Genomic DNA, 144,179 nt, shown 5'->3' on the forward strand with positions numbered 1-144,179 from the left:
CTTTTCTGTCTTTTAGGCGGGTGTAGATGTTCATCACCTCAGTGTGAACAGCTGACCCATGGATAATGTCACAGGTGATAGATGACTGGGAAATCGGAGAGTTAGCCCTTGGCAAAGATAACAAGAATAATTTCAGGCTTTTTAGTGGCAGAAACCACAGTTGAAGCAGCGTTTCTGATGTATCTATCAGACTAAAATGGAAGGAGGCAGTACGCTGGCGGTGCGTACGATAGGAGAGCAGCTACCATCCCTGACTCCTAGATCCCACCTAGTTAACTCCTTGCAGCAAAACATAGGGCTGCAAAGCACACGAGTTAAAAATCAGGCCAAGCCGGGAAGGACGGAGCCGCCGTGCTCCGCAGCCCCGCGCTGCTCCCCGGCCAGGGCCGGGGTCTCCCAGCTTGTCCCCCCGGCTCCAGCTGCGGTGACATTTCCTCCAGTTCAAAAGTTCACGGGGAGGCTCTGGCGAGGCGGTGGCGTTCGGGGCTGGAGCAGGGACCGCCGGCAGGTCCTGCCTCGCCGGCGAGGGTGGCCAGTGCCTTCTCCTCCATCCCGCCTTTTTCCTCGCTCCTTTCCAGGCGAGACCTTGGTCTCCGCAGGTACCGCTCTGCCTCCCGCCCCTCTCCATTTTTTCCCTGCGCCCCTGCAGCATCTGCCCGCCGCCCTGCCTGCGCGGAGGGGCGCGGAGGGGCGCGCGGCGCCCGGCGGCCCGGGAGCGGCGCGGCGCTGCCCCCCCGCGCCGGCGGGGGGCGCGGAAGGGGGCGCGGAGGGGCGGCTGGGGGGGCAACCCGCGGCGCGGCTGGCCCGGCGCCCCACAAAAGACATCGCCGGGCTCGGGCTGCTCCGCGCGCCCTGCGCACCGGAGCCCGCACGGACACACATACACACACTCACACTCACGCTTACACACACACACGCCGCGATGTGCGATGCGCGATGCGCGACGTGAGGCACCTCGCACGCCCCGGGGCCGGGGGGAGCCGGCGGGATCCGCGCTGCCAGCCCGCCCCCCCTTGCCGCTCCCTCTCCTCCAGACCCATCCATCAGCCTCTTTCCTCTCGGTTTGCTCCTTCCTTTCTTTTCCTTTTTTTTTTTTTTATTTTTTTTTTAATTTTTTTTTTCTTTTAATTGGCTCTAACTGTATCTACCCAAGCCCTGAAAAAATGCCTACCCGTGGAGCGAGGAGAGGGCACCGGGTCGGTAAATAAGAAGTGAGTACGAGCACAATGGCGTGCCTCCCCGCTCCCAGCCCTGCGGATGCTGCATGCGCTCCTGCTTCCCCCGCGACCGGGCACGGGGGGGACCCCGGGATGCTCCCCGCGCCGTGGCGGCCCGGGCCCCCTTTGTACCTTGCCTGGCTGCCTCCCTTCCCGGCCCCGCTCCGCGCCCCGGCCCCGCCGCCGCCCGCCTCGCCCCCGCGCCGCTCCCCGACGCGGAGCATCGCCGGCCGGCGGCGGCTCGGGGCTCGCCGCCGCACCGGGGCTGCGCCCCTCGGGGGCGGCCAGCATCTCCCGGCGCATTGCACCGGCGGCGGGGAGGGGGCGGCGGGGCCGGCGGCGGAGCGGCGGTGCCCGGTGCCCGCTCCTTTGTTCGCCGCCAGCGGCCGCGGCCGGTCGGCGTTGCCCCGGGCGAGCGAGCGGTGAGCTCGGAGGGGCCGGCCGGGAGCGCCGCGGCCCCCGGCACCGTCCTTGGGGGCCTCGGAGGGTTGCGGAGACTGCGACGGGAGAGGGGGGAAGGCGGTGGGGAGGGGGCTCCCCCCGGCAAGGTGTGGGGCGCGGGGGGAGCGCGGCCGTCCCCGGGTGCCCGCGGGGCGTGGGGCGGGGGCCAGGGTGGCGGGGGTGGGAGTGGGAGGCGTGACGGCGGAGTGCGGGGTGCCCGGGTCCCCGCTCGGCCCGGGCTATGGCCCCTTCTCCCGGCGCCGAGGGTTGCGCCTGAGCCCGGCGGGTGCCCAGGAGGTGACCGTGCCACCGCCACCCCTGCTGGGGACGTGTCCCACCTCCGCCGTCCGGAGGGAGACTTTCCTCTAGATTGAGATCTGGGCTTTTCCCACCGGCAGCTGGGAGCGGTGTCGTGGCCGTTGAAAATGTACTTGTAATTCAAAACAATTTAAATATAGCTCGTGCGGTCAACTGCTGTGGCCATCTTCCCACAGGAGACCTTTACCTGCGCTTGATGTGGCAGATTTTTTTAGTGTCCGTGTAGCTGTTGCTGGTAGTCACATGAGTTATCAAGATACTTGATAACACACTCAGCTGCTCTTTTGCTAACCCGGTGGGTTTTTGTAGCTGTAAATAAAAATACACGCCTTAACAAATGGGTGGCTTTTCCAGTAAGTACACATATGTTTTACTGGTATTTTCTGAAAGGTGTAATCGATACGTAATTAACGCTTTAAGACTGGTATGATGAGCAATGTATTGTTTTTATGGTTGTGTCTGGGGAGTTTGGAAGTGATCATGCAACTGCTCTCGGAGAGCATTTGTTGGAGCGCAGGACAAAATAGGTGAGAGAAAGAAGGATTTGTATTTTTCTGCTACCTCTGTAATGCTGAGGTAAAACAGCTGGAAAGCTACTTAGCAGTGCTTACGAGAGCAGCAGATGTAAAGAATCCTTGCAGCAAAATACCACCTTATACTAATTTAAACGCAAGAGCGTAGGGGAAATTTGCATTTATGAAATGAACGATTATGAGAAGGGGACAGACACGTATAGAAAATGTTGCATCGTGTGTAAGGTGGATAATGCTACTCAGAGCAGTAGCTTCGTTGTAACGTTCCATGGGGTTTATGTGAAAGATTCAGCAGTTTAAGAATTCCAGTTGGAAGCAACAGAATTTCTGTAATCTCTTGGCAAGAAGTTAACAAAATCTGAGTGGCACTGTAAAAATTAACTTTCTTTTCCTGTTTTGTCAGTGGCGGCACCTGACTTGCTGGATCCCAAATCGGCCACTCAGAACTCCAAACCAAGATTATCATTTTCCACCAAGCCTACCGTGCTCTCTTCACGGGAGGAAAGTGATTCGGCTATTAATGTTATGAAATGGAAGACAGTATCAACAATTTTTCTGGTGGTAGTCGTGTATTTAATAATTGGAGCAACAGTATTTAAAGCCCTGGAGCAGCCTCATGAGACCTCCCAGAGAGCCACCATTGTGATTCAGAAGCAGACGTTTGTATCTCAGCATTCCTGTGTGAATGCAACAGAGCTTGATGAACTGATTCAGGTAATCCATACCAAACCCTTGTCACCATGGCTTAGAGGAACAAATGATGTATGACAGCACTGCTGTGATAAAGGTGAAAAACTTTATTAGCAAAGCTCTGTATTGGCCGAGTGATGTAACAAGTGTTAAGGCTAGAAGTTGAGCAATAGCATTTTCATGCAAAGCCTCATGGTTGACAAGCTATTGCTATTTTTAGGTCCAGTACGGTTGGTAGACAGCCTTTTCACTGAAACCTCCCTTTATACTAATTAAATGATTATTCATCAGCAATATATATAATTAATAGTTCACAAAGGAATTGATATATTGATTGTGCCTTACTAGGTCTGTCGATATTTGAAATGCCTAATTCTGAGGAAGAAAACACACCATCCATTGCCTTAAAGGACTTCTCATTTACTGTGATTGTATCTAACTAGCTTTCCTTCCAGCTGTATGTTTCTTTATATTGATTTTGTTTTAAGTACAGGAAAGTGCCACGGACTTACTGCTTTGATCTTAAATCTCAATTTTCTCTGCTTCTTAAAGGCAAATCCGCAACTGACGTACATTAGTGTGTTCCTACTAACATGACTTTACCCTTGCAGGTCACCTGCCTCAGAACCATAGGAAGTATTTATTTGCAGTAGCACAGAACTAGATCCAGAGCCTTATTGAGGCCCTCTCCGACTTAAATCCCACATCCCTATCTTCTCATGAGTATCCAGTGGCACTGTGGGGAACAGCAAGGGGCTGCCAAATGATGTCGGTTCTGGGGATGAGACCATGAAACAGGAGGCTGCAGTAAACATCTAAGAGTTGGCAAGGATTGACCCCTTCATTAGCAGTAGCCATGGGTCTGCAGAGCCTGAGATGGGACACTGGAGAGCAGGAGAGGGTGGTGGGCATCCAGACCCTGGCTAACATGAGCTCTGGAGTGTGCCAGTTGCATGGACAGCAAAGCTTTCTGGAGGTGGTTTTTGACAGCAGATCTGGCTGGGAGTTCAGAAGTTGATTTTACCTCTCTAGACCAATCTGCCTTGAGCATCAGCATGGACACCTAGGGTTTTTTTCAGTTTTAAACACAGAGCTCAGTTATTTTTCTGGCACACTACTGAATTTTAAAGGCAAACGGGGAAAATGTCTTGTATTTTGTGATTTCTCCCCTGCCTTGTTGCTAAAATGTGTTCCAAAACTGGCACCATTTAAATGACTGTCAGGCAGTTCCTATCTCCATGTGTCCTGACTAGGCATGCCTGAGAAGGTGTTGTCGATAATAATTTCGATGCTGTGTAGTAACTATCACGGAATCACTATGTTTCAATGGTTTTCCCAGCAGATTGTGAGATAATCTTTCACAGAAATATACAAGCACATTCTGATTAAAACAGTCTCTTGTAGCTAGTATAAATATCTCCACATGAAATTTTTAGGTCAGATCCTGTACTTGTGAAGATAAAAATAGAAATTTTGAGGCAACATTACCTTACATCATCTATGAGATGGTCATTAATGCAGAAACTGTTGAAATTTGCTCTTGAGTACTTAGATATTTTAGCATTTATGATTCCCTACCCAGAAGCACAGATTGGCAGTAAAAAAACACTTCATCAGCATTCAATGCCCATTTGATGTTCTGTGTAAAATAAATGACAGTTTCAGTACAATTACCAGAGCACAGATACCCGTATCAGCATCAGCTCCCATCTTTGCTAGCGACCTTGGCATGACGAGAAAGACACAGGCTTGTGAAGTGCGGGGGTGTGACAGTGCCTCCCACAGCATGCGGATGAGATATGGCTGTGGGAAGGGTTTCCTTTGCTTGTTGTTGGGGTAAAAGGAAAACTTCATTTCTCCTTGTTCCCTTCTGCTCCTCTGCGAAGAAGAACACCACAACTTGGAGGTAGGAATGTGCTGTAACCCTCCTTTCACAGGAGGATGGCTGAGGCATAGGAAGCCTGGTCCTACAAGTGCAATAGAGTGCCTTTCTTTACACAGAATAAATGATAGCAAATTACATCAAGTTGTTTAATGGTCAAGAATTAAGTGACTTGCCCAAAGTGAAATAGGAAATCGGTGGTAAAGCAGAGTCTCAAATCCATTTTTCCAAGTCTAGGCTGCTACCCTAACCATGGGGTCATATTTCTTCCCTACTTACCACTTTGTCACAGAAGCTAAATTACTGGAATGCATGGGTCTCTCTGGGTTTAAGTCTGACTGTTATTACAATATAATGCAGTGTATCTTCAGTTTTTGATGGATGTCTGTATGAATAAAAATAAATAGTGCATGTTAGGAAAGAGTAAATTATATTTAAGAACTCACTGAAAGCTATAAAACCGAAAATTAATATGTACTAGTGTAGTAGGAAGCTAGAATGATTAGTGTGTGTGAAGAAAATTACAGAGCTTGCAAACTTCAATGTCTTCTTTAATCAAGTATTTACCTTGAGTCAAACTATAATGAAATTCATTATAAACTTTTCCTTTCGAACTTAGTGTTCTGTGATTCCAGAAACTGGTTTGGCTCTGGTTCGTGCTAGTCATTGCTTATGGTGCTTGTCATGCCAGGCTTTTTCAGTCTTCACAACTTCTGATCGGCTATTTAATCCTTACTCTGCAGCAGGATTGACTGCCCCAAGACTGCTAACCGACAGTACAACGTGCAGTGGCTTAGTCAGGTGGGCAAATTAGGGAGACTAGTTTGAGAGCACAAATTCAGCAAAAAAAAATCGTACAAGTGGAATGAAAGTCCAGTTCACTAGTATCCAGGGGCCATCTAGTTTCCACCACCTTTGCTAAAATCTTCCCTTTTCCACAGAGCTGATTACAGCACAGAGTTGTGGGCTTCTATAAATGCACAGAGGGTAGGGAATTTTCCCTTCCTGTGTTCTCCATCCTTTTATCTCACCAATCACCAAAAACCTTTCTGGCACGACAGTATATACTGTTGTCAACTTTTCAGCATGCGCAGCTTTATTCCCTGGGTTTTGAATTCCTGAAACTATGTATTTTCACATTAATTGTGTGGCTCCTCTAGGTGTACTCAGTGAGAGTTATACTTTTATAGACTTTATATATTTTATATACATGTGAAACATGGGGCAATGGAGAGCTGCTATGCAGCATAGAAAATGTGCAAAGTTAATGAAATAGAGTGCTCTGATGTTGACAGCCAAGTAGCCTCAGCTGCCTCAGAAAAATGACCTGGGTTTTCCTCATAACTTTTCATCCTAGTCCAGCGGCACTGTCCGTGCGTTGACAAATATGTGGTCTTCATGACCTTCTCTGTCTCTGACTTCCATGGGCCAGTGTTGCAAATCTCTTTCAGTCTAAACCACTTCAGTTACTTGTTGCCCCACTACAATAAAATACACCTGCCATGAACAACAGCAGTGTACGATCCTGAGACAGGCTTCCAGGTATATAATTTTTTTTGATATTTCATGGGCACTTCTATTTGGCATCATACTTCAAAAGTGCAAAAGTCACACAGAGCATATCTGTACACCCGAGAGGCCATTTTTTCCAGGCAATTTCAACTCCTTTTGCTGTAGCCTGAAACCAGTATTAACAACAGTATTCAGTGAATCACTGTGTGCTGGACACAACAGCGTTGAGGTGGGCAGTGCACAGCAGTCAGTGGTGGTGTATCTAAATCTACAACTAAAGAAATATCCCAGGAGGGAAGCTTGTGAACGTACAAGCACTACCTTGGTGAGTCTAATCAGGGTACAGCAGACCAGCAAGCTGTGCAGGGTCTGACGTTAAACTTCAGGGTTTAAAGTTTCAGTTGGAAGGTCTTGAAAGGATCTCAGTTATTAACAGATGAGATAGCATTGGTTTGGTGAAGGTTATATATAATATATAATGCATTATAAAGCTGTAGAAAGGGATGTGGCCAGACGCTTTGCTACTATTCCTTCTTTCAGGAGAAGAAGAACTCTTGATAAGTCATCACGGATGGCGTTTTGGTTTCTCTGTCCATGCCTGCTCTCAACTTGACCCTGCCATGCAATGCAAAGTAACTGCCAGGTGACAGAATAAAAGAGTAAATGTAGTTCAGACTGTGTGGATTTTATGTATATGTGACAAAATATATAAACCCGATCTTCATTCACACTAGGGATTTTTTACATCTCACATGGAACAGGTTTTTTTCCCCACCACTGAGCTTTTTGTGGCAGATGCTGATGGAAACCTGGGAGTAATCCAGCCATACACATACAAATAACAATAAGTATTAAAGAATGAAAAAAAATCTCTAATTAGAGAATTTGTATCTCTAATTATTTCAATCTAGTTCTGGTTCTCTTTTAGTGTGTTGGCTGTTCCCTATAGTAAGCTTGCTGCTAAACATTTGAAAATGTTGGAGACAGTTTCCAAACTCAGATGCACAAAGTATATTGCCAAGTATCTAGAAAAAGCTCCTGCTGTATTTATGCACTCGTGCATAGTAGAAAATGTAGAGAGACCTGACGTTACATTGCTGATTTTCAGGTTGCATGCATGTCCTGCAGTGCTGCGCAGCCATCATATGCATGCATATACCTTCATGACATCTCTTGGGGTAAAGAGCTGGTCTCTGGGGACAGATGAACCTGACTGGATATGATATCCAACAACTTTGCAAAATTGTCGTCATTGTGGTTTCATACATCTCATTCCCCTATAAGGGGAAAATGATTTTGCTCCCCCCACCCTGAACTCATGTTGTTCCGAGGACGTAAGGATGTGGCCTGTATTGCGTATTGTGGGATGTCTTGGCAACAAGAGACAAATATTTGTCCCCCTGCCAAAGAGAAAGCTGATTTAAAAAAAAAAAAAAGAGAAGAGCTTTTTATGTAAATATCACTTAATTATGTATTGTGCAGCAGTTATTTGTTTTAGTGTTGACCTTTATAAACCAAAATGGAAAAAAAATTCCTTTTAATTCCCAAGCATCAAGTTGTTTAATGTTTTATTTTCACATACAAAAATTTATATTTTTTGCATACAAAATTGGAAATAAGAGAAATCTCAGTTATATTATTTTAAATACCTAGAGCGTCCCATCGAGCTGGTGTGAATTATTTTGGTTATCTTAGTGAGTTAATTCTGAAACTTAATAAAGAGTTTTCAAGTAAAGGTACACTGAAACTAAAGTTAGTAACAGAACTTACCTCATTTCTGGTTCCTTTAGCAGAAACATCCTTGAAATGTATTTATTCTGAAAACCCTAACAAGTGGAAAAAATAATATCACGCTGAACAGCACAATCTTTTCTTGTGTTCTAAGTGGTAATTTTTGTTTTATAAAGCCTTCATTTTGAAATCTGAATATGTTTTCAGGGTGCTGCACCAAGCTGTCTCAGCAATAAAGGACTCTTGTAGTTTTAAGTCCAGTACCTTTCAGGGTATGAGGATACTTCTGAAAACTGAATGCCCACAAAAATGTGCTTGCATTTAAAACAAACAAACAAACAAACAAACAGAAAGTGTTAATGAACCACCAGAATTAGCTGAATTGACCTTGATCCCACAAGTTGATCTCCTTGGGTTCTGCGTGGGCTTGTGGTTAACATGAGGAGAACAGCTCTCCATGCTGGGGGCTACAGTCATGTCCCGTGCCTGTTTTCGTCTTATATTTGCGTAAGCTGCATTCACCCTTTTCTTTGCATTCATCTCTTAGACTGTGAATGAGAACAAAATGTGTTTTCTTTTTATCTCCCTTGAGGAAAAATATGTTTTTTTTTTCTTTACCTCTCTTGAGAAAAGCCTGACACAGTTATGAATGACACGGGAGCAGTGTTTCTTTCATCAAACTGGCATCACCAGAGTGTCATCATGGCTTCTTATGTGATTAATTTCTTGTAAAAATATTTTACTTTAATATATGTGTTTTCTGTGGCTTAATTCTTAAATTTCAAAGTAGCTAGTTACTTCAGTTACACCTCCACCAGTGGCTGATATTGTGTCTTTTTCATAGGCTTTTTTACAACTTGCATTGTAGCCCCAAAAAACTAATTTTGCTGCATCCTCGGGAATATGTTGTTTTATTTCAGCCAATAAGCTCCTTGAGCTGCAACCTCTCTGATTATATAGAAAACTGTTAAAATAAAGAGGTGTAAATCCTTCTTTCCCTACCAGAGATTAGAAGGCATTTGAGCTTGCTGTATCATTTTGGGAGATAATAAATCACAGAGATGCAAAGATCTTGTTTTCAGACAAATCTGAAATTTATTTAGACAAATTTAATATCTATTAGCTAAGCCTATTAATCTTGAGTCAAATTTTATTCATTCTTCGAATCACAATATTTATAGACATTCTCAGTCATGTGAGCTGTAGCTTATGGGTCCTCTAAACAGGAACTTTTTGAGGGAATTTGAATGTACCAGTTTAAACCCTAAATTTTCTTAGTCTCTCCCTTTTGCAGTGTCTTTCAGCCTCTCCAAAAGGAAGCAGGAGCCACCCCATGTCTGGATCCTAACCTGGAAGCAGCAAGTGTTTATGCTTCCTAAACCTTAAAGCCTTGAAAAGATTGCTAGACCAGCATAAAAGAAATTGATGCTGTAGCATATTTTATTTATTTATCTGGGGATCCAAAATACAATTGAATCATTTTTTTAATGTACTGCTGCATGTCAGGCATGAAGCTTCTGACAAATTGCAAATACAAGTAGCAGAGCTGCCTGTTGGTGTTTTCAAAACAACATGAAATGAATGACTTTTAAAGTTGTTAACACATGAAGCACAGGAACTGTAGTTTGTGTTGTTACCTTCTCCATATGTATGTCCTTAGTAAGGTGTCTGCCCATCAAAGCACTTAACTTTAAGTGTACAGGTGGTCCTAACCGGTACAGTAAGACGCTGTTTCTCTTTTCCTCTCACTGAGTCTATAAGTCTAGTTTTCGCTGTAGTATTTCCTTTCTGCTTCAGTCTTATCAGATGCTGTTGTCTTCTTCCACAGTAAAGCCCTCCAAATCCTACCTGTATCCCTAGATCAGAGGAATATTTATTGAATAAAAGGTCTTTGTGAGAGACTTCCGATCATAACCTTACCCAGACCACCTCCCCTTCCACCCCCACCCAGATACCCACCTGCTGTGGTCAAGTCCGGGTGGCTGCAGAAACCCCTGGGTTGTTGCACTCCTCGCTTAGGGTTGCTCCGGTTCCTGCTGTCCCCTTACAGCCAGAGCCCCTCTTCTGGCTCTGTGCTTAGCTCCTGGAGGGAGGGAATTTTTTGCCAAAATTTCTGTTGCCTGGGAGCGTTCAGTGATGGGACAACTCCTTTTTCTGCAGTTATTTTCTACGCGGTGGTTAAACCCAAAGGGAAGTTTTTTAAGCACACAGTCTTTATCTTTCATAAGCATAAGAGCAATAAAGATTTTGGGGCGAATAATAAATAAATTCTAACTTGTCACTTCTTTGTTCAAGCAGGTTGGCTTCTAACTTTTTTTGCTGCTTCTGGTGTTGGGGCTTTTAAAGGATGCATTTACTTCAGATGAACAGTTTTATAGGAGCTAGAACCTAGCTAGCTTGAATGCGTCTGAATGACAGCTTTTGTCTTAGAAAGGGTGGCAGATTTGATTCATTAGTAAGTCAGTTTTGCTGAGCATCTGTCTGCATAATCCTTCCAGTCTTTAATCGCAAGAAGCAAAGAAAAGCCCTCTTCCCTGAACGTGTATGTACACATACATATGTATATGTATGCACACATGTAAAAATCTATATACATAGTCTGTCTGTAATGTATACTTAGACATAGAAACGTATTTCAATATGTTTCTACATGTTTTCAGTTCAAGTAGATTGTGAACATCGGATGAAAAGAGTTCTTCAATTCTTCAACGTGTTGGGTACTAGTCTCCAGTGCAGATTACGGTCCTATGTTATACAAACTAAAAAGGAAAACGTGGAGTCAGAGAATTATAATACAAACATCATTGTGATCTCTTTCAACAGCAAGGCTTAAGAGCACATGCTTTCGGAAGCTGGAAAGTTGTTTGCTAAGTGTTAAAAGCATCCTAATGTGCCTCTCAGCAAAGAACTAGGATTTCCATTCTTTCTAAACCAAATCTGAAATAGAACCACAGGACTCATGCCATAGCTGGGCCATATGAGAATTATCGTTATACTGGAGAGTGAGAAAGTGCTCTTGTCAAATGGCAGCAGGACAGCGAAGGAAGAAATCCAGGCTGAGAAATGAGTTTCCAGAAACTTTGAGGCGTATCTGACTTTTTGACATCGCTTGTTAAATGATTGCCAGGAAGCACAAACTAGCTCCTGACAAGCTGGGTAACGAAAGACTGCACGCTCTGTATTTTATCAAAAGCATAATTTAAGGTGCTTCTATTTTAGTCTTGGATAGAAAAGGTGAGAGTAATGAAGTGTTATGTTACATCATTTCACAAAAGTGAAGTGACTGGAAGATGGTACAAAAGCGCATATTAAGAGCCTGGTGTGGAACAAGTAGATGACTATTAGGGCGACTGGCTTGATACATACTTATTCCCTGTATGAGACAGTGGTAGACTAGCAGAGGCCAGCCTTCTCAGTTTATAACCTCTGTGTTGCTTCTGTGGTTCTGCGGACCCCTGCGTACTGAATGTAGCTCTACTGCCAACAGGCTGGCTTTTGTCAGTCATCTTCGTTGACTCCTTGCAGGGTCAGAGGACCAGGGGATGAAATCCCTGACCTAGGAGAATTGTCTTCTGTTTTCACAAAATGACTGTGCTGCTTGAAAGGCTGTTTTAGCTCTTGATTTGACAGGAAAAAGTCACAAAATTCCGTGTCTTAGTCTGCAAGGGTAGCTCAGCATGGCCTCTACGGACAGATATCTGCGTGAACACAGGGACGTGATAATACAAAACTGCACAATGTATTTACCAGAAAGAGTTTTAAATTATATAGGAAATGAAAAGCTGACATTCAATTAAAATGATTTATATTGTCACTCTCCTTTTCTTAGTGTTCTGATTTCAAGCAAAAAAGTACAGCCTGAATGCAATACTTATGTATTTATGGAGCTCAGGTCCTGTTTTTGAAAGTAAGACATATCACACTTGGTCTATCCACTCTGGGCTCAAGCGTCTCTGCCGCTTTCCTCTGATGCTCTACTAAAGCTTATCCATGAATATGGGTGAAAAGCCAGGTAGTTTGTTTGTAGTACAAGTTAGGACTTGTACTCAGACACAACACTTGCCTATCCTAAGATACAGTACAGAGCCAGCCTAAGAATCCACATAACTTAAAAAATGGGAATTAAGTTCCTAAAATATTTGGAAATTTTAACTCAATGCTTTTTACTATCAAAAAAAGCCCATGTTTTCACTGTTATAAAGACAATTGAAGAGCAAATGGTGAAAAACCCATTACTTTTTTACTATAACCATATAATACTATTCTTAAAATCATTGCACGCAGAGGCCTTGTTTGGGTGCCATGTGCTGGGTGACACCTCCTCTGCTCAGTCCTCAGTTATCTCATGACAACTAGTAGACAAATGCTCTGGAAGAAGGTAAGGCAAGCGAAATAATCTGCATAGTTTAAGAACTGAAACTGTCCACTGCCCTACTCTAATGCTGGCTGGTTCTGTAGTGCTGAAGTGAAACTGTTTTTTAAGTCAGAATTTATTTTGTATATGGAATAAAAATAAGAAAAACTAGAAAAATCACCACTGAAGTGGTCAGTAAACTTTAATACTGTAATTTTTAAAAAGTCAAGAAATTCCTGTGTTAAGATCACACAAAGAGTTTACAGGCTGCAACATGTGATAAATGTCAAGATTATATAGTTTTCATGATTCTAATTGTTTTGAGATTGAAAATACACAGAGTTACTATCACTATTGTATAAATTAGGATAAACGGAGGGGCTTAGATGACAGAAAGACATTATGAAGAAAGGAAAGAAGCAAAGAATGACATGCTGAACTTGTGACAAATGAAGTAGTTGTGTTTGCTCTAGTGGTAAAGCATCAGTCAAGAAAAAAGGCTGAAGACCAAGAATAAAGTGGCAGAGAAAATTGAATCTAACAGGACTGACAATGAATAGCATGCTGTTTGAACACTGAGGGTGAGATTCTGGCCCTTAGTGAAGTTGGTGGAAAGCAGCTGCATGAGCTTGGGTTTTTATTCCGGACTATGGAAATGTTAGTATCCGATATTCCAGGTAAGTTTGTACAGTGAATGTAGTCAGAAAGAAGATGCTACCCTGAAATCACTGCCCTGAAATGTACGTATGTTAGGAGTTATGTTATGTATTCTTTTAAAATTATGCTTGAGAATAGTCTTAGATGAGGATCTGCTCATAGGCACTGACCAAACTAAGAAAAAAGATGTCCTCTGACCGAAAGAACTGAAAATGCAGTTACTTGTCCCCAAAAAATCTGCAGGCAATATTCAAAGACTTTATGAGATAGTAGTACTGATTTCAGTAAACCAGCAAACTTACATAACTGTCATCCTTGTTAGTAAGGAAGACTCTTACAGAAGACTCTGACGGAATATAATGCAACAGCTTTGTTAGTATTTGAGGCTGGCTTCTCCCAAACATGGGAACAGAGCAGGAGAAAACATAATAGTGTGTGTTTGGAAACTTAATAATCCGATGATGAAGAAAGCATCACCTGGCCATTTATGACTTAAACTACATTTAAAACAATCGATAGGGTAATGCAGTAAAGTTACAGAGAAAGTTAATGAGAAATACTGGCAATAAAAAATTACTTATATACAATATTCAACAGATTTATTTAAATAGGTAAATATATTATTTAATAAGAAAGAGTCTTTAATGCAGAAAAAAAGAGGCAGCTGGTGGGTCAATAAGATCATTAATTTCTTGAAGGAGACAAATAAGAAATTGCTATTCAAGTGTTTCTCATAACATAAGGACTTATAAAATTACTTTGAAGCACATAAAAATCTCAAAAGGGAAATGCATTTTAAATGATCCACAAGTGAATGGCAGAACTGCCATCAAATGACTTGGCTCCCAAAATACAAACTGTTACAAATCTAACTGCTCCAAAAGCAGTTAGATAAATTCATGGTAAAATGATCCACCCAAACCAATCTGAACACCATGATGCAGATGCAACCTCCCACTCAGGAAGTCCCTAAAACAGTTCTTAGTCAGAAGCTAGGAGGATGTATGAAGAGAAAGCATCACTTGCCTACTTGCCCTGATTCTTTTCCTAATTAGCTGTAGGCTAAAATCAGAGACGTAATAATAGCGGCTAATCGTCTTTTGTAGCCATCTGTTGTGTTTTGTTAGGTCTGACCCAATAGAGTAGTTTTGGGTAAAGTTGTATCTTTTTTCCTGGAAGTCTGTAGGTACAGTATAGTGCAGTTAGGAAATGCATAGCTGTAGTGGATCTTCAAGCACTTTAGATTAGCACACTTTTCATATAAAAGATGTTGAGTTAATATGGCTTCAAAAATGTGTAGTGACGAGATAAATCTCTGAAAACATTTTACATCTGGATCTGTATAAAACTTGGTCCTCTAGACTGCCTAAACAGTTGAGTCTCTGGGTAGTGCAGTCATCCTGTACAATGCACTGTAATTACTACACTGTAATAAAACATGAACGGTCCCATAAAGTTATATTGATCCAGTGCTTCACCATATGATGTCCTCACTGAAGAGCGTGTTCCCCTTTGCAGGTACAGGGACTTGTGATGAAAGTTCTTAGTCCACTGAAATGAAACTACTGAAAATGTATTCAGTAGGCTTTATAATGCAGCGCACTGGGGCTTGTAAGTCAAAGGAGTGTCTGTATTGTGTAGATTGTAAAATCAATACAAGGGATGGTTTTCACATGCTGCTTAGTCTGATGTGTCCCTTCCTACAGTAATGTAAACACCTGCCAGTGCCAGTGCTGCTGTACTTACTGTTGCCAAGTTGTACGTGATGCACAAACGTAGAAGAAGCTTTTGTTCTTCCAACCAAAAGGAAAAACTCTCTTCCCCTTCCCTTTCTCCATCCTTTCTCCTTCTTCAGTAGGACTGAAAATTCCACATCGTTGATGTGTGCATTGCTGGTGTTTAAAAAAAAAAAAAAAAAAAGTTAAAATGAAAACATTGAAGGTATAGAAGATAAAAGAGTGTAAAATCTATGTAAAGATACCGCCCCCCCCGCCCCTGCTGGCTTTCTGTTGACAACCCTGGGTGTTGAAAATGGCGTAGGTGTGGCATCAGGATCCCTGTGGCTGTGGAGATGCAGCTGTGGACTTCAAAATAGTTACTTTGTGCATCTGAGCTTTGGAAATGGCAAATGGGAAATGGTGGATTTAAGTTGAGATCCCATTATGCAAAATCAATGGCCTGGTTAATCCAGTGTTGGTATTCTGTCTTTGTCCAGATCAACTAACTTCCATGGACACTTTTTAGAAATAAAAATGTTTTCATTTGCAAATTACTAATGTATTTTGGGTTTGAAAAAATTATTGCTACTGTACAGCACTGTTCCTCGGCAACAGACTGCCCCCACATAAAACCGTTCTGCTCTGCCCTATTGCTGAATATCTTTTTGTGCATAATCATTGTTGGACAACTCGCCAAACAGAAACTATTAGTTAGTTAAATGTTAATTTTAGCTTTGCAGTATTACTCCCTCTGTTGTTCTTTCATTCAACACCAATTATTATTATTATAAGGATCATGACTATGAAAGAAGACCTGTTTTAAAGTTTCAGAATGAGATGATAACTTACAATCCTTAAAAATATTTATTGTCAGTTTAAAAATATTTTTTCTTGATATGTAGTATTTGACTCAAATACTGGTATGTATCTGCAACAGAGATAGAACTAAACAGGAATGCTGTTTGTGATAGGAATTTACAGCAGGTGACACTGCTGAAATAGGAAATATTTCATTTTTCTCGAGACTAGGAAAATGTCACTAGTGGCAAACTTGTTCATTTTAGCTGCTAGAACTGAATTTGTCTAGAACTACATTTATGAAGTATATAGGTGTATATATATATGTTTGATATTTGACTCTGAATTTTTAAGTAATATAGTTGAAGTTTTATAACTGTAAGTGTAACCGTTAATCTTTAATTGTTGAATTATCTGTTCTACAGAAGTGTTTTAATTAATTGGCATTCTTTTGATCCAAAACTATGCTTGGACATTTTTTCTTGGAGTTCTAGAATGGCTATGTTTTAAGGAGTACATCTACCTGCCTAACTCAATAGAGGAATATTTTGGAAAATTCTCATTGTAAATCTTCATCTAATGCTTAGTTTTCTTCACCAAATAGTTGGAACAGTAAAAATAGTTGTGTTTGCTATCTAGGTAAGGTGATGCTGTTACTGATGTTGCTGATTTTGCATTCTCCTTAATGGTCTAGAGTTTACAGCTCTGCTGCGTGCTGAAGTGCTTGGGTGTCTGCTGAAGATTAAATTGTAGCCTGACTGAATGATAAAACTCGAGCAGAGCAACGCTGATCCTTTTCTGGTTCATTTCTTGGATTAAATAAGTGATTTAATCAATTTACTGTGTAATGTATATTAATATCCTTGTTTCATGAATATTGACACAAATCTTTTTAAACTTGCAGCAAGTAGTGGCAGCAATAAATGCAGGAATCATACCTTTAGGAAACACATCTACCCAGATCAGTCACTGGGACTTGGGAAGTTCCTTCTTCTTTGCTGGCACTGTTATTACCACCATAGGTAGGACACAGTTTATTATCTTTTCATAGTAAATGAGCTGAAACTCTTTTGATTTCCAGTATGTACATGTATTTGTTAATGGCAAATCTTCCAAATCTTCCAGTTTAAAGTAGAGAGTTGCTTTTTAGCTGCAGGGGCAGAAATTATAGCTGTCTGTGAGGATCCCTATATGAGTAAATTATTCTTCTGTAGAAGAAAAATATTGCTGTGTTTTTCTGTGAGGTGACTAGAAGAGGTTGTGGAAACATTTTCTGGGGGGAATTTGATCAACTGTGTAATCACAAGTGTTAATTAGGGCATGATTTAAAACACGTGTGCATTAAACCTTGACTGAGATGTATGGAATTTCAAGGCTGTATAATCCCATTCTGTATTGTTTTCTCTAAATTCTGAAAAAGATGAGAACATGATAAAGATTCGGTTCATCTTAATTTAATCAGTTATGAGTGTTGTATTGATAGGGAGATTTACATTAAAAGACTTACTTTGAGGCTACTGTTGCATTCAGAGAAGTCCAAAGTTGTAGGGTGATTAATCTGTTCTCATAAACCCAGGGAGTTTTCTGGATCCTTTCTGCATTTGAGAGCCACTGTCCCTCTGAGCAGGTGTGAACAGGAGCAGTGTTTCATCTTTCAGTTTCTTCCCTTTGACTACAATATAGTGCACATGGTGTGCAGTTCAAGGATCATAGAAGGGGCATCCACAAAGGTGGCTGGAAATTTGAAGAAGAAATCAAATGAGAAAAATTTAAGACTTACATCATGACAGTAATGTGTAAAGTATTTTAGCACTGTTACAATAATAATATATATGTAATATTTATATGTGTTTTGTGATGGAAGGGGATGTTCTTTTCAAGTGTTGTATGTACCTTTGTTCTTTCATTATGTAGAAGTGCATGAGTACTATATTTTTTGTGTGTTTGAGTATATACATGTCTATATATATGTATAAATATGATGCCTATGTGTAATATTTTTTCACATCTAGAATAACTGAAACACAGGCTTAGTGAAAGTGAAGTGAAACTTTTAACTCCCTGAAGTTAGTAACAAACCTAATGATTTTATAGTAGTAGATCCACAAGGCAATAAAACCCCAAGTATTGAAAAATGTAATTTTAACAGATTATTACCAAGAAAAGCAAGAACCTGGAAAGGATAGCTTTATGATCAGTCTTATGTTATCCTCTTCTGACAGCACAAAACTTTATGTTGTAGGTAAGTATCCATGATCCTGTAGAAAGTGCTTAGTATTTGTTTCAGTTCCAAATAAGGATAAAAATTAACATCTGAAAAGTGTTCATGGAATTAAATGATTCAAAAATTATTTTAAAGCAGTGGAACATTTTGTTTTGTTATTTTGTTTCTAAGTGAGACTAAGACTTTTTTAAATACAAATGTTTCCTGATTTAATTTATTGACCTGATTCAACTGAAACATGCAAGAGTCCTGCTTAGAGGACAGAGAGGGATCTGTGAAGGCATCCAGGCCACAGATCCCCTGTTCCCAAGAGGCAAGATAACCCAATAGGAAATACATTTGAAAATTAATATTTCAGGTCATTTCTGCAAACCAGAATCGTTAGAATCAGGTCAGACTAGGCAACTGTAAATATTTATTTCAGGTTTTATGATAGAAAACTGAGAAAATCTAGGGAAAAAAATAATCAGTAAAATAGTTTGGTTTTGGAGTAACTGTGTTTTTCATCAGAGACACTTTCTGAGGGGAAGGTCCCAGTCAGTTGCAGTTTTGAGCTTTGTTTCTTAGGACCAGAGGAGAGCATGCTTACATGAAAGCTGTAATGTGGTTGGTGTTGTCTTACTGCTATGAACCTTCTTCCCGATGGTTCAGAGGGCTTGCAGTGTGACAACAGGCAGAGCTGTCATGAAAAGCCCTTGGAATTGTGACTTTCTTGAGAAAATGTTGACAAGTGTAAAAGTTGTTTGTGCTTCCCTATTTTTTATATTATTGCATGCCATCAAGTGATTTTGTGTTCGGAGCAGTATCTCTTCATATATGAGTCACCTTTTGAAAATGAAGGCATTCCTTCCAATTAGGGGGCATATGGTTATCATGTAACTTGATATTTTAATTTCTCAAGAGACTAAAAATGCAATTTATGAGCATCTCCAGAGAGTCTCCATAGGTTTCAGGCAAACACTACAGATATTGTCTATGGACAAAGACAGGACCATATAAATTCATAAAACAACCTTACAGAAATAATTTGTAAAAGTGATTTTATAAATATGAATAAAATTTACAAATATTCCATCCTTTAGACTGTATACCTTAAGAAGTACTTGCATAGAAGAAAAGAAGATTACTACCATTTAGAGAAAATGATAGCTTTCCAGTGTTGCAGCAGATTCTCTAGCTTTTCAAACCTCTTATTACTATGATTTTACCTTATCGTTTATCCCATACTTTTCCTGGCGATATCTCAGAATCAAAGAAATTCAAACGGAACCAAGATTTTACTTATGGACAGTATTTCCTGAACCTTTCTTTAATGACAGCAGCACTTGCATCCCGTAAGTATTTGGTTCCTGGGGACAGAGGATAATAAATAAGATCTATAGCATTTCCCTAAGAACTAAGTTATTGTTTTACAGTTACTGTTATTATTGTATCACAGTAGCAATGAACATTTAAGTGAAAAATATTGACCATGTATTTTGGTGGCTATTGGCAGCAGTCCAGAACAATCTGTAGTTTCTTACTCTTCTGGGTCTGCTGTAGGCTGCTGAAAGGCAGTGATGGGGACACGTAAATCTATTAAGCTTCAAAGCCAGCTAACAAAAGCAGAGGTAACACTAGAGAAAGCATGGCTTGGTGTTTATTTAACAGGGCTTTTTATGCTCTTATAATCCTTCATGTTATCAATAAATGTTACAGTGCATATTATAAAATTAATAAACTCAGTTTTAACAGAATGTATTCTGTCGTACTGCTACTAGGTCTTTCCTAAGAAATGGATTTAGGTGAGAGGTCAGGGTCAAACAATTTCACAAAGCTTTATTTAGAAAACATCCTTTGTAGTTTTTTTTTCCGTGTCTGAGTGGGTTGGGTTTGGCTTTGCATTTACAACAGCATTTGCAACAGCAAAAAATTTGTTTCGGGACTGGACCTCACTGCTTTTAGGCTTGGCTTGCTTAGTTAGGTGTTCTTGCTTGTGGAGATGTTTCTAGAAGAAATATGCTTCATCTCCACAAAGAAATGTGAAACTACATGATTACTCTGTGCCTTTGGAGCAGTTTCAGAGAGTCCGTAAGAGGGAATGCCAAGGCCTTGAGTTTAGCAGTTGTTTTCCCAAATGACTGCTGTCTCAGCACAATGAAAAATGTAATGTCAACCATAATATCAGAAACCATATCATGAAAACCTCTACTAGACTCATATGGGTGTTCACCTAAAATAGCTGTTATTATTTCTGCTCTTATTCCAGCCAGTCCATAATGACTTTTTCAAGCACTGTAAGTAAACATATAGTGGAAAGAGCACTTATTCAGACTCCTGGAAGATGGAGTATCTTGAATAGCAGTTGAGATCATGTCAGGAGTTCCAGCAACCTCACTGGTAGCTGTGCTTTGCCAGAGAGCATCACTTCAGAGAGAGCTGTGTCTGTACAGGAGTGAGCTCACTGAGCTCCATTGATACCTTAGCACTTGAGGATACTTTGCAGCCGTATTGATGTCCAAATCCAATAGTTGCTAATAACTGTGTCTGCAAATCAAAATAGGAAGAACACATAATTTCTTTTTGTCCTTTTCCATTTTTTTCACCCACCCAAATGCACGGGAAACTGAACTTCTTGAGAAGTTCACTCATGACTAAAGTCTTTAACTTGGCTTCATGCAGCTAGCTATAGTAATACAGTTATGTTTTTGGGTCCAAAAACCTAGCAATCATTATGAAAGAGTGCAAAGGAATGTGAATCTTTTTTTAAAAAAGAAAAGGAAATGAATTGTAAATATTTATGTTTTAGGGAACAGTTGTGAAGAGCAGGGAGCTAAGATTCTTAAAAAAGTTTAATATTTTTGACTAGAAATCTCAACTTGATTTGTCACTTTTAGAGTTGCAATTAGTTATGTAGCTTCAAATGCAATTTCACTGTAAGGAATACTTCTTTCTGCCATTTTCCACTGCCTGAACACAAGCTTTTCTTGTGAAGGCAGGGTATTTTAAAAAGTCTTAATAGATTGCTTATTGATTTGAAAGAATAATAAAATCCTGCTGCTAAGTCTGTCCCTTCTGGCGCCTTTTCACTGCATTTTTGAAACATAAAGTAACAGAATAATGTGTTGTAAACCAAAATATACAAAATATGTTTGATGTTATAAAAAGACAAATATTGTTGATAATCAAATGTGTTACCTATTATGCTGGATAGTCATAAGATAAAAAATTGCAAATGATGTTGAAAAATTTGTTCAGAAAATTGTGCCACCAAGGATGAGCATAAAAATTTAATTTGAAAAGATTACGCCAATTTACTTATCACAACATAAATGCTGGGATTTTGGTTTCTGTATTTGCTGGGATTTCTTTTTTTATATTTGAAAGGGAAGAGAGAAGACGCAAACAAAAGAATGTGAAGTGCAAGTGTTGACGTGATTGAGGAGGGGGTTGGTGAAAAGCTCCTAAAAGTAAAAAACATAAAATACATTTTCCTGAAAAATACTGTGATACATGATTTTTCTCCATCATATCAGTAATCAAATCTGCATTTGGGACTATGACTTAAATGAACCTGACTACATGGTGGACATTGCAGTATACGGCTTCTGAGGACCTGTTTCTTTCCAGGCTCCTCAACTCGAAACAATTTTCTTTGATTCCCTTTCCAAAGCAACAAGTAAAGTTTCACAAAGGCAGGGCCATGGATCTTATCCTCCACTAGTAGCCTGGATGCACACGTCCAGATTTCATATTGCTATATTGAGGATATGTGTGTGGCAAAGCTGAGTATAACCAGTTTGTAACACAAGCTGCAGAGCAATGCAGAAAAAAAGTTGTTAAGATTTATGGTCTGTGAAAATGGGATAGTGAGAGACACGCTGAAGGGGTCACTAGGGAATGAGGTAGAAATGCTCCTTCCATCTCTTACTCTGCAGAGGAATCCACCAAAAACTCGTGCTTGCTTACCGTGATTTTATATTGACTCAAAGTGTGTTAAATATGTATATCTCATCTGATAAAATGTCAACAGAAAGAACTATTTTGTTTAAAAAAAATCCACCGGAGATCTCTTCAGAATTCAACCTTTCCTGTAGGTTAGCGTTGTGCTTCCTTCCCATTCCCGTGCTGCTCTTCAATGTTAGAGCTAAAATAGCTTTTTAGTCTCTATTTGTTCCATTTTAATTTTTCTCCTTTGCTTCTTTTGTTGTTCCTGTGAAAAAGTGTCTGAATTTGACCTAGTTGTTGGCTGTTGACAAATCGTGGTTCAGTCGTGCTCTGGGGAGACCTGTTAGGATTTGGCAACAAAATTCTCCAAATATTTCCTCTGAACTGAGCATACTCTCTCCCAGGACAGTAGCGACTAAACAAGATTTCCTCTGTAACTATTCCTCCCAGGAACAGTGAGTAGAGAGTGTATTACCACTATGCCCTCAATTTTCTCCTGCATTTGTTCAGGCAGCGAGAAAGAGGGCTTATCTGACTTGAATGCTGAGGAAATAACACTTGGACTGTACAAGGTTCAGAAGTAATAATTAGGATAAGACTGCTGGGAGCTAGGGAACCTGGAACAGTGGTGGAGGAAGGACCACAGTGAAGAGCTGAGAGGAAATTATATTAGATGAAGAGATCAGTTAGAGACATTGAGGGCTTGTATATCAGAAAAATGGAATTAACTTGAATGAGCAAATCAGAGGAAAGAAATTGTGTTTCACTGACCAAAACAACTGAAACCAAGAGGAGAAGAGGACCACTTTTTTTCCTGCATATGCCAGAATACTCAACAATGCTAAAGATGGCTCTGAAATTGAAGAAGTGCAAGTTTATGCGATGACATGCAGCTTTAATTACACAGACAAGTGCTACTTTTTCTACCAGCCCTGTTTTGATAAACAGGTATCTGACATGCAGGTATATGGTAAATTGTAAGCACTTGCATGTACTGTGAGGCAAACTCATAACGGAAAGGATCTGATAGTTCTGGTAATATTGTTACTTTAAATTATTAGCTATATTAGAAAAGCTTAGGGTGATGTAGGCTCTTAGTAGTGCGAATGAACAAGGGAATTTTTGTTGACCCGGTAAGTTCTGAATTCTGGAAAAGAACTTTGGCAGTGGATAGTATAAAGGGATGCTGTCTCTTTAGGGAAGGTGGTGGCACCAATGACATTTCACGTCACTTTTCATATATTTTTTGCACTAATCTTTTTTACACATTTTTGGTCTTTTAATCTTGATTCAGAGCACTGCGAGCTACTTACTTTTCTTATAATACCGAGTTTCCAACTATGTTTATATTCTGGAATAGTTTTTCTGATCACCTGGAATGTTTTTCAGCATTGATGTGATTTCATCACAAATTGGTTTTGTCAAAATAGCCTTTTCCATTTCATTGATAAGCTTCCTTCTGGGCAGCACTGATGGTTTTATTTTGGTATGGTGTCTATTTGTTGGACCTTGCAAAGCAAAGAGGAAGACATACCATTTTTGCAGTTTGATGTGCTTGTACATTCTAACCTTTTAATCGTCCTTTTCCTCAAAACCAGCAAAAAGTTGTATTAAAACAAATTGCCAGGTATGCAGCTTTCCATCACTCTTTTGTACCTTCTGTAATTTCCTAAACAACAGACTACACTTCATGCAGTTCTGCAGAGGTCTTGCTGTGGAGTGAAAATGTCAATTCGTCAGTTGTAACACAGTCCCCAATTTACACTGCAAATGAGCACTGAAATTTTCACAGCTTACTCTGTTAATGCTAGTGTGCTAATGGAACTGGATTTTGTTTTCCTTATTCAGATTTCTTATCACCAGCTGATCAATATAGGGTTTCTCAGCCTCCCAATCATGTCCATTTTAATTTCCAGGTTACAAAAGCTTGTTGTTATCAATAAAGGAAAGGCAGCCAGGAAGAATTGCTGATATGGTTACACTCTTTGTGGAATGCTAGGATAAATGAAATTATTTCCTGCTTCCCTTTTTGTTTATTTTCATAATTGCATCAGGAGTGGTGCAACCAACCATGAGAACCTCAAATCCTATAAGCAAACAGAAGTACAGGATTTTGGAAAATACAGGAAAAAAATTTGTGCTTTGTTTCTACTAATCAAGAAGTAACAAAATTAGAGTCACTTGGTGTGTAGGGTTTAGAGACCAAAATAAAAACACCTGCGTGTATTGTGTATAACCCATCAGGACGATCTGTTGGTAAGTTCCCCTTTCACCATTTTAAGCTGTTTACCATTATGTGCTGCTTTATTCACAGCTGTTTGCACTTACTGTTTAGTTGAGCTGCTGAACAGGACCAGCTTTTAAAAAGGGAATGGCAGCCATAATCAATGCCAGATATTTTTTTTTTATGTTGTTTTTTGTTTTTTTTTTTTTTTTGAGACAAGTGATATAAGAGTAGCTTATAGAGAGAGAACTTAGAAGTGAAGCCAACCATTTCAGCTAGAGTTCATGCCTACTGACCACTTCAGAAAACAAGGCACTTTTTAGGTGTCTTTAGCACAAGTTCTGGGTTCTGAAGACTTGAAGATCTGCTGTTGAGCAGTTTGTTAAATCTGTCCAAATAACATATTGCTTTATACCAGGTGAGAACCTGCCTAATCTAAGTCCTGCTGTGTTTGCCTATCCCATTGACCTGAATGCAAGATGAGGTGGCTTTTCTTCCTGGAAACTAAGATCTGAAGATGACTGCTTGTGTTGTATTGAGGCTTTGCTCAATGGACACATCAACTTATACATCTGCTCATAAGTCCCGGGAATGCCTCTTGGCACTGGTTGGCTGGAGCAGGGCAGGGGTTACTGCTCGTGGAGAATAGCTGGGTCTTGATATTCCAGTGTTGTACTGAATTGGAGATCTAGGATATGCAGAAGAAAAGGCTCAATTGGCCAGGATAGACTCTCTGTCCCCTGTTTGCTCAAATACTTATATGTAAACTGGGCTGTACCATCTCTGACAGCTGGAATTAAAAACCTGATGGGTTTTATTTCAATGATATTTAAAAGATAAGTACTTTTTTTCCTTTTCCTTCCCCCTCCGCCAAAGAATATAGAAAGTTATACTGATAGCCTAGAAAGGCTTAAAATTTCTTGAAGTGAACTGCCAGCAGTATACAATCTGATGTGTTGTGCCTCCAGCAATATAGAGTAAAATAGCATTAAAGTATCACTATAGCACATGAGAATATCCATTAGCATTTTATAAAAGTGTTTCTTTTTTATACACTGAGAGCTCTCTATATTTTATAGATTTCTTGTTATTGCCAGCAGCTTGGTTTCATTAAAAAAAGCTGAAAAACGAGAAGGGAAGCTGGGCAGAAATGCAGGCAAAGGGGAAATTAACAAAATCTATTAACTTTTTTCAGCAAATTTTTTTCTGTATTGAATCCTCTGGTGCTTTGGAAAATCTCACCCTCTGGTGTCATCCATTTTGCAAGAGCTGAATCAATTGGTATGAGTACAAGTAAAGTTCTAGCTCACATCTCTGTGAGTTAGAAATCTGTATTTTTCAGGAATACAAGTTTATTTCTACAGTAACATGCATATAATCTACATATGCAGTGCTTAAGATGAAAAGGATAAAAAATGATCACTGAGTACAAAATTTATACTCTGATGACTGGTTTTTCGTTTGGGAGGAGCAGACATTTACAGAAGACACCTGTTACTTGCAAGGCAATAGTAAGATAGGTGGTAAAAAGGACTCGGGATGCAAATTTTAGGTGGCAATGAAGGAAAGCCCTGTATAAGCATTATCAACCCTTTCCTTGTCATGCTGGGTTTCACCAGTGAATAGTTCGATGTTTTTCCAGGTGTTGAAAAAAGAAAAAAAGAAAAATAAAAAGGGATGTAAGCTAAAGGAAGGGCAATTTTCTGCTACATACTAGCTGAAAGTAAATAAATATGTGTGGTAATATAACTATTAGCCTAGAAAAGATATGATGAGTTGCTCTCTTTCTCAAGGTGCTCTGATATTGAGTACTAACGGTTAAAATTTTAGTCTGGACTTGTGCAGCGGGATCAGGAAGAATAACACCTTTTTCCTTCTGGTTAATTTACTTTCTGAAAGTCATCCTATTCTAGCTAAGGCAATCTCAGATTGATATTTATTTATTTATTTTTAAGAGAAGCAGTTAGAAATATTAATTGATGTTAATAAGGGATTAGCTACCAAGTTTTTGGCTTTTTGGTTCTGTAGGGACAAATCTGCAGATAGTTTTACTGTTGTGGCTTCACTAGAGATTTGATTTTCTCTTTTTTCTGTACTTGTGTGGGATTCTAATCTGTTTTGCTGGACCAGTAACCAGGGCCTAGAGAGATCCAAGTATAATTAAAAAAAAAAACGTTACTTCATATGGGCATCTTTACTATGGATGTTTCATAGCAAAGATAACTGTAAATTCAAGCCTCACTTAAGGGTAGAAATTTGATGGCAATCATGATCCCAGTAAGTCTCCCTTACCTGCAGGGATCCTTACTCAAAACCAGTTATCCACCTGAAATCAGTAATTTAGTATGCTCAGATACTGTGGGTATGGAAGCATTAAATTAATATTTAGATGAATAGGTGGAAAGTATCAAGCAGTCTGAGTAGGAAAAAGAATTCCAGTCTTGAGAATTCAAATACTTCATGAAATCCATCAAGGCAAAGGTGTCTTTTTTTTTAATGCTTTGAATGTAAGTAATTTTTTTTCATTCCACAGAACTTGTTATTCTTTTATGTAAAACATATATTTAAGTTCTGGTATCAAGGTTTAAGGCTCTATTGGGTTAAGGATGATATTATTTGAAAATGTTGGTGGTGTTTCTTACTTGCCAGAATGTCATGAGGATGCTTGAAATTGTAACCAAATGAAAGAATTGGGTAAATCACTCTTGGTTCCTCTTTTGTTTTGGATAGTCAGACTCCAACTGTCACTTCTGAATTATTGCTTCTGTGCTGTCATCACCTCTTGCTGTATAGATTTTTCATCTCACTTCCTTTCTCCAGCACAGAATCTGAATTAAACACTTCTCAAGAATGGATTGATGACGCTTCCTACTTGTGGGGCTAACAAATAAACTCTTTTCTGTCACTGTGGTTAGTTGTACAACTTTAGTTCAGGAAAGTATTCTTGTTGGTAAAGATAAATACTTGAAGGATCAGATCACTTTTATTATATATTAGCATTTTGTTAACCTGTGAAAACTTCTGTCACCTGAAGAGACTGCAAAGGAAAGAAATTCCCTCCTCTTGTCTACAGTTGCTGTTTCTTCTTGTCCAAATTCAGAATATGTCTTTTCTAGCTCTTCAGGCCCCAGGATTAGCCATAGTGAGGATTATTTCTTTACCTGTAATTTTTACAGACTTTAATTTTGAAATTGTGTTGTTTTGTCTATCTTGTTTATTTAGATCACAAACTTTTGAAGCACATATTTTGGGTCATAATGGTAACAACATGATCAAGTTCAAGATCTCTGCAACTACATGAAAAGAGGTTGTAGGGAGGTGGGTGTCAGTCTCTTCTCCCAAGTAACAGGTGATAGGACAAGAGGAAACAACCTCAAGTTGCACCAGAGGAGGTTTAGGATGTTAAGAAAAAATTCTTCACTGAAAGGGTTGTCAAGCTTGGAACAGGCTGCCCAGGAAAACCAAGTGGTGGACTTGACAGTATTAGGTTAATGGTTGGATTTGATGATCTCAAAGGTCTTTTCCAACCTAAATGATTCTATGATTCTGTAAGTATCCCAAGTTTCTGTATTACTCAGTTTAACTGATAACGTAGGGAGCTATCATACACTGTACAGTTAAAATTGCTAATTTTTATTTCCTGGCTCTGCAATCAAAAAAAAATCTTGTGTCAAATTTCTCTCAGATTAACTGTACTACTTCTAGTTTACATAATCTAATTTTATGTGATATTTGAATACTATTTAAAAAAAAACACCACAGCAGAATAATTTAAAAAGACTGAAATATTTTTCAATGTAGTGGTGGATCTTTTACTCTATAATCTTTTCATTAAATAAGACAAAGTAATGTCAGAGGCTACTAGAGCCTCTAACTTTGGCTTTTAAGTAGGTAACCTCTATAGGAAATAACTGGTAATTTAAATGGCTTAAAAATGTCTTTGATTATATATTGTTGGCACCCACTCTAAAGTCATATTGGCAGTGTGAATATAGTCTTAGATTTGGACATAAATATGCTGAAACACATTTGATGTCACCAAATGCTTTTAGAAATCTGTGAGCAATGTTGCTGGATTGTGTTAAATCTTTTTTCCTCTTCAAACTGATCTGGAGGTACCAATTCATGCTTTTATTGCACTACAGTTTGATAAACTTCACTCTATTCAGAAAAGCAAAACCCCAGGATTTAGGGTTAATAAACAATGACAGTTGCTTCTTGGAGAAATGGGTGCAGGAAAATACATTTGCTAGAATTTGGGAAGTGTTAGGGCACTGACAACCATGGCGGTGCTCCTGGTGAAGGCAAAGAAGCCTTTGTGCTTTGGCTTGCTCTATTCTTTCCTTGATATAAGAAAAGATGGTGGAAGTGAAAGCAGATATATTAGGGGCTGTAAACCTTGTTCCATGTTTTGGACAGTGTAATTGGAAAGTGTAATTCAACACCATCAGAAAGGAGAACTTCTCTGGCCGTATGTCTGTCTACTGTCTGGTTAATAACTGGCCAGAGAAAATATACTTGCCAGAACAAGCATCCATTATGTGAGTCACTGCTACATTACAGATCATCAAGTTTTAGAAATTTTGAATTTTTCTGTGTCTCATTGTGGGATTTATTATGTTTCGGCTGAGTCCTGAAGTGTTTTTTTCTTAGGCTACATAAAAATGTAATTTAGGTTTGCATTTGTCTGAAATACCTTATTTTGCTGTGAGAACATTTGTAGATCACCTGTATGAAGAGACTTCTATAAATTTGTAATGACTTATGGCAGATTCTTATTAATATATATTTTTGTCCTAGTAAATAGCTTTTAAAATTGTAATTTCAAGCATTGTACGCTCTTGTGTGAACTTTTCATGGCTAATTAGTCATTGCCATTGAATTGTTCAGAATTTTCATGTCTACAGACAAATATGAAATACAGATTTGATTGTTCAACTAAACTGATAGTCCCTTTTGTCCACAATAGGCCAGTGAAGACTTGCAGAAGTCATTATTCTGTACTCCTCACTCTGTGCTTTTATCTTGCAATCTTCAAGCTATGCTTTTCTTGTGATTTGGTAAAAGGAGCGGTAACCAGTGTGGTTCTGCAGCAATAATTAGAGAAATGAGTCAGTGCCGTCAGAAATGTACACACATTATAACTGAGCAACTCCTACCAGTAGAATGTGAATCTGAAAACAGTGTTTGATAAGAGTGAAGATACTGAAATGTAAGAATTAAAGATTTCATTGCTAGATGCCTTGTAAATATATAGATTTATAGGTGCCTCTGAAGCTGCAATATTACCAATAGAGTGGTTTTGGTAGGTATTGCGTAAAAAGGATAAAAATTTGTATCCTTCTACTAAACCAGTTGACTTTGGGTTAGTGTATAGGGTAAGATACCAAAATTTTTCTTTCTTTTTATTTTCCCTGATTTATTGGCAGGAGAGACAAATGTTTGCATGGAGTACTTCACTGGTTGGGTGAGAAACCTGAATTGCATCTCCAAGTGTACAGTATCAGTTTGTATGGGACTTTGTGCAGTAGATTTTTTTTTTTTTGGTATGAAGGAACATACGTGTGTTGCAGAGACCAAGGATCATGCCCCATATTAAAGGGTTGAGTTGCAGGAGCTGCAGATGGCAGATATCTAGTCTTGGGCTTGATGTATTAGCTTATAACAGAAATGATCATTTGATATATTAAGTTCAGCCTATTTGTTTCATTGAAATAATGATGCATAGAGAAGGCAGGAGCTCCTTCAAGCACAATAGGAGAGGTGTGTTGTATTATGCCATGTTCTGTCACCCTTTGAAATAACCAGCCCTGTCAATTGCCCCCAGTGGTAGTGAGCTTGATGAACCTATGTGATAATGTAGTATGGCAATTATTTGATCCTATACACTAGAGAGATTTACAGAGTTAAACACCCTTGGTGAACCATAGTAACAACAGAGAAGGAGAGAAAGACAGGGAAGAAATTTAAATTTATTTTTAAAATTCCCAATTCAGTTTTAAAATATTTTTTAAATTAAAATAATGCTCAAATGAGTCTAGTGAAGCAATTCATAAACCTGAGAATGGTTGTATGAAGGAGTAGATTGTTGTAGGATATGATCACTATTTCTTGGTAGTCTATTAAGAGTTTGGAAGAATGCGTTTTGTAGGGATTTCTTCTTTTATGAACAAGTCCATAAAACCACAGCTTTTTATGATGGAGAAAACCAACTATAACATGACTAGAATTCAATAATGGGTGATTACTTCTGTGTAAGAATAGGTATGATTTGTAGGAAAAGGCAGTATCTTTTACTAGAGCCACTCAAAACAGCTGGAAGAACAGATAAGCTTTTCGGGCATAGCTGAAGAAGGCCTTATTTATCCAAAATACTGTTGTTTTTCTAGTTGTATCAGATTCTCAAAGATATTTTGCTTTTCTATCATTTTGTCCCACTTATGTTCTTCTACCATCCTGATTATAAAAGAACTATTATGAGGCCTCTCTATGAAATGTTTGAACCATCTTGCAGACACTGAGACTCATGTCTCCAGTCTCATAGTAAAACACTTAAATGTGTTTATTACTCTTACTTAATTTTTAAAATGAGATTTCCATAATGATATGTTGCTGGATCATCATACAAATATCAAGTACAGTGGAAGCATGAAGATCCATCTGTGCTACTCTTCCCCCCCACCATCTTCTCCTCCCACCCTCATATTTTGTTTGTTATTTAAAGCACCTCAACCTTACTTGTTGTCTAATATTTCTCTTAGTGGTAACTTATTGGGACTAATTAGAAATACTCATTCTTTCCATAATATGCAGAAAATAAGAGATCAGGTTTAGAATAAAGGAATTTAGAGATACGATTCATAAAGATAATGAAGCAGTCAAAATTATTTGTCAAACAAGAAAACAATGTGTATTATGTTGGCTTCCACATTAGAGACATCCCTTCTTAGGTTCTGGCTAGCTGAACAAGTCCTGACCTCTGACCTGCAGCCATGATAGTGCGATAGGGGTTGGAATCATAGAAACATTGAGGACTTTCCCCTAGAACTAGCAATAAAAAAGAGATTGGTGGTAGGATGGGACCGTTATTCAGCTCTCATTAGTATCAAAAATTTTTGCCTATGGCTTTGAGAGAATCCAACCCATCATGTGTGAGTGGGTAGCTTTACACCATGAACCCTACGTTTGACAGATACATGAATGCACATGCATATATATGAATATATTATGTTATCCATTATGAAAGTAGCCTGCCAGTCTTGAGCATGTGTGAGTTCTCTGCCAGCCAGGGTACATGCAACAGTGAGCAGTATGCCTTCACTGAGGATACATGCTGTGATGTGTTTCAGAAAGGCAATAAATACATCATGGCAGCTTGCCACTGGCTGACCATGCACTCCTGCACTTGTAAGATTGTTCCCGAGCTTGATGTAAAGATAGAACTATTTCATTCTCATCCTCATCCAGAAAGTTCAGGATTTTTCAAAAGATAAATTTTTGTGATCTACTTAAAGCGCCTATCTCTAATGATAGGATAGAGGAATGAAGTATTGAAAGCTGTTGCAAGACGTGAAAGATTACCAGATGCTTGTTAAAACAGTATGCTGCTTAAGCAGTCACACAGAGGCAGGATGGGAACTTCAACTGCAGCCCTCTGTGAAAATGTTCCCACAGAGATCTGCTTATTAACAAACACCAAAGAAATCATAGCAGAAGAAGCTGAAAAAGCAGCTGGGATCGTGAATGCTTTCTTGATGAGGAACTGTTGGACACAGAATAGTGCAAAGTGTGTTCTGGCTCTGGGGATGTTATGCCTCTCCAAAGGTATTTGGCCTTTGGAGAAACTAAAGAGAAGACACCTACCATAAGCATCAAAGCATCCTGTGAGTTGTCTGGAAGCCCAAATAGGCATCCTTCATCCTTTCCTGGCTGCTTTCTCCAGCACTCTCTGCTTCTCTCCCTATCTTTTTCTAACATCCTTTTCATCTCAGGTTTGTCTACATCCACCTTTCTTGTCTCCTTTTCCATCTGTCCTCCCTATGAACTCACCTGGAAAAATAACCGCAGAACTAACAACACCTCACCCGGAAGACTGCAGCCTGTATCTGAGTGAGGAAGGGGCTTTGAGATGGCAAGTGACACCACGTGCAGCTGCTTCTTTTTATCACAAAGCATTTTAAAAACTTAGGTTTTGGGCTAGTCCAATTGTGAGTCCCTAGTAATAAATCTGTCACATAATATATTGCATATGGTACTATCATTAACACTACAGCTAAATACTAAATCACAAAGAAATTTTTAGGGAAATTAAAATCTGAAGATTCCAGAGAGAAAAGCAGTTTTGACAGCGTTTGACAGTATTGATGGATACAGCTAGTAAATCTGCACGAGTCAAGTGGAATCATATCCAATCACAAAACCTTAAAAATAATGCATGTGTGACGTGGTGTAGTTAAAATGGTAGGTCCTGAGCCTTCAAACATCTGTGCTCGTGCCTGACTTGAGAAGCACGAGGAGGTTCTGGGTGGGTCAGGACCTTGGAGAACTCTTGTGGAAAAGGGATGGTTTTGAGGCCGGAAGACCAGACGTGCCTGATGGTACAACTGGGCTCAGTGTTTGTGAGTTCAGTGATGTCTAACCCCAGAATTTTCCACTCTTCTGTTTTCCATCAGTGATAGAGGCATATGCTTCTGAAGTCTTTCTGTAGTCATGACATTTTGTGCTTCCTGTGAGTCGCTCTTTGGTAATATTAATACAAATTATTTAAATACACTGGAAAAAATAGTTTTAAAAAAAATTGTCCTCCAATCTGGGGAATACCACCAGGGTCCAGTGTAAAGGTAGTTTTACTGAAACTACCTCTATGTTACTCAGCTATATATTCTTTAATATTTTTTAAAATTAATGCTAGTTAAAATCATTGTAGTTTTCTCTCTTACACATTAGATCCTGATAATTTTATTTTGATATTGCTGAAGTCCTCTCTGCCAATCCTTGTCCCTTCATATACATATCAAAATTCTGTTTTTCATAGAAACTGTATGTTTCTGTCGACTCACTGGCTTTCAGTTTCCTGAAGACACACTGTAAGTTTTGCAATCAGCTATTGTGTACCTCACCAATGGCTCAGTTGCCACCCACGCTTACTGTATTTTGACACTTTCCACTGAAGCCCCACTCAAAACTGGTGACTTGGTGTGCAGATGCTGAGTTCAGACCTTTGTGCTGCTTTGCGTGCTGCATTTATTGTCCCAGCTGACAATGCAGAAAGGTTGGAAGTCCAACCTAGCAAGGTAATTTTGCACTAGGAGGTTTCAGAGTTTTTTCTTTTACCTGTTCTAACAGTGGAACAATTTAGATGCTGGTAGCTGCGTTGTAGGGCAGCCACAGGTGTTCCCATAACTTACCTCAGCTTGCTCAGAGCTAATAGGGGTTAAAATACCTCAGCTTGCTCAGAGCTAATAGGGGTTAAAATACCTCAGCTTGCTCAGAGCTAATAGGGGTTAAAATAACTTAACTGGAACAGTGAAAGATCCCCACAAGGATATGTCTTGTTGTATATAAGAATATGAAGGTTTTCTGGTATTTGGCTACAATACCACAGCTCAGGAAGAATGGTACAACACAATCTGTGTCCAATAAACTTCTTTATTCTCCAACTGCATAAATAATGTATGTTTAAAGGTATGAACATATGCTTACAAATACATATTTGCATCAAGGTCTTTTAAATATCTATGTATATATTGGCATTCCTACAAGCAGTGTATGGCTTTACCTTTTAATAGACACTTATTGTTCCCACCTCTAAGAGGAGAGAGGCTGACCAGCTGTGAGAAATCAGATCTCTTTTCTATAAATTGCATACCTAAGATCTCCTTCTGGGTGGTGTTTTGGGTGTTACTTCGCATGTAGCTGATACGCCTTGGTAATTGCTCTATAATGTCCATTGAATATGTTTGTCTCTGGGATGCAAAGATATAAATGGTCCCCTTAACCGGTATGTAAGTAGACACTCATTTAAAACCTCTGGTGTCTGCAGTTCCAGTTTGAATTGGGGTAACAAATTGTTTCCCAGCCAAATGGCTGCACCAAGGCTGTGTGACCCAGTAGCTTGTAGTGTTGATGTGGTGACACCTTTGGTCTTCTCCTGTTGCCCTGATACTTCCCTGCCTGGTGGGAGGGGGTCTGCAGCACTTTGCGCTCTGCGGTTTTGTTCTTTGTGAAGCTCTTGACTGACAGGTAAGCTTGACTGTCTGGGGAGACTTTTGGTTTGAGTGACAGTAGGAATGATCTTGGATGCATATTATCAGTCCCTTTGAGAATAGTGCAGTTTTATGTAACGTCTCTAAGGGATTTCTCAGGAATTTTTGGAGCCCTGAGCAGTGCTCTGGCTTATGCAGGTCTAATCTCTGGAAGAAAAACTAAATATATCCAGCTTTTATAAGATACTGTCTTAGGAACTTCGCAGAGGATTGGTACTGCAGTCAGAGCCTCTGGTTGAGTTCTGGATCCTGAGATCATTTCTGGTCAGAGAAGTTTTAATGGAGCTAAATTCTGTGGGTGAAAAAGCCCTCTGCTTTTTTCCTTTCTGCTGCTCCTGTTGTCCCTTGTCTGGAGCCTCCTCAGCTGGGACATCTCATGTCACTTGGCGAGAAGATGCAGTTTCCTCCTTCATATTAGAAGACAAGAAGCAACACGGGGGTAGTGGTAGCTGAAGCTAGAAACAGTTATGTGGATAGTAAAATCAAGGGATGGCAAGTGATTAGGCCTATCCTTTGTCTGCTTAGAAATACAGTGGGGAAAAAAGTACGCACTCATGTGGCTTCCCTGAAGAAGGGGAATCTAGAGTTAGCAGTGTGTCTTTTTTTTTTTTTTTTTTTCATTTTGTGCATGAACAACATGAAGAAATTATAAGCAGTGGATTTTTTTCATCAGAGAGCTCATACAGGAAGAAGTTGCATTATCATGTATATTCCTAATTTTATTATGTGACTGTCCAAAGACCAGAGTATATATCCAGTTTTGAGCTCTGAATTTTTCATATGTATGAAAATAATTTTGCAAGGAGATCTGTGTTCTCAAATCAACTTGAGAGTAGTAGGAGTAAAAATGAGACAGTAAGAGGGGAACATCAGCCACTTTGGGAAATGTGCAATCCTAAAAATTGGATAAGATCTTTCTTCACTCTTATCACTTACCCAGTTTCTTCTACTCTTCCACCATTGCTACAGGCAGACCTGTGTCCTAAAGTACACATACCAAATAAGAAATTAATTTTTTTGTTGGCTAAATGCTGCCATGTGCAAAGATGATATACTCACTAGAGAAAACTTCTGGTTTTGAGGGTGTTTTTATGTGGAATCCTTATATTTCCTAGCCTAAGCTGTTCAATTGAGTGTTCAGTTTGTGTGGTAGTTTCTAGATGCTCAGTTCATCAAAATTATAACAGTACTGTAGGAAAGACTCATTGTGCTCTACATGTTTATTAGGACTCCATAGTGTTTACTGAGAGTTTGAGTACAGGGTTATATGACACAGCTGAGGCACATAATGTAGTTTTCAGCTGAAGAGAGGGCTGCTCTGAAAAGCTCTATGCCAGCTTCTATTAAATGCAGATTGTATTTCTCTGCTGCAGACATCAGATTTATAAGTCTTTTTTTTTTTTTTTTTAAACCACTTTTACTGGTATATGAAAATGAGCATCTGGGAGTTAATGTTCAGGATAGAAAAGAGAGAGCATCAAGTGGCTTAGTCATATGCGGTAGATTTTTTTAAGATGTCCAGGAAAAGAATTGTGGTATGTAGAGCCAGTTACTCTCTCTGCAGTATTGAATACATTTATTTCCAGTTCACAGTATGTTCTTTGCCTGTAGAAGACTTGAGAGGGACATTTCAGGAACTGTAGTATAGAAAATCCTTAGGTCCCAGAGTTTCATCCTTTTCATTGGGGATAATGTATCTTGGACCACAGAAACACAAGCAGTGAATTTTGTGGCTTTTTTTGGGGGGTTGGGAATATGTGATGCAGTTCTTTTGACTTCAATTTTAACACCTGGGAAGCAGTAAGGATTTCATTAATGTCTTTGTCACCAGTTGAGAGCCTAAAGATATTTTTTTTTGGTGTGGAAAAGTTTAAAATGCCAAACAATAAAATTGAACATTTGTACATAATCACTTAGGGAATCGAAAGACTTACAGTAATGAATCCCACTGAGTCTTTGGGCATTTGAAAAGACATGATAATTTAGCTTCCATCTATTTGTGGTCTGTTTGTGTGTAAACATAAAGAATTAATTCAATGGCTTTTTTTCTACTAAGAGTCAGAGCTAGGCTGAAAAAAACAAAATGGCAACAATTTGTTTCCCATTTTTGTGTCGACAGATGAAGCTGTGAGATGATACCAAATTGACACAGATTGCTCCTACAAATATTTCTGGTCCCAGAAAAGAATTCCTGGTTAAAGCAAGATAAAAATCTTTAGGCTTCAGTTTATGACATCTTAACAATTAATTTTGCAGCAAGTAATTATAATCAGAGGACTGCAGTGTTCTCTTGAATGAATAGTGTCCAGTAGAATCGGACAACTGTAGTGTAAACAAATTAATTTAGGCTTTATAAGTGGGATTTTTAAAAACATTCACTGTTTTCCCAGTTATCTTCCTAGCTAGGTTCCCAGTTAATTTCCCAGTTAAATTTCATTCTGGTTGCTTGAGGCAAATGAGATCCTGTAAGAAAAAGCAGCAGGAGTTACAAGATCTTTTGAGTAGTGATCTTTTGAGTAGTAATCTTTCTGTGATAACTCCATATAAATTCAATAGGAAACAATGTATTTTGTTTGCGTATTTGGACACAAGCTGGCTACTCTACTTTCTTTCCATTCAGCTTTTTTTTAATTTTTTTTTTTCTTTCTCTGTGATTGTTATGCAGGCTTCTGAAAAATAAGCTGTTATTATTTGGCACAAAATTTTTGACAATAATTCGCAGCATTTGGCTTCTTATAAACTCTTCAACATAGACAGTCTTGGCTATGTTCATATGATTTTTCAGGATCATATATTCCTAAAGAAAAACAGAAACCTTTGAAGGATGTAGACAAAAGTGTGATGAGTAATACTCTTGTTTTAACCCAGACTCGTAATGTGTCTGTGTTTTCACATTGTCCCATCAGGATAGTATGTGAAATAAGCACAAATACCTGTTCAGCATGAAAATGCTTACAAACAACAATTCGGAAAATATTTGTGTGAACAAAAGCTACATATGTAAATGTCATAAGTGTCTTAAAAAGCCCAAAGGAATAGCAACATGCTCAAACTTAACACCAGTTCAGATCTTCAAAGACAGTTTATGAACACTGCTGCAGAATATTTGTAAAAAAACCTCTTCTAAATATTTTCTGGCAAATACTATTTTCTGTGTGAAAGGGCAAAATGCATTTTAAGAAAAATAATGCAACTTTATTTCTTTATACAGGATTTTTTTCTGAAATGCAACCTAGGGAATTTTAAATTCCATGTGTATTTGCTATGTCAAACTGGAATGACTAATACAGAATTCACAGCAGCTAAAATATTGATGAAACTTTCCCTATAAATAGGGATGAGTCTGAGCTACTATTTGCTTCTTTCTGATAGTAAAGGAGTAGTAGTGACCTTTAGTGAGGCTAATTAACACATATGCTCTTCTGCAATGCATTTCAGAATTCAATAACAATAATAGAAAAAATAATATCAATATATGGTATCTGCTAAAATACTATTAAGAATATTACTTTTCTTACATCCATCTTACTCTTAGTTTTTAAGATTGAATACGGGCATGGGTTATACTTTAATTAATGTAACTGTCCTCTTCTCATACCAGGAATAGTCCTATTTAAAAGTCATTAAGATTTACTGTCCTTAGCTTGCATAACTGCTGTGCTGTCCATACCTCTATATGCTTTCATGTTTTATGGGATGAGAAACAATAGTATTTTATTCAGAAAAAGGTTTTCCTTGTCTTTCAGTTCAAAGAGATATCGTGCTTTTGATGAAAAAGGAGCTGTTGCTTTTACAAGATGTACTGACACTTAAAGGAGAGACAGAGAAAAAAGTAAATTGATGCTTCTGTGTTTTAAAACTGGCATGTGGGTGAAGATGTTTGTTCAAAGTAGGAACTAGATCAAACCTGAATCCATTAAACCTAAAACTTTTATTTTTGTTGAAAGATGCCAATATGTACTCCCCAAAGGTGATGCTCTTTCCTTTTCTGATTCTGTGTTACTCTTTGGCAGTCAGTGGTAATGCAGCCTGGGACTTCATTTGCTTCTGGTATCTTTCCTGAGTCACCATTTGCTTTCATGTGGGTGCTCAGACACCAAAGAATGGAGAAACCAGAGGGCTTGAACCTGCAGGGTGTGAAATGCCCTTAAGTAGTTTAGGTTTAAATAGGACAGCAGGCCAATAGTCTCCACGAGGATCCAAGGTTGGGGAATACCTGGAGGCCTTTTGGGAAGGCCAGGAAAGAAACAGGTCGTACCTTATACCTCACAGCTGTGATGGAGAGGAGCACTAAATGTTTGAACTGATGATCTAAGCTTTTGGATGTCAAATTCTCAAGTTATTTACCTTTTGATTTTCCCTTTGCTTAGTAAACAAATATTTTTATTACTCTTAGTTGGTGTGCTTCGTCTAACCGAGACTGTATTTCACACCTGATTTCAGGAGAATATACATATCCCATAGGCCAAGTAAGACTCAGAGCTGTGTTTGTAGAGTCAGATGGCTTAGTCTACACTAATTTAGCTATTTATATTCCAGTGCAGGGTTTTGGAGGGCAGAGGAAGTGGTGAAATAATGTTTGAGAAATATCTTGACACATGGTAAATTTATATATATATTTATTTTCGTGTTTCTTTTCCCTCTGTGAACTGAAATGCAAGATTATATAAATTTAAGACTTTTAGCTGAAAGGTTTATTCTCTGTCTCTTAGTATTATGTTCCATTTTGAATTATTTTCCTATGGGCAGGTGAAGTGATTAGCAATTTCTGAAAGATTCCTCTCACTTTGTAAAGAAAATTCATAGCATATGTATTTAAAAGTAAGGTGTGAAGGAAATGATTGCTTGTGATTTTGTTACTTGCTGAAATTTCTGTCCACTGTGAATCACATCATTGGCTTATTTCAAAAGAAAGCTGGGCATGTAAACCCATAATATTTCAGTGTAGTTAGAGTACAAACTTTGGAATTTATTTTGCACTTTAAAAAGACAATAATCTTTTTATATTCATTTGCTGCTCTGTTAGGAACTTTTGGTTAGAATCACAAACTCTTATGAGAAACTTGTCTTTACTCTTTTCTGTAGATCCACATCTTTAGACTGCTCTCTTTTGCCAAAGAATCAAGTGAGAATCTCCAGTGTGATAGCTCACCAAGTGTCTTGGGTGAAGACACGGAGTTGTACTGAGGGTTGGTAGGATGCTGGTGAGCCACAGAGTGCTCATCTTCAACTGCCTTCTGCTGAAGCGCTCTCACTGCAATGAAAAAACCCACACACCTGCAGTTTTAAGTCGCTAAAAATTGAAAACTCTGGAAGCAGAAATTGATTCTTGCTCCTTTGCCTTCAAATTTAAATATTTTTGCAGTCTTGTAATTGCACTTTCTTCAATTGCTTGGTTAATGACATTGTAACAAAAGATTTTTGATATATAGTGTGAAATTCTGGGAAATAAGAGTTGGTGACAGCATGATTTCCAGGACTGATTTCTGCCACATCACAACAGTGTGGAAAATCAATTGAAAGTCTGTAAAGAATTTCATTTGAAAAAATATATATGTTTGCAGGTATATATGCTTACAGAAGGAGTATGCTTTCAGGTATTTAAAAGTTACCTGAATAGAGATAAATTTAAATATTTTTAAAGTTAAGCATGTTACTTGCTTTGCTGAATCAGGAATAAAACACTTAAGTAACTAGAAGCCAAAATATGAAGTCACTAGAAGTTATTTATGCATGGTGGTTCATTTTTTCCTGCTTTTAAGTTTCCATGTTAGTCCTAATTATAAAGATTTCTCCAGGAAAAAAAAAGAAAAATGAGATATAGGAGAATGACCTCACACTTTCAAACACTTGGTAAGCCTCACTGGCAAAAAATGATCTGATTTCCTTTTTAAAAAAGATAATATTATGAATGAAAATCTTCAGAGCTTTTTCTTTTGGAAACTTGGCAGTGTTCTTTCTTTTTTTTAACCCTAACTCTTTTGAGGAAATTGTTTCTTAATATGCTGGTATATGTTAGGACTAACTGCATCAAGGCATTTTTTTAGTATTAAAATACTCAGCTATTTGATATTATGTGCAAAATAATGTGTGTGTATGTATGTATATCTTTATGTGTGTGTGTATATGAATATTCCCTTGAAGAGCTCTCCTTTCTACCTGCCTTACTAAGATTAAGCAATTGTGCAGTTAGATAAGTATGTACAAAGGACTGCTCTCTTTTCCCCAGAATTTCTCTGCTTATAGCTGATTCGTATAAATGATCTGGATATATGGGCTGTATACGTGTAGCTTATAAGCAAGAATAGATACGGGACACAGAGAAAAAACTGATGAGGGATGAGGCAAAGCATTTGCATTTTTGAACATTGGCCTGGTGAAACTTCTCTTAAAGTCAAAAAAGGTGCATGAAGAAAAGTTTAAAGCCACAGAGAAAATTTTATCTTTCCTAATATGTCAAGGTACCTGCATTAATTTTGGCCAGTTGTATGAGCTTAACAGGATCTGAGGTCCAAGTCTGCTGACTGTAGGATTGTAGGATTTTTAGTTCTTGTTTTAAATCTGTGACTTCACTGAAACCAGGGTGCATTTAGAGAATAGCTCTGCTGACACAGAACGTGTTTCCGAAGACAAACTGGATGTCCTCACCTCCAGGAATAGCAGTGCTCTTAGAGAGAAAGGGCAAGTGCTGGAGACTTGACATATTTTAGCTTTTCACATCTCATTTATTGCTGTAAATCTGCCATAGTCCTTGATTTGCTAACACTCTTGCTGTGTTTTATTATTTGTAGGGAAGACAGAAACATGTACAGGCAGGGTATGGTTTAACTCTGCTGGAAAGCATGTGGATTGCTTTGTACTTGGGATGGAGAGGCCAGAGAGAGCTTGCTTTACCCAGCACCAAAAATTGATTTATTTGTAAATAAAAAGCCAAGCCTGTTTCTGCAGTTACTTATAGGGAAGAAAATGGAAAGGTATCAAAAGAAAGCACCCAAACTCTAGAAAACAATTGTTTCAGATCTCCATTGAAGTTACAGCGTCAGAAAAATTGTTCATGGATTGTTTTTGTCAGTATCTCTAAAACTGACAATTCTTGTTTTTCTGTGGATCACCTGTATCAATATATTTTGTATGCATGTTGATATTATTCATTAATTTGGTGTAGAAAGAGTGTCACTTTGTCACATTTAATATGTGTTTACACTTGATAAGAATATGTGTGTAGTAAAAGCTTCATGATATTAGGAAATATTAACTTGTTACTTTAAAGTACATTATGTTTTTGCTAGCTGTGTTAGCCAGGCATCTTGATCCCATGGAGCAATCTCACTTAAAGGAAAAAAGGAAGTGGGAGTTCTTGGGTTTTGGAGCTGATTCAATTTTGCTAGAATAAGAGGTAAAATGAATGCAAGCAATAACAACAAAAAAAGAAATAATTGAAAAAGGGACAGAAGTCCTACTACTGATGAGAAGTAGATACTCTTCACTGGGCAAAGGGACATCTGAATTAAATGAAGAATCTGTACTGGGAAGCAGACCTATCTGAACTGATGTTTAAGCTTTTAAAAGTCTTCTAACAATAATTACCCAGTTCCTTGAGAAATTGCCTTAGCAACTGAATGTGAGTTATTGAATACTGCAGAGACTTTCCTTACAATGCTCCTTCACCCCTCCAGCACAGCATTTTGACTTGAAGCAAACTAATTTTCTATGAATATTTATAGCCTGTTCTTTTAAAGGAAGTTTTATTGATTTGATTACTGCTCCCACAGAACACAGATGAAAAGAAACCACTGAAAGGAGATCAGCCTCTGTCTTGTCAATTCTTGGATATTAGGCATTTTACTAATGTCAGTCTAGGTTTTCCTGTTACTATTCATAGTTGAAAGAGAGAGGTATTGGTATTGCAAGTTTTTTTAATAAAATATCTTTTTTCAAGCTTGAGCCAGAACACTATAACCTTCAAAATAATATATTGACATTTCTGTGACACAGAATTACGGATTAGTGCTAAAAATCAGAATTTTGTAGGTTGGAATCCAGATAATACCAAAGGGAGTGCTGTGATGAGCAATGATATTAAGGAAACAGCAGTACTTTGTGACAATATGGTTCCCAAATCACTGACTAAAACTTAAGACAATTGGCTTCTATAAGCTATAACGAGTGATAAAGAACTTACGCCTAACTTATGTAAAGCAGAGACTTTCAGTTTCATCGCAGACCACAGTTTTGAGACAGAGGTATCTTCACCTCTGTATTATTGCACAGGGTGCTTCCTTCAACAAGATTCATGCAGCAATTTCATCAATTGCATGTACAGAAAAGTATTTAACTTTTAAATTGAAGAATTAACTTGGAGGAGGAACATTAGCTGCATACCCATAACGGAATCCACAGGCAAAAACTTGTGAGGAGTGGCTGTAAGATATAGTTATACTATATCCGTGTGTGAAAGAATTCGTGTATATTTGTAACAGAGAAATATTGTGCTTTCACTGCAAGGGTATTCATATTCAATTCATCCAAGTGTTTTTGGATGAAATAGTCTTTATCCTTATCCAGCCTTCAAATTTTCTTGCAGTGTTCAGGAATATACATGCATGCACATACGCCTGTGTGTTGGCCTTGACAGAAAGGGAGCCCATAAATTTTGTAAGTATTCACAACAGATTTCTGTGTGGCCTCGAAAAGGCTTTGCTGAGGTTCTTTATGGACTCTGGATGCCAAACTTTCCTTAGTTAAGGTTCGTTCTAATGTGAATGTATAGTCCTCAGCCACAGATTTGGTTTGAGCTATGGACCTAAATGTTATGGATTTTCATTCGCTCTGTGAACAGCTAGAAAATTCCTATTACCTTTTTTACAAATAGGTAAGTTAAGCACAGTGTTGGGAGGGGAGCCACATGGAAAACTGAAAATGCCCTTTTACCATTACTAACTAAAGCATAAAACCCCACGAAATATTTATTTGTAAATATATGTATATGACATGGGCATACACAAGCATGTCAAACTTTGGAGTGCAGGACAGAGTTAAGAAGAGGAAAGGAAAAGGCATCAGTGTAAAAATGCAAGTGTTTCTACACAGTGGACACAAACATGCAAGTTTAGTATTTCTACAGTGTATGCAGAGATTGTCTATAGGTCCTGATGGGATGCACCCATGAATGCTGAGGGAGCTGGCAGAAGTCTTTGCTGGGCCACTCTCCATCTTTGAAAGGACCTGGAGAACAGGCAAGGTGCTTGAGGACTGGAGGAAAGCCAATGTCACTCCAGTCTTCAAAAAGGGCAAGAAGGGGGACCTGGGAAACTACAGGCCAGTCAGCCTCACCTCCATCCCTGGAAAGATGATGGAACGGCTTGTTCTGGGCATTATCTCAAAGCATATGGAGGAAAAAGCTATCAGAAGTAGTCAACATGGATTCACCAAGAGAAAATCATGTCTGACTAACATGATAGCCTTCTACGATGGTATGACTGGATGGATAGATGAGGGGAGGGCGGTGGATATTGTCTACCTTGACTTCAGCCAGGCTTTTGACACTGTCTCCCACAGCATCTTCATAGGTAAGCTTAGGAAGTATGGGTTAGATGAATGGACAGTGAAGTGGATTGAAAACTAGCTGAAAGAGCTCAGAGGGTTGTGATTAGTGACACAGAATATAGTTGGAGGTCCATAACAAGTGGTGTTCCCTAGCAGTCAGTGCTTGGTCCAGTCCTCTTCAATATATTCATCAATGACCTGGGTGGAGGGATGGAATGTACCCTCAGCAAGTTTGCTGATGACGTAAAACTGGGAGGGGTGACTGACACACCAGAATGCTGTGCCGCCATACAGTGAGACCTGGACAGGCTGGAGAGTTGGGCAGAAAGGAACCTGATGAAATTCAACAAGGGCAAGTGTAGGGTGCTGCACCTAGGGAGAAATAACCCCATGCACCAGTACAGGCTGGCGGCTGATCTGCTGGAGAGCAGCTCTGAGGAGAAAGACCTGGGAGTCCTGGTGGACAACAGGATGACCATGACCCAGCAATGTGCCCTTGTGGCCAAGAAGGCCAATGACATCCTGGGGTGCATCAAGAAAAGTGTGGCCAGCAGGTCGAGGGGGGTCATCCTCGCCCTCTACTCTGCCCTGGTGAAGCCCCATCTGGAGTACTATGTCCAGTTCTGGGCTCCCCAGTTCAAGAAGGACAGGGAACTGCTGGAGAGGGTACAGCAAAGGGCTACAGAGATGATGAGGGGACTAGAATATCTCTCTTATAAGGAAAGTCTGAGGGACTTGGGTCTTTTTAGTCTGGAGAAGAGAAGGCTGAGGGGGGATCTGATCAATGCTTATAAATACTTAAAGGGAGGGTGTCAAAACGATGGGGGCCAGTCTTTTTTCAGTGGTGTGCAGTGACAGGACAAGCAGTAATGGGCACAAACTTGGACATAGTAAGTTCCATCTAAACATGAGAAGGAACTTCTTTACTTTGAGGGTGGCAGAGCACTGGAACAGGCTGCCCAGAGAGGTGGTGGAGTCTCTGTCTCTGGATACATTCAAAACCCACCTGCACACGTTCCTGTGCAACCTGCTCTAGGTGGACCTGCTCTGGCAGGGGGTTTGGATTAGATGATCTCCAGAGGTCCCTTCCAACCCCATATCATTCTGTGAATCTGTGTTTTCTGCATAGCCAGTATGGCTATGTATACTGCCTTTTTGTTTAATGATTATTTCCAGGCCATTATTTGTGCTAAAAGGAGTATCTTGCTTATCTGTGAATAATTGCATATCTTTGCCTTGGCACTGATGGGCAGGCATGTATTTAAATGCTAATTTTTGGAGCCCAAGTGGTGATCCAAAGGGAAAAAGCATCTTAGCTATTAGAAAATCAGTGAGGTACCTTTCAGAACGATTTCATCAGATAGCTCCTGGGGGCCTAGAAAAAGCATCTTTTGATCTCTTAAAATCAATTTGACATTTAGTATCAAAACACAGGTATGCCCTTTGAAAAGGGTAATCACTGTAATTGAGCTGCGTAGTCAGGGTGGATGTGAACCTACGGCAACACTACCGCCAGTTGCATGCAGTGTCCAGTGGCTGAAGCCAAGGGCAGGGCAAGGCAGTTCACCTGGCTCTGGCCCCATTGGGTTCAGCAGCAAAGAGCTCAGCCTTTCCTCTGAGTCTATGCAATCTTCTCAGTATCAGGTTTCTGGAATCCATTTTTGTGTAATCAAGGGTGTGTGTGCTCACCGGGTAGTTTATCTTTCAGTATTCAGCTGTTTTATCAATTGCCCACATATCCAAACCTACAGCTGAGAGTAGTTTCTCATATCTCAAAATATATGACATTATTTTGGTATAATTTTCACTTTGTTTGCTACCTGATGAATGATGTCTTGTGTAATCTGAGGTATGTCAAAAACAGTGAAAAAACATTTACTGGTATTTGAATTTACATTTTCTTGTTTGGAAAGAAAATGTTTCAAACCTTCCCCAGACCTTTCAATCCCACTTCAGCTATTTGATATAAATGACTCATAAGTGGTGACACTCTTTTCCAGTCAATTTTGCAAGTAAAATCTAGTTCTAGAACTTTCAAAAGCACCTATAATCCCTCACATGAGAAATACTTAATTGCAGCCATCTAGTTTCAGTAGATGCCCTCCTTTGTCTAGGCATTTTCTGTGAAAATGGATTCATTTGGAGTCTCTATTCTTCTTTGAAAATGTGGATCTAAAAGAGCTTTTTGAAAGACTGAGATACCAGTTAACTAGAAAGCAAAGGGATCTTTTTCTCTACTTAAAACAGAAATTATATATATATATAACATTAGTTGCCAGCCTTCCTTTGTATGAAGGCTTGAATGTAATGACAGTTTTGTTTCTTGTTTGGAAAAAAAAAGTGTGTCTTGGCAATTGTATGAGAATTTCTAGCACATATTTGCAATATAACCTATCATTTGTCATGTAGGGGGGAAAACCAACTAGAAATTGAAACTTCAAACATTATTTTGCTCAAAAGCGATTATATATTTATAATTATCAAATTTACTAATTCCCACTTAATAGCAAATCTATTTCAGATGGAAAAGCTACAGACACTTTCATCCTCAAAGAAAATAGTCAAAAAGGGAACATGAAAATAAAAGATAATTCCTATAAAGTCTCATTTTGGTTTTTTTTTTTTTCCTTTTCATTTAGCATACCCTTGCCTGACTTTAGCTGACCAAAGGGACTGAGGTTCCCTTTGAATCTGATTTGAATCTAGGAGGCTGTAAGCGTTTTGGAGCTGAAACTGTGGAATATGTTATTTTGGTGAACAGAGCAATTAGTTACAATCTATTTACAATGGCCTTTTATTCTTAATTCATGCAGAGGTTACTGGAAGCTCCTTCTAAAATGCGTTTCTTGTCCACAGCTGCTTGTCAGGTACAACATATTCTAAATGCACAAAGTCCTTTGGGCATTAAAGGCATGCTAAGCATTCAGCAGGACATGAAAGGGATTTGGTGAAACTGGGAGGCAAATCGTGCTCCCAGTTGTGAAAGCGAAGTGAGGGGGGTGCGTTGGGAAGGACAGTCCAAAAATGGTACTGACATTGTCTTGGGTGAAATGGATCCCAATCTGCAAGTTGAATTTTGTAGTCTGTAGTGTTTGTTGCAGACAGTGTTGGTTAAAAGCTCTTTGAGGGACACTTTCCAGTAAATTTAGCGAGTTAAAATCAAGTGTTTAGGTTTTTTCCATGTTCAAAAGCAATTGTAATGGTTTTAATGGGGAACCAGCTGGTTCTAGGAACTACCCACTTAGCAGAGTCAGAGGAAGAGAAAAGCTGCACAGGACAGAAGGTGTGAAGAGTGACCGAGGTAGTGAGGCTGCCCCTGCCATTACGGTGTGTGCCATCCCCATGCCCGCTAGGTAAACAGCTGGGAGGGAAGAGAGGGCAGAGAGCATGGTGGGATGGGGACGATTCCCCCAGGTTTCTCAGTGAGTAAGACAGTTGTAAATAGACTTTATGCTGGCCTCTGGAGCAGAAGTGGGATGTCTGAAGTGACACCACTGTGCCAGGGAGCTGCTGCAGCGGTGCTGGGAGTTGCTGCCCTGCGTATGGAGAAGGGATGTGTGGTGATGTTCCTCTGGCTGTGTGTTCCTCTCCAAGCACAGTGCCCAAAATGAAGTTTTCCTTTGGCTTTACCTAGCAGCAGGATTCTTCTGATTTTTTTTTTTTTTTTTTTTTTACTTTAAAAAAAGGAATAATACTTTTCTGAGACAAAACCCTCAGGAATTGCATCAGCCATATGAAATATAAATAAGTTTTCTTTCCCATTGCATAAATGATGGATTAGCTTTTCACTGGAGAAACTGACAGTAGGGTGTAAGGACAATTTGTGTAAGTCGTGAAGTAGGCTGCGGTGTACAGCAGCAGACTGTTACGAAACATGACTGTAGGAAATATGATTAATGTGTGATGGACACCCCTTGGTAGATCAATTCACTAAAGTACATGTCCTATCATGAGAGTGCCCTGGTTTGTATTATGTGCAGTGAGTATCTGGACAGATATAAAGTACTACCTGTTGGAGTATTATTTTATCCAGTAATGTGTGAGATTTTTTTAAAGTTAATTAATAACACAAGACTTTCTGTGTCATCCTATAGAAGAAAAGCATGTGTCATTATTCAGGATGAAAAACAAGAATTTGCGAGTGTGGAAGTGAGGTACCATGCTTTTCATGAGGAAGACATAACTGATTTAGGGAGGAGAATATGTAGAGCTAAACGTGAACTTCTTGTCCTCATACCGATTAGCAGCAGATGAGAAATATGCTGCAGCAGCAATTGTCTCCGTAATAGCTGTGGGATGCATAGAAAATGCCAGTTTGCTGTATGAAGCTAACCAGGTAAAACTGCCTGCTTGGCATGTGCTTCACTGGGCTGGTACTTTGTCACCATTACGAGACACCATTTTTGTAAAGCAAGTGAATACAGTTCTTAAACTAAAAAAAAAAAGGAGAACAATTTCCAAATCCCTTAGTATGATTATTATATATCTGGTGTATCCAGACTTCTGATTCTGAATTGCATTAAGACCCCCCAGGAGTTACACCCTGGCAACTATTCAAGCTTCTGTTGAGCATAAATGCACACACTCACAAAAACACAGTAGCTTGGATCTGTTTGTCCCTTTTTTGGTTGGTGATGAGCTAATTTTATTTTAAAACTCGAGGGTCTTTTCTGCTTGGTGCATGAAGGGACAGAGTGAACTTAGTGGACCTGAAATTTCCTGAATTATAATCAGTAATTTTAGCCCTGGCTCTAGGTTAGGGAGGGATGCTCGGTTGGACTAAAGGCACTGTGACTTTATTCCACTTGCCTGAGACAGACTTTTTTTTTTTTTGTTATAGCAGTGCAGGAGGTTTCCGTGACCTGTAATTGATGCTGTTTCCTGTAATTTTTTCCTTTATATTCAGTTTGAGAGGGTTTATTAGTCATGATTTGGGGAAAATACAAACTTTTAACATTTTTTTTTTTTTAAATCTAAATTAACTCTATCAACACTGCATTAATTGTTTGCACACTTACTATTTGGTAAGGGATATTAGGGCAAAATATCTAGGAGTAAAATATATTCACAATGTGATTTGCTTTTTTTTTTTTTATGAAGTTGAGTGAGGGGCGGCTTTGTCTCCTGTGTACTGAAAGGAAAAAGTAGTTTTGACACAGCTTCCACGTAACTTACCTACATGAAAGCAGAACCAAAAATTAAGATAATAGATTTCACAAAGAAAAATCTATATTTATATTAAAACAAGATGCTCAAAATAGTTAAATAAAAATTCTGATAAATAGCTAAGCTATTCATTAAATGTTCTTTGCATTGTGGAAGTTTACAGTCATTGTGCATAAACACTAAGTTATGTTTAAAAGAAAACTGACATTACAAGCTCTCAATAGAGCTGATAAATTTTGTCTATCAGCTTTTTCACATGAAAATTGGATTTTCATTGAGTGATTTTTGTGTATATGAAAAGTATCTCTTAATATTTAAGACACTGAGAAACTAGTTTCTCAATTACTTGCTACAATATTGTTTTTTATTTACAAGTTACTTTTTCCCTACAAGAGAGCTAACTTTTTAAAAAAGGCTTTTGTTTAATTTCTGCATGGAAAATAAGCTTTTTCTGACAAAAGGCTTCCTCCCTCCCCCAGGAAAAAATAAGTCTTTCTCCTTCAAAGTTCACGTTGTGCTGAAAAATGAAACGATGTAAAAAAATGCTGGGGTGTTACTGCAACTGCCCCACTGCTCCCTCAGAACATGGGGTGATCCTTTGGAGGAGAAAAACTTTTGAATTAAAACCGAGGACTGATGCTCATGAAACTTGTCTGTAGGGTTCTGCTGAGGTGACCTTGGGCAAATCATTAAAATTCCAGTCCTGGGAGATGCATCTGAGGATGTTTCACAGATGCTGGGGCCCGTGCTCTTCATATTCCAGTTTCCCTTTTTTAAGTGGACGAACAGCATTCGAGCTATTATATCCCAGGCATATCAGAGTGTCCTTTTTCACAAGCCAATGAAGATAAAATGATTTCCACTTTCAAATGGACAGAGCTGTGAACTGTAAACTGTTTTCCCTAAGCTTTGTTTGCAACACTGAAAGAATCAAAGCCTTTACTAAAGAAGATTCTAAGCCATCCCATTTATTCTAGAAATCTCTGTTTTGCTCATTCAAGTGGCTTTTTTTTTCCAGGCTGCTTCTATTTGAAACACAGAACATCTAAAAGAAAATCGTATCTTGTTGACAAGTACTGCAGCCTGCCAATTACAAATCCAACAACAGAACAATTGCAGGTAGCAGAGGCTAAGGCATATCTTAACCAATTGGTATTAACTACATATAGTAGATGAGAAAAGCTGTCATTTATTTAAATAATAATAATAAAATCACTAATGGGGGAGATTTTCTTCTCCACAGTATATACACAATATAAAAAAAATATTGCTGAATTGTGCAGCAGATTAGTTTTAGCTCAAAGAGGATTGTATGACCTATAATTTCATTTGATTTTTCACAATGTTTTCTGTGTCATATGTTTAACCTAGTAGGACCTGTTTGCAAACTGTCCTTTTAAAAAGTGTAATGTAATATATGTAACTTCTTAAACATCTAAAGTTGTTTGTAATTTAGGCTTTGGAAATATCTCCCCACGCACACAAGGTGGAAAGATATTCTGTATCATCTATGCCTTATTGGGAATTCCTCTGTTTGGTTTTCTGTTGGCTGGTGTTGGAGATCAACTGGGGACAATCTTCGGAAAAGGAATTGCCAAAGTAGAAGATACCTTTGTCGTGAGTATATTGACTGCCTTGTTTTTCCTTTGTGCTGCTTGTTCTTCTGAAGTTAACAAGTGAAATGAGAAGTCTGAAAAACAGGGTATAGCTCATCATTGTAACCAGATGTGTAGCACAAGGTACGAAGAACTTTGCAAAGTCTAAGCATGTTACTGAACAATGTTAATTGAGAATTGGATGAAGCCCAACATTTTCTACAATAATTATGTTTGGGAAGAGGAACAAGATCCAAAATGTTTTATTTTTGGTTTACCCTTATACTCCTAAGCTTACTGTGATGTTTACCTTTAAAGGTTGTCACGTAGATTGTGTCATGAAATCACTGACTCGGACAGACAGAAGAGTAGAGCTGCAGGGGTAACGTGTGGAAATTATTGCTGCTGCTTTGAGTTGATTCATAGAAGACCTTTGGTGTCTGGGCCTAAAATCACAAGTCTTAAAATGTCTACTCAGATGCCATCATACCAGAGGAAATGCTTACAGCCTGTAGGCATCTACATTTCCAGATTTGTCTGTAGGTGACTAAAGCTTTGGGCATTCACAGAAGCCGGACAGCCTAAATGGTACAGAGCCTGTTGGTGCTTCCCTCACACTGGACTTCTCTTTGTGGTCTCCTCAGTAGGCTGTAGGATGTTCTACTGTCTAAGGTATTTTCAGCCTCTTCTGCTGAACTCCTTAGCACAGCCTAGAGGTTCATGCCCTCCTTTTTCTTTGGTTACAAATCTTTAATTATTCATGCAAAGTGGCACAGCTTCAGTAGAGGAAGAGGCCTCTCAGACTAGAAGCTTGTACAGATATTGATAAAGTTCAGCTATAGCCAGTCCTTAACAAGCAAATGCTTTGAATTCTAGCAGAGGAACTTAATTTACTTTGGTCTGTTTCACACAGAGAAAAGTTTATTAAGGTTGTATTTTACAATGCAGTTATGAAGAATATATTTAATGAGATTTTTGAAGCATAGAATGTGGCATAATGAAACTTAATAAAACTAATTCTTTAGATCTTTTACTAACCTTTAATAAAATGTTGTAGGTTTAACTATTATCTAACATTCAAAACACACATAAAATACTATTTGTCTTTTGATATGTAGAATGTCATATCCAGTAAATACTTAGTAAGCAGCCCCACTATGTAGTTGTTTGCATTAGCACTGCAAGGGTTAGAAGGATTGTTTTTCTGCAAAAATCCTGATTTTTTTTTTCTATGTAGGAAGGATCTGCTGTAGCTTTATTTTTAAAGCAAAGCAAACTGGGGCTGTATTGAGTAGTCTTATGCAATAGGTAAATACAAGCTGGAAAGCTTTTTGGGAAACGGCAGGTATTTTTGACTAGGAAATGTCAGTTCAAGTCCAGACAAGTTACTGGTGAATAACATCCATTTCTATTGAGATTTGCCTAAAAAAGGCAAGAATGTTCCATAAGAACATTTTATTTTTATCCTTTCTGTTTTTTTATCACTGGATTTTATTTTTACTTAAAAGTACAAAAGATTTGAGACAATTTGTGTGCTCTTAGCCTATTGTTCACAGGGATAATGGTTTTCCTTTTTTGTCATGGATGTAGCCCTACAACAAGAATGCCCCAACATTAAAAAGCAGCATCTTGTCCCCTTTTGCCAATCTCTGAATGAAAACGCTGATGTACATGTTGTAGTCTGGGACACTCCCTTATTCTGATTACTAGTTCTCCAAATGAAGAACTGGAAGACACTGATGGGTCAGAGAAGGGAATTTCATATTGCTGTATCTGAAACTACTACTGTGATACGGGTTACAAAAGCTGGACCTTGGTCATGATGACTGTAAAACATAGTTTCCTTTGCCACTAAACTTAAATACAAAAAAACCCATGTATCGTGAACAGCCTGATTTCATTTTTGATCTACTTTTGTGAAAGTTTTCAGTTTTATGCAATCCCTTGCTTACTTTAAGTTGAACCAACATGCTTTGAATGGATGGAAAACTGTACTGAAAGGAAAATTGTCAAACTGGCAGGGCATTTCAAATGGGACTTTACAGTGTTCTGTTCTAGCTTTGGTACTGTTAAATTTCATCAATAGTTTACACAACAGATAAAGGAATTTGTTCATTAAATCTACAGATTATATCAATTGGAAGACAGAATTAGAATTAAAAATGATCTTGAAAATTTTGAGAAGCAGTCTGAATATGTAGGATTTAATTCAAGAAGGACAAATTCCAAGCACTCTTTCAAGAAATAATAAAATATTCAATTACATATCAGGAAACAGCTGTCTAGGTGCAATTTTGTAAAAATGTTCTAGGACTCCAGGGTCTCATAAAGTAACATGGGTTAATGGTCATACTGCTGTGAAAAAGCATACATCATTGCTAGAAGTATAACTAGGAGTGCATATAAATGAATAAATGGATAAAACATAGGAAAGGATCCTTCCATTCTGTTATTTTTTTTAATATCTAGTTTGGAGGATAACACCTAATGAAACATGGTTTATTTAGTTGGAGCCATCAGAGCCAAGGGATGGCAACGAGAATGGATGGGTGAAGAAAGACTGAAAGAAATTAGTTTATTTGGGCTAAAGAATATATGACTGAAAGGAAACACCTCTAAAACTGTACTGGAAAGAGCAAAGTAACAATCTCTTTGTTTCCCTTGTATAAGACCATAAATAGTAGACAGACTGAAGGAGACGAGATGCAAATTAATCACTAGGAAGACTTTCTGATGACAAGAACAGTTAAGCATGATCACATATTGCCTGTCCAGTAATGTATCTACAGTGGCTTAGTTGGATTGCTTTTGTCTTGGGGCAGGTTTGGAAGACGTGATCTCTCCCTTACAGCTCTATTTTCTGTGGTTTTGTTTAGGCAATTAATTGATTAGCTAGAGAACTGTATGGTTAAAATTCACCTTTTAAATTCAGTTTTTTTGTAGATGCACAAAAGTAGAGATATTCCAGGTGCAAGCACTACTTGAAGCTCACTCAAATGTCTAGCCCTCACTCAAAACTTTAGTATGATCAGCTGTTAATATGAACGCTACCCATGTCACTCACCCAGATCGCAAACCTGGCCACAATAAAGAGTCCAGCCCTGCTCTGCATTTCCTGCTAGCAAAGGTTTCTAGGGTAGTCTGCTTTTGAAAACCCGTTCAAAATAAACCCCTGCTTTGTTTTTCCTGTTTCTTTGAGAATTATCATGCACCGTCCTCTTGAGCAACAGAGTGGTCTCTACAGATGGTGATATGTGCTTATATACAGTTGCGCAGTTTTATTAACAATGGGTTTCCTCTCTTTCCCCTTCTCTTTCCAGAAATGGAATGTGAGTCAGACAAAGATTCGCATAATTTCAACAATAATATTTATACTATTTGGCTGCGTGCTGTTTGTTGCTCTTCCTGCAGTTATATTCAAGCACATAGAAGGCTGGAGCACACTAGATGCAATTTACTTTGTGGTTATCACTTTAACTACCATTGGATTTGGTGACTATGTTGCAGGTAAGATTTTCTCATAACTCTTTATCTTACAGTATTTTGTGTAGTGATGTATGTTCTGCATTTTTTTATTATTATTTTGAGACAGACACATCTCTGTTGTGGTGCCTCGTGCCTAGTTTTACCCTTTATCATTTTTGTGTCAGTGCATGTGAGAGAACCTGCCCTCATCTTGGACCATGTGGCAGGCTAGAGACAGGAGGTGGGACGGTGCAATGCACGGTACCTGTCTCTGCATACTCCATTTTTTCTTCTCCTGTACTGTTAAAAGATGTTTTACTTAAGTTTTAGTTAGATTTTGTTCTTACAGATTGAGTGAAGTGCAAGAATTAGTACAGTATTTATTCTGCTGAATGTATTTTTTTCAGCTGGAGGCACTTAAAATGTCTCACCCTATGAAGTTATATGACAGTTTTTGTGCGCATCTTACTTTCAAAGTGCTCTTCCAGACCCCTGTTTCTGCCATTGAGATACCTCTATTGCTGTTGGATCCTGCTTCTGGGCTTGCTTTCTTTTGTTTGCTATGTAGGCATTTGTCCGTGTGTGTCTTGTCATGTTACAGGAAGCTATAGCAAAACCCATAGATAACATGTCCTACTTTTATGCTTCTATTAACCCTGATTGGATTGGTTGCAAATAACTTTAACAAACTGACCTAAAAAAAGCTTGGGCCAGTTCTCTGCATCAACTTCTGTCTTGAAAAGGTGTTAGACCGTACCTCAGAATAGGATTGAGTAAGAATACATTGTCTGTGAGGAAGCGTGTTGGTCCCAGTCAGTGATGTGTTGAGGTGAGGATTAGAAATTCAGAGCTTCATGTTCAGAGTTCCAGATGCGCTTTCTTCAGCCTGATCTCATGCTTCTTCTGAGGCTGTACCATCATCTTTCTCTTTCATGAGGTGTGTCTCTGCCACCCCTGAAGTCTGTGCGAGGCAGATAGCTTAGAAGGACAGCGGTGCTGGGCTGCTGTCAGTGAGGTACCCTGCTGGAGGGAAGCATTTCTAGCAGATATCCATGTGTTGTGGGCTCCTCCCATGTCCCTTCTGTGGCCAAGGCTGTTGCATGAGTCCAAGTGCACCAAGATATCAGGTTGGGTTAGCTCCTCCTAGTGACTTGTAGACCTGCCTGAAGTTTGCCTTGATGACAGGGACGTGACTGGTTTTGTCGCTGGCAAAAGCTTTTGAGGTTGGTGAAGTCCTGCAGTGACCTCTGAAATGTCTGAATTGTTTGGCATATTCATAAATGATCTGGGTAAAATGGGGGGATATTTAGTTAGTGTTGAAGATACCAAGTTACACAAGCTGTTTAAAAAATGAAGGCCATGTGAGAAGTGACTAGAGACTTTTATAAATTATGGAACTGGGCTGTAAAATGGCAAACAAAATTTATTTGGACTATTGCATAGCTTTTTGTGATGTTTCCATATTTCTTTTGAATGTGTCTCACTGATTTCTCCTTTTCCCTTTTCCTTTCCCATATTGTTTTTCTTATTTCCATTTTGTCTTCAGGAATTTGTGATTCTGGTCAGATTCTAACTAGCACCAAATAAAAAATATATGCTGTTTCCAAGCCAAGAGTCTGGGTATTTTAGACTTTTGTTCCTGAGGGGTATGTGTATGTCAGGGAATAAAAATAATAGTATATAAAGGCCTGGTTATATTTACTGTAAAGCACTCTGTGAAATGGCCCACTTGGTTTAAACTGGAACACTGAGTACATTCATCATTACTCTCATTATAAATTTCCATGGATTTATCTATTTGTAGACCACTTGATATCATAATTTGTTCCTACATCATGTCTGGCTTTTTAATTTTACCAGGAAATTCTTTCTCTTTCTACAGAATGTCCTTGAATTACATTGTTCTATAGCTTATGACTTTTTATGGTTCACTTCGTATATATATTTTAAAGTTCCACTGAAAATGCATGATGTCAAAAATGTCATGAACTTTTTTTATTTTCGAGTAACATTAACAAGACTTGTATTTGTACTGTAATATGTTATTAATTTATGGTTCCAGTGTGTGGGAATTGGATTTGTACTTGCAGAGATGATGCTCAAGAGAACAGGGTTAGATGACTATCTCCGTCATACCTGGGAAGTTAACATTGGCACTGGACTGTATTTTGTCAGAGATGAAGTTGACAATATTATAGTCTTTGTGTGGACTAACTCAGTTTATGGCAAATGACCTAAAGAATTTTTCAAAAAGGTCCATTTGTTTTCTTGTCGTTCCCATACATAGTTAAATAATACATAGTTAAATAAAAATTCTGAAAAATAGGTAAGATATTCATTGACTCTACTTTATACTATGGAAGTTTGCAGTTGTCGATGTGCATAAATACCAAGCTATGTGAAGAAAACTCACACTGCAACTTCTTAAGACAAATTTTATCAACTCTATTAAGTGCTAGGCTTCCATATTAATTTTGAGGAAGTATGCAGAATCTTTTGCACTCTAACAAGTTAGTAAGTTGTCTCTGATTTTTTTGGTTTGCTTGTTTTTCTTTTAGGTAGGTCATAACTACCATGCAGACAGTAAGGGCCATTGATATTTTTTGTGGTAGGCTTCATCTAGAACACTCTCTCCTTGAAGTTTAGGAAAGCTGAGCACCATAAACTGAGGCAAAACAAGCATGTAGAGTTAAGGCATGTAATGCTGTTTAAGACAGTAGGGGAGACTCTCAGAATATTGTATCTGAAATTGTGACTCTAGAGCATGGTGTTCTTGGTTCTGATCTGTCACGGTGAGACGTGCAGCAGGCGGAATGATGCTTCAGTCCACTTAGTGCCTAGATTGCAATGCATTCGAAAAAAACTTACACTGGCTTTAATTTATTCCTTTTTCTGATATTTTTTTTTCCTGGCCGGAAAGGCATGTTTTTAAATAATACTTAGAGTGAAAATTACCTTCTTCCACTCAGAATTATAGTCAAATCTAAAGCAGCGTGGTGGCAGTGATGTTCCAATTTGCAATGACAGTGGAGTGAACTCTTAACAGTAAAAATAAAATTGGCAATTCTTGTAGGATAATGAAGGTCCATGGTATATTTCATGACTACGTGTCAGTTTTGGCTCAAAGTTCCCTTAAAAACCTAAAATTCCTAAATATTTGAAAACTTCCAAATATTCTGGTAATTTTTTTCTGGGAACTGTCATCCCAGAGGAAAAAAGATAACCTTGCAAGCCCTTTATACAAATGTCATGGTTGTGACAATATGTGTACTGGGGTTAAAAGAAACATTTCTTACAATATCTGTCACTTCTCATTGATGTGGAACTCACTGCTTTCCGGCACCACTGCAGGTAAGAGTTGAAGAGAAGCCCTGAAGAACTTTTAGGAGGTATAAAGGGGAGAGTGTTTCTGAATAGCTGTACCAAAAGGGAGCCAAAAGAAGAACTTGGAATTCAGGAACGTAATGGTGTTAAAGGCTGTAGTGCAGGTTGTCATATTAGAAATTCTAAAAAAATCCAGACTTTTTCTACAAGTTTCTCAGTTGTACTGGAGATCAAATACTCTGTTCCCAGGACCTAGGATGCCAAAACATTCCCTTTTGTACTGAGAATCTTAGTTGCTCTTTGGAGCCTATTCAAATTTCAGCTGCAGTTTCCACCAGGAAAAGAACTCCTAAGACAAATGTAAGACTCATCATTCAAGGTGCAAGGAGGCAAAAGTGCCCTTGTATTGCATGTTCAAGAAAATATATGAACAGTACTCCAAAAACCAAACTTCACTTTTCTCTATCTTATGAAATGCTTTGATTTTTCTAACTTTTGGAGGGGTTGATTTTTTTTTGTGTGTGTGTAGGGAAATAGGTAATTTTTTGTAATTTAAGAAAGTTTATTGTTGTAACTTTTTACAAAAAAGGAAGTAAGAAACTGTACTACAGCCTGCACTGTCTTATGAAAATCAGGAGTCAAATATCCCTTCTCTTGTTTTTGAGAGAAATAATTAACTTTAATGCAACAGAAGAAAATCCAGCCAATATTATGTATATTTTGTGAAAGAGAAAAGAAAGATCTTTTCATGTCAAATGTGTCATTTTTTAGTATAATGAAAGATATTGGGTACTAAAGTTAGCACTGAGCTCTATGTATATATATATGAATAACATGAAAATATATTGTTCACATATGAAGATAAATCCTTTAACTGCAGTGCAGATGGGAAGGTATAGTCAAATATTTCTAAGGGAGCTAATCTAACACATTTCAAATCTAAATGAGAGGAAATATCCAAAACCTAAGTGAATTAAGTAGAGGTCAGAAATATAAATAGCACATTAGTAGTCTGTTTCACAGTGGGGCATAATGCTGATATAAGGTTACGTTGCAATCAGTCCAGTTTAACAGATTACGGAATTTTGCAAGTCTCATGTTAAAAATTTATTCTCTTTTTTGTTGTTCTTGTTTTTTCCCCTTGTTTTAGCTCTGATTTTTAACTTATTGCTTCTTTACTGTTTTGGTTTGTAATTGAATTTGGTGTGCCACTGTAATACAGATGTCTGGGTCTGCACTGTATTCCTTGGCCTGAGACCCGGTTTGTAGAGTACTGAGTTATTTCAGTCCTGTTTAATGTCACCAAAATGGAACGCTTCACCTGGTGATCATAGCAGCTCAGTTGATCTGCTCTTGTTACGTGATATTCCTTACCTGGCAGAAAGACCTCTACAGAAAGAAATTGCTGTCATGCTGAGCAAGAGGCGCGTGTTGAGCATCCCATAAGAGCTGTGCGCTCTCCCGCAGGCTTTGTGTCTTTTTTTGGCATTTGGAAGTGCTCTTTGCCACCTCCAGACTTCACATCCATAATAGGGGCTGTCTGGTGTGAACCTCACAGCCTGCTTTAAGCTTAAGTCAGCGTGCCGTGTCTTGCTCAATTGCTGTATAGGACAGTGTGTAAGGAGTGTTTTATAGCTGTGCTTTATATTCTGAAGTAGCTCTCCATTTTCCACTGAGTGCCGTCAAGTTACTTCTGTGGCCTACTTACGTTCTGTCTCGCAGACAGTGCAGGGTTATCTCACCCCAAGCATGCTGCTTTTCCACATCTCCACATAAGTTAGCCTTTCTCCATCCCTTTTTGCAGTCCTCGGAGGTAATTCCTTTCAAGCTGCAGGGCTGACCTTCCATATTTCTTTGGAGTGGGACAAATGATGTTTCTGGATTAAGCCACTCGGCCAGCTTTGTCACAACAAGGATGCTGGACAGCTACTCATTATTCTGCAATTATAACTGTTTGTATTTAATCACGTTTCTATACGCAGAATAATTTGTACTGCTGATAAAAAAATAATTAAGATGTTTCCTGGTTTGAAGGACCAACTTTCAAATAACCCAGAAATTGTGCTGGTATGGAATTAAGATACTCAGTGCCAATAGCACTTTTTTTCTCTGCTTTTACTTTTGAAGCAAAATTGTAAAGAAAACCAGAGAACTTTACAAAAATAATTGCATGTTGCTTTTTTTGAGTCAGCTGGAGAAAGAATGGAGAAAAGAGTGGCAACAATTAAGAAAATTATTTACTTAAAATGTACTTCTTTTTTGTGAATAAATAAATAAAAATTACTTATATTTGAAACCCAAGAACCAGAATCTGTCCTAATGTACCCCTGAAATCTTCTCTAGCGCCATCCTTCACGGAAACACAGAGCTTTTCACCTCAGGAAGAAATATGTGTTTGGGCCATAAAACAACCTATGCCTTCCAAAGTGTTGAAAATCCCAAATAATTTAAAAGTTGTTTGGCAGATGTAAGAATGGTGGCAGCAGTGATACAATAGCCTGTGATGAAGATGGATGGAAAAACTCTTGGATTTCTCATGCATTTCAAGTGACTTTGGATCAAATCTTTACCACAAAACATCTTGGCAATAAACTGTGGCTGCTCTTGGTAAAAGATTATGACAGTGAGACTTCTTGTAAGCGTACTCCAGTTGGAAGATACATTTCTTCTTTGTTATGGTTGTAACCTATTTCAGGTAGAGGTCAAACAAAGCTGGAAAAAAAAATTGTCCCTTGTCCCACAAAACTGGTTTTGCCAAACAAACCACAAAATTCAGCTTCCACCTTCTCAGCATTTTGCTTCCTGAAGGGCTATGTAAAATATCCTGCTTTGTGAAAGAAAGATGATAGCATTATTAAGTAAAAATTATGCTAGTAAAAATCCATGCAAATGTATCATGTTGATATGCTTTTAACAATGTTACCAGTAAAATCATTAGATGAATTATCTCATATACTTCAGTACAAATACATTTACCTATACATACTTATATCCAAATACACTCATATCCATTTATATGAATTGTAAATCAGTAGTTAAAGAATCCCATTTAGTTTAAATTCAGTACAGTTGACTTTTGATCATGTTTTCCTACCAGTGAAATCCTATTTAATGACATTCCCAGGTAACCGCATTATAGCCCTCCGCGATGTTTAAGCATCAGAGGAGACAGTAGTTGTCTCAGGACAAACATCCTTAGGTATGTCATTCTCTCTCTCCCCGGTGTTCCATTAAATTAAGACCTCACCTGAGGAGTTATTGAAATTCAGACTCAACAGCCAATACAGATTTTAGTTGTTAAGCCTTTTCCTAGGGGGTTGTTGGCTGTCCCTTTCGTGCTCCTTTGGGCATGGCTAGATGGAGCCATCTCCTGGCCAGACGGCAAAGAAAGCTCTTGAATATGAATGTGTCCTAACTCCTAACCTGGTAATTAACCTTGCTGGAAACAAATTGGGTATAAACTGTGAAGAAAATGCTCCCTGCAGACTGGCAGACTTAGGTTCCAGTTTCAGTTTATAAACTGAACACATCAAAAATTAGAAACCCGCTTAATGGATGCTTTATGTGATACTTGCTTGTGCAGTGTATGAACAATTGGAGAAGAAGGTAAAGCACCAAGCTTTGTTCATTAGTAGCTCCTGGTAGAGCAAAGGCATAGTAGTAATCAACCATTTACTGAATGACAAACAAGTTTTGGGTCAATCATCCTTACCTGTTTTACTGGACTGACATGAGCTGGATGATGTTAGTAAATCACTTAATTTCTGATATTTTGTATGTCTTGGTCTGTGACAAACTCAACCCTTTGGTGGTTGGCAGTCTTCTGTTCCAGATAGAGCCCTGTCTTCTACCTTGCTTGGGACTGTGCAGGTGTTGAAGTATATCCATTTTTGCAATGTGGATTAATCTCTTGGGTAGCTGAGTAAACCACTACAGCTCAATGGTTTCTATTGATGAAAAGGCTTATTGACATGAGAATAACAAAATTTCTGTCTATGAGAGATTCCATGCAAAGATAACTATCAGTAAAATTCTTTGTTTGCATGTAATCTCTGTGATAATTAGATAGTAGCAGCTAGAAAAAACATTACTCTTGGTGAGAGTTAATCTTGTTACTGTAACAAGTTTCTTGATATTTTGGGGCCAGTTTTCCTTTGACTGTTTCAGTACAGGATGGAGATACATAGAGCAACATATTATGTACCTGTATGGGCTACTTTAATGTGCCTGAAAACGTTTTACTGTTGAGTCTCCTCAACTCTGGGCAGATACACACATCAAACTTCTACTTGAAGCAACCTAAACTAGAAGCCTGATTTTTGTCATAACACAGCTGAATTGCAAGTTTAAGGCTTCTATTTTATTGTACTGCAAGATGTGAAATGTGAGTTATTTGTGTTGTCAAGAGCTCTGCATGAACATAACTACTTTTTTTGTAGGGAAATAAGGCATCTGTTCTCTATAGTTGTATTGTACCTGAAAGCTCCATTGCAGACATATCTGAAATTCATCTTTTTTTACTTTAACACTGGAAGGAAGGAAGTGACTGGTACTTATGGCAGTGGGATTCAAAAAAGCTGCCTTCGTCTTACATCTATTTTATCCACCTTTTTTTGAGTATGATCAGTTCAGCTCAAATCCCTGCTCCCTGGTTTCCTGTTCTGCAAAATGGAGGTGATAATGTTTGCCTACCCAACAGGGACAAATGTTAATGCAGGTGCTGTTCTTCTTTACTAGGGCTAAAGGATTCATTTAAGTATTGAGATGTGTTTCAAAATAATTTCAAAATCAGATTTCTCAGGATCTGAACGCATTACGTATTCTAGAGCAATACTTAAAATTTGGCACAGCATTGTTATTTGGAGCAGGTGGAAAGTTCTTTCATTCAAGCTGTCCTCAATGACCTCTACCTTTAATAATGCTATGTTGGGAGTTGAATCCATTTGTCTGTGTTTATTTTTTAATTATCATGAATGATTAGTAATCATTGTCTAAAATTTGCATATTCCAAATTGTGTTTTCAGGAGTGGATGAATTTAGATCATCATTTATTTGATTTCAACAAAATGTTTTGCTATGAATTTTTGCATGGGTAAGAAAATAGAAGAAGTTGTAAGAAATATAACTATTATTTTTAGGAAAATAATTAATTGAAAAACAGTTTTGTATCTATAACTATTAAGTCTGCTTTAATTTTAACTGCATTGTTTTTCAGGGGGATCGGATATTGAGTACCTAGATTTTTATAAGCCAGTGGTGTGGTTCTGGATCCTTGTTGGGCTGGCTTACTTTGCAGCTGTCCTCAGCATGATTGGAGACTGGCTAAGAGTCATATCAAAAAAGACAAAGGAAGAGGTAAGAACATTTTGAAAGGGGAAAAAATACTACTTTTTAAGAACTTTGATTAGAAGTCAGATGAGCTTATAGCTGCTTTTGCTCTTAGGGCATAGGTCAAATCTTTTTATGTATGAAGTATATGCTGCAGCTCAAACTGCAGCAAAACTGTAGCAGTCTAGTCAAACATACGGTGATTTTTACATGGCTGCATATAAAATTAGATTAAATGTATTATGAAATTAAGTGTATATGCACACTTGCACCTTCCTTACAGGAAAAATTTATCTAAAAGGATTATTCTAGACAGTAGAATGTAGGCCTTAATTTTTGAGGCAAAAATCATTCTGCTTTGGTTGTTTCTATATGGGATGCAGGTATGTATTAAAAAAAAATAAAACCACCAAAAAACCCCCCCACAAACCAAACCCAAAAAACAAAAAACCAACCCCCAAACCCAAACAACTAAATCTCTCGATAGTTATATTCAAGATAGCTTTGATAGCGGTAAGAGAATAAATGTTTCTTATCATGCAAGGTATTGGAATGAATTATTTAAATATGCCTGGGTGTATTTTACCATAATATTTTCAGCATCATGTCTAGTTATTTGTAATGTGCATTGCTCTCATTTAAAGTATATTTTCACTTGTAAATGTGTATTTAGCATTCCAATGATGCTATGATATTTTACTTTAAATTTTTGTCATTTAAGAAAATGTTCTGGTTTTGAAAATGTTAGAGGATAAATAAAATTTCCTTTGCAGCTAGCACAGTTCAGGATTTATTAGAAGTTTGAGAAATAAATGTAATGTTGTTTTAAGCAACGTATTATTTCCCTCTAATTTAACTTCAGTTCCTCTGCACGCATCAGTTCATTTCTATGATTGAAATATAAAAACTCTAATTTCTTTTTGATGGAACGGATATCTTGGTTATTGTGCAGTGGCCTACTAGTTACATTGTTTTAAATTGTTTTCCTAGCTCTAGGGCATGGCATCAATGCCTAGATGTAATCCTGGCAATCCTTGAGCTCCCAAAGACCTTGCTATAAAGGGTAGCTTACCCGTGTATACCTTCACTCGTTCCAAACGCTCAGGGTCCCTGCCACTCTCTGACCAGAGGGCAGCAGTGATGGTGATGGCAGGCAGGAGGATGTGAGCTGGGTGCTTATACAGGATTAAGCACACTTTGTGAGGTATGTGGGGTGGGCAGCCCTTGGTCATTGCCCTTGCTATGCTCATAGCTCTTTATAGTCAGAGACAGCATTGGGGCAGGTCTGTTGTCAGTAGGCTTTTACCAGGCATTTCATAAACACTTAGCTCTGAAGCAGAGGGCAATATTTAGTTGATCAGTTTCATTTAGAGAGTATCATCTTTTGCCCCTGTGCTGTAAATTTGAAACGATATTTATAACTTTCCTTACACAATGAGCTTTACTAGTGTCCTTCACAGATAGGGAGCAGCGGGTATCACACAAATGTTCCCATTTGCAAGTTCAACAGTTGCAGGATCACAATTTTTTTTTTCTGGAAAAGCACTGAGGGCGTTTTTCACACTGAACCTGCATGATTTACACTGGCTGCGGGGAAACCAATAGATCACTTCAAATGCCATTAACCCACATGGTTTTTCTTCATTATTTTAAATTTCAGAATTAGGTCAGTCTAGCCGATTTTTCCCTCTGCACTAGGAAGAAGTAAGAGCTGGGAAAGTGCATGTGGTGTTTCCCCTGTGCACTCTCCTAGTGTCTAACTGTTCTCAACTTGGTAATTAACTCAATTTAGGGCATTTCCTAAACTGCATTTAGTTTCCCTCGGCTACTTGTTTCTGGATTCTTGAAAAAAAAGGTGATATGACTGAGGTGCTAGGACTTGGTACTATGCAAAAATACCTTATTCAAGCTTGGTTTGCTGCATTTCCTCAGACACAGGTGACACTTCAGTTCTTCACACTGTTTCCTAGAATGAATCTGGCCTTTAATCTCACTTTTCTCATACTCTTCTCTCTTATCCAGACAGTAAGATCTCTGGATAAGCTGCTATTTTGACTATAAAATTTTACATAGCATACTGAGGGGATAATCTTGTTTAGAGTGTTTCGTTTATTTGTATTATTGTAGTGATGACGATATATTAACAATGTTTGAATTTTATAATATATTGGTTTTATTTTATACTGAAGCTATTTCAATGTAGACTAACTTTGGAAAAGATTTAAAGAACTTGAATTGAAAAAACTCATGGATTCCTTTACCACATTAAATACATTCCTATTTTTATCAAGTAAAACTCCATTTCCCAAGTTATGGAGCACAGTGCTATGCCAAACTTTCTTTTCTCAGGCACCAGGAATGTATGCCCTATTTCATCTTTCCACTCTTTCTCACCTTTGTAGCCTAAACAAGCATATTCATTTTGTCTACAGAAAGGAAAACTTCATTCTGCAGATACACCCACATTCTTTTGGCTGATGCAGGTATTCAGGATTTTGCTGTATACAAGTGTCTCATGTGTGTTAGGTTAGATTAAAGATAGACATAACATAATTGGTACCATTTGTTCAATTAATCATATCTCTGATGTTCAGAAATCTCTCTCTCCCCCCGCCCCCTACTTCTTAACCCATTGCTTGGGCACGTCTGAGAATTCATAACAGAAAACGTTTTAGCAGTTTAAAAATGCCACAGTTTTAAAAAGGACAGAGACCAGTTTGAGAACTGAATTCTGGCATAGCACAAGTTGTGTGCTAGTTAGAAAATATGAAAAGTTATTTCAGCATTCTATCCTAATGATACTTTGTAGGAAGAAAGCTATGTAAATAAATTGTGTTTTGCTATAAGATTGGCTGTGTTTGAACAGAAGCATCGTACAAATATTCACTTTACAGGTAGCATTTTATGACAAAAACTGCTGCTCTTAGCTCATCCTTACTATTTGCCCAGGAAAATTTGAGCAAAGAAGCTGAGGGATTTTAGTGGAAATGTAGTCATCAAGTCTCCTCTATGCCAGTAGAAGCCAGAGGAGACTGAATTTCTTGAATTGTCTGTTTTTTCAGTTAAACTTAAATTTACAACGATCTGTTCCAGCTTCTATGGATGCAGATTATAACAGAGGAGCCTATCCGGAGTTCAAACAGTAGAAATGAGTGCAATGGAAAATCCTAGTTCTAAGTCTGTTTTTTAACTGTCTTTTAAGGAAACATTCTGTCAGTCCTTAGGGAGATAGCTCATTATACCTAAAGGTAGCCTTTGAAATTAGAAACAATATCTATATAGAGAAATCTAATGAGAGACAGAGGCTATGATAAAATCTATAGGACCATAATTAATGCACTCTGAAAACTGAAACAGTTTAATATATTCTAGGAAATATAAGACTGAAAATCTTCCTTCATGGAACTTATCATGAGTATCAACACCTGTAAGTAAACAAGATTTTGTGTAGAATTTGTATCATACCTTTCATGAAAAAAAATAATAGTAGCCTACCATGTTTTAGACACAGGAAGGAGCAGATCATTCAATAGTGATCAGTTGTGTTGGTTTCAGTGGTCTAAGACCAAGGGTTGCTAGCAGCCAAGTCTAAGGATTGTACCAGAGTCCAGGATGAAGACAGGTTGCAAGTGTTGAAAAGCCCTTCTCTTTAGTTCCCCTCAAGCACCAAAACTATATATCAGCTGGGGTATTTGATATCTGTTTTGGCAGGCAGACGTAATAATCTCCTTTTTGCCTTTTCCTGTAATCTAAAGCAAAAAATAGCTTATTATAGCATATTTAGGTACATATTGTGAAAGGAAACCTCTATATCGCAGGCAGTGGGCATGCTGATATTGAATATCAACTACTACCTATAGTGCTGTTTACGTTTTTCTTGATGCAGTTGCAGTGTTGTTAAAAAGCAGTTTACTTAAGACTTTGCAGCAATAATGCATTTCACTGATTCAACAAAGCATCTATTTTTTTTCAGGATACTACCAGGAAAGTTTGTTATAGGCAAATGGAACTGAGACGAAAAAAATTATCTGATCAGATATGCACTGATCCACAATAAAGCTGTATTTTGATATTAAAATCTGGATAAGCAGAATGTCTGTCAGTTGCTCAGGTGGCTTTTGTCTCTTGAGAGTTTTGAATGCATCAAATGGGGAGGGAAGTGAAAGACAAGTAGAGACAGAAGTGGGAGTTTTAGAAGGATAGATTTGCTGCTGGAAGCAGTTCATACAGTAAGATAGATGAAGTGTCAGAAAGTCACTGGAACATGCTGTGTGCTGTAATCTTAAGTAGGCGATCTGTCTCTGAAGTTCAGCTTCAGCTGCACTAGCTTGCCTTAAACTCCCTCCTCTTCATTATTCTCTATACTCTGATTACTCAGAGCACTTTTAAAGTCTTCTGATTTTAGTCTCTTTGGAAGGTAAAATTTCAACAGGATTTTTTCTCGTCATATTTGTCTTTTACTTCAGTGTGCTGCAGTTTCGGAATTTCAGCATTTCCAGTGAAAATGCCTACCCAATCAAGATTCTTAGTCATTTGGGCTATAAATTTTAAAATTCCTGTCTTTAAAATTAAGTGCTTATGTCCCTTGGCCTCATGGTATTCTATTTGTTAAACTCTAGTCCAGACTCCATTGAAGTCAATGAAGATGGGATTCATCTCCACTGGTAGATATCAACATCTGACCTAGTCATCTACATTATCTTTATATTCAGTGGAAGGAAATTAGTGTTTCTAGAATAATCCATTTTCATTTTTTAAGGCATCTACCATATGAGATGAATCGCATCCTGGAAGAGGCTGTATACCTTGTTCACTGTATACCAAGAACCCAGGTGACTGACTGATGCTAGACATCATCTCAGTTTGGACAAGTGATTTTTCATGCTGTCTTTCTTTTGAATCGAACAATATGGATCTAGCTTTAAAAAACAAGCTTAAATTTCATGAGAAATAACACATTCACTTCTTGTGGAAATTGTGAGGCAATTGTTATCTTTAATATTTATAAACAAATTAAACAAATTTGACTGATCTGAATCATCATTCAGTTTAATCTTCTTGGCACCAGTGGCAGAGCTGTCACTCATGTCTGTCAAAACAGAATTAGGCTTGTCATGATGATTCCATGGAGATTATCACACTCCCTATAATATTTGTTGTATTTTCATTTTACTAGGTTTAGGCTAAAAGTGCTTACCTGGTATAAGCTTCCCAGCCTAAAGAGAACTTGAACCCATCTCTCATATCCCCCAAGGAGGGACCCTAAATGTAGGCTGTATGCATGAAAACATGAAAATATGAATGTGCTCAAGTCAAAAAAAAAATAGTTTTGCAAGGTTTTAGTGAGCTGAACTGGCATACAAGGCAAACAGGCTTCAGAAACTGTTCGGTGAGGGTGTCTGACCATGGAGAAGGAAGGAGAAGTTCTTTCAGTGGCAGTGAACTCTTAACCTTACTCTCACTGTTTTAAGAAACAAAATCCATTCACTTAGAAATGAAGGTGATAAGAATAACTCTTCACCCTGGTGATTGGGGGTTTTTACAAAGGTGTGCCCAATTGCTGATCTATTTTGCATTGTTTTAAGTGAGATGGATCAGCTTCTCTTGAAGAAAAAAACTGTTAGAGATTTTCCTTTTCTTACAAAAAATTACAAAAACAATTGCAGCAGTTCTAAGAATTAAGTGGATATACAAGTTCAATGAGTAGGTCAGACTGACTTGATGGAATTCTGTTCCTACAAAGCACTGAATCAGAAATATTTGTGGGAGACAGTCAGTGTGAGAGCAATTGCATGTGAAGACCTTTTGCAAGGCAATGATTAATAGGGGGTGAAACAATTCTAGGATGCGCAAGCAGGTGATTGTTGAATTTCTGTAGTGAAGTAGTGTTACTGCTGCAGATGTTATTAAAAAGGTATATTACCAGAAAACACTTTCTAGCTCTGTGGGCTAAACTTCGGAAGGAATACAGAGAGCTACAAAAATGGCAAAAGAGCCATCTGAAGAGAAGTCTGCCTGGCATTAAGAGTTTTTTCCAGTCCACCCAAGAGGTACAGAAAAGTGTATGTGAGAAAGAATAGCCACATTCAAAACGGTGATTGTTTCTAATCATTTCAATGAGATGGGGGAAAAAATATAAAATCTTTCTACAGTAAATACAGCCATAGGTCTCTGGTAAAACTTGACTAGCAATGGGACAAAAATAACTATGCCAAAAATGAATGGAGTACAGTCCCTCCATAACACCTCTGAGTCTCAGAGATGTATAAAGAATGGTATTGGTGTAAGGAGAAAGTAGAAATGGCTGACCTGGTTTTGAACGCAATTTGATGTCTTCCCTTTGCAAGAGATTATAAGTAATCCTGGTGGTGTTCTCTGTCCTGCCCTGGCAACAGTCTGTAATACGGAGCTTCTGTATCGATCACTCTTTGACAAGTACACTGTAGTACTATGTGCAGTAATGAATATGAAAGAACGTGTTGTTCTGGGCGTCCCAGGAACACTAATCTGCTGATGTTTTTTTAAACTTTTCCTGAGATGTCTTTCCTCATGCCTGCTTAACTTCAGATTCAACACACACACACACACACACACACACACACACACACACACAAAGGTAACATCTACACTCTTATCATTTTGGTGTGGTTTATATTTATATCACTCTGCTTAGAAGGGCATATTAAAGCCCTTTAGAGATGGCTGTTTTGTTATTGCATATTAAGTACCAGGTCCTGAAATGATGCTGGTGTGGTGCTGATTACAAGAGACATGAGCAGCAGGGATGCTGTCGGCACCTCACCTGCCTGGCCCTGCTCTCCCACAGTGCCCCCCCTTGCCTCACTGTGCCAACTGGACTGTTCAGGGGAGATGGAAATGCCTCCAGTGTGGGCTGCATGCAACCAGGTTATGATGGAGAGAGCTATTGAATCTGCAAAAAATAAAACTGAAGCAAGTGACTTATATTTGATAATAAAAGAAATCGATTAAAGAGAGCTCAGTTATAGCAGTGGCATTTCTTGGATTTAATTACCCATGAAGATTCACTGAATGTACATTATCATGGTTTACATTAGGAAAACTTGATTTTTGGAGACAAGATGTAATTGATCCTTTAGGTTACTCTCACAAATATATCTGTGATTTAACTCCATTGACAGAGTGATATTTAATCTGGAATCTGTTCAGCCCACATCTTCATGATTAGCATTCCTGAAAACTTTACTTTCTAAAGCTAATATCAGTGCTTGCATATTGTTAGGAAAAGACACCAAAGTATAGTAATACTGAGTGTGTATGCATTTGATAGCTGTCTTGTGGACAAATCCCCAGACACAGCCAGTTCAGCAGAATACCCTTGCATCTTCAGGAAGAAGTGTTGACAGTGAGGAACTGCTTTGCAGTCATGGATAAAAAGGACTGAAGAAACTATGGAATACTTTCCAAGGCATGAGTGCAGTTGTAATATTAGTGTTGAACAACCAAAGTGGAGCTTTAATATTTCACACAAATATCACTCCAGATATTGACATTAGAAAGTGAAGAAATAAACAGTTTTTACTGGGACTTGACCATGTAGTTACAATAGCCATTCCTTACGCAGTACCATGTCAAAATTAAAAGTCCTTTTTGTTTGTTTGTTTGTTTGTTTCAGCATATCTTTATAAGCTAAAAAAGTCCAAGGAGTTTATGAAATGGTCATTGTTTCTTTCCTGTGGGAGAAAGTTGAGACAGTATTTCAACTGCCTGTGGCTTGGGTTTCATTATGCTTCTAGTATAATTCTTAAAATACTTGCTATTTCTGGCTGCAGCAAAGTCATTGGCTGTATAGTGCAGACAGAGAATACATGCTGTTCTCCACCTTATGCTCAGCCGGTGGAGCTTTATGTAATCCTAAATAGTTTCTTGTGGTTAATACAGGTGGATGTCATTCAGTCATTCAGTCTCATCAGGTTGAAAGAGGGGCTGGATGGCTCTCTGAGGTAGATGGAACAACTAAATAGAACAGCTGATTTTGATAGGAAGATGTTGGCATCTTATTTTATCTTTGGAAATTATTAATAAAGAAGAACATTAGGGACTGAAATAATCTGGCCAATAACTTGCATACAGCATTGAGAGACACTCACATGCAGCTCTATGCAAAAAGGTGTCTGATGGGCAATATTTAATAATAGTTCTGAGGAGGTACCTATCACAGGAGTGTTCCTATTTCTGGAAAAAAAAGAGGTAAAACAAAATAAATGTGTTGACTGTTAGTATATCTGGTTCTGGTTTTGTAGACATGTTTTTTTTATATATTATTCTGTAGGCTACCTGTTTTTATTTTGTTGAATCAGACCATGATAGAGCAAAAGGGCCGTTTCTGCATGTGCCATCGGTCACATCTCCACAAAACATATTCCCACAGCTCCCACCATAGATGTTCCTCTACAAAAAAATAAACAAAATTAATGGAGTCTCTGTGTTCCCATTGGAGAATGTGGTTTATTTCATCCAAAGCATCAGATGTGCTCATGGAAGTTATGTGGGTGAAACCAAACAATCATTGCTCACCAGAATGAACTCACAAACATTACTTATTACAGGACTGAATAATCCAATTTCCAGCGGGAGAGCATTGTTCCCAAAACATTTCTGACCACCATGGCTACAAAAGCACAACTGCCTATGTAATTTAAATGTCACTCTAGAAGATGGCAATTTCACAAAATAGAATCTTTTCCCCTCTAATATTCGCCTGGAAAACATAGGGACATGTATACTGGTCAGGGGAACCAAAAAAGGGATCACTTACTGCTTCATCACTTTGAAATTAAAGTGGTAGCTTAAAGACCTGGTGTAGAAGAGTTCTCTGCTACAGACCTGAGGTCCTAACAGAATGAAGGAATAGAAGGTAGTGATTAAACACCTGGGAAAGCTCAGCATAGCTATCTCATTAGTGCCTGTGGTATTTCTGTGTTGCATTTTGTTACTGTTTTCTTTATCTTTAAAGACAAGTAGAGCACAGTCTTTTCTAAGTACCTGTCTGCAGATTAAGGCAGAATGGCGTTTGGGTACTTAATAATAACGCTATAATTACAGAAATACTAAAAGCCAGATATTTGGGGTGGGAATTTATTTAGTTGTACTATAAATGAGATTCCCTTAAAGTACAGGAAATGCACAGGCTTCAATAAAAATGTCTGTGAAACTTGTCCATTTCTCTTCTACACTCCAGTCTTCTTTAGTCTATAGCCGACTGATGGAGTGAACATAAATTTGTGGCCAGCAGTGGCTCAGGTGGGAAGAGTTCTTGCCCAGAACTGCAGGAATCTGAGATGGCAAATAGACAAAACCTCTTACCCACGCAGGGAATCAACCCACTCAGCAGCTGCATTGTTAAACCCGTCAACCCTCTCTGTACCTACATTTTTTAAATTTTTTTTTTTTTTTTTTTAAGTGAGACTTTGAGAACAATTTCGGCAAATGCCGTATGAGTTTCTTGAAAGCTAAGACAAAATGTTATGTGCTCTATTCTGCTGCCTGGATAATGTGACATGTACATGCTCTTGCTAGTTTTATCTCTGAGTAGCATATCATGGAGAGGTTAATTGGATGTGTTATTTTTAAGTAACAGAAAAAGTAAATTGGAGGGGAAAAATGAAGCTGCAAAACTTTGGAGAATGCATTAAATGTTAGAAATTGTATAGAGGAACACCTAGAGTGTTAAAGAATATCTATAAGGAAGGCCACTTTTTTATTTTTTCCCTAAAATCCAGTCAGATACCTCCAGCTCATCTACTTGCTCTTTAATTAATTTTTTTGGGTTGCACTAGCATGGCCATTGTAAAATGTATGAGCCCTGTATGCCAAAGAAAACAACATAAAGTACAGTTATGAAAGAAAAAACTGTACACATTATTTAAAAATATGTATTTTCATTTTCTTGTTTTGCATATATAATGTCAGGTGTTTTTTTTTCTTATTTGGTACTTAGTGGTTTAGCTTCATGTCATATATCTGAACACCATGCAAGCAGGGTATCTTTCTTCCCACTCTGTAAGTAGAAGTTGATTAACTGGTTATACTGTAATGTTGGGATTTTTCAAGAAAGTCCCTGAGAGTAAAACTAAGGCCAAGTTAGACAAGTCTATTCCTCTTTGTCTGTTTAAAGACATCTTTAATTAGGCTTGTGGGGTTTTTCTGTGAGACCACAGATGTGGCTTAATTCAAAGTACAGATTACTCATGTGAAGGTTATGGTTACATGGCTTGTGCTGTCCAGACCACTCTTAATAGGATGAGTGGTCTTTCTGCATGGTGGGAAGTTTTGTTTGTATATTTATTTGGATATCTGTTGTGATCGGAGTGTCCAGCAAGATCCCCAAACTCCTGAAAAGTAAAATGAGTTAATGTACTGAGGAATGAAGCAGGTGCTTCAGTATCTTCCAATGTTTGGAGTTTTTGGGTTTTTTTGGGGTTTTTGCTCTTTTTTTTTTTTTTTTTTTTGAGTAGGATGCCCTTGGACATACTTACATTCTGGGTTATAATGTTGGCCTCTATCCAAGCATGGAGCTTAGCTAGAAAGTGAGAAAGCTAAAACATGGTGGCGATGAAAAAGGAATAGAGAGTTTTGGTCTCACCAGTGTTACTGACTGAGAGCCAGTTTTTGGTCATTATTAATTTAGATGGGTTTTGGCAGGAACAGGTGAAGGAATCATTGCTTAATGTCCATGTTTTTTCCTAGTTCTGTCAAATTTCATATGTCTGTCTTTATATTGGTGATAATGTATGCGCACGGCCTGGGAACTGTTTAGTCATTTAGGAAGTTCATGCAGAATTTTTTTGATGTATAGTTAAAAATAGCCAGACAACCCCCCAAAAACCAAAAGTGACTTTAACAGGAACGAGTAGACACACTTAAAATTGTTCAGAGGCTATTCCTCATTATAACCTAATGTGACATTTCCACCACAGGTAGATATCCAGGCCCATCTGCAGTGGTTGCTGAAGGCTACACAGCCTGTGCTGGGCAAGGAATTGATTGTTTGATAGAGAAGTATCTAGTTTTTCATGGTGAAGTGTGCTGTGTGGAATATTTAAATGTGTATACCGCTACCATATTTCTTGAGAATTTGTCATTGAGGCCTGTCTTCCTTGGACTCATAATGCAGTCATGTATTGCTTCATAAATACCTAATAAAGATACTAGCTATTTGCATTTGAAGTACAATGTTAATATGTTAGAGTTTATACTCCTTGCGAAATATATCTATTATCTTCCAGTCTAATTTGGATTATGATGTGGAGGAAATCAATCCTGGAGCTGGGCTAGGGCCCATGTCCCCATTACTAGTGGCATTTCTGTTCCCCAAAGGTTGGGAGTGAGCAGCATCATCAGGTTAGTGCTGCTTATTGTATGGCTGAGTCAGGTGCTATCACTGATATATAATGTTTTTCCTATTACTTTTGAAATATTTTGTGTCATTTAGCCTTATGTAGAGTACTTAGTTGTCAATAGTTTCTGTGACTAAGAGGCCTTGTCCTCATGTCACGTTGCCCCCAACTATGACAGCTGCAGAGTCTGCAGAGCTGTGCGATGTAACGAGGCAAGACAATTGGAGAAAAGTAAACAATTGTTATGGTAGGTAGGTATGTTAAGATTTTTTTTTTTTTTTTTTTGAGTGGCATAGGCAACTGGCATTTTAATTACTTGGTATAAAACATTTTGTGGCTGTCAGTGCCCAGATGAAGAGGAGCTGTAATGCAGTATCATACCCTAAGGACAGAAAGAACCTGAACATATACAGAAATGTCCCTATGGATAAAGGAGGGATCAAATTATAAGAGCAAGTTGCTTATGTACACTGGCAGTTAAAAACTGCACATTTCTTTTCCTATAACCTTTTGTGCTTAAGTCCATAAGTGCTATGGAATAAGGAGTTTCTTTCTGAAGAGATAACATTTATGAGTGCATTTCAGTTCACACAACAGCTAGGGGCTGAAAGCAGTAATTTGGGGCACGTATAGTTCACACAGCACTGAACTTCTAGTTCTCATGCTGTGCCAATTACCTCTGTTTTACTACTAATGTATTTCAATTCTGCTTAGCAATAGCACTGCATTTTTCATTTTTTTTTCCTATGATTTTAATATAAAACTAAAATTGTGCCAAGCAACATCATAGCTCTCTGGTCTATGGGAAAATAGGATTGAGTCCACCATGTTCATGTTCCACATCACCTTAATTGGAACATGAGCCTGTCTCCAAAGGCATATTTAATGATGTTTTTCAGCTGGCTGCATAAACGTGTTTCCCAAAAGAAATCTAATTGGAGTTTAGTAATCAGATATCCTAACAACTACAGTTTTAAAATTCTCCTGAATAACTTACAGGCGCAAGAGTTAAAATATAGCATCTTGCCCTGTGCAAGACAGGTCCATCACCAGCATGCAGTGAGGTGGGCTGGCGAGGGAATTCTGAGCCTATCCTAAGGGTTACATGGGCCTGCTTTCATCAGAAGCATACTCAGATGTTTTTTCTTTGCTGGGAAAACATGAGAGAAGTGGGAACTGAAACTCCTAGTGAAAGGAAGGTTAAAAAGCATATGGGAGGACGGTTCAAGATGCTTGCAGCTTCCAATAGGTTGCCAAGACACAAATTTAAAGCTACCAGTCTGGTAACAACCCTTGAATGTGACCACGTGCAATGCCAGAGATGTGTGCCTAAGCAAAATAACTGGTCTGGTGAATGCTTACACAGCTGATGAGGGGTAGAAATGTGTAGGGTAAAATAGGAACCCATATACTGACTCTTTGCTCTCCCGGACAGAAGCATGCTCCAGAGCCTGAGCAGCCTGCCTTTAGTAAAGCTGCCCCAGGGTGTGCACTGATACTGCTTATCATATTTTTATTACTTGTTTACGACAAATAAAAATATTGTAGCAGCTGAAATGTTTCAGCATTACAGATTTCATTATTTTCAGATCTGAAGTGCAGTGTGTCTGAACCTAATTGCACAATTTAAATACTAATAATCATTCAGCTGGGCAAGTCCTCTGTGTATTACAGATAATAATTCTTGTTTTAGAAAATACACATAATGGGTCCACATTAGTCATCTGTGTAATTCACTGAAGCTGAGACAAATGTAATAAAATGACCCCTGGGTAAAGAGATCTTTTTGTTTTTTTTTCTGGAGGGGGAAAGTTTTCCTGAAACCCTGTCACTCTTGGGTGAGCTGATTATTTTTTTTACCTTCATTATATTCCTGTTTTCCACTGTACTGCAAAGCATGAATAAGCCCATGGTCACTTTTTTCTGATGGCTTACCCCCTATATTTCTCTGTGTTAGCTTTTTTATTTTTTTATTTCTGTGCTCACCAAGTCTGAGCTTGCTTGCCAATGATTCAAATTCTGGACTGAACAGTACCAATTAGACTAATTTATTTAAGTGGGTTAATTCTTCTGAAATGCTTTGCTTTGGAGTTATATTTATCAGCAGTCTATCTTCCCTGTGCTATACCTTCCAACTTTTAAACTGCCTACAAAGCAGAGACTTAAAGATAAATGATCTATTTCCTTTACAGTTACAATGACATAATCTCCTCAAAAGGTGCATCCTTTAATTACCTATATAACTTATTTAACATTGTTAACAGTGACTTGGTTGAAATACAACAGCAAAATATAAATAGCATATAAATTGCAAGGCCGTAGTAGTTATCTCGGACTATTATCTAAGTGAGCTGCTCAGTCTACCTATGCCATATCTGAGGAACAATGAGGATAATTTGGGATTTTGTGCCAGTTAGGTGCCTTCCTCCCCCTCCTCAGCCTTATCCTTAGAGCTTGGGCTCATGGGATACTTCAGCTTTCCTAGTACTGAAACACTGAAATGGTGGAAAGAAATCATAAGGGGTAAAAATTATGGTAGTTGTAGTGAAAGTGGAGCAACCTTTGCCATAAAGGCCATCAATATAAGGATGTATAGAATGAGAGCAGAGGAACTGAGCAGGAAGCAGGGGATATACACACGCTAGTGAAATGATGGCAGTGGTATGAACCTTGCAGCCTGACGGGAAATGTGGGCTTAGTCGTGGAAATACCCCCCTCCAGCTGTATGGTAATTGTACAGCAGGCGTGTGCAGGCACTGGCGGGCTGCCTTTCCTTTGGGTGAGATCGGTAACAGCTCCCGGAGTCCCACTCGGCAGTTGTCTTCATGCTGCTTTTTAGTATGTCATTTCGGTGGAGTCAGAGTGGTAAGCAGATGTGCTGCTGACATGACTGAAACTGCTGCTGTATTAGCGCTACGTTTGAGCAAGCACAAAAAAGAGAGAATACAAGCAGCTGACATTTTCCTTTAAAAAAGCTTTTCTGTCTAAATTTAGAAAATTCTTTGCCAAGTCTCCCAGGGATCTTTCCAGAGACAGTAAAAGTGCTCATAAATAACCCTGCACCCTAGTAACAATACATAACACAGCCTGGGTTGCTGGGATTTCAGCATCCCCTGACCAGCTGGGTGCTGTGCAGCTGTCAGGGCTCTGCAGCTTCCCTGTATTGTTGACTGCCTATAATTAAAGAAAATTTAGAAGAAAAGACTTTTATTGTGTTTTTAGAATCATTGTTAACTCTTACTATTGCAGCATTTCAAGTTTAGTTGCTACCAATAAAAGAGTGAGTCTGCAGCATGAGAAGCCTGTGCCGGCAGCAGCCGCCGCTCTTTGCCAGGCCAAAGCCTCATCGCTCACTGGGCTCTCGAGCCTAAACAGTGTCTGAAGTCCTCAGCCTCGTAAGGCTTCTCTTTTGTGTCTCTTTTGCCACAGGTAGGGGAATTCAGAGCCCATGCTGCAGAGTGGACAGCCAACGTCACCGCAGAGTTCAAAGAAACTCGAAGGCGCCTGAGCGTGGAGATCTATGACAAGTTCCAGCGAGCTACCTCTATCAAAAGGAAGCTCTCTGCAGAACTCGCTGTCAACCACAATCAAGACCTGACTCCCTGCAAGAGAACCCTGTCAGTCAACCATCTTACCAGCGAGAAGGACATCTTGCCAGCTCTAACAAAGACGGACAGCATTTACATGAATGGTTTGACACCGCACTGTGCAGCAGAAGAGATAGCTGTTATTGAAAACATTAAGTAGCTGTGACTTTGGATCCCAGTCTTTAAGAAGCTCTTGGCTTAGACTAGCCATTTACCTTTTTTTCTCCACCCTGTCGATGATCAATGCTAATGGCATTTTATATGTGTGCATGAGTTCCACGGAAACTACAGTCCAGAGTTACCATTGCATCTCTTCAAAGACACAAAGATGAACGGCACTTCTGTTATCAAAGGATGCTGGAACAAGCAACGTCTTCTGCCTTTATCTGCCCAGACTGTTTTTTCACTTCTCCTAATGTGCCATATGGCCTCAAGAATGAATCACACTTGTTTATGGTAACAATGTAGCTTTGAGGGATCAGTCCTTAAAATTTCAGGGTCTACCTTACTGAGCCTAGGAATGGACCATTTCTGGACTACAACACACTTGTAAATGGCAAGAAATTCTTATGCAGCCTTTTACCTAAGAAATTTTTGTCAGTGCCTTATCTTTTGAAGAACCAGAACCTCTACAGTTCCTGTATGGTTTTTTGTTTATTTGGTTTTTTGGCATGAGAAGTGTATTTCATTTGAGCTTTTATTCTTCTTGAAACGATGTTTTAAAGGTTTCTGTCATGAAGATACCAACCAGCATGAACGAATGCCAAAACTCAACAATCATCAAATGATGTTCTTAGCTCTAAATTTAAAGGCACTGCAGTTTCAAAAGTTGCAAACGTATCCCCCAGAAGCATTTTGTTTTACTCAGGTCCAGCTGATACTTGTTCGCACTGACTTGTAGAATTTGCAGACCCTCTTCAGGTCTTATTTTTCAAGCAGTGTTCAGCAGTTGTTTTTTTCCTCCGTGTCAGATGTACCAAAAAAATCTGCAGCTTATCTATCACTAAATTATTTGATAGATGACAAGAGCAAATAAAAATTACTATTTTGAGGAGAGGCAGGAGAGTCTTTTAATTGCTGTGTTCTAATAACCACATCCAGAAAACAATGCAGAAAAATACAGCGATTTTTAATAAGCGTAAGCCTTCTGCCAGATATTTGCTCTATAAAAGGGATTCTTAACTTCCTCTTTAAGTCAAGTCACACCAGACGCCATATGATATGTTACCCAGGAATCCTGCTGGAGAGCTTTCCTGAATGTCACAGTGTACAGTGGCTGCCCGTGCTGGAGCTGTGACTAACGTGGGAATGCAATTGAAACTGGTATCACTGTGACTTTCTACATTTCAAAGAGAGATGGCTCTGAATATAAGTGCAGGCATGAAGAAGAGTTGATAAATAGCACAATCTGAATTCTGATGATTGTTCAGACAGGATAGGCTGACAAGGAGCAGATCTAAACCAGACTATGGGTTTTCTTTATTGGTTTTAAGAAAACACATTAACTTTGATTTTGTATCTTCTGTTTTGCTTATAGATGTACATGAGATTCAGAAGAAATGCAGGATGGAATGGATAATTTTGCATTTTTTTCTTATGTTAGTCTATTGTAACCTGGCTGTACATAAAATGAGTAGAACAGGCCTTAAAGAATAATTTAGGCTCTGTGTAAATCAAAAAAGAATGGGACTTTGCTGATTGGGCATGATTCAAGTGGCAAATCTTACAGCATCTCTGACCATTAGATAACATGCAAGATATGAATGTTAATGTTTTTTGGATGCTTAGCTTGTTTTCTAATAATTATAAGTTAATATGTAAATTCAGTCAATTCAGTGTAAATATCAGTCAATTAACATTTACAGAGAGTACGCTTTTAAAACTAAGGAAGTTCCATGACACAGCACCGAGCAATGCTCTTATAACAAAGACCCTTGTCTCCCCAGCACAGTGTTCTGAATGTCCACATGGCGAGGGTTCGTCTTGCCGTGTATAAACTGTGAATTGTAATGAAAAATAAAGTTTTTAATTAAAATAAGCTTTTCTGAATCTCCTGCTTGCTGCAACTGGAATGTTAGGAAATAATTTGTGAAACTGATTTTTGTGCTTTCAGAGTATAGCAGTTTGCCACCTGCTTTAATTTAAGCTGGTTTAGCAATAAAGGCTTGACTCACCCAGCACAGAAATTAATTTTTTCTTTGATATTAAAAATAATGCTCTTTGGTTGCTGTACCTTAAGTTGTGTTTCTTGTTGTTTTGTTTCAAAAACATGGCTGGCTACAGTTTCTTCTCTCATGTGCTGCAGAGCCGATGGCAATTGCTCTGTCTTTGCACTGAGGGAGGTGCGGGGGAGCTCTGACCGGCTGCCCTGCCGGCTCTCCTGTGCTGGTGGTAACCTTCTGCAGAAGTGTGTGAACAGGGCAGTAGCCTTTCACACTACAGCAGTCATTTCTGCAGTCAGTATTTTACAATGGCCTCCTGAATTAAGTCTTGTCCAAGGGCATGATAGCACGCAACTGTGTGGTGTTAAGTGAAGAAGACCGTTTGTTTTCTTGTATCGTCCCAATCTGATTTGCGTGGGATGGCTCCCAGTGCCTTTTGGATCTGATTTTCAGAAAGGGACTGGTAATGTTTAACGATTATTGTCTTTGACACTCGGAGATGTGATACCTTAGGTTAAACCCTTGGATCATTCTAAATAGTGTGTTTCCATCTACTCACTATGGAAGTGAGTGTCTATGTGGTTTCTTTCATTTTAAAGAAAATTTTGATCATCTCAGGATCTGCTGAAGAGAGAATGTTGTTTTGAGATCCTGTGACAATGTTTGAGAAATTAGTATGGGTATTTGTTAAACCCATTCAGCATATATTTACCTTGATTTTGTATATGATTTCTGCGAAAAGAACCCCTGTTAATTTATATATAAAAGATATTGTTTCTTTTTTCACTTTTGTAACAGATCTAAATTTTATCCTACATTACCAAAATAAAATAGACTATATTTGCTGTTTGGAACAAAGCATTTACAAATAAAATAAAATAATACAAAACATTTACAAATAAAATAAAACTTACAAATAAAAATCCTGTATTTGTAAGTTTAATAACTGAAGAAGAAGAAAAGATGCAACAGTCCAGATGGTATAAGTAGGTAGAGTTATCATGATCCAAATGTGTCTACTACCATTAATGTTACTGGAAATTCTTTTTATCCCTCTCCACAAACAGTGATAGATCACAGATGCTGAGGATGGCTAAGTGAATTTATAAAACTTGCTGAACTCTGTAAAGGTTTCTCTTTTTATTCCTGTAAGAGCATAATTTTGAATTAAAAACCCGTGTCTGTCTTGCCCCTGGAAATTTTGCATAGCTCACTTTTCCCTTCCAAATATGGAGCTACAAAAGCATGAATTAGGACTTAATGAAATTCCATTTGTAACCTCCTTCCTCTCTCACATATCGAGACATTTCCAGACCGTTAAAATACCTGCTACTTAAGCAAATTTGTAAAAATGGCATTTCAGTCTGATAGAGGGTTGTTTTCTCTTATACTGCAAATCAGATATCATAAAAAAACAATGGAAAAACATTTTGGATGAGAGACAAGTTCTAGCACATAAGAATCTGTAAAGGCACATGTGCCATCTAACAAAGTAATTTATTTTTCAATGTTAGAAGAAACATTACGTTAATGAAAACGATCTGAAATCTGTTTGAGAAGTAGCTCGAGACAATCTGTATTGTTTATTGTTTTCTATGATAATCCTGCCTCTTTTTGCATTCTTTGGTGTACTACATCTGGTAAAGCATCCAAAGATCTACGTTGGTCAAAACCTTGATTTTTGGATACCTTATATGAGAGGCAGGAAGATTGAGTCACAGACAATTTGTTCCATGCCTCATTCTTGCTTAATTACCAGTGGAAGAGCTTATTTTGGCATCATCTCCATGTTTTATAGCTCCAGCCTGCCTGTCCTCCTTTTCCCAATGTTTAAGCAGCATTGAGGTGCTACTGTCTGAGCTGCGAACGGCCTGGAAGGGTCAAACCCAGAAGCTTGCTCAGTCTCCTGAACATCCTAGCTGTGCCTTCCTCTCTTCACCTCTTCCTGAATTGGTTTTTTTTTTTTTTGATACAAGAGGAAGAAAACTGGAGAGTAACATAGGAACCCGCAGAAGTGCTAAACCTCTAAAGGGGCCACCTTTGAACTGGAATGGACCTTCCTGAGGTTACTAAGCAAACCCATAAGACCAGGATGGCAGATGGGAGAAAATCTGGTCTGTATGTTTGTTTTGAGTTCGTTCCCCCAGCATTATTTCTACACCAATGATTTCCAAATAGGAATGCGACATACCCCATGGAAGAAGAATTAGAAGGCTGCTCTACTTAAAGTCAACCCTACATGCTCATTGCAAGTCTATATGTATATAATTCTATTTCCTGGGAAGGAAATTTTCCTGTCAGGGAAACTATATATAGTGTCGAAATACAGCAGTAATATTTCTAATAAATTGCGGTCATACAGTTATGTGGTAATTACCTTTTCTTTCCTACCTTGCAGTACTGTTTGAAAGAAAGGGGTTTTATATGCTAAGAAAAAGAAATATTTTACATGAATTTTTCAGAGTTAAAGTAATTATTTTGTCATAGAAACATGAGTAAGTTTTTTTTGGTTTGTTTGTGTTGATTTAAATGAACAGATTTAAATGAACAAAGTAACCTTATTGCAAACAAAGTGTTCCATTTGAGAAAAATAGAGAAGAAGCTGGTTTACTGTTACTAGAAATAAAAAACTGTTGAGCTACACAGAGATATTAAAAATGCTAGCTCTTTCATTTGAGCAAGGGAAATAATTTGCTTTGTCAAATTATTGTTACAATTGTAAAGAGCCTGTGTGAGAATTAATTGCAATATGTTTATTATACTTACAAAACTTGAACATTTTGATTTTAAGCCATTGCTTACCGTGCTTTCACAAACCTTCAGAGGAATATGTTGAACAAGTTTAGAAACAGGTACATTACATATTGTAGAACAACATTATTTCACCCTTTATACATAACAGCTGATACAGTAGCTTATACAGCTTTTCATTCGGGACCCAGATATATTTATGCATTCAATATATATTGACATCGTTCTATAATTTTAAGTTGACTAAAAAACCCACTTTGGTACATTGACTATTGTTTCATGTTAATGTAATCATTTGACAACATAGCTCAATTTAAAATCAGTATCTTAGAAAACCAATGGATTTCACAGCTTTTTATGAATTATAGCAGTCTATCTACGCTGGTGATATAATAAATAATATATTATTTATTGCCTGTTTTAGTTATTTCTGAATGTTTAGCTCTTTTTCTAGTCTAGATGTTGTAGACAGACTATTACAGAGAAAGAAACTCATCTCTATGGTTTGTAATTAATACACTATGAGAAAGCTATTGGTATTAGAATTCTTTGTGACTGAAACTAGGATAATACATTTTGTTCTGTCTCCACTGTTACTAAGTATTATTAGTAGTATTCATTAAACACTCTGGGTGCACTGTTTTTTTCTGGGAATGTCACAAGAGTGTTTATATAGACATTTTTAGTCATTTGGCAAATGAATGTCCTCAGTGAGAAGCTCGTTTAGAAGGATTTACTTTTAGTAACTTAGTTGTTAATTCTAGCTAATTCTCAAGGCTTATTATATACAGCCAGATCCTTGTCCCTCAGGGAAAGGTATATAATATGCATATAATAGAGATCCTGATGGGAATGTACTATTTGTCATTAGTAATAAATAACAATATTCTCCAGAAGATGAACAACAGCCTGAAATGACTTCTTAAATAGTAGTTTAGTGATAGCTCCTTTTCCCCCTTGCATTATATATTTGATCCTTCAGATTAAACAGGGAGATCTGAGAAGTTTTGCTGAAGAGATACATCTTTCACACTAAGTGTACTCTGGTCTTGGTTGCCTCAGGGGAGATGGAGACCAACTTTGGTGGATGACTAGAAATATTAAATCTATTTAGTAAAGTTCTCTCACAGGAACATGAGAGAATACGTTGCTATACTGTTGATTCTGACTTTCATATTAGTCACAAATCTGCTTCTGTTTTTTTATGGATTTTGCATTTTCGCCAAAGTTTATAGTATTCAGTATTCATGCACTCAAGCATGCTAAACTAGAGTGATGGAAAGTCATTCCTAAAAGTTTTTTTGGTTTTGTCCAAAGTTTCCCTATATTTTCTACCAATTTTCTGACAGCTGAGTGCCAAACCCAACAGACAGATCTGCGTATTAAAGCTAACAGTCTGAAAGGGGCAAATACAGGATGTGCCTACACAAGGTAGAATGCATCACTGCAGTGGACAATCCCTAATTCAAGTCCACTAGATCTGGTGGTAAACATGATCAGGAGAGCTTCTGCTTTAACTAGCACAGCCATACTTGGTATATCCTCCTCTGTTATTTATCGGGCATTTAGAATAACTTGTTACCTTTCCTTGAGGAAATTTTACAGATTCAATGGGACAGTATTGCATGATTGGCCAGAATATTAGCCCAAGAGTTTCAGTCTAGGCCCTTCTGAACTACAGAGTGAAAAGTCACAAAATCTGAATGGTTTTTTCCGTAGAGAATACCTTAGTGGTTTGTAGCGAAAAGGAGGATAAAAAATTAGGCTCCACTGTGAAAAGCGAAAGTGGGAGTAACATGTCATGTACTATTGTGTACTTTGTAAAGTGGAGGTGGTACAGGCACAAAGACCTTTTCATTTTTCAGTGTCCTTAGAGACTGTCAGAAGAGAGTCAGAGTGTAGTCTGCATTATATCAGTGTGCTCTTGCTCTTCTGCAATGCTTTTCCAAGCTCTGAATGTGCACCAGCTATAAATGTATTACACCTTTCTGGGTGCCAGTTGATTAACAATGATGAGATAGCTTGAAAGGGAAGAAACTTTTTCTCTTGCTCGTACTGCACAGGAGGAGTAAGAAGAGATGGGTTTGGCATTTGTGGGACAGGAACAGCCTTTGGGAACAGGCACTCCACAGCTGAATCCAAGATGAAATTCACTTTTTCCAATATCAAGCCCTTAAAACACTCTTTTACAAAGAGAAAGGGTCTTGACAAAACAGATTCCTATTTGCTCTATCAGGACCAGAGCAGAGGCTGCAGCGTTTTTTTTTTTTGTAATCACTGCAGCTGCATCCTGCTTTTGAGCTTGGCCTGTCTTTTAATGAGCAAGACTTTAGTATAAAATTAGCAGTAGAAGTGGTTTCTACTTGCGTGGACTGAAAATACAAGGAAACAGTTCCTTGAAAATTAGTAAAGAGAAAATTCCTCTCAATTCTTGCTGCTGGTTTGTGACCATGGAAACCAGGTTTAGAACTGAAATTAATTTTTATTGTCAGGACGGAAGGGCTGCATTTGCACATCAGTTTAACTCTGCTGACCTCAATAAACTTGTTCCATACTTACTGTCCTTTAATAGAGCCTACTGCTCCATCAGTAAAGGATTACAATACGCAGAGCCCTTAACTACAGAGCATACCATAAACCCTTCATCCTTTTCATTACAAATCCAAAGCCAGTTACTCCATACAGAAAAACAGAATGCAGAAATGCATAACTACCTACAAAGCTAAGTCAGGATATCTTCCTTTCATTCTTTTTTTATGTTGTTGTTGTTTCTGTTTATGTCTGTAGGATATTTATTTATTTATGAAAAAACATACATGAGAAATGCTTAGTGAACTAAGCATCTGATTAGTCTTTTACCAATTAATATGCCAGAAATTTTGAAAAGAGTATGTTGCTGTGGAGATTGTGGCATGACATGATGTATGAAGAGGACAACGTGATCAAGTGCAGACCTCCGTGGGTTGCCATTACCTGCAGTGCCGAAGACAGCTGTTGGAATTGCATGCAACCAAAATAAAGATGTTTTCCTATCTCTTCCAGCTTGTTTGCCTGTCAGTTTCGTAATTTTGCAGCAAAAAGATCTTTGAAGCCTGTTGGAAGAACAATGACAGGGGATACTGACCTGAAAGGATCTGGGGGCAGCCGCAGTGATTACATCAAGTTTTCAAGTGTTTTTTTTCCTCCACCTGTGCTATTTGGGAGCTGTCCGAGAGACGTAGCTTGATAATTGAACTGCTATCTCATCACTGCAGTTATATAGCTTGGATTTGAAACTGCTTGTGAGCCTCCACTAAATCTTATCCTGAGATAAATAAACTAAAAATGAATTCAAAGAAGCAATAGCATTCTTCGGACAGTAATTATCTCAGGAGCTTTCGAAGGTCAGTCTGTATTTGAGCTATATCTGAAGCAAGTGATCCTTAATGCAAGTCCAGAGCAAATCAGGGTACCCCGGAGTCAGGTCCTTTACACATGACTTCGTATTGCCCCGACATTCTACAGATGATGACAAAAGCCAGAACTAAAAATCATTAGTCTGAAAAATCATTACAAACAAAATCAGTCCAACAGTTCAGCAGAATTCCTTATTTCCTCAGTATTATCCAGTAATATCCTACCACTATGATGTTACCATCTTTTCTTTTTTCCTTTTTTTTTTCCTTAAATTTTATTTTAAGTTTGTAGTGTTGTACAGCAGTTAGAGATGAGTTTGAGAGTTAGATTTGTGTACTCTTGTTCCGGTTTGAGGTAAAACAGAACCAACTTTCTGTTCAGTAATTTTAGAATCAGAATCAGAATCAGAATCGTAGTGGTTGGAAGGGACCTCAGAGATCATCGAGTCCAACCAACAGTAAAAAAAAAAAAAAAAAAAACAAACAAAAACAACAACAACAACAACAACAAAAAAAAACCACCACAAACAAAACCACCACCCACCACCTGAACACACAACACAACAACCAAACCAAAAACCATCACCCACCCACACAGCACCCCACCACAAACCAGTAATCTTGGACACTAGAGCATGCCCTGAAGAACCATGTCTACACGTTTCTTAAATACCTCCAGGGATGGTGACTCCACCACCTCCCTGGGCAGCCCATTCCAATGCCTGATAACCCTTTCAGTAAAGAAATGTTTCCTAATATCCAACCTGAACTTCCCCTGGCGCAACTTGAAGCCATTACCCCTTGTCCTATCATCTGTGACTTGGGAGAAAAGACCGACCCCCGTCTCTCTACAGCCTCCTTTCAGGTACTTGTACAGAACAATAAGGTCTCCCCTCAGTCTCCTCTTCCCCAGACTGAACAACCCCAGCTCCCTCAGCCTCTCCTCCTAAGACTTGTGCTCCAGACCCCTCACCAGCTTCGTTGCCCTTCTCTGGACCCGCTCCAGCACCTCAATGTCCCTCTTGTGGTAGGGGGCCCAAAACTGGACACAGTACTCGAGGTGGGGTCTCACCAGTGCCGAGTACAGGGGGACGATCACCTCTCGGTCCCTACTTGCCACACTGTTCTTGATACAGGCCAGGATGCTGTTGGCCTTCTTAGCCACCTGGGCACACTGCCGGCTCACGTTCAGCCGACAGTCGACCAACACCCCCAGGTCCTTTTCTGCCAGGCAGCTCTCCAGCCACTCTGCCCCCAGCCTATAGCGCTGCCTGGGGTTGTTGTGACCGAAGTGCAGGACCTGGCACTTGGCCTTGTTAAACCTCATCCCGTTGGTCTCGGCCCATCGATCCAGCCTGTCGAGATCTCTCTGCAGAGCCTCTCTACCCTCCAGCAGATCAACACTGCCACCCAGCTTGGTGTCGTCTGCGAACTTACTGAGGGTGCACTCGATCCCCTCGTCCAGATCATTGATAAAGATGTTGAAGAGAATTGGCCCCAGTACCGAGCCCTGCGGGACACCACTCGTGACTGGACGCCAGCTGGATTTAACTCCATTCACCACCACTCTCTGTGTCCGGCCCTCCAGCCAGTTTTTAACCCAGCAGAGGGTATTCCCATCCAAGCCATGGGCAGCCAGTTTCTCCAGGAGGATACTGTGGGAGACTGTATCAAAGGCTTTGCTGAAGTCCAGATAAACAACGTCCACTGCCTTTCCTTCATCCAGCAAGCGGGTCACTTTGTCATAGAAGGAGATCAGGTTTGTCAAGCAGGACCTGCCCCTCGTGAACCCGTGCTGGCTGGGCCAGATCGCATGGGTGTCCCTCATGCGTTGCATGATGGCACCCAGGATGATCTGCTCCATGATCTTCCCAGGCACCGAGGTCAGACTGACAGGCCTGTAGTTCTCTGGATCATCCTTCCGGCCCTTCTTGTGGATGGGCATCACATTTGCCAGACGCCAGTCGGCCGGGACCTCCCCAGTTTGCCAGGACTGCTGGTAAATGATGGAGAGTGGCTCCGCAAGCACTTCTGCCAGTTCCCTCAGTACCCTCGGGTGGATCTCATCTGGTCCCATAGACTTGTTTGCATCTAGGTGTTGGAGCAGGTCCCTCACCACCTCCCTTTGAATTGCAGGGGCTTCACTCTGCTCCCCGCCCCTGCCTGCTAGTTCAGGGGTCTGGATATTTAGGGAACCCCCTATCCTACTACTAAAGACAGAGGCAAAGAAGGCATTTAGGACTTCAGCCTTCTCCTCATCTTTGGTTACTATGTTACCTCCCTTATCCAGTAGAGGATGGAGGTTCTCCCGAGATCTCTTCTTGCTATTGATATATTTATAGAAATTCTTTTTATTGTTTTTAACATCCAGAGCCAGGTTGAGTTCTAGTTGGGCTTTGGCCTTCCTAATCTTTTCCCTACATAACTTTGCTATACCTTTGTAATCTTCCTGCGTGGCCTGCCCCTTTTTCCAAAGGTCATAAATTCTCCTTTTTTCTCTAAGCTGTGACCCAATCTCTTTGCTCAGCCAGGCCGGCCTTTTCCCCCGACGGCTCGCTTTACAGCGCGTAGGGATGGCCCGCGCCTGGGCTTTTAAGACTTCCTCCTTGAAAAACACCCAGCCTTCCTGAACACCTTTGCCCTTCAGGGATTCCCCCCATGGGACTTTTCCAACCAGTGATCTGAAAAGGCTGAAGTCCGCCCGCCGGAAGTCCAAGGTTGAGGTTTTGCTAGCCCCCTTTCTTACCTCTCTAATAATTGAAAACTTGACCATTTCATGGTCACTAAGCCCAAGACAGCCTCCGACCACCACATCTCCCACTAGTCCCTCTCTATTTGTGAGCAGCAGGTCTAGAGAGGCACCTCCCCTGGTTGGCTCACCTACCAGTTGTGTCAGGAAGTTATCTTCCATACACTCAAGGAACCTCCTAGCCTGCCTGCTCTCTGCTGTGTTGTATTCCCAGCAGATGTCCGGTAGGTTGAAGTCCCCAACCAGAACAAGGGCTGGCGATCGAGACACTTCAGCCAGCTGCTTATAGAATGCCTCGTCTACCTCCTCATCCTGGTTGGGTGGTCTATAGCAGACTCCCAGCACCAGATCTCCCTTGCTAGCCTTGCCCTTCATCTTTACCCATAAACACTCAACTCTATCATTGCTGCAATCAATTTCCATACAATCAAAACACTCCCTAACGTACAGAGCCAAAGATCATCCAGTCCAACCCCCTGCCAGAGCAGGTCCATCCAGGGCAGGTCCCACAGGAACGTGTCCAGGCAGGTTTGGAATGTCTCCAGAGACGGAGACTCCACCACCTCTCTGGGCAGCCTCTTCCAGGGCTCTGCCACCCTCACAGGAAACAAGTTCCTCCTCATGTTGAGATGGAACTTCCTGTATTCAAGTTTGTGCCCGTTACCTCTTGTCCTGTCACTGGGCACCACTGGAAAAAGACTGGCCCCATCCTTTTGACACCCACCCTTTAAGTATTTACAGGCGTTGATCAGATCCCCCCTCAGCCTTCCCTTCTCCAGACTAAAAAAATACCCCAAGTGCCTCAGCCTTTTCTTGTAGGAGAGATGTTCTAGGCCTCTCATCATCTTTGTAGCCCTTTAATTCTTACCTAGGCCTCTTTTCTTTGAAATTAACAGCATATTGTGGAGAAAACTGTTCACTTTTAGAGTGATAAGACCAATGTTCATACATTCAATGGCTGACTTCCGAAGAGGACCCTGTCTGCTCATCTGTCTGTTCATCTGCCTTTGATCCCGATTTGCAAGTATTTTGTCACCTTTTCTTCAATCACTCTAAGAAACTCCCTTTTGCTGAGGTAAAAAGACAGAGTACTGTTTGGTTCCTGTTGTGCTCGGAGCAAATTTGTTGTGGTCATTCATTTTGTCTCCATTTTGCTGAAATACTCCATGCCTGTCTGTATCCCTAGAGCTTTCTCTTGTCCTGGGATTATAAACTCTGGAGACAAGGTTCATCTCTTTGCTCTCTGCTGTAATCTCTGCCATGTGCAGTGGGGTTCTCTGTTGGTTTTATAGTAATGTAGATTCATGATGTGATCAAACAATTACATCTTTTCACTGCATTGGATACCAAAATGCCTAGTTTCTTTTTTGTGGCAAGGAAAATGAGTCGTCTTGAATACCTCCATCTTGTAGACTACCAGGAGCTTCTCATACTCCCTGGTTATCGTGGACACTGGTAGTAAGTTTATCGCCCTGGATATCTAGTGATGTGCGGAGTGATTCTAACAAAAGGAAAAAATGTTGTGCACAGAAGAAATCTTTTTGAATTAGGAGGTTAAAAAATTGCTGTCTGTTTGTGGAATTAGGTTGATACTTTAATTCTAAACCCATGCAGTTTACTGGGAATGATTTGTCGCCATGTAACAAATAAAAAGTATCACCGTAGTGAAAAGTATGGGAACCACAGATAATATGTTAATTTTGTTTGTCATGTTTATTTGAGAGCTCTCTAACCGTCTGTCAAATCACTATAGTGACAGGCATGTAAAATCAAAGCCAGCACTTGGGGGGCTGGCCTTCTCCCCAGAACAGACACTGCTGGCTCACTGAAACTTCATAGTCTTAGGCTGTAAAGCAGTACTCGTTAAATGTCACAATTTTTCTAAGAAATAGGCAGCCCTCAGAGTACAGACTCTTGGAAAGCATATAAAGGGGAATAGACTTTGGACCTACGCTTTAAGCTTGAACAATGGTTACCTCCATATTCCCTTTCATGGGAGATGACAGCAATTATTAATTTACTAAAAGCTATGCTGCCAAATCACAGTAAAACAGTAGACATGAAGCTGCTTTGATAAATGAAGTAGCCAGATTGCTGGAGAGCTTTAGAGGTGTTACTCATGAGAATTCCAAGTCCAGTGGCAGGTACATGACATGAAAAATATACAAGAGAAGATATAAAAGGAGAGCTTTGCTTTGAGTACAGCTATCGAGTCCAGGAGGCAGAGTCCTGGTTTTTTATGTTAAAAAAACTGTTGCTAAAGGCAACATAAATAACTCTGCTTCCTATCGGAAGGCTATTAAAAGGATATTATTCCATTTGGGCAGACTATTAGGTCGTAGTCTCACCTCTATATCTCTTTCACTAACTGTGTCCCCTAGACGACTCCTGGAGTAGGGTAAAAGAGGGTAGTCTCTACCCAAAGGAACTGAAGGACTGGGGAAGAAAATCGGAATACAGTGTTTGCGGAGATAATTTCAGTGCTGTGTGCCTCTCCAGGATTCTAACATTTGGATGAAGTGTGTTGTTAAAGTGCCTCTCCAACCATTTTTTTTTACGCTATTCTTGAAATTATGCTTTTGTCTAGTTTTCAAATAGGGGTGGCAACAACAACAAAAAAGTATTTTCTTGTAGTTTCTTCTAATTTGGTTGTACAGTTGAACCTCACATATAAATACCACAACCGCTTCTGCTCCCATAACCCGCAGAGTAACATTGTCTTTAGAAAAAAGTAGGGGAGCGAAAACATTGCAGGAAAGGGTTTGCTTTAAATCAACCAGAAGTCTTAGTATTTGCAAAAGCATAATTTATGCAGTGAGTGAGAGCTTAATACAAGTGCAATTAACTGTAATGATGTTGCTAATATGCCTGAATGTTCATTCATCTTAGCACTTGAAGCTACAAAAGTCACTTTCAGGTCTGTTGGGGTCTGCAATCACCTCAGCTCACTGTCTGTGTAGATGATGGGCAGAAGGGGAAAACATTGCTGTAGGCATCTTACTGCTGATCCTAGGGTGATGAGGTGCACTGAACTAGAGCTGTTTATGGCTGTCGTAGGCTGTGCAACCTCTGCTCCCTTCAGACCCCTTCTGCTTGGCCCTTCATTGGAAAGATGCGTCCTATGTATTGGACTGACAAACACTGACTCAAGCTGGAAGCAGAATAGTCACATCACTGTGGCACTTCAACTCACCTAAGCTTTTGGGAGATTTTCTTGGTGTTCAGTAACTTGCCAGCTCAGCTATTTTGCTTTCTGAACAAGTGCTAGTGTGTGAGCACTTGACAGTGTGTGTCCTGAGCTGCATGGAGGTAAAGGAGGAGCTACCTCAATGGTCCCTTTGACATTCCCCATTCTGCAGAGCAGCCAAACATTCTGAAGATTCTTTTTCCACCCAAGGGGAGTGCCTGTCCCGAGTTTGTCAGTCTCAGTTTATTCCATATGTAGGAGGACAAACAGGCTGACAGGTGAGGTTACAACTGGATTTTTAATTTTTTTTTTTTAATAAATCAAACTAGGAAAAAGTGGATGAAGAGCAGGAATGCAGCTTCATGTTCATCCTTCTGCAATTTCACTACTCAGGTTGTCTGAAGATCTTCTCACAGCATTCAAGCCACTAGAGGAAAACAAAGGTCATGTTATTTCTTGTCTAAAAGGAAAAGAAAAAAAAAGATACCGAAAGAACACTTTCTAAGGCAATCTTTATGCATCTACGATCCATAAAGGAAAGGGCACAATATGTCTAAATTTTGCTTTGCAAATCACATGGAGATGACACAAGCACAAGAGATGAGGCTGGAGTATCATGTGGTGGGATTGATTCATTTTGTCTTGCCCCATTTTTGAGTGACCTCCACACAGCTGAATTCTTATTATGTGTAAAAGTGCCTATCAACTGCTGTTGACTTTTTTTTTTTGAGAATAAAATATAGAGTTAATTAAAATGCATTAGAATAACTTCTAGCCCTAGCTTTTATTATATTACAGAACATTTTCTTTCTAATTCATAAGCCCTCAAGTTTAAAAGATCAGGCTTGACATAAAAATATCTGAAATGACAGAAAATGTGAAGAAGAGACAGAGACCTGTGATCAAATGAGGGAACGCTAAGCTTTTCAGCTAACTTGAAAGACTAATTACTGAGGTGATACTTAATAATTGATGCCTTCATTCAGTATAGCTCTGAGATTTAGGCCCAATAAAGAATTTATGTACCTAAAAATAGTCAATACAGAACCTAATTTTCCAGCATTTGGTCCCCAGATAGGGACCCAGAACCCTATGCATATTATTGAGGCCCTAGAGCAACAAAGCAACAAAGGAAATGTCTCAGATCATCACAGAGAGGCTAAAGTTAGTGCCATCTGCCTGACCACAATTAGCTAGGTTGGATGTGACTCTGCTAATGATGCAGAGGATGTGGCAGGGGCACTGAGGAATAACTGAGCTCTCTTCTGCCATCAGATAGAAAGCACTAGGGTTTGCTCACACGTAAGTTGCAGTTTCTTCAGGTGCCCATTGAATCCTCATATCTAGATCCAGTTTAAAAAATGGAAATGCCAAAAATAGAGGCAAGTGTTATGCTCAAGATTTATCTGAGGATACTGAGACATGCTTCTTCCTAGTCCTTGATCTAATGTTACTGAGGTTTTTTCCTACCAAAACACTTATCAGGACCTTTTAATGTGCAGTCAGAGAAGGCTGAAGTGGGTTTTGCTACTGCCCCTTTTTACACAATGGCTCTTAACCAGCAACTCTCTGGGAGATTGAATTTCTTCAGCTGGAGAGGATGAGCTCATGCGTCCCTGAAGAGCAGCTGAACCGTAGGGCAACAGGTCAGGATACCAAGGTAGGACTTTTACTTCTGCTTGAAACTGAAGTGGTGTGTGGCAAATCATGGAACTGAGGATACAAAAGCCCTGCAGCTCAGGTGCAAGCTAGTTAGTCGGTCTTACACAGCTGAGCCCTATTGTTGACCCACTGCCCATGTAAAGCAAGGTGACAGAGAGGTAACCAACTCCAGGGGTAAAGATAGGCTGCCAGAGTCTCCAGTCTGGGAGAGGTGCCTGGGTACTAGTCTAAAGAAGTAAGGCTGCTTCTGAAAAATAGCCTAATTCCAAAAATCCAGTGCTCTGGGACTGAAAGGATTGATTCAAGTCTTCTGGTAAACATGGTGGTTTTGTGACATGCAGTGGAGTGTGGCTGGGCCCTCATCAGCCTCTGGTCCTGGCAGCTGTGGTGGTGGAGATGATATCAGGTCCTGGGGGTGATTGTGGGGGTAAGGTCTTTTGCATCAATGGGCTACTTGGAGCTCCTGTGTAGGGTAGTGAGCAGCAGTGGCTGAGAACTCGTGACTGCCTTGGAGGGTGACTGGTGCATCCAGACAAAGCCTGGTAGGTGGATTAACACAAGGGAGGAGGGTAGTGTGGTCACTTGTTTCCACTTTGAAGGGGGCATTAAGTTCAGACTGTGTTGGAAAAGGGGATTGAAGGGCTGTCTTGACTACTGGTGTTTTGGTGTTTTATTTTGACTCCCTGTCATGTTGTTCCCCTTCCCCTCCCCCCCCCTTTTTTTTTTTTTTTTAAGATGATGGGGTTTGCTGCTGTTCTGCTTCCCACCAAGACTATCTGGGACTGGGGGGATTGTAGGTCCATGTATATGGCTGCCAAGTAGGGGGGTACTTGTCCAGAGGTGGACTCAGTCCAGATAAGGAATTGAAGGAGGGGTTATACTGTTCCAAACTTAAAGAAACTAGTGTTTTCTAATACACTGTATTGCTGCTTTTCTCTCGACCTAGAAGTGAGGATTTAGTTAGGTCTGAGGTTGTCTTGTACTTCAGCCAAGATAGTGATGCTTGCTGTTGAAAATATTATGACTGGTGATGGCAAATGAATATTCGTCCTACAATTGTGGCATTCCTTGAGAGCTGTAGGATATGTCCCAATGTTGTTAAGTAAGCAGGATGATAAGGAATCCAGCAGCAGCTAAGCTGCAGAGAGAGAAATTGAGCAGGAGCAGCGCATTAATCAAATACATAGGAAGAAAGGAAATGTGCTGTGCAAAATCAGATGAGTTGCCCGTTGCACTGCTTCAGGCTTCTTATTGTGGTAGTTCACTGGAAAAATGCTTTGTCAAGTTTATTGCTGAAGGTTACTTAATGAGTGCAGGGGTTTGCTGGATACAACTAAAAGGACAAAGCAATTATCAGTGTGCGCAAGTGGCTTTCAGATGAGGAGTCGAACAAGTCCACATTTTAGTACAGAAGAAAGAAAAGTTGCATGTGAGTTAGCTTTTCTTAAAGTTCCTATTTTGGTCCTTAGTTTTTCTATTCTCTTTTGCCTTTGATCCAAATTAATCTCTCTGTTGCAGCATGAAGAATGGTACCTAAAAATAAATCATCATTCTCAATTTTATTTGTGTGTTTCTCTTCACATGTTTTGGTTTGTGGTGGCTTTTTTTTTTTTTTGTCTGTGTGTTTGGTGTTTTTTTAAAATGTTTTTGTGTTTGTTTGGTTGTTTTTTAAAAAGAGCAAAACTTCAGGCTGTCAAGTGAATTTGTCTAATTGGGAATTGTTAAATATGGTTTTGAAAAAAGTGACAGTAGGTTTGGGTATATAGGAACTGTTGTTTATCACTTTGTTCTTCTGCGTTGACTTAGTCTCTTGGTTTGGCCTTGCATCCTTCTAGGAGAGGCTGTTCTCCCTCCTCACACTGAGCGTTCAGGTTCTCACCGTTTGTGTGGTGGCTCCTGTCCTGGCTTTCAACTGACTGCCTAATATGATGGCAGCAATCTACGGTAATAGGCCATAGAAAGCCATGTGCAGGAGACCACAGTGTCTGGAATTGAGGGCTTTTGGATAGCCACCCAGAGATGTCAGCTGAGGTACTGTGGGTAAATAGAGTTAGGACCATTTTATTTACTCTTCCTGCAGAGAAATGGAATAAAAGGAAAACATTGCTAGGTTCTGGTTTGCATCTGCCAGATGCTTGTGTGTTCAGTTATAATATCTTCCTTTTTGTGTTCAAGAGGAATAGACACTCCTTCCTCCTTTATTTTAGCCTACCTTAGCCTGCTTGCACTCCGGTGCTCTCTTTGTACCAACTACATGGTAGTTTGTTGTTGTTTTGGGAGCTGCAAGTGCTTCTCTGTAGCTTAAGGCAGTTCTTTCCATGAGAGTTTTACTCTGTACGGCATAGTCTGCTTGGGCATATGGGTTACTAAACTCATCTGCCTTCATCCCTGGCACGAGCTGAGGTAGCTACGAGTTAAACACTTATCATAGAATCATACAAACATGTATGATATATAAAATGTTTGCATTGTTTATTTTCAAACTGTGCTGTAGGCTTGATATTAAAAAAGAAAAAAAGGGTTGGGTGGCAAACTTTCTTAAAGTTTTACCGTTGTGACACCTATGCTGTTTTCCCTTGACTTTTCGTTATTTGTGAGGCTGTTAGCATCTCAAGGGATAAAAATAAACCAGTGTTCAGGCCAGCTCTGAAGAGTGTTAGCACATTAAAGATAAATTATTTTGTCAAGAGGAGAGGACAAAAGAGGAAACAACACCAGCATAATGGCCATATGGTCTCAATAATAGTACAGCTCCAAAAGAAACTACAATCTGCTGTAGACAAACACTAATGTTAACTAGAAACTAATGTAAATGAACCAAGGAAAGAAGGTAATTGTAGTTTAATATGAAAAATGCAACAATATGACAATAGGCCAGGATTTGAAGGAACCATTAGATTTACAGCAAACAGCCAGTCTCCATAAATGTAGCTTTATGTAGTTTTTTCTGCCAATAGCAAAGAGGGTATTAAAGAATGAAATTATTGGAGCTTCCAGTAAACAACAGCCTCTTTTGTCTGTTCACTTTCTAAACTATAACAAAATTATTCTTTACTTTTATAATCTAAGTTTTGGCAAAATTTCATCCAAACCTCAGCGATTCTTGAGTAATTATCCTGTTAAACTGACTACAAGGATAAAACCTGTAAACCTACTCAGCTTGCTGCTGTCCTGGCATGATGAGTCTGGTTTCCAATTTTTGTTTTTATTAGCTTAGGCAGACAAGTTGGTAGGAATTAAAGGTTACATAACTACAATTAAAGGTTACATACTACATTTCTTGGTATTCAAAAGAGCATATAAAACCTGTTATGGCTTGTGTGGATCAAATGTCATTAGGTTCCAGACATCTTTCACATCTGTGAGTTTTACATCAGGCTTTTGGCAGTGCTTTTGAGAAATCTATACCTAGAGGAGCTACCTCTAGGTTAACCACTACCAGAAGGGGACTCTCTTGAAAAGAGACAATCTGTCTGTATGTGAGTCATACCTTCATTCACCCTCTTCCCTCAAAATGAAAGAGCACGTGAACAGTTGACTGGCATGCTAACTGGAGAAGTAAGTACATGATCATTTCATCCTACCACTAGATCAGATAAAATTAAGCCTAAACTAAGGCTAAAAATGGTCACTTTTTTCTTCACCTATTCTTGCTTCTGTTGATCCTGAATGATGTGAAAATACATAGATACCCTGGTCATTTTTTATGGGGCAAAATCTGGACTCCACTAAATTTGGTTGGCCTCCAGATCTCATTTGTAGCTGCTTTAACTACTTAGGGCTAGAAACTTTTGAAGGCAGAAGAGAGAGCACCTTTCTTCGCATGATATCCACAGCTGAATCAAGTGACTAAAGAGACAGTTAAGCTTTACTGTGCTCCTTAGTTTTCTTGGAGCCATTTTCTAGAAATAATGAAATATTTATTAATACAGAAATACTGAAATACAGCACACTGGTTACAGAAATTTAACTGTTGTGCTATTTTTGTCAGCCTTGCTTGCCTGTTTTTAAAAACAAAGGGTTGTGCAGGAAAAGGGAAGTCTAACAGTGCAGCGGTTTTGAAGATGTCAGACATTTCAGGCAAAGATTTTATACCTCTGAAACTGTCATCAAAATTTCTCTTAATGGTGTGATTGACAGTAAATCCTGTGTCTACCTTACTCAGTCATTTACTTTTAACTAAGAGGAGATCCTCAGGACAGAAAAGACAAAGACATTGGTGTTCAGGAACAGGACTGTTCCATGATTTACTACTGTCTATGGTGCTTTGAAAATGAAAGATACTTTATTGTTATTATTTTTGATGTTATATTGGATGCTCAAGATGTAATGGTGAGGAGAGACGATGGAGTTGGAATCTATTGGAATTAATAAGCAAAGTGGATTTGTTCAAAATTGTTTGTTGTTTTTTGTATTTTCTGAGGGGCAGGACAACACTGGAAGCTTCCAGCAGCTGTCTGTGCTCTTCTTGCCCTCTGGTTAAAATAAGGCTTTTTATTTCTTTGACTGCCAATCTTCTGCCAGGGTAACAAAACTACAGATGTCATTCAAACCTGGTTTTTCTTTTTTGAATCTTCAACTTGCTCTGCCTGGGCGTGATAATGTAAATATGTAACTACCTGCTTGATGTGGAAGGTAGCCTGGGTGTCCGGTAGTAGTGGAATCATGTTTATAGTGCTTCTGGATGTAGCCAGGCTAAGAGTATGCTTAAGTCCCCTCTCTTCAAAACCTGAGTTTATATGAAACAACATAAAAGGTCTTATAATAGAAAATAAATTCTGTTTTCAAACAACAGAAAATTGGAATTATTTTTTTTCTGTTTTAGCGATCACTACTCCTTAGGATGCTTTCACCATCCTCTCTTCAAACTGAAAGCGTCCCAGTCATTCACAGCAGGATTTAGTTTACTGTTGTAGTAGTGAAGAATCTTAGTCATCAACACTTGTCTTGCAAAAAGAGGTGTCTTTATGTAGTTTGGTCTCAGCCATCCAAACTTGTCTTGGCTGAAAATCATGCTAAAGTGACAATGGGTTTTTGCTGCTGTTGGCTGATTTTGCTTTTATATTTCAGTGATTAATGTCAAGAAATTATCCTTTGAACCAAAGTTCAGCTGAGTGTATGTACTTTTCTCTGGAGCATGTGTGGCAAGTCTCTTTTAATCAAGGATAAACCCCAGACCATACATGTTTCTTCAGAAAGCTTAACAGAGTTTTCATGCCTGGACTTTTTTCTTTTTTGTTGATTTGGGGCATTTTTCCAACCAATTACAAAAAATGTTTAGAAAACATATTTCTGTTTCTATTGAGATGAGAATTAATTTGCTGCTTCCTAATGATCATCTCTGACTAAACTCCAGGACTTTATGTTGATGTCATTGGATTTACTAATTCAGTGTCTGATTCTGCTTTTAATTAAACTGCAGGGACAAGCAGTACAATTTAACTTCCGATTTTTATTTTTATATTTTTAGTTAGCAATCTTAAGAGCTGGACTCTCCAAGGATATGCAGAGTTTTTCTTCAAGCTTTGAAGTTTAAATTTAATTACTGTGCACATAACTCTTGAGGGAGTATTGACAATTTGGTAAGAATGACTTGTTTTTTCTGCTGGCCTTTGTAAGTAGCCAGTAGAATAATTTATATTTATTTGTTAAAAAATTATTTTGAGTTCTAGCAGTGTGACCTGGAGACATATTTCAACCAAAGTAAGTATCCTCTTCTTTCTCTCTCTCTCTTTTTTTTTTCCCTTCAAGTAAGGACACGTTCTACTCCTCTTGCAAACAAATAAAATTATTGTAGTCCTTTTCAGAGTGGCAGATCATCAAAACCTTCTAAATCAATGATATGGAGCCTATATACAGGATTTAGTTCTTGCTAGAAATCATTTTAAGCAAGTATACTTTTAGCAGTTTATGTCTGAAAATTTAAGTTTATTTAGTGAAAGTTGCATGTCTTGGAATTGCATTCTGGATCACAGTTTGTGATATGAAACTAGAAAACAGACACATGAAGTCAAACAATCTGCCCGTGTGAGATTTCAGAGGAAGATGAGGAACTGCCCAACGTGCAAGTGTCCCACTATATTAGAAATTAGAGTACTTTTCACATCTGAGTAGCAATTAAACTTCAAACATCTTTGTCACCATTGCAATATTTCACTTATCCTGCCTTAAAAGTTGTAAAGTACATTACAAAAGCATAGGCCGTGACTTGTGTTTCTGCAGATATACTCACCAGTTGCATGCAATAGTGATGTGGTGGAAGTGACGTAAATCAACTGTTGTTTCATGGGTTTCCCTAAGGACTTCTACAGGTTGCACTGTGTATGAAGAGCAAGTTTCTGGCAGCAATAAGCTGTGTATGTTAAGATAGCGAAGGCCATTTGTGTGCAGTGGACCTCATTGGAGGATCTGTGACTGAACGTGGGGCTTTCCTTTCACATGTGTGCCGGGAGGTAGTAGTTTTCCAACAATTTACTAAAATTAGATCACAGCTTATCTGACAATAAATGAGGCTAAAATACTAATCTTAAATGGAAGCCCTACTAAAAAGTGAAGGTTTTGAAGCTGTATTGTGTATTCTGGAGTAAGGAGTAAAAAAAAAGTCTTGTGCCCCTCTTCATAGAGGGAAGAGAGTCTGTGAGAAAGTGGAGAAAAAATGTTCTCAGAAAGACACTGCTGGTTGTTTGGCTTATATTTATTATACCAGGTAGAGTTCACCCCTTAGCTGCACTCACCTAAAAGTTAGTTATTTAGGTTTTGTTTTTGTCTGCTGGAGTGGAGAGGCTTATTTTGAACTACCCATCAAATTGACTTGTGCACAAGCTTTAGCAAAACCCTTCTTCGTTATAAAAGAGTTTTTTTTTTTTTTTTACAGTGCAATACATATACAACATACAATGTATTATATAATTATAATAAAGCATGAAATGCTAATTTAATGTGCATCTAAATAAAACACAACTCAATCTACTTCAGTCAAGAGGAGAAGAATTCTCTCTCCTTCACTCAGAACTTCTATCCTGCACTGTGTGAAGAAAAAAAGTCATGCTTTATTTAAATAGGTAACTTACCTGGCTGTGTCTGGCCTCAAATTTGGGTTCTCCTAAACTTTGAAAGTATATTAAAATCAAATTTTGTTTCAGGTCTAGCTCTAGAGCTTTCTTTGAAATCCAGAACAATTTTCAAAGACTACATGACTGCTTCTAGTTAAAGCATTTCTGATGATGATATCCAGGTTGTTGCTTATAGTTTTTTCTAAAGTAGTATCAAAGATCCTTCAGTGAAGACCATTTAATGAAGTTAGTGATTTCCCCTGTGGAATTGCCAAAAAAAACCCCAGGCAATTTGCTAGCTTAGTTGCTGACAACTCATTTGTAAACTAGTATGCCTAGCTCTTTTCCTAGTAAGCCTTTTGCAGAGTCAATCATAACTTCTGCTACTTAATTACTGTGATCTGAAAACCCAAGCATACAATGACCTGTTTAGATATGAAAGGTATAAATAATGCTGCAGATCTGAGCACATCTTCCCTCTCCCTTATTTATACTACCTCGTTCTTCAATAATTAAGGACAGACTTAATCAAAGGCATTCTGAACTTGCCTTTTATACCACATGAGCTGTGAATGTGCAACTCTCCAGAGTTTCATGGTACTGCTGTCTTCTCTATTTTTCAGTCCTCTTTAAATTTTTGAGGTTTATTGAGATGCAGTTCAGATCAAAACATGAGAATACCACTAGCATAATTCCACACCATTTCTTGAGGGTAACTAAAACATTTTATTACTTTTCTCTTCTAACCCTGAGATGAAAGAATGATGGAGGAGGGTTAATTTATTCTGAAAACTGATTTATTCTTAAAACTTATTTACAGACTTTTCCACCTGCATATCTGAAGGGATTTTACAGATGGTAATGATATTATTCTTATGGGTAAATATTAAGTGTAATTTTAAGCAACCTTCTTAAGTGTTTTTCCTAGAAAAAAATCTCTAATCGTTGTCCTCTTTTTCTGCCATATGCAGTGGTGGAAAGGAAGGTCTCCTGTAGCAGAAGTGTTCCAGTTACCCTATCTAAAATTAAATCTGAAACTAAAGTATTCCCTCCTCAAAGAGCAGCTATCCATAAGAGAAGATTTCTTACCATTCAGTTTTCATTTCTTTTTATAACCTGAGCATTGTCAGTAGTCATTACACCTGTGTAGCTGTAGTCCCTCCCAGAGACCAGAATCAGGGCGGTGGAGGCCGTATACTTTGAAATGGCTGATTGGAAACACTCAATGTTTTGATGCAAAAGAATAGGAAACAAGGGATATGTGTCTGAGGGAGTATATATGTATATATTTTTTATTTTTAATTAAGCAACACTTCTGAAGGGATGGTTCCTGAAGCAAATGGCTGTAAGAATTGTAGCTTGGAAGTAACCCTGTTTTTCTCTGAGCAGCTTCATTGCCACAATGCTCAGAGGATCCATGCATCTGTAATGCTAGAAGTCTACGGTGGCTACCTGTGAGCTATGTCTTTGGTGGTGGAGCAGGGGAGGTTATGAAGATGAACAAACATGCTTGGAAAGCTATGAACTGGGTAGAACTCTCCACAGAACCAGTTTTCCTGTCTCTTTTTATTGTATATGAAAAAAGAGAAGTCTGCAAATTATGCAGAAATTTCATTACTCTGGGAAATCGCATTAAGGGGTTGCGAAGGGCTAGAGAATGCTCAGCTTGGTTTTTGGTCTTGTGTGTATACAAGTTATTCAACAGAAGGAACTATTCATAGTCTCCATACACTCAGTAAGGTTTTTTTTTTTAGATATTTTAGCTGCCAAGGTCCAGCAAATATCTACTAATTACCTGCAAACAAATGATTCTCAAAGGTACCTTTAATAGGGTCTAGGCAGCCTGCATCCTTGACACAAAATCCATAATGTGATTAAGGTTTTGCAAAGTCATAACTAACTGAAAATAGGGTCTTGGGAAAGTTCCCTGACACCTTCTGTTATAACAGCCAGAGCTATGCAATTACATGAACAACCTGGGCTAGAAATCTCCCAAAAAGTGTGTAAGGTGCTGAAGACTCTGAAAACAAATTGTTGGTAGAAGTTAAAAAATATAATGCTCTGAGAGGGTGTTTGGTTTTTCTCTCTCTCTTTTTTTTTTTTTCTTAAGTTAAGCTTCACTTGAGAAAACGGTCAGTATTTTATGTCTCACTGGTAAATTCTCCTTTAAAATGGTGAGCCATGAAGTATCCTGAATATTTTGCTAAACAATGCTATGAGGTGAAGACTATCTCACAGTTCTCAATTCAACAAAATGTACAAAAAGGGGGGAAAAAAAAAAAAAGAGCACAGAACCAAGTTGAGTGGGATTAAACATTAATGGTGAGTGGTCGCTTTGCTTAGGTACAGGAGGTGACAAGTCAATGGGATGTCACTGGGTGACCTCAAGGTGATTGTTTTTGCTGCCCCACTTCCTTCTCTGCTTACCAGAGAAGATGGCAGCAGTGGCTGGCACCAGGGAAAGGCGAGGGCAAGGCCTTGCTGTTGGGCTCTGCTGGAGCTATGGGCTTCCAGAAAAGAGACCTGACGTGTTCAGGGGATATCTCGTCTTTGAGCAACACATGAGGTGCTGATGGATACCTGAACTGTTTCCCACCTTGTATAAAATTGCACTTCACCCTACAATGATTACTGAGACACTGGCTGTGAGCAACTGCTCAAAAGCATCATTGTATCCTGTGTATTTACGTTACATTTAAAATAATAATAGTATTCATAGTAACTGATAAGTTATTTAAATTACAGGTAACTTAAAGCAAAGTTACTTCCAAACAAATACACTACTTCCAGCTATTAATACTTGCTGCTAGGAAAATACTTCTTTTTGCATATGTAGAAGGAAAACATGCCTGAATCTAATAGTCTCTGGTTGAATATAGGAAAGGTAATACCTTTTTAGCTGATCAAAATTTTATTACTTGGAGCTACAGTAACAATAATTTAAAAAAAAAAAATTTTCATATGTTCACATTCTTGGCCCTTTTCTGAGTCCTGTTGTAAAGTGGAGGGATATTTGCAAGGTATTGTAGATTGCAAAATTTAGATATTTCACATGGAGCCTCAGTATGCAGTCATTCCATCAACATTACTGTTGATGATCCTAAGGGTATGGAGCCTGACCAGCATGAGACTCAAGCTAACATGATTGTCATTCATTGTGTTAACCTAGGAGTTAAGGCTGTCTGTTCCTCATGGTGTTCATGCAGGCTAGCTGTGGTATCAAAATCTGGTTTAATTGAATAAGGACGCTGTCATTTTCCTTTCAACTGCTCTGGCTTTTCTGTTGTTGTTGAGGTTTTTGTGGGGTGTGTTTTGGTGTGGTTTTTTTTTTTTTTTAATCCAAATCTCTTTCTGCTCTTCAAACAATAAACTGACTTAAGTGGAAAAGCATAGAAGTAAAGGCACAGGTGCTTTATGTAGTCATAAATATCTGCACACACAACAAGCTATGTTAAATATAATTAGGAATGAAACTGATATTTAAGCTCCCTCACATGTCTTCTCTCCTAAACTAATACTATTTGTCCAGTGTTAGCTTAGAGATCTCTTCTCTGATATTGGGGCAATGTTACCAGTCAGGATAACAGTGACTTCAGAAGTAGCTGGTTTGGTTCCTTGGTGTAATTTGTAAAGTAGACGAGGAGGGGAAAATAAAAAAAAAAAAATCAAAATCCAGCACCTTCTTTCCTAACTGGTTTTTCTGATGTACTGAAAAGATGAGAGGAAAACATCAAAAACTTCTTTAACTGAGAAAAGGAGGAGATCTAGCTTCAACTCTGAAGGAGCCAGTCAGCAGAGGAAAAAGGTGTAAAACAGGTTTGCGAGTTACCCTGACTTATATAATATTTAGATGTGATTGCTCTGTTGATGTCAGCTAGCAGGGCAGGATGGCGTTCTTCCAGAGCACTTGTTTTTTTTCTCATTAGCACAGATGAGCTATCAACTTTTTTTTTGATATTATGTCTAATTGAAGCCACAGCTTCTGCACCATGTTCTCATTTCCAGCTACTTGAAAGGATCAAGGACAAAATAAAGGGCCTCCTGTGACTTGCAGAACAGTAAAGCTCAGAACCTCTGGGACTGATTTAGAACTCGATAGGGTTTGGTGGTTTGGTTGTTGTGTGTTTTTTTTTTTTTTCTTTTTCCCCTCTCCAAATATCTTAATGCTTTACAGAAAAGTGTTTCAGGACCTAAGCTGATGAGCCATGTCTCCTTTCTTTTATTTATTTTTTTTTATTCTTTTGGCTTTTTTTTTTGTGATCAAAGCATCTCAGCAGAATCTCTTTGATGTCTCTCTAGCAGTTTGACACACTAAAAAGGAGAAAAGCATTTGTGGAAAAAATAATTTTCCAAACAAGATGATTTTTCGCTCAAGTGACAAGCGCACAGGGCAAAGGCTTGTACAGTCGGTGTTGTTTTGATTCCATGCTCAGCCTTCAAGGAAGCGAGCACTTAAACAAGATATTTTTTGTTTTTAATTCCTGCTGCCTTTTCTTCTGGAGGTTCTTGTACACCACCTCTCAGAGCCTCCCCTTGAACTGATTGCAGAAAGCCTGCTTATTCCATCCCAGTCGAGACTTAAACAAGTGTGAAGCCTATTGTGAGCAAGAGGAAAATCAGGCCAAGTGTATTTATATTGTGAGTTGTTAATAACAACAACAGCTCCTGGCTTTTGTAAAGCACATGTCATGCAAAGAATGCAAAGTGCTTTTAAAACAGGCATTAATTAAGGTTGACAACCTCCACCCTCTTCCCTTGCTACGGAGTTAGTAACAAGCCAGGAACATTGATTCCCTTTTAATATCCCTTCCCAAATTGTGACCTGTCCTCCACATGGTGTGGTGGGTGTACCTGGGCAGGGTAAGGGAGGAAATGGGACCTTTGCATCTGCCTGAGGATGGCACAATCATCCCCGGGAGGGGCTTCTGGCACCTAAAGTCTCACATGACCCGAGAAGCAAATTGGCTTTGGGGGAAGGGGTTCTGAGGTGTGTTTTGACCTGTCTGTAGAAATGGCTGCCCTTTCTAAAATTTTAGAGTTGCGACTTGCTCAGTTACAGAATCACAGAATCTTAGTGGTTGGAAGGGACCTTTGAGATCATCGAGTCCAACCACATTAAAAAAAAAGACACCACACAAACAAACAAAAAAAACACAACACACAACCAAACAAACAACAACCCCACCCAAAAAAGAAAAAAAAAAAAAAAAAAAAGCACCCACCAACTAAACCCCACACCCACGACCTCACACACAACACCCCACCACAAATCAACAATCCCAGGTACTAGAGCATGCCCTGAAGAGCCACGTCTACACGTTTCTTAAATACCTCCAGGGATGGCGACTCCACCACCTCCCTGGGCAGGCTGTTCCAGTGCTTGACCACTCTTTCAGTAAAGTAATTCTTCCTAATATCTAATCTAAACCTCCCTTGCCGCAGCTTCATACCATTTCCTCTGGTCCTGTCGTTATTCCCTTGGGAGAAGAGGCCAACACCCACTTCTCTACAGTTTCCTTTCAGGTAGTTGTAGAGGGCAATGAGGTCTCCCCTCAGCCTCCTCTTCTCCAAACTAAACATGCCCAGTTCCCTCAGCCTCTCCTCATAGGACTTGTTCTCCAGACCCCTCACCAGCTTGGTGGCTCTCCTCTGGACACGCTCCAGCACTTCAATGTCTTTCCTCTAGTGAGGGGCCCAAAACTGAACACAGTACTCGAGGTGAGGCCTCACCAGTGCCGAGTACAGAGGCACGATCGCTTCCCTACTCCTGCTGGCCACGCTATTCCTGATACAAGCCAGGATGCTGTTGGCCTTCTTGGCTGCCTGGGCACACTGCTGGCTCATGTTAAGCCGGCTGTCCACTAACACTCCCAGGTCCTTTTCTGCTGGGCAGCTTTCCAGCCACTCTTCCCCGAGCCTGTAGCATTGCTTGGGGTTGTTGTGGCCGAAATGCAGAACCCGGCACTTGGCCTTATTAAACCTCATCCCATTGGCCTTGGCCCATTGGTCCAACCTGTCCAGGTCCCTCTGTAGAGCCTGCCGACCCTCAAGCAGATCAACACTCCCACCTAGCTTGGTGTCATCCGCAAACTTACTGAGGGTGCACTCAATCCCCTTATCTAGATCATCAATGAAGATATTGAACAAGACTGGCCCCAGAACTGAGCCCTGAGGGACACCACTGATGACCGGCCGCCAACCAGATTTTGCTCCATTAATCACAACTCTCTGGGCACGGCCATCCAGCCAGTTTTTTATCCAGCGGAGGGTACACTTGTCTATGCCATGATTCTCCAGTTTCTCCAGGAGAATGCTGTGAGGGACGGTGTCGAAGGCCTTACCAAAGTCCAGGTAGACAACATCCACAGCCTTCCCCTCATGGAGAAAGCGGGTCACATGGTCATAGAAAGAGATCAAGTTGGTCAGGCAGGACCTCCCTCTCATAAACCCATGCTGGCTGGCCCTGATCCCTTGGCTGCCCTGCACGTGCCTTGAGAGCTCACTCAGGATGATCCTCTCCATGATCTTTCCCGGTACTGAGGTCAGGCTGACAGGCCTGTAGTTTCCAGGATCCTCCTTCCGGCCCTTCTTGTAGATGGGCGTCACATTGGCCACCCTCCAGTCATCTGGCACCTCTCCTGTTGACCAGGATTGTTGATAAATAATGGAGAGAGGCTTGGTGAGCTCTCCTGCCAGCTCCCTGAGAACCTTTGGGTGAATGCCATCCGGCCCCATGGATTTATGCGTGTCCAGGTGCATAAGCAAATCATTAACTACTTCCTCCTGGATTACCGGGGGGTTGTTCTGTTCTCCATTCTTATCTTCCAGCCCAAGAAGCTGAACACCCTGAGGGTAGCTGGTCTGACTATTAAAGACAGAGGTAAAGAAGGCATTAAGAATCTCAGCCTTCTCCTCATCCTTGGTTGCAAGGTTTCCCCCCGCATCCAGTAAGGGATGGACATTCTCTGTCACTCTCTTTTTGTTGATGTATTTATAGAAACTTTTTTTGTTGTCCCTTATATTAATGGCCAGGTTGAGTTCCAGCTGGGCTTTTGCCTTCCTGATTTTTTCTCTGTATGACCTAACACAATCTCTGTACTCCTCCCGAGTTGCCTGTCCCCTCTTCCAAAGGTGGTAAACCTTCCTTTTTTCCTTAAGTCCCATCAAGAGCTCTTTGTCCATCCAGGCCGGCCATTTTCCCCGCCCTTTAATTTTGCGCCTCATGGGGACAGCCTGCTCCTGGGCCTTTAGGACTTTAGGCCTTTAGTATTTTAAAATATAGTTTTTGAATCTTTAGACCTAAAAGGTCTTTAAAAGTATCTTTTAATAGCCTAATGTAAAATTACTGCTATAATTGATTGCTATTGTATACCAATATTGCTATCAATACATTGATTTCTATTACATCAAGAGAAGCATGGCCAGCAGGTCAAGGGAGGTGATTCTGCCCCTCTACTCTGCTTTCATAAGACCCCACCTGCAGTGCTGTGTCCAGCTCTGGAGCCCCCAGTATAAGAAGGACATGGACCTGTTGGAGTGAGTCAAGAGGAGGGCCATGAAGATGATCAGAGGGCTGGAGGATCTCTGATCTATGAAGGCAGGCTGAGAGAGTTGGAGTTCTTCAGCCCAGAGAAGAGAAGGCTCCGGGGAGACCTTACAGCAGCCTTCCAGTGCCTAAAGGGGGCCTACAGGAGAGATGGGGAGGGACTCTTTATCAGGGAGTGCAGTAATAGGACAAGGGGTAAAGGGTTTAAACTGCAAGCGGGTAGATTTAGATTAGAGATCAGGAAGAAATTCTTTACTGTGAGGGTGGTGAGACTGGAACAGGTTGCCTCTGTCCCTGGAGGTGTTCAAGGCCAGGTTGGATGGGGCTTTGGGTAACCTGGTCTAGTGGAAGGTGTCCCTGCCCATGGCCGGGAGGTTGGAACTAGATAATATTTAAGGTCTCCTGCAACCCAAACGATTCTATGATAAGCTTCCAAATTAATTCACATTTTCTAATATGGCAATTATTTTAACATATTTGTAAATAACATACAGGGGAGTAGTTGTTTTGCTCCTTTTTTCTTTTTAATCTTCCAAGCAGTTAAGGATCCAAACCTCAGCTTATAAGTGAAGTTTCCTTGGGAAAAAAAATAGTGTTCAATGGCATGAACATTAGCTCACTGTTTTATTAAAGTTAATGTTTATTTAAAAAGGACAAGGAATTAATAAGAACTATATTCAACAAAACTAGACTGACATAAAGAAATGAGCTGTATGTTTTTAACATAGTTAAGCATGTCCTGGACATCTCTTATAATAGTGTCCATGTTGCATTTTTTTTTTTGCATGTATATAATTATATAGGGAGCAGATTCACAGTCCATTTTGTCCTGCATCCTGCCGCTATGATGGCCTATCGTTTCTTACTTCAAAGGAGACTATTCCAATATAGTAATATATTCTTCTGTAGCCATTCTGAGGTTTGAGGTTCCAAGCTTTTGTAGCTATGACTGGTATACTATTAGGTAGAAACAGTCAATTCCTTCTACTAAAACTGAATTATAGATATAGTATTTATGTAAACATTTTTTTGTTTTTAATTATCTGAATTGCCACAATGTCTGTATAAACCACTTATGGACCAGCCCTTTATTGTGTTAGGAGGTTTGTATACATAGAATAAAGAGATTTTCTGTGCCCCAGACTTTAATATCCATATAAAAGTCTTAAGGCAGTGGATGCTGATTGACAGATGGAAGTCACTGAATAGAGGGAGCAACAAGACAAACTTTTATTTGCATGACAAGGAGTCATACCAATATAACTGATGCTTAACCTCTGCCAAGTGTATCACAATTTGTAGTTTGAGTTTTAAGGAGCAGCAAGGGAACTGAAGGAAGAGCACTGATGTAACTTTGTTGATATCGATGAGGAATTCCTTTTCAGCACAAGGGTCAACATGGGAGAAAGCAAGGAGCCGTATCGCAATAGAAGGAGGAGGAGGGAACAGGGAAGGTAACTCATCTGTACTGATGGACTGGAAGTTATAGGAAAAAGATATGAGCAAGTATGATGTGAGAGAACTGGTGTTATGGAACAGCATTAAGTGGTGCTTGGAGAGAGGGAGCACTTCAGTATGATTTCCATATGCAGTTTAATAACAGAAACAGAAATGCAGAGACAAACACTCCAAACAGAAATTATGTTGGCAAAATGAGGTTACCTTCTGTTTGCTTTTGTACCTCAGAGTATGTTGTCACACTAACTGATAGCTAATTTGCAACCCAGTGGTTTGGCAAAATCAATGTCCCAGTTGGGCATCTCAGCCCATTAAATGCATGTTAGATATGCCTTAAAGCCATAATTTCTGACATTTATTATGGTCCTCTAATGAATAAATATAGTTGGTCTACACAGACAAATAGTTTTGAGTAGTATGACTCAACACAGCCCAGCAGTATCTGTGAGGGGCATACTTTGACTTAAAGGAATAATTTTTCAACTTGACATGTAGCAATGTTTTTTGGGTGTTTTTTTTTTCCTCAATTAGGAAAAAATATCTAACCTGTTTTCATCTATTTAGGGGGAACACAAACCCAGGATTAGGAAAAGAGTAATTAAAATGCACAAAGGAGAGTTGCACATGAACAGTGTGGGAATATAATGACCTGATCAAGGAATTCATCATGCATGGAGCAGACTTTAACTGACTTGATTTATTTCCATGTAGTTCTTCCCTCTGATGTAACTTAAGAGTGTGACTGGCTACTCTGAACCCACTCTGTTAAACATTTCTCTCCATTTCATATTGCCTATGTGTGGCACCTGCGAACTCTGAATTTATATTGAATTGTCAAGAATAGCAATTGCACTAACAGTGAAGGATGAAGTCCCTGTGGTTTATTTTCTGCCATTTACTGAGCAGTGAATTACAATTCATAAAACCATTTCTCTGCTCTCAGTGAACAGTGCCCCATATTACTGAAATCATTTGGTTTCACAAATCAGATTATGTTCATACTATTTCTGAAACAAGACATTTCCCTTTCTGTTATCTTGGATAATACAATTTCCAGTGTGCATTTAGAAGATCAGAGAACCTCAATGACTACAGCTGCTCCTATTTTTATGGCACATGTTGTTCATGGTTCTCCACAGCTAGAGATGACTTAGTTATGTGCTTCTGATTATTAAACCTTATAATAACATAAGGCATGCTATACTATCAATTACAATAAATGACTTTACTGCCAATATCTAGCAATTTCCTGTTATTCTTATCTCAGTTATTTTCAACAGAACAAATTGCCTAATTGGATGTTTTATGAGCAGATCAGTGTGACCCTAAGCCTGCAGGGGCAATGCGTGAAAAGAGGAAGAGAGCACCTTGAAGATCCTCAATCGTATTTGCTCATTATTGCATCATGCTAGGAAAAGTGTGAAAGGTCCCCGTCTTGGTTGTGCTCATCATAGTCCTGAGCCTCTCTGTATATGTGCTAGTCCACTATCAGCCTATGGTGGTCAAGGAGAGAAGATGAAGATGGTGGTTATAATAAAGTCTAACTGCTAAACACCTATGGGTAGACATAAATTATTAAGTGAAAATAAATATTTAATATTCAACCATTATATTAGCCTTCTGAGACTTTGACTGCTCCTCTGTAGCAATATGAAATACAAGAGTCTTTGAGAGAGGACTGAGATTCTCCTGCCACCTCTCTGTGAAATAGCAAGTACAAAAGATCACAGAGATGACACTGAAATGATGTTAGCGCTTAGCAACATCTCATGCATTGCTGGCTCTGAAGAAGCAGGTTGAAATCACAGGAGCGTGCTGTGAAAGGCCATCTTGTAAATGCAGGGAGAGACACTTGCTGCACTCAAGAATACGTAATCTGAGCTATGAGACTGACAAATTATGAAGTGCATTTTATAAAAGAACTAAAAGTGCAAAACAATGGAAAAAAAATAATTGGTCCAAACCCTGTATTTAACAGGAACTCCAGTGGAGCCCAGGGTTCCCTATTTCAAGTTCAGAGAATTAAAAATTCCCTTTTATTTCAGCATGTGCATACTAGTGGTCAAGAACACTGAGAATGTAGAACAGCTAGGGATCCTTCCAGTGCTCACAAATTTGTGCCCTGCATGGGCTCTGGTACCCGGGCAAAGCTTTGCTGTGCTCTCTCTGCCTGTGTCCTTTCTAAGGAGCTCCCTCCCTCATTCGTGTGTTGCTGTCATGACCTTCACTTCAGCAGAGAATGTGCAGTTCCCTGTGAACAATTCAAGGTGTTTTCTCCCTTCTGCACATTATCATTTCCTGTAGTAAGTAGCCACTGAGTTTAGATCCTAAGCACTTTTTCCATATGACATCAGGCCAGTCTGAGGTCTAGAAATAATTGTATTCAGACTAGATTGTTAGATGCATATTCAAAGTAGATAACATTTGTGGCTATTATTGCATACTTGCTTCTTGCCGTAGAGAGGAACAACGACATCAGGAGGTTATTCACAGCAAAAAGTGAGCATTTGGGAAACAATTTATCGGACTAGCATGAACATAGCATTCATTATGGAGAAAAATATAAAAATGCCCAGAGAATGTCTTTGAAATAGCTCAGCCTTCAGCTTGTCAAAAACAGAATTCCTAAATCAATTAATTGTTGTTACAATAAAGAGATACTCACGCTTTCTTGTTCATTGTTAGAATATGTTAATTGGCTCTTGTACTATAGAAAATTAATTTTAATGTGACAGGTCTAATTGTGGGAATGTCTTAAGTTTTTATATAGTGATAACTGAGGCTTGAAAATACATTACAAAAACATGTTTGGGCAGGTTTAAACAGGGCTTGGAAAATATGTTACAAGAAAATAGAACACACTAACTAGAAAGTGAAAGGGAAATGATGTGCTATTCTTTTACAAAGATGAAGAATTTATCTGTTTCCATTGGCGTAAAGTGGAGGAAAAAATTTATAAAACGAAGCAGCAGAAAGTAATGCAGTTTTAAAGTAAGCAATTTCTATGACAAAAGGAAGATTATTGTTGGCTTTCAGTTTTCTGATTTATTTTTTGAAATGGAATTGAAAGTCCATTCACTGGGAGCTTTTTCTCAATAAGGGGCCACTTAAATGAGTGAAGAATTTAAGTTCAAGAGGTGTTTTTCGTGGTTTTTTTTTTTTTTTTTAGCTTAAAGTGCTATTTTCTTGCATGAATAAAGTTTCTGTCATACAACAGCATTCAGTGTTCTGAAAATGAAGGTAGAGAGCAGGCAGGTCTGTTATATATGTTTTGCTAAATAAATCATAATGAAAAGCTATTAAAATATTATTTGCCAGTTAGAAGACTGCAGAAGTTGATAATCACATCCAGGCTTGTGTATTTGGTCCAAAATTCATTTTACTGACCTGAGGGCCTAACTTAAAAGCCCAAGTTCTTGGGGCTGTGGTTGGCAGAGAGATGCTGGGTGGGATGTGTTGCCCCCACCAGGCTCTCCACATTGACTCCAGAAGGAATCTGAACAGATGGGTTTTAGGCACCAGTGTTCTGAGCTCTGAGGTTCAGAGACTGAGGATCAGATCTGAGAAGTCTTAACATATGATTTTCCCAGGTTATCTTTAGATGGGCAGCTTCAGTGATTTCAAATTTGAAAATAACCTTAAAAAATACTGTATTCCAATTTAAAGGTATCTGGATTGCTTCAAACTGGAATTAGTTTCTGAAGCTTTGGCCTTCTGGAAGTGTTAGACTAGTTCTGGTCTTTGCAGGTGGCAAGTTAATAAACTGCTTGTAATAAAGCACTTTTCAGGCTTTTCCTTTATAGGTTCCTATACCCTGTCTGAAACTGATCCGGTGAGTGGAAGTTCTTGCAAATAGCACTATTTTTTAGTCTAAATGAGCTCTTGTTCTGCAGCTCTGCATTGTGAAGGGCTCTACAGTTTTTCTGAGATGCAATTCTTCTTATACAACTCTTAACCTTTCTGTCTTTTAGGCGATGATCAAAAAAAATCCAACTTGCCAGCAGCTCTCTATGAGATCAAAGAGTAAGGGAAAGTGGATTGCTAACAATAGACTACCATCCTCTATCTGAACAGGCTGAAATTATGATGAGGTAGAGAGCGGGGACACATTTTTGACACATGGTTCTGTGCCAGAGCTTGAAGGTTCAACAGGAGCACTTGGATGTATTTCTGTGTATGAATAGGAGGAAAGTTTTGCCTTAGGGAAGATCATGTTATTTAGTCCTATATTAATGCTGGCAAAATTCTGAAATAGCAAACCCATTAATACATTGATTTCTCAAAACATACTGACTTAGCAAAGAATTTAACCACTTGCTTAATACTTAATGTAAATTAAAGCTTGTTTCTTTGCTTAAAATTCACTGCTTTCAAATGTTTGTTTTTGTTTTGTTTTGTTTTTTTTTTCATTTTGGACCTAACATTTTCTGTTATGTTTGAGTATACAGAAAGCTTGATTAGGGAAATAATGATTTCAAGTCTCCTGATGTAGCCTGTCCTTGGGAGATCCTGCTCCTTTGAAATAGGTTCTCTATGCATTATCTTTGGAGAGCTGCAGCCTAGCTGAGAAGCCAGGACAACTATTTCGTTGTTATTTTCCTCAGGTATGCTGGATAGTGACAATATATTACGTGTTTTCAAAGTAGATGTATCAGCCACTAGTCCGTGAAAACCCTTAGGACTCAAGTCTTGCACGCTTGTATGTGAAAACCTCCAAGAGGATCCCAGGAAGACTCTTTTAATGTACCCCATCGTGTTCATTGAACAGCCTGCTTGACTCATAGTACCTTCATGGTCTGAAGCTGCTGTTACTTCTTGTGAGAGAATGCAGTGGAAAATGTATTTTATCAACACTTGCTTCACTGAGAGGAAATTTAATCCATGGTGCTCTGGTCTTTAGCTTGATGGGTCCAGGATATGAATGTTTTATCAGAAATTTTCCAAACAGGAAGGGACTTGTTAACCATTATCAAGCTCATCAGTGATAAAGCAGAAGAACGTGGGAGTTTTTCATTTTGAGCCTTGCACCTGGACTTTAAGAGCTTATAAACAGATGGGGTTTTTTCCCATTTTGGAATCAGCAGTCCTTACAAATCCAGCTTAGACATCCTGAACACCTGTCATGGAAACAACAGAAGTGCCAGGTTAGTGGACTTGGACACTTACATTTCTTCTTGGCAAGTCATCTTTTTATTTTTGGCTATCCAGTGTTTTTTAATGTTTCACGCTACTCTGCTTAAAAAGCTGTAAGAAAAACTCATAGGTATTCAAGTAATTTCACATTTCTGGGAAAGGGGTACTCCCAGTATTAATATAATTGGACATCTGCAGTTCAGAATTAGACCTACATAAGATATAAGACCAGTGAAAGTAAATTCATACAAATTCAGAAGCTTTTTTTCTCACTTTCTTTCTAACTCAATGATCTCATGTGAATCTTATGAGAGAGAACTTGCTCAGGTTTTGCTGGAGTTAAAATCCACCCAGTCCCTGGGTACTCTTTTGATATTGTTGTGTTTTTATATTTGTATAATCTTAGTTCTTTATAATCATGATATTGCAGACACCTTTTCAAAACATGTAAGAAAACTGGGGTTTAACTGTGTTAGGAAATGGCAAACACAACTGTGATAAAGCATGCTTCTCCTCGTCTTTGTGGAAACAAATAGTGAATCTTACAATTAAAGGATGCTCAACACCTCTCTAAGAGTACTTAGCTGACAACACTGTAGCTGATAAAATTATGGTATAGGTATATCTGTGCCAAATAATTATAAAAATCAATTACTTCTCAACTTCTAATTTGTCATGAAGGTTCTAGCACAAATCTCATTTTCTTAACTATTCTCAGTGCACCAAAATATACATCACTTTATTCTTGGCCATGGCTGTGTTGATAATTCTTTACAATTAATGAAATGTAAATCACGGCAATTGTTAGATGTGTCCCGTGGCCCACGATACCATACAATGCACTTATTAAATATTAAAACATGACCTACGCTCATGCATCATAAACATCCATTGATGGATTAATAGCATCCATCCTTCTGAGACAAGGTGGCCATTTGTAACTTATACAGTAAATGTCCCAGAATAGGCACAGTGTCCCTAGCTGACACCTTGCAATCCAGTCTGTTCTAGAGATACTGAGTATGTCTCTGTTTTAGCAAATCCTGAGCAATGTTTGGGTTAAGCTGTCTAACTGGTGTTTTCATACTTAAACCATTGTGCTAGAGTTCTCCTAAGAACAGAATCAATGCTAATCTTTGAATATAAAGGGGGCTGTAAACACAGGAGAGGCCCCTGTCTCCACATGAGATATTTTCCACAGAGATATATTTGAAATTATGAATGCTCTGCTCTATGTTGGCAGGAGAATATCTATTTTCATGTGCATTAAAACAGTGAAATCGCATGGTGTTATATATATATTTATATATATAAAATTCTTATTAAAAAATTAATGTTTTTGATGAGTTTCTATGGGTTTAAGGAAGGATTTGCTAGAACAGAAATCAGTGTTTCATTGTGGTATCCAACAATGAAAAAAGGCATGAAATAGTCCCTAAGACCACCACAATATAATCAAGAATATGCCATTCTTCCAAAACATATCAAATGAAATCCTCATCTTTGTGAGGTCATTGTAATTTTTGCAGTCAATCACAGTGATTCATAGAATCATAGAATCATCTAGGTTGGAAAAGACCCTTGGGATCATCGAGTCCTACCATCTACCCTACTCTACAAAGTTCTTCCCTATACCATATCCCCCAACACCACATCTAAGTGACTCTTAAACTCATCCAAGGATGGTGACTCAATCTACCAGACTTCATGAAACCCTGTAGTCAAGTACGTTTTATTAATAACTTCTGGGTAGAGAACTGTATTAAAAGGCTATACACTGTAGTTTTCAAAATTAAAAACAATAGGAACAAGTGCATTTCTGTTGGAAGAATATCAGAGGTGAAAGTGGCTTCTTTGGATTTTATATGCCTTTTAGGAGTCAAAACATTGTGCTAATTTGCAATAAACAGCCTGACTTTCAAATCATAAGTATAAGCCATTGAGCTGTTTTAAAATGATGTTGCAAGGCAGTCTGAAGATCTCATCTAGCTTACATCCCTAGAGGTTGAAAACCGGAAAATTTGGAGCCTCTGAAAGGATATCTGGAGGATCAATGATCTGTAGACAAAAAATCACAGAGGATGCCTGTACCAAGAAAATATAGAACATGCATTTTTCTTAAGTGAAAGAAGGTTCTTGGAAGCAGGACTGTGTGTATATTCCTGGATTCTGTATGGGGAAAATAAAGAGGGGCTGATGGGGAGAAGCAGTGCAGCTGAATTGATATAAGTTTTTTTGTAATAGAAACTGAAAACCGAGGTGAAACAATGCAGTCCTCCCAGTATTATGTAAGAAAAAAACTGATTACTCGGTCACTAGGAGAAGATGGTAAACTTCCGTATCTCTTAAATAATGTTTCGTGATGCTCACGAAAGCACTTCAGTGTGGATGGTATCAAAATAAACGCTAGAGCATGAAGTTAAGGCTTTAATATTATAAATATCTCTAATCATCTTCCTCTGTGTTTGTGGTGAATGTTGATGCTTTGAGTCATCATGTGGTTTTTCAAGGAGGTTTCTGTGGCTTGATATCAACTTTCAGGATCTCGTGGGAGGATACAGTGCTACTCTGCTGCCTTGTGTGGTGAGACGTGCCTCTCTACCTCCATCTCAGCCACACACAGCCTGTTTTGAGACAGGAGAGATATGGGAAGTCCAACTTGGAAAATGTCATACTGTTCAGATCTTGAAGTTGGCACTAAAACTCTAATAAGTCCTATCCAGTGTCAGGGCATCATTATGGCCCTCAATGAGGCCTGATGAATTCGGGACAAAGGTTTTCTTTGTGGAAAGAGTGTAAAGGGTGTAAACTTAGTCACGATGTTTCAAAGGGAACTGGGAAGAGACCCCCAGCTAATATGAGACAGTAAAAAAAATCAGCTCAGTGGACTATAGGTAAAAGGCGCCCTCCTGCTCATCTCCATCACACTAAGCCACTCAACAGTGCCAGCAGGACAGGACAAAACAGATACAAAGCAGAGATTGTATCTGGAGTGTGATTTTAAACCAGTTCCATGTGTACATGTCCACCAGACAGCCCTGGTGAATCTAGTGGCAAATGTGAGCAGATTAAAATGTTTGTCTTCAGAAAAAATCCTCCTCCCATTAAATGTGCAGAATAAAAGCATCATAATGAAATTTTTAGAATCTGAATGAGATTAAAATAAAATGATCTTGCTTTTATAATCCTTAAAATGAAATCCAGAGCACTCCAAGATAAAACTAGGGAAACATAGGTCAGAAGCAATCTGGGAAAAAATGGGATGTTACTAGTCATAAGACAATATTTCTGATATGGTGTTCACTTATACCTGAAGAAGGATTTGCCACTTTGATATATTTTGTGCCATTTGTAGATTATTGCTCTCAAACCAGGTATGTTGATTAAAAATTGGTGGGTCCAACACCAGCCATGTTACATATGGTATGCAGAAAGTGTTTCTACTTATTCAAACATTTACAGAGGTATAATTGAGTATAGTGTTGGGACCCTCTAATGTATAGGTAAATAAGAAACAAGTCAATATATAATTAAGTTTCAGTGACTAAATGTACCTGTCACAAACAACTGTAATGCTTTAGCAGTTGTCTTGGCAGAGAAGCTGAATGAAGTCAGACTGGGAGAAGTCTGTACCAGCACTTCCTGCTCTAGGTGGACCTGCTCTGGCAGGGCAGTTGGACTAGATGATCTCCAGAGGTCCCTTCCAACCCCATATTATTCTGTGACTTTTTTTTTTTATCCAGAGTGATTAATTAGATTTCTTTCATGTGGGCTTAAAACAAAAAGGAGCAAGATCTTTAGAGGCAAGTGAGTCAATAAGTTGTCAGCGGTAATTTGCATTGTTGATGTATAGTATTTCACGGAAAATGATGCATCAGAGGCTGACCAGGTGCTAGAAGGAACTTCAGGACATAATGACAATTTATTTGAAGGAAGGAGAATAACCATAATTAAAGTACAACAAAAAACCCACAACCCTTCAAGCTGAAAACAGCAGTAATAATGGCCCATGAGGTAAAAGGACATGCAGTATGTGAGAGTTTTAATGTGATAAATCCAGGACCTTTAGCCTTATCCTTAAATGTGCTGCTTTCAAATTTCAATCCTCTTGATTGCTAGGAGAACCTTGAAGCATAGAATATGAATGAGTGGTGTCTCTCCAGCTTAGCTACTCCAAATTGAAAACAAAAGATCAGTACAATTCCAAGTACTGATCAAGCAGCAATCTCAATCAGAGGAAGAGTCAGACCCTTTTCTGAGCCTTAGGCTAGCTGCTACTTCATGTTTAGAGGGCCAAAGCCTGATTAATCCTGGCAGAGGTACCACAATGTATATCAGAGGGACGGGATGTTCTGAATCCTTCATTTGGCCTTTTCTGTCTTTCTGTACTAGAGCATATTAAAAATGTATCAATTCCAACTATTAATGCTTGATCATCTTTACATTGTAAGTGCAATAAAAATGGCATGCATGTGTAAATGAGGATCAGTCCTGTCAACATTTACAATTAAGATTTTTAAGCATAACAGGGATATAAATGTTTTCACTATGTCTCACTCCTATGGACTGTCAAGATAGTCAAAAGACATTCCATCAAAGCATAAAGATAATGCCACCCTAAGAGAAAACAGAGTCACAAATACACGTTCTTCCTCAATGTTTCTTGTCACCAACATTTTTCTTGAAAAAACTAGCATTTTATTTGTTCAGTTTCCAAATGGATGTTTCTCTTTCTCCTCAGGTAACGGAGAATAATTTAGAGTGAAATTAATTTCTAAGTGAAGATGCACCCATCAGTGATGGTAACCCTTGAAGGTTTAGCAGGACCAGGTGCAAGAAAAGCAGTGTCTCAGAGCTGAGGGCAAGGATACTGTCCATAAAATACTGCTCAAAAGTCTACAATAAATTCTAAACTCACAGTTAATGTACAGATATATGTATGTACACTTTGCCCAACTGAGTTTTGAATATCTGCAGGGATGGACATTCTCAGTCTCTATGGGCACCTTGTTTCAGGGCTTAATCAAAACTTTTTTCTTATGTCCATCTGGAATTTCCCTTGCTGCTGTGCTCAAAATTTGCCTCTCATTCTTTCTCTTTGTACCACCGAGAGGAGTCTAGCTCTGTCTTCTTGACAGGCCCTGTTTAGCAGCAGATTACTGCAACTGGATCCCCTTTACACCTCTCTAAGGCAAAGTCCAAATTATGTTAGGATTAATTATATACTTATTTTGTCTATTTAATAGCACATAAATTTTAATGAAATTCTAAAATACACTTAATATCATGTATAATTTGTGCACATTATTAAACAAGCCTGTATAAACTGGATACAAAGGGTACAGTTCTGTATTAGATTAGCTGTTCAGAGTGGATTTTATAACTTTCATCTTTAAAGTTTAAGGTCGTAAGTGTCTCTAAGAAACGTACAAAGGACTACCATCTTTTGAAAATGTAGTATTCACACTCCATTGAGATAACAGTCTGGAGTAGGTATGAATAAGTGATAAAAATATGCAAAACAATCACTTCATGCTCTGTGAATTCAACTTTGGATAGATTCTCACCTCTATATAAACTGTGATTGCAGATTTCTTTTTAGTGCCATAACCTTAATAGTTTCATTAGAAATGTGAGTCCAAAATCATGAAAAATTTCCTTAAAAGGGAAAAAAAAATTAAATATCTCCTTTTCTTTCTCTCCAAAGGGAGTACTATATAAAACTATGATTCAAGCACATGTTTCATATTTAGTTGCTTGGGCTTCTCAGGCAGAAGCCCCCACTGGCAAACAGAGCCAGTGGTGTGTGTGTGTTGCCCGTGCTTTACGGGGCCCCGTGATTTACTGAGTAGTCTGCTACAGCCAATTGGCAGAAGTCAGCTGGAGGATGCCCAGCACTACAAGGATGTACCAGGTTATATGCCCATATGAAGCCCGGTCATTTTGTGCAAGTGGAACAGCTCTGTGTGTACAGGTCTGCTGCTGAATTGCATGGGAGTCTTGGGGGCGAAAATGCTGCTTCCCTTGCTTTTGCCTGCACTCTGCTCTTTCTGGCCCTTTCAACTAGGGGGAGAGTTGGGGAGTGAAGTAGCAGAGGAAGGTCAGTCAGGGAGCACTGATGCAAAGTGCCCACGCTCAGCACTATGGGACTGGATGGCATGCATCCATGGCGTGCCATGGGAAACAGCCAATGCCATTGTGAGGACACTACCATGATCCTAGACAGGTTGTGGCAGTGAGGGGAGGATTCCCATCACTGGAAAAGGACAACATCACAGTCATGTTCAAAAAGAGGGTGAAGGAGAACCCAGGGAACTGTCACCTGCTCAGTCCCTGGAAGATGACAAAGCAAACTCTCTTACAAGTTATTTCTTCTAGGGAGACAGTGACTGGGAACAGCCCGTGTGGATTTGCTAAGAATGAATGTTGCTTGTCAAACTTCATTGCCTTCCATGATGAAGTGGTTGTTTCACTGGATGAGGGGGGAGCAGTGGGCATACTTTCACTTTAAATGGCCTGCAGCATGATCTCCCCAAATATCTTTCTAGTGAGACTGGAGACATACAGACTGGATGGGTGAACTACAAGGTGAGTGTCAAACTGGCTGGACTGCTGGGCTTCAAATGTATGGTCAGCAGTTAAAAGTGAGCTGATGTCTGGTTATTAGTGATATTCTTTAAGTTTCAGCAGAGGTGGCAGTAATGTCTAATGTCTTTGTTTCTGGATGATGGGACAGAGTCGACTTTTGCTAGCTCACTAATGACACCAAGCTGGGGAGACTCTGATAAGGAGACTTTCAGAACTTGGAGATGTTCAGAACTTGACTGTCCAAGACTCTGTACAACCTCTTCAAACTCTGGAGTTAGCCCTGGTGTGAGCAGGGTTTGAATTAGATGATCTACAAAGGCCCCTTAGGACTTATCCCATAATTCTATGTACAGCACCTATGCAAGAAGCACATGTATATACACAATAGATCTCTTCTGTTGAGGAATATCCAACTTCATGGTAGGGAAAGAGCTGCACAAGGTCCTTCATGCACTGAAACTGCTCCTATGTGAGCAGGTGTGTAAGATTTATAATTTTAAACATGCTTACTCTGTTGCTTATATGTGCAGAATCTTCTCATCTTTAAATCATAAAGTCATTTTGTTCCTCACAGAAATAATGAACCACAAGAGATGCCATTAATAATGCACACTTCTAGATGTCCTAGTTTTAGAAATGATATGCTAAACCAATATTTTTAGCTATCGATCATCCTTTAAGCAAGAATTTATCATACTTTTATAAATAGTCTATTTTTTTTTATCTCTGCAACTCTGTCTAATATAAAGGTGCTGCCTCTGTCAGCTTCTCCTTCTCCATAGTAAAATTTACTTTTATTTCATGCCAATTTGGGCTACACAGTTAGTAAAGAGAAGTTCAAAGAGTTTATATATAGCTCATGCTAGTCTAGAAAACTGAAAACTTTGATGGGTAAACTTTTCTTTTGCCCAAACAAGTGCAAGAAAATTTGGGGGAGATTTAAATGTGGTGTAACCAAAACTAGCACTCAGTTGCTGAGGTGAGCAGCTCTGAACAAGAAAAAAATAATCCAGGAAGAAAGCTACCAAAGAAGTCTCTCTCAACCGATTAATGAGTATTGTTGATGGCAAGTGTGTGGAAACTGAGAAAAAAGAGGTCCTGAGAGACCCATGGGAAATGATCAGTAGAAAATCCAGTCCTTAGTACCCCTGTGAGTCTCTGAAACAAGGACAGAAACATGTCTCTACGTAAATGGTGAAGTTTTGTTTGGCCAGTTTTTTCGGTAAGGTAAGATTTCTTTGTTTACTATATTTTCCTTTCCAGAAGGTCAAAGCTGAATGAGTCCATCCTAATCTATCTTTGAGAAGTATAGTGGAAGGACAGCAGTGAGGAGACTGTTTACATGCCTGGCAGCACCCTTTAGTAACCACAGCTGTAGACCAGTGACCTCCTGAGGGGTTGGGGAGGAGATGGGACTTGCTTCTTAGTCTGCCCAGGGCACAAGCAGCCCCAGGCTGCTGAAGGCAGTTTCCACTAGTGATCCATGCCAGACTGAGAGCAAAAGAGAGAGCTAGAGGGCTCTCGCCCCCTTCTTTTCTGCTCAGTATAGGCAGCTGGCAGCTTTTTGCTTCTGTTAGGTCCTGCAAGAACCATGTTTTCTGGAGGCAGGGATGATTAAAGGACCATCAATAAGACAGGTGGTGAAGCTGCCTTGCATGGCATCTCAATAGATGCGCACTGAGAGGATGTATGCTGCCATGAGGGCCCACTGTTCGTTACTGTAGCTCATCTGACAAAGAAGAACTGGATAACCTGTTGAGCTTTGATTCCTAGTAATGAGTTATCCATACTTCGATTGATTTGATGCCACTTCTGTTCCTTAATTCCTACAAAAATAAAATAAGACGTTCTAGACCCAATTATTTTGTTTGTAATGTAATTACTACTAATGAACAGCTGCCAAAAAGACAATTTTGTCTAAATAGTGCAATAACAATTTGCCAATGGACAGCAGTGTAAATGAGGTGTCCCTCATGGAGCACTTTCTTAGATTGAAAACAAAGAAAGCCAGATCTTTTCCTTCTCCTGATTTTGATCTTGCGTAAACTGAATTGAACAGGCGTTAAAAAAAAATCACTGTAAGCTTATATACAAGATCGTGACTGATACATGACTCGGGAAAGAAGCCAGAGATCAGAGAATGTAACTGCTCAAAATCATCTACGTGCTTTATGCTGCCAACTTGCTTACAACTGAGAGTAAATGAGGTGACAAGGCAGCTCTCCATAGGAATGAGCGCACAAAGTTTAAAGCTTGAATATCTTATTGAAAATGCACATAAGCCTGTGCCAGAGGAGAGGACGAATACTCCGGCCAAGATCAACCCAGAAACCTGCAAGCAGTCACAGTGCTGCTGCTTAGTGCTGGGAGTCAGTTCAAATCAATCCTCCTGACCCAGCAACAAAATGTCTAAATTCTTAGCATTAAACCCAAGCACAGCATACAGGTACTTTTCTGCAAAATCTTGAGTGGCAAGGCACCATGTTTCAGATGTTTATGTTACATATTTATCTTACAATTTATTTTATCTGAAAAAACATTTTTTTGTTTGACTAGACCTGCTTGCGCAGATGAGTTTACATTTTCCACATATTTTTTTCTGCTTCAATTTCATCAGCTGTATTGCTAGAATGCTCGCCTGCTTATTCTGATGGAAGCATGTATTTGAGAATGTCTCAGTAACAGCCCATAAACAACCAGAGAAGAAACTGGTTCTTCAGAAGGCAGTTCCTTCTGTGCCCTGCCTCTGTTCAGCTGTCATCTTGAAAAGAGGGTACCATAGGGCTTGGAGGTGGGATGAAGCAGAGAGAGGTTGAGGTGCTAGATCAAAGTCCTTTAAAAAAAAAATAATAAAAAAGAAACCAAACAAAACAAAGCCAGTGAGTTATTTGAACTCCATTAGCTTGGCTCAGGAATTTCTATGCCGCAGTATTTCTGATTTCAGCTCATTTTTGGAGAGGTGGTGGCTTTCTGTGCATTGGCAGTGTGTGTGCCCAGCCTCTGCGATGCTGGAGTCCCCTTCCAGCGTGCTGCTCGCTTGCCTTGCATTGCATCTCTTGAAGCCTTGTCAGGGCAGATCTTGTGGGCAGCTCCCAGTTGCTGCCTGTCCTTCGTTATTTTAGGTGGGACGGCACAAAAACAGTGTGCTTTAGTTCATCCCAGTATCTGCAGCACCAGCACGACGTCCAAATAAACATTTTCATCCCTGCGGGAGTTTGGCAGCTGGCTTGCTCCTGCCTTCTCTCCAAACCCAGGAAATCCAGAATTTCTTTCCCAGAGCAGGCAGAAGCAGATATTACTGTAGCAGTGCAATGAGCCAGATTTATGTGATTGCAAAGGAGAAATTACAAAGAAAGGAGTACCTCAAAAAGAGAGAGAAGTAGGGATGTGTGCAGGTTTCTTGTCACTGTGATTCCTGCACAGAAGAGTTCAAAGCATGGTCAGAGTAAGCAGTGTGGCGGAAGGGAGGGACGCAGCAGAATGGGGTTGAGGGGTGACTTTGGCTTGTGAAACAGTGCTGACTGACTAATGCGAGTTTATTAGGCTGTTTAATTCAGCATATTAGCAGGAGGACTCTTCTTTGCATGTCATTCCTTTTAATAATGTCCAATATACGACAATTTTAACTTTCTAATAGAGATCAGAGAGTGCTCTACATATACCTTCTGCTGTTTTAATGTAATAACATTCTGCAGTTATTGATTTACCATACAGTCTTTTAAAGAAGACAAAATGCTTACCCGTGTTAAAATGTGAACTTCAAATAATCTAGATAGCAAATGTTTTGCTTGATAGCCTGTATTTCCACCAGCTGCAAATTGTGATATGGCCCTTGGTTTTGGGAATCCTGTACTGAAGCCCACCCAGGAGTAAAAGCAAATGGGTGTGAAGTGGGACACAGGGTAGCAGAGGATGACTGTGCATTTAAAAAGCTGCTGGGTCCCTTTTTATGTGATGTGGGTGACCTAATTAATTTGATGCCATGTTATTTTTATTCTACCAATCTTTTTTCTTTTTCTTTTTTTTTAAACTTCTTTCCTCTCTGAAAGGAATGGAGGCTTATGAGACCATGCTGTGCAAGACTGTAATATGTTTGCCTGTGCATCCATTCCTTTCCTAAAAGCTTTTTGAATCCATCAGTTACTTTCAATGCAATTTAATAGTGACTTTTCTCTAGGGCCCATGAAAACAGGTAGGCAGATAAAGGTGCAGAACCTCTGCGGTTCTCTTACTGCTTAGGCAGTCAGAGCTTGTGCTTCATTAGGGAGTCCAGGCAGGAGAGAGACCTCACAAAATGGCCCCCTGGTGGCAAAAGCTGTAGTCAGAACTTGTACCTCAGAACAGCAAGCAGAGACAGAAATCAATAGGAAACCTAGCTTCATTAGCACCCTTGTTCCTAAAGCCGTTTGTTTTTCCCTTACATGTTGCACAAAAGCTTATTTACACCACTGTTTTCTAGCAAGTTTTCACTTATTATTGACCTCTTGTTTTATATATTTCTATAAAGGATCCTTTCTCCTCCTTCATTCACTTCAAGTCCCAGTTACTTCCTAGTCTGCTGAAGTGTTTTCTACCTTGGACCTCAATATATACCCAATTCTGATTATAATGTGGCACATGTAAACAATTTATTTTCTGTGTAAATTTGTTAAGCTGGTTTCTAGCACTTAAAAAAGAGTTCCTTCAGACAAGGCAGAGAGAAAGAAGCAAACAGCCTTGAAAAGCAGGCAGACATCAGCGACAGGCAAGACAAATGGCCCTGATTTTGTTCACATGCTGTGTGGCATTTGCGGGAAGGTAGATTAACTCCCTCCTCATTTAGTTAAGGGTTCTCACTGATGGCAATAGGAGTGTTTTTCTCCTCAAGTGAGGAATGAGCAAAAACTCAAGAAGATTTTGAACTGAATGTATTTGCAGTTGTTTATGTTGCTAGCTAGCAAGATCCTTTAGCATTTACTTCGTTTGCCCTACAGGCTTAAATCATACGTTGAGGCAGACGAAATATTCTTTGTTCCATTTATGCAGTGCCTAGTAGAGTGTGATGCTGATCCATAACTGTGGCTGGTACATTGCGCAGATGCAAAATAAGGCTAATAAAGGCAGCAGAAAGCACAAAGTTTTGTGGTTTGGTTTTTTTTATTATTTTTTTTTAATTCTTCATAAAACAAATTTTATGGTGGGAGAGCCTGGGTGCTGAAAGACATTAGCTTGCAAAAACAGGAGAGCCGTGTTAGTGCCGGTGGCTCTGGGAGTACAGCACTGCTTTTCGTTGTTGCCATTTCTCTAGAAATAAGAATTTCCAGCTTAACACACTGTCATTTGCTAAACTCTACAGCATGGAAAATATACCTTATATCAGCCAGGAAATATGTCCTTGGACACTTGTTAGTGTAGCAACCATAACAAAAAGTGAGGGTTTTGACTATGTATTTGTCCTAGGAAAGTTTTTCACATGCGAATCACCCTAATACTACTTTCTGCATAAGCATTTATCATATAAAGGACTTAAGCGAGCTCAAAAAAATAATGCAAACACCTGCTTGGTAGGTTTCTTATAGGTAATCCCAAAGCTAGGTTAGGCTGAATTTTTTATATTGTAGCTGTGCCAACATAGTACTGTGTTCAAAAGAATTAGGTTTCCTCATTGGAAGGACAGCAGATTACTTTGTTTTCACTATATATTTATTGTACTAATCCTCTGCTAACATCTTCTGTTCAGAGGCAGGGCAAGAATGGTTGAGACATGAAGAACCTTCTCCTCTCAATCCAACATTTAGCTCACTTTTTGTTAACTGTTGCAGACTGACCACAGATAAAACAAGAAAGATGTTCCCACGCTCCTGTGGCACCACATAGTATATTTTGCTTATATGTTCATGGTTAAAGTCATTAAGGGCGAAGACCAAACTTTATCTATATGCAACTGTAGCAGGTAAGCAAGTGTTGCTAAAAGATTTCTGTTCGTTTTCAACCCTTCTTTAGATCATACAGTGCCATCCATTTCTGAGGTCATCTTGGAGTCGTACTTAGGAAATCTGAGGGGGTCTGAAATACTGCAGTGCCCTTGACGTTTCATGACTTTCTATGGTTGTAGCGTATAATGACTTGCTGTTGTTAACACATTTGATACACAGCACCTTCCCAGAACATTGCATTTGCTCCAAGGCACAAACTGTGCTACTTCAGCTGTGTTTGAGATGGTTCCTAATATCTCTGTGCAATACTATGGTCACATGTGTAAATGTCTAAGATTGTTTAGAGCTAACTTCGGGATATTTAAAATAGCATTTCATTCCATTCCGTGAACAGACCCTAAGTTTAGCACAGTTTTGCTTGTTTGTTTTTTTTTTAAGTTGATTACTTTTTTAACCGAAGTGGAAACAGTTCAGCAAACCTGGACTCTTGTAAGCAGATTGTGCTGACTGTGAGGATAAGTTTGTGGGCTGAGTTTTGCATCTGCTGAAACTATATGAAAATCTTAGCATGAACTGCAAGCTAAGATAATGCTGTTGCTCAATTTGCTTTAACTAAAAGTGCCTGCAAAAGATCAGACTAATTAAGACTGTCTCTGAGGATGTAAAAAATGCACAATCCTATTAAAATACTCTTGAGCTTTTAATTATTTTCAGGTGGAAGTGCAATAGAAGTTTGTGCCTGGATTTTCCTACCCAGAACCAGCTGCCTTAGACACCTGTTTGGGAAAAGGGTAGGTGGTTCTCATGGATGGACACAGGAGTTTAAGCAGGAGCTGGGGCTCAGCATGAACCTCAGCTCCCCAAAACCCTACCAGTGCAAACACATGCTGTCTCTCTTATTGGAGCTACTCCACTTTGTATTAATAACAGCTTTTATAATAGGCTTCGAAATATCCCAGAAGAACGTACATACTACTTCTGTACCACAGAGCCACAGAATAACTTAGGTTGGCTAGGATCTCTGGAGGTCCAGCCCCTGCTCATTCCAGAGTTTGATCAGGTTGCTGAGGGCCTTGGCCGGTCAAGTTCTGAACATCTCCAGGCTGGAGATCTCACAACCTTTCTGAGCAGCCTATTCTCCTGTCTGATCTCTGTCACTGGGAAGATTATTTTCTTCCTCCTGTCCAGCTGACATTTCCTTTCTTGCAGCTTGTGTCTGCTGCCTCCTGCCTTGGCTGTACAGCTCTGAGAAGAGTTTGGCTGGGTGTTGTTTGCACCCACCATGAGGTAATGGAAGAACCCACTAGCCTTCATGCTTTAGTCTTCCTTTCCTTCTGCAGGCAGGAGATGCCCAGCTCCCACAGCCTCTCCTGGTGCCCCACAGGCCCTTAGCCCCCTGCCTGTCCTGGTGGCCCTTCCTCTGCTGCACTACCTCCAGTACGGCAGCAACAGCTCTCCTGTGCTGGGGAGTCCACAGCGAGACATAGTACTTAAAAGTAAATCTCTTGCTTTCACTTTCCAATGAATATTTAATTTTTTTCAGTGCAGAATTTATTCCTACCTTCCCTCCACATTTCTGTATGATTTGTGTCCTTATAATGAGGTCTGTAGTACTTTTTTCCATCTCACAAGTGTGGATTTATTAACAAGACTAGCGAAACTATTTTTTCAACCCTTACTCTGGGTTCGATGCCTGGGAAAAAAGACGAAAACCCGTTCTTCTCTGGCCTTGTGTGATCACATATGATTTGGGCACAACCAGCTCCTGCAAGGGAATTTTGCACTGATTCCTCAACAGTCATTGCCAGCTGAAAATAACAATAATTATGAATAGCCGTCAATGCAAAGTGTGGACTATTTCTCTTTGTTTCAGTTCCCAGTCTCTCTCAAATCTACAATCCAAGCTGCTCTAATGACCTTATTTTCTAAAACTGGGAGATTCAGAAGATATGCCTGACAACTTTTTGAGGTGGGAAAACACAGTTAACAAAATAGCCCCACAAGCTTTAATAATAATCTCCATTATTCTGACACTTTGCAAATATTTTTTGGCAATTCAGAGATAGAAAAGTGATATTGAAATAATGAAATTTTATTTGGTCTTCTGTTGGAAGAGTATAATAAAACATGAGGAAATGTACTTCTCTTTTGATGGACCCAGGTCTCTTCTAAAACATAAAAGAACTCCACCCTTTTAATGTTACTTTCCAAATGTTCTTAAAAAGGACACACATGTGGGGGAAAGGGAAGAATTAGGAGAATTCCAGCCAGTTTGGGAGATCTGATTTTGGTGGTGTTTGGTTAGGCTCATCCCTGGGATGCTGATTAATTATAAAACCAAAACGTAGGTCTCCAATCATGGCAGTTGACACTGTAAGCTTGGGGGAGTCACAGAGCTGGGCAGCTCAGCCCACACGGCTGGAGAGCAGCCTCGCTTCTAGGGAGGCTCTGCTGCTGCAGCTCTTACTGAAGTCTGCTGAAATTCAGTACTTCTCTTTAATGAAACCTTGAAGAAATAAAGGGTTTGATACTTTTGATTGGAGATAAATATCTCTGCTAAATGACCTGATCTTAGGGGTTTAGGGGGCCACAGTTTAAACATTATTGGTTTTCTAAGGTTAATAGAAACAGAGACTGTATCAATTTGCCTATCTTAGATGATCTCAGCTGATGAAATATAAAGGTGCAGTGACCACTGAAAATAATTTGTTCTACAGAGATTATTCCTGAATTTATCTGCTCCTTGGCTTTTTCATTCCTGAAATTGTACACCTAATCTCAGGCTTCAAAATGGTATAATATACCATTGGTATACAATACACCAATTCAGAAATTGAATTGATAAATCACATTTCCAAGCTGGAGAACTCTTCTCTGAGCAGTACCATTCTGTGAATTATTTAAATAATAAAAGGGAACCCTTCGTAGGTTTCCACTGAAGGTCTGCTCTCTCAGGGGTTTTTATCTGCAAAGCACTTCACTAAGCAGAAATGTTCCCTTCCGTGGTTGTGCTTAATTCCACAGCAGTTAAGGCTTGCAGGTAACTGTAATTTTTCCTTAATCTTAAAAAGTGTCAAATTTTCTTTGGAAACTAGTCACAGACTTCCAAACCTGGAACAGAAATTCATGCATTAGAACATTATCCAGCATGGTGGTAGTAAGCGTGGTGCGATGCAGGTATGGATTATTTATCTGTAACCTCAACGCTAGTTGCATTTGTAGGTTTTATAGCATCTGCTAACAGTTAAATTCAGCAACTAGCACAAATACCGATTAAACATAAGCAATTAATGGTGTTGCTTCCAATGCCTGTCTTAAGAGACTAAGTCTATATTTCCATGGCAGCTTTGCCTGCACACCAGAAAGTTCCTTAAACTTTCATGTGGTAACATGAAAAAAATCCTTTGTTCTCTAAAAAAGGGGAATCCAGTTTTAGTCATCTGGGAATACTAGAAAAATACTCCAGGCCAGAGTGCTGGTCCTGCATGTAGAAATCTAGCCAGGGCTTGTTACATCAAGTTATGTGTCTCCTGAGCAGGAGATGCTCAAAAGTCCATCAGGCAAATAGCCCCTGTAGCTTTTTTTTTTTTCCTACGATGTGTGTAAGTGGTATCTGTAAACATTTTATCTCACTAATTACTAGATTAGTATGTAAATCTGGTAGGGTTGGTCAAAGAAATCAGGAGCTTGTAGCTTCCATAGGGTTCTTGGAGTGCCTGCTGGTACTGCAGTTAGATGTCAGCATTAAAATTCAGGACTCCTTAGTGCTCTCTGGGCACAGGCTTCTGCCAGGTTAGCAAGTTACTCTGGTATCTTGGACCTGTTTTTGGGAATGGTTTTAGAAATGATCAAAACTAAATTAATGTGGGGGTCTGAAGCGCTGCAAATAAAGCCCTGCATGCAGGTGTGTGCCTGAACTGAGTGAAGGTGGATGTCTCCTGATGCCTCTGCTGCCTCACCTGGGTTAGGAGTATGATGCAGGATTTTGTATTCCAGAAGCTGATGAAATTGAAGACTTATTTTCTGAAGGATTATAAGGCTGAATGGAGAATAATTTCAAATAGGGTTGCTTAATTTTGCATATAAGTGGACTCTCAGTATTAATGAATCCATTAAGGTCAACCTGGATCAGGGGGAGGCTAGATTTAGGACTGCGCTAAACTAGGTTACAGAGAAATACCACAGTTTCAGTCAGGAAGTTCAGATGGTTTATGACTGATCTTCAGATTATTTGATTATGATTTTTTTTGTCTTTATTTTAGTACACGACTTTTAGCATTTTAAGGTAATAAATTGTTTTTAATCTAGTAGGGAAATAAATAAATTAAAATTGATCTGGCCTACCTTTGGATCTGGAGATTACAGTAATGAAATACACCAAGATATTTTTGTTTTCTTATCAGAAAATATTATTGGCCCCTGAAGAAAGTGGCAAGTAAAATTTTGCAAAACTGGTATAATCAGAAGCCACAAATTTTCATGGATATTTTTTTAGCTACACAAAAATTTAAGGAAGTAATAATATATAGTAAATCAACAATATGCTTTTTGTTTTGCAAGTCAGTAGGAAAAAACTGAGTACTGTTTGGCCTCATTAAAGGAAAAAATAACGCTGATGGTAGACTTGCGTGGGTGAAATCAAAGCTGAGGAAGAGATCTCAGATATAAAAACTGCAGATTTTGTCTGTTGTTTTATCTTCAGTTGCTTTGTTATGCCACTTAAAACAACAGCATGTATTAAGGGAGGATATTGGTGTTGTCTCAGAAACATAGCCTTTAAGGTTAAATATCAGCAGAACATTAATCCAAGACATTCTTTTTCCTCGCAGACTTGAAATAATTTAACAGACCATGGCCGACCTGACTGTACTTAACATTACAGTAACACAGAGCTAAAGCAGGAGTTCATCCTATAAAAATGCAGAACATAGAAAACATTTCATTCTGAGTAAGCAATTCACAGAGTTATTACGAAGGCTGTATTTTCCCTTTTGTAAGGGAAAACAGTGAATTTTTTAAGGGTATTGAAAATAGAGGCAAATGTAATTTTGATTTAATCATTTAACTAAATAGTTTTGGTGTAAGTGGGAAGAAGTATTTCTTCAAATACTTTTATAATCATTTATACTACATTGAATTTAATACAGCTTTTTTTGATGACAGTCTGTTTTTTCTGGTTAACTAGATAATATTCAAAGGCACATTGCCAAACTAAAAGGATAATAGTTAAACATAGAATACGTTCTGACTACTTCCATTACTCACGTGCTAAATGACATTTAGTATCAAAGAGATTGTTTTTCAGAGTCGATGGAAAAATGGTACATTTTAGATGTTCATGCCCTTGGAATGACTACTGACTTCACTAAACAATCTGATTCCTAAAATCGTTCAGAATGTTTAATTTCTGTTTGATAGTAATTTTCACCCATCTGTCTCACTTCAAAGTAAAACTAAGCACGTGCCGATAGGTGAGGACGGAGTGACAGTCAGTAATTGCTGAAATGCCGCCAGCTACTGTTTAAAGATATACAAGAGCTCGTGATTGTGAACAGAAGTGAAAAGGACTGAACGGGGAGATTTTTTTTGACAGAGTGAACGTTTTCCAGAGTGACTAGACATCCAAAGAAATAAATAATAAAGCCTCGCGTGAAGGACAGGAGCTCCTGTTTGTTTCATGATGTGAGCTCCGCTGCCCGGGCAAGGGAAGTGGTAAAACAAGGCCTTCAAAGCCTGGTTTGAATGCTCTGCTGTGCAGCCAGGGAAGCGACGTGTCATGTATTATAATAAAACCTGTCTTCCCTGGAACGTGCTCTGTACAGAAGATTTTTTTTTAAACTAGATCAATCTGGACAGTTCAGGCACTTGAACTATATATTTACTAGATAAACATTCACAATAGATTGGAACACAAAGTATTTTATTTCTTGTTATTTCTTTCAGCTGTGTTTGTTGTTTTACTGCTCTTACAAAAAGGCATGCTCCGTGGGAAGGCATGCCTTGCATTTATGCTGACTTCACCCAGGAACCCTTACTGGCTCGTGTGTTTACCTCGTGCACAAATAAAGCACATCCAGATTTGAACTCTGTCACTTGGATTCTGCTGGAAAGAAAAAAACAAGTTGCTTTGGCCCACTCTTCCTCAGAGCTTTGGCTTATTTAGGCTCCCGAGCTGCATGCAGCATGTTTTCTGGAATGTGTAGCCTGGTTATATCAATCAATAAAAAGCGCAGGAGGACACATGTAATGCTGTTTGTCTACTTTACAGCTTGGGAATTGTCACCCATGCTTGTTGCTCTTCTTTCCTCTTGATCTGCTTTGTCTCAGGTTTTCTTCTGTTTTTGTTTGAGACTTGGCTTCTGATCTGCTGGTGCAAGAAGTAGAAAGCATCCAAGTAGCAGGCTCGTGATGGAAGAATGCACATTTTCACGCAACATATAACTTAATAGCTGAAGTCATTGCTGTGGGTTATTGCAGAGGTTAAATATCTAAACGGATTAAAAAGATCACAGAGGGTATGTCCCCTGGGAGCTATTAAATGCAGCAACTTGATGTCACCTTGCCTCAGAGGTCCCTGTATCTGTATACCTCCAGGGGGGTATACAGGAAGAATCTGTTGATACGTGCCCTTTCTTGTATGCTTTTCAGACCATCTATTACTTGTCATTGAGAGAGACAAGATGATGGGCTCAGAACAATCCCTGATCTGTTCCAGTATGCCTCTTCCTGTGGTGTAAGCTCTAGGAGAGGTAATTCTGATCTACAGGAAGAGCTACCTGGCTTTTGTGTCTCGTTTCCTAATCATTCCCTGTGCTCTGCGTGGGATAGCTTCTAACCAAGCACACTGCTTTCTGTAAATGCTGTCCTTAAGTGCTCAGTTCCTAGGTCGAAGCAAAACATTTAGCTAGGTGGAAAGATAGCCTGTGTCAGCAAGGCAGGGTTGCTCCAAGAGAGAGGATGAGCTGGGAGCCAGGGGTGACGCAGGCAGGGCAGTCACCCCAGCAACCAGGATGCAGTCCCAAAATGCCAGAGGACACAACTGGGTTACTCTTAGGGTTTATTGAGAGTCCCAGACATGGTGAGGTAATGAAATAAATTCAGTGTCCACCCAGGGATGCCAGTCAGGAGCAGCAGGAGATGGGGCTGGAGACATGATAACAACACAGGGCTGAGGTTCACCCAGGAAAACCAGTCACCAAGTTAGGACAGCAAAGGACAAGGCCAGATATGGGTGCACCCCCACTTCGGTAGACCAAGTTATTAGTGTCTTACTAATCAGTAAAATTTGACATACACTGTTAGGATAACAGTCAGAAGGAAGTCTGCAATAACCAAATAATTTTACTCTCGGGGACTTCTAAGTCAACATCTGCAGCACTAACAGGCAAATGCTAACAATTAAAATAAATGGAAAAAATAAACCAATGAAAACTGTAATCAATACTGAGGGAATGTCCTAAGCCAAATTCTACACTTATTTGCAGTCAATGGATTTTCAGGCATGTACATTAGCTTAAATCAGAGTAAAATTGGCTTGTGTTTCAAAGATAGAACACTACAGCATATTTTGACATAAATTTTAACAATCCACTTAACATTTAATAGAATAAGATAAACTTTTTAATGTCCGGAATGGTTTATACATCAGTAAATCAGAAAAAAGCTAACATAAATAGCTTCTGTCAGGTCCACTACATGATGATTGATTTTTTTTTAATATATTTTTAAAACCTAATTTGCGATTTTCTGACAGTTTCAGTAACTGCTTAGATTTAAATTGTAATTGATTAAGTAGTTTTCACTGTATCCAGGCCCTTTAAATGTCTTGTTACTTATCCATAAAGAGCAATTTGGTCATGTAGGATGGGTGTAGCTCCTGCAAAGGAAGATGGTGGTTTAGGGGATTTAGACACTTGCAAGTCTGGGACCATCCTCTGGACGAGATTACCCTAATAGCAGGCTACTGCTTTACAAATGCCTCTGCCAAAGCGGATTGAAGTGAAGAAGTATAGCGATGTAGAAACCCAGAATTGTGTTTCTGAGGTTCATCTAGGAACTCCAAAACTGTTCTGATTTGGAAACGCTGCAAATCTAGGGTTAATATTTTTGTAAATTGCCTGTTTGTTTTTACAGGAATTGATATCATACTTTTCAGTCATGTAAGAATACTGGTGGTATTACACAAGGACTTGATAGCAGCTTCTTAGATAACAATGAGTTCTGAAAATGGGCTTATGATTAGGCATCCTTCCTGGCTGAGGTGCTGGTCTTCCCATGGGTGATATTATGCAGGATCAGTTTGAGTGCTTTAAAGTTTATTTACAGCTTTTCCTGTGATTTTTCTTTATAATGTGCAATTTAATCCTGACTTTTCATGACGCTTAGGCAAAAATGCAGATACCATAGCACCAGTGAAATTAAGGAAGGCAGCAAAATATCAGTGGTATCCTGATACACATCTCTCATGTGATACATAGAATAATAGGAAATCAACAGTAAGCTGCCTTGAAGATCGGACTAGAACCGTCAATGCAAAATCCTGGCCCCGATGCTGACACGAGGGTTAGTTCCGTTACTGGCAGCTGGGCAGAGGGGATGAACAGGCAGAGACAGAAGTTCAGAATTATTTTTTTGTGGAGGGGTGGTGGCGGAAATGGGAATAGAAATTGGTTTTATACAGTATTAGCGTATCAGATTTAGTACCTCTGTCTTAAATGTATTGTGTATCCAATTGTATCTGAAAAGGCCAGTTAGCTTGCCTTACTTTCTTAATCTTCTTTCTCAGAAGCTCTGAATAAAGTCTCAAACATATAATTTATGAAGAAGCCCAGATGCAATTTTCTTGTTTCACATAAGCATCCTTCAATTTCCTGTGCTGTTTCAGTTCTAAAATAATATATTTCAAAGCATTTTCATATGTTTTTGATAACATCATGATAAAAATTGGCTGAACAGATGAGATGTATTGTCTGGCAGAGACAAACGGGGAAAAAAATCCTACAGCTGGCATTGTATACCAACTCTATTGCAGACTTTTGAACTTGCAAATAATAACAATTAATGGTTGTCTATGCCAAGAGAAAGCATGTTACCAGTTTATATAACAATCCAAATTCTGGTTGTTTTACATGACTCCAAATTTTTGCATCTATAGCTGTTCTCTATTCTCCTTTGTCATCCATGCACAATCCTCCTTCTCCTGCATCATTCTGAAAGCAGCACAAGCAAATTGTCCAAATGGAAACTGACACTTATTGTCTAAAAAAAAAAAAAAAAAAGAAAAAAGTAAGCATGATCCAAACTTCGAGAATTTATAAACTGAAAATTGAATAGTATCATTTGACTCTGTTGGTGAAAGGGTGAAAGGAAGAAAAAGCTATTTCATAAAGCATAAATTTTCTGATAAAACTTGTTGAACGAATAATTTGTTGTTGAAAATTTTCGGTAGAATATTTTTGGTGGGTGAAGAGAAGGAGCCCAAAGGGTTCTTTTTCAATGCAAAGTTGCACTTTCTCCTGAAATGTCCTCATCCCAACATTATTTTGCTGAATTTCTTTAGCTTTTGGCATGTTTGCTCTTGCATTTTACAAACACCATAGTAAATAATATTTTTCTATAACTTACAGGGGGAAAAAATTATATGTAGATGGCCAGATGATAGTCATATTCACTGACTATCCTGTCTTTTTGCATTAAGGCTGCTGAGAAATTTTGTATATCTGGTGCTTAATATACAAAGAATGTCTTTGCATGTGAGTTAGAGCTCAATACATAAAATTACATAATAGGCACCAACATTCTCATTATATTCCTGTAGGATTAGGTGCTGAAACTTCTCTGGAGACCTGGCCTCTCTTGCCAATTCCTGCAAGGCTTTGAACGTGTCCTTGAACTAAACCTATACAAAATACTTGGGGAATTGTAATACTTCAGATTGCTCCCTCATCCTCAGGTTGAACTAGCACCTCTGAGCTTGGTATTTAAATCCCTGCAAGGTAGATTAAAAAAGTAGAAAAAAAAGATATGATTTTTTTAAAAAGCCAGTATGTTCAGCAATCACTTACACTTTGCTTAGGCATTTTCTTTTGATTAGTTTAACTTTAGGCATTTAAATTACCACATGTTCGTTTGGAAATGACCAGTCTTTCTCCTATTCATTCCTGACTTCTTAATGAATAGCCTTCTTTTCTAATATTGCCTCCTCTTCCCTTTTATATATGCAGATGCATTATTAACCCTTCTCTTCTCCCCACTTACTGGTCTCGTCGCCATAGCATCCCTTCCCCAGAAGATAGTATAAAACTAAGGGGGAAGAACTGAGTCGCAGTTCTGACCTGCATAATGGTTTAATATTTTATCAGTAATTTGGGCTAAGCATAGCGATCCTTGCAAAATTTAGTAGCTTCTGGTTTAATTTCTCTGTGGCTGGAAAGACTGTATGTGTGCTCACCAGCAGGAATGTTTTTGTCCTAAAGAGAGTTCCCTGATCTTGGCAAAATGGGGCATGTTTCTTGCAGGGACCACAGCTTCAGGAAATTTTAGAGCTGTTTAAGTGAAACATGTTCCTCACCTAATGGGAAAATGCTGATTCTAACTAAACAACTCAGGATGATGAAAGTCTAGTTTTATTCAGCAATGTGCATTTTAACAATTTCTGTATCAAAATTTTTCTTTCAAACAAACACTTATTTTGTTTCAAGTTATGGGCATTATTTTAAAAATCAAACATATTGGGCTGCCAACACCCTGTTTTCTGCTTTTTCTATTTGGTGTAAGAGTAACAAAGACTTCCCAAAAACTTAAAAGCAGAACTGAGACCCTAGCAGATAGCTGGGGTGCAGACAGCTCTAATGCTAAGCACAAAGGCATCAACAAAAGTATCAGCAATCCAGGGGACAGTGGCAGAGCACTGATAATTTAATCTGAATAAATATATATTTTTTATTAAATATCTCAGCCTTTATATTAAAAAAAAAAAAGAAGGAAAAAGAGAAAAAAAGAAGCAGAGCTGAGGGAGCAATACTTTTTTTTTTAACAAAGGTATCTTAATAGTGGAAAAGAGAACAGCAGAAGATTGTCATCCCCTTGTTTTCCTTGATGCCTGCTACAAAGAACTTGTCTGCTGTCTCTTACACATTTAGAAAGAAGAAACCCTTCTCAGGAATATATTTTTATATTCTCAGATCTCTAACTTTGCTAAAAGACTTTTGAATCTGTGTACAACTTTACCCTGAACTTTGCTCCTTCGACAATTCTTTTTCAGAGAAACTCGTAACACAGAGACAGACATCTGTGGCATTTTCTGCTGACAATAATTACAAGAAAACATGCAATAGCTTCTGTAAAAAAACTTTATTTCTGAAAGCTCAATTTCTGATTTCTGAAAGATCAAATGATGTCAGCTTAACTTTATATTTGTGTATTTAAATCAGCTTTGAAAGAGCAACTTCAGTAATAACATTTAGCCTTGGAACCAGATTTGAAAAAAGTATAGCATTGCAATGAGTGGAAGATGCAATCAATTCAATTGTGTGTTATTATCCACAGGATAAAGTACATAAACAGTCCTTGAAGTGGGATCTCAAACCCAATTCCTTTCCACTGATGCCTTGCAAAAAACAAAGAAAAAAGTGCTGCCACCATATTTTCTGTCAAGCCCGATCTTGTTAATGCCTAATGGATAAACAGGTGGGAACTTCAAGAATTTTTTTTCATAAGGGATTTATGCAGAAAATTTCTACTTTTTGTGACTTGATATAAGGCATGCAATGATCATCCATGACTACAGGGTGCTCAAAATTGTTAATTTTTGGTGTCTGAAAGCAGAATTTTTAGGTGTTAAGTATATTTTAACGTCACAAGTAGCTGCAACAACAGTCTCAGAATGCTTCTAGGCTAGATATCCAGGTGGACTGGGTATTACAGGCCAGTAAATCCAACTTTATCTAAAATCTGCTTCAGTCCCTGTTTAGACACCTACATCCTTTTTTTTTTAGCTCTAAAATTTGATATTTTTGCTTACTTTCACCATCAGTAAAATAAGGATAATGGGGTTTCTTTTCTGTATCTATTTCCTACTGTAAATTCTTTAATGTATCTCTGTATTGGTTCAAACTTAAATTTCAGTTGTAGGCTCTGGATGTACTTCTGGTACATTAATATGCTATAAAGTAACAGCACATAAAAGGATAATAATTAACATTTTCCACCAAGCACTAAATTTAATATAAATTAAATATACTTTTAGCGCTGAAGTACTATTTCACCCTGTCGATGTTTTAATATAAGTATGACGTATTAGCAGCCCCAAGGCAAAGCAGCTCCTGTAATTTAAGAGCACCCCAAAGAAACTCTAAAATATTCTTCCAGGGTAATTTTCTAGATGTTAAAAAATATACAGTTATAAATTATCTATAGCACTGTCAACTGTAATATTCAATTAAATATATTGTTCATGGAAACAAACACCACTGCTTCCACAAACACTACTCCTTTTCCCATTAGAGCTTGTTCCCATGGTCCATGGCTGAGTATCTCAGGCCAACACTCTGCCAAGGCCCAGGGTCAGGGTTAAGGTTCAGGGACAAAGCAAGCCCACAGTTCCAAGTGGTGTTGTAATACAAAGAGGTGCCAAAGGATGGTGTAGACTGCAAAAACAACGCTCCTCAGAGAGCTTGTTCATGCAAACCATGATGTTGGTCTTTGGCTAAGGCTTGGCCAAAACCTAGATTTCAGTTTTGAGTAAATGGTTAGATAAAACCAAAGCCAAGAGCTCCAGGTGGTGTAGGGCTGCAAAGAGTCTATCAAAGGAAAGCATAGGCTGTCGTATCAAGTCTCCTGAGACCTGTTTGTGTTTGACATTGCTATGGGTCTTGGGGTTCACCTATCCAGGAGACAGACGAAGCCTAGAATTCCAGGTGGCATGCAGCTGCCAGGGGCTGCTGAAAGATAAAGAAAGCCGCGTGATTTCCTCACTGAGGACTGAGCCCTAACCGTGGACCTGGGGTAAGCCTCTGTCAAGGCCTAGAGGTAGGGTTAGTGTTGTGACTGGGATGGAGAAACAGCCTAGACCTGCAGCAGGAGTTAGGTTGCAAAGGGGCTGCCAAAGGATGGTTTAGATAGCAGAGAGATTTCTCCCCTGAGAGTTGTTCATGTAGGACATGGCTGGGTGTCTTGAGCTAAGGCTTACCCAAAGCCAAGGGTCTTTTTTGAAGGTTAGGTTTATAGTTAGGAGAGGGACAAAGCTGAGAGCTTTCAGGTAGTGTGGGGCAGCAGAAGGGCTACCAAAGGGTGGTGTCAGCTGCAAAAATTCTCCCCATAGAGCTTGTTTGTATGCATCATTGTTGGGCTATAGTAAATGTCTGTATTATATCCATATCAGTAGAGTGTTTAAAATAACCATTTCTGAAATCAGAGGGGAAATGTACAAATTTTGTATTATATGGTGTTAGATGGGGTTTTTGTTTCAGTTTTTTGGTGGGTTTTGGTTTGGTTTTTTGGGTTTTTTTTAAATAGTATAAAAAATACTTCAGCAGTTGAAAATATATTTTACAATTCTTGTTTATAGTGAGGTAGAGGACTCTAGAGGAGGAAAAAATGATGGATATTGCAAAATGGTGTATTTCTTTCTGGAATTGGAATAGTAAATAATGAATCACACAGTAAAATGTGACCAAAAGCCCTCTGATTTTCATTACTTAGGTGCATGATGTTCTGTGGTATTCGGCATCTAAATCTCATAAGAACTTCAAAAAAATATTTTCAATAAAATATAAAAGGCTTAAGTAGCACCAATCTAGTCATAGTCTTTTTATTTCAGAGTGTGTGGCGGGGGTTGGAAAGGAAAGCAGTGGTAAACGAAAACTGCAAAAGTTATTGAAGGATGTGTCACTTCTCAGTACATATAAACTGGTACACGGAGAAGCCCACACCACAGCAATGTTCCTTAATTCCATTCTTTTCCATCCTGTCTAAAGCCAAGTCGATTAATGAAAACTATAGAAATGAACCTTGCAAAGTGGGTGCTATTGACACATTTTGTAGGTCTGAATGTGGATTATTTTTCTTGAATTCTCCTTACAAAAGAAAGGTATTTTATTGCCAATTGGGTCCACTCTAAGATGATGAAAACCATCAGTTCACCTGTTTGCATTTTTTGTGACATACTTGATGTCCAATGCATAAAATAAAAGCTTAGCCATTAGCTAGTCTGCTCTTCCTCTTGCAGGGATGGAATGCACAGTCAGCACTGCAACACAAGTGTTCCCCTTCACGGTACCTCTCCCTTCGCCAGTGGAGACACAGAGTGGTTGGGCAAGCTCTGCTGCTGAGATCTTCAGAGCTTCTGCTTTACCATATGCAGAATGTGGACTTGGCTACCAGAGGCCCAGAAACGGGTGAGAAGTGGCTGGCATAGCCCATTTGCCCCACAGACAATAGATGCAATTTTCTGAGTCTATATTATTTCTACAGTGTAGTCCCCACACGCTGGGATCAATAGACTAGGATTTCAGTCTACTCTCGGTGAGCAGTTCAAGGACAAGTCCTTAAACTGTGTTTTTACACAAAGTCTCTGATACGCTTACAAATTGTGTCTAACCATAAAGTCGTCTTTTAGCTTTCTGTAACTACTGGGTCAGAACTCAAGACCAAAATTAGCCTCAGTATACATAATGCCTTTCCTGAGTGTCTAGAAAAGGAGGTGGAGGAAAGAGGAGGCACAAGCAGGATGAATTACATTTTTCATTCATTGTAATCCATTGCCTGGAAGAATCTTAGCAGGCAAGGTATTTGATCCATTTTTTAGAGACAGAGGGCTTGCAAACAGCATAGTCTCTTGGGTATATTCCCTCTCAGCTCCCCCTCTTTCTCCTTCCTGGAGCCCACGAGCAGGCAGAAGTGAAAATACTTGTAAATAACAAACCCACGTGGGCTGAATCCACACTCTGCAGTAGTACCAGCAGTCCCTCACTCTTTCCTAAGGATGAACCTTATAAAAATAGCTGGCATATAACCTGTTTCATTTTTACAAGACAGTTAAAGAGACCTTGACAGCACATACCGTGGAGAGAAAAGTGGGTGCACTATTTTCACACTGATAGTGTGTACTATCAGCTGCCATTTAGGCAGTTTAACCCACAATCAGGTGTAAGGCTTGGATGCAGATTTGAACTGCTCAGTCCCAGGCCGTGACAGACTTTGTCTTCAATTGCTAAAACGTATTTCTGTGTAGATGTAGCAGATAGGTTTAAAAGGAATATAGGTCAAAGCAAAGGAGGTCAGCAGATTCCCAGGTTTGTGCTGCTACCTGGTGGGGTCAGCTTGGGAAGGAGGCTTTTCAGGAGAGGCAGAGACTAAGGAGCCGATGGGGAACTGTTCCCCAGAGGCTTTTTGGAACCAAAATTTGGGATTGGAAGTCATGTCATGATGAACAGTTCACAAGTACCACAAGGTAGCAGGCTGGAAGCAAGGGCTAGGTATGTTAGATATAGGTAGGGCTAGGCACAGTAGGTATGCTCTTTCCTGCTATTCCAAAGACATTGGTAGCATACATCATGATGGGCATAAAATCATCTTGGATGATGTCTGGCCTTTGGTCAAGTGTACAATGGATAGCAGTCCAGAGGGTAAGATGTGAGCTTTGAACTCAGAAGTGTAGCCTTTCCCCCTTGCTATCATGCAGTGTTAAGAGGGCAAATTCATGAAGTATTTGGATAATCCTTGCTAAGTAGAGGACTCTAAAGCTGCATCAGAAATCTAATTCTTCCTGCCTTCCCCCCTCCTGTCAACCTGGCATGTGTCTCCCTGAGGCAGGATGAGTGCTGGGGAAGAGGAAGAATGCTGTGCACCCCTCCCTGTTCCTCACTGGCCACTACAGATGCTTTCTTCGTGTGAATGGTTGGTCTCAGCTGGGCAGCTTCTGGCCTGGCTGGGTGGAAACCCTTGCTTTAGCCCCAGGTTTGCTGTTTCCCCTCCTCAGACTTGCTCATTTCAAAGTGGCAGTGAAAGTGGTGTCTGTTGTGGCAGCAGTCTCTTCACTAGAGCTGTGGGAGAAGGAAACAGAGTGTTTTGAAAGAAAATTCTCACGTCACCATATACAACAGCCCTAAGCATCACTGGGAACTAAGAGGGGAGGATGGGGCAGTTACGGTCTAAAATATCATCAAGCAGGTATCCTGAGAAGCAAGGAGGACGTGGACTGTCACTCACAAGATCAGGCAGCAAAAAGGCACCCTGTCTTGGCACTACAGAAGCCAGATGGATTCTTGTGAATGGCCTCCATATTACTTAAAGGCAACTTCCTCAACTGATTAACTGCTTTAATACAGAGCAGCTAGTCTAATTTTATTTTTGAGGATGAAAGTGTGATAAAAATTATGTGCATTCAAGCTCCTTGGTTGGTTCAAATTATTTATAACTTTTCACAGTCTAAGCTTCTGTCAAGTTTAATTTCATTGCTTCTAAAAATGATTTTCTAGACTGGAGTGCTAAAATGGGAAAAACTGTCAGGGAAGGAGAAATTTCTGCTATTCAGTTCCACATTTTTTTCTAAACAGGTTTTATTTATTCTGCTGGAGCTCAGGTCAGTTCATTCTGAGAGTCTGTGGCATGCATTTATTATGATACTGAAAAAGAAAAACACCTCACATATATGAAAAACTCCCACTAGATCCCTCAAATATCTCACATAATGTTATTTTG

General features: G+C 39.1%; 1 protein-coding gene across 1 annotated transcript; it reads left to right on the plus strand.

The window, feature by feature from the left end:
- Positions 1 to 2,908: 2,908 nt before the first annotated feature.
- On the plus strand, positions 2,909 to 78,040 carry KCNK2 (potassium two pore domain channel subfamily K member 2; the record flags this gene model as incomplete). Its single annotated transcript, XM_074168299.1, has 6 exons — positions 2,909 to 3,223; positions 16,756 to 16,873; positions 50,660 to 50,820; positions 54,119 to 54,305; positions 62,803 to 62,942; positions 77,723 to 78,040. Coding segments are annotated over 6 exons (1,239 nt in total), but the record flags the coding sequence as incomplete, so codon positions are not given.
- Positions 78,041 to 144,179: the final 66,139 nt, after the last annotated feature.

Source organism: Numenius arquata, chromosome 2 (assembly GCF_964106895.1).
Source record: "Numenius arquata chromosome 2, bNumArq3.hap1.1, whole genome shotgun sequence".
Lineage (NCBI taxonomy): Eukaryota > Metazoa > Chordata > Aves > Charadriiformes > Scolopacidae > Numenius > Numenius arquata.